Source organism: Rhinopithecus roxellana, chromosome 12 (genome assembly GCF_007565055.1).
Source record: "Rhinopithecus roxellana isolate Shanxi Qingling chromosome 12, ASM756505v1, whole genome shotgun sequence".
Classification (NCBI taxonomy): domain Eukaryota; kingdom Metazoa; phylum Chordata; class Mammalia; order Primates; family Cercopithecidae; genus Rhinopithecus; species Rhinopithecus roxellana.
In genome coordinates this window covers 11,464,033-11,599,643 of record NC_044560.1, presented here as the reverse complement: position 1 = coordinate 11,599,643, position 135,611 = coordinate 11,464,033, and the positions used below count along the sequence as shown (strand labels likewise).

At 45.3% G+C, this 135,611-nt stretch overlaps 1 protein-coding gene across 2 annotated transcripts; it reads right to left on the bottom strand.

The window, feature by feature from the left end:
• Positions 1-33,189: 33,189 nt before the first annotated feature.
• Positions 33,190-115,320, bottom strand: ZBTB40 (zinc finger and BTB domain containing 40). 2 transcript variants are annotated; one of them, XM_010364353.2, is made up of 19 exons: positions 115,167-115,301; positions 87,279-87,375; positions 74,745-75,509; positions 73,858-73,991; positions 63,396-63,588; positions 62,639-62,781; positions 58,529-58,721; positions 56,648-56,784; positions 56,053-56,254; positions 55,552-55,685; positions 53,173-53,341; positions 52,396-52,854; positions 51,436-51,642; positions 46,796-46,960; positions 43,995-44,209; positions 42,617-42,779; positions 41,797-41,883; positions 39,830-40,056; positions 33,190-38,070 (listed from the first exon to the last, which is right to left on the bottom strand). In XM_010364353.2, exons 3-19 carry the CDS (start codon positions 75,439-75,441, stop codon positions 37,876-37,878), a joined length of 3,720 nt encoding a protein of 1,239 aa, XP_010362655.1. In that variant the 5' UTR covers positions 75,442-75,509; positions 87,279-87,375; positions 115,167-115,301; the 3' UTR covers positions 33,190-37,875. The 2 variants fall into 2 exon arrangements, with proteins under 2 accessions (XP_010362655.1, XP_030798669.1); XM_030942809.1 differs by lacking the exon at positions 87,279-87,375 and having other exon boundaries at positions 115,167-115,320.
• Positions 115,321-135,611: the final 20,291 nt, after the last annotated feature.

Here is a 135,611-nt window from a genome sequence, read left to right as displayed (position 1 = left end):
CCGAGTACCTCGCGTGGTGACACACTCCGATGGATGCACACTAGTTCTTGGGCAGAGGCTCAGAGACGGGCTCAGAGGCACTTTGAGGTGAAAAACCAAAAAAACACCAAAACCAAAAGTCTTTCTCTTTCCCCACCCCAACGACTTGGCATTTAGGGACCATGGGGTTTTAGGGAGGCCTTAGACTGCAGTGGTCAGGAGGGCAGGCTCAGGGACCAGGAAGACAAGTGTCCTGCTGTGTGGCCTTAGGCAGGTTTCTTAACCTCTCTGAGTCTAAACTTTCATGTCTGTAAAACAAAAATACCAGTATCGATATCCTAGGGTGGTTGTAAGAAGTGAAAGGACCCAGGTGGAACTCCTGACAGACAGCCGGGCGCACAGCCAGGTGGCCAGTCATTACAGCTATTCTCCAGTGAGGCAGACTATCATTCCCTGCTTTTCCCTCCCCTGATCTTCCCTGTCTCCAGTTCCATCCCCCAGGACTAGGGGTCTCATCCAGGGATGGTTTTGGGCTGTGACGGGAGGACAGGGATATAGGGCTGCATCCTGGGGCCTGCTCTACCACTCTCAAGTCCCTCACACACCTGGTGGGCCAAGCAGTCTGGGAAGCATGCAAGATACCTGCAGCCTGCTGAGAGGGTGGATGCCCAGGGGAGCAAGTGCCTGATCTCTTCCCACTGCCATCTGGCACAGACCATTGTCCAGCCCCCTCTTCCTTCTCTCCCAGCTCCCATGGTCACCGTGGGGAGTTGGAGCCATGGCTGGAAGTTACCTAGGATAAGAAAGGCCATTTGGGGAACACATACCTTGAGTCAGACCCTGCTCTAGGGGCTTTATAAACTCGCTCCAGTTTAAGCCTCACACACCCTGCAGGGGTGGCATACCTAAGGAAACAAAAACTCAGGCCATCATTTGCCTTAGATCACACAGCTGGTTGAATGCCAGAGAGGTACTCAGATCCACAGCTGCTTGGCTCCAACACCCATTTCTTTCCTCTGTGTCTTTTTTTTTCTTACAGAAAGGGGGAAGACAGTTCCATAGGAGCCCCTTCCTCGCAGCTCAGGTGGACTGCCTCACTAATGTAGTGAGCCTCCTGTGACCAGAGGCATTTAAGCAGATACTAGCTGAAATTGTTCAGATACGCTGTAAGAGGGCAGGTGAGTACAAAGCAGATTGGACTAGACCCAGAGTGGCAAACTCAAACGCCTACATGAGAAAGGCAGGCACCCTCACGGAGCCTGCTAGGAGAGTGTACCCAGATCCAGCCAACATTGCTGGTGGAAACGTATGCCGTTTTCTGCATTTTCAAGAACAAGTTGTCTATCTGGAACTTTTATGTGATACCTCTTGATTTTTAAGTTTGGCAGCTAATGTAAACATTTTAATAACACCATAGTGTGGGCAGACCTGTGAGTGGAGTGGCTATAGCCCACAGACCTCTGGGCTGTGATTCAAGGCTCATCAGATAGAAGAATCCATGGCTGGGAATTCACTCCTGGAGTGTCAAAGAAGTGGGCAGAGGAGAGGCGGGAAAATGCAGACAAGGCAAGGCATGGTGGCTCACGCCTGTAATCCTAGCACTTTGGGAGGCAGAGGCAGGGGGATCGCTTGAGCCTAGGAATTTGAGACCAATCTGAGCAACATGGCAAGACCTCATCTCAACAAAAATTCTTTTAAAATTAGCTGGGTGTGGTGGTGCACACCTGTGGCCCCAGCTACTCAGGAGGCTGAAGCAGGAGGATTGCTTGGGAGGCTGAGGCTGCAGCGAGCCATTAGTGAGCCGTGATTGTGCCACTGTATTCCCACCAGGGAGACACAGCAAGACCCCATCTCATAAAAGAAAAGAAAAAGAAAAAAGAAATGCAGACAGTATGCAGAATACAGTCACAAGCAGTCCTGGGCATGCCCTACTCCGTCCCAGGCTCGCAGAAAGATTTGTTGGTGGAGACAGGCTTTGCTGGGGGTTGGGGTTCTGCATCCCCAAATGTATGTGAAGCCAACCAAATCTGGGTTTTGCCCATTTTGTAGGTGAGGAAACTGAAGGAAAGCCAGGTTTTCTGGACCTGAGGAGTCCTTGAAGGACTTGGTGGGCATGAGGGATGGTTCTGAGTCAGGAGTCTGCTCTACATTCCAAAGCTCTTTAGCAAAATAAGGAATTCATTTTGCCAATGTTCCATGGAATGCTAAGAGCAACATGCTTTCAGCTGTCTCCCTGCGCCCTGTGAAACTCCCAGGATGCCCCAGCTCAGGTGTGCCCTCTCCCCGGGGTCTCTCCCTCCCACCCCTCCCCTTTGCTGTTCTGGGTTTCAAAGGGGCAACTTGCCCATCTGCCAACGGGAAGGAAGAAACTCCTAGAGGGGCAGGGGGTCTCACCGGGCTCTTGGGGACATGACAGTTCCATAGGAACACAGTTCCATAGGAAGACAGTTGACCTTGCATCTGTTGACTTAACCTTCCATCCTCCCTGAAGGGTCAAGCAGTACAGAGCTGTGAGGAGAGCCTCAGAGGGGGACTGGGGCAGGTTCCCTGCTGGGGCAAATCTTCCCCAGCTCCACCACAGCACTGCGAACACCATCCAGGCTGGACTTGGCACGTCTTTTCTCATTGAATCCCCGCAATGCAGAGATTTCACCCATTTTAAAGAGAAGCGCAATGAGATTTGAGAGGACTGACGGACAGGGAGCCCTGTGAGGTGCGTGGGCAGAATCCCTGATGCTTGTGGCTTCTTTTGTCTCTTCTCGCCAACTGGATTCTGAACTGCTTGAGGGCAGAGCCCATGGCAGGGTCCTGGCTGGGTCCCGCTGGGTCCTCCTGGTGCACTGTAGATGCTCCAGGAACGCTTGCCGAATTACTGAATGAGCAGCCATCCAAGAGGGCCGCACTCCGCAGGCCAAGTATGCCGGGTGAGCATGGCTAGAGTTAGAGGACAGGTGGATAGCTGTTCAGGTGTGCTAGCTGTACCTGCCAAGTGGGCTTGGCCTGAACCCTACAGGTGAATCTGAACAGTGCTCTCCCTCTCCCATCAGCGCATCGGGACCTTGTTCTACAAAACAGGTAAGCCAGGGGCAGCGGCGGGCAGAGCTGGGCTTGGCAGAGCAGGGCGGCCTCTGAGTCAGTCCTTCCCCACTTTCAGACTCCTCCCTGACCCATGTCTTCTCCTGGGAGGGGGAAGAGTAATTGCAAGGAACATCAGACAAGACTCGACTATGTGCGGACCCTCCCAGATGTATCTCTCCTCGCTTCACCTTTCTGAGCCTCAGTTTCTCCAGTTACAAAATGAGGATAATGCCAACAACGCACAGGGTTGCTGTGAAGTGTGAGTTCACAGATGCAAACGTGCTTGGAAACCTATAACGAGATCTAAGATTGGAAGGCACGGTTACGTGCTAGAGGAGGAGACTGAAGCCCAGCGGCTCTGCGCTCTGCGGTCCAACTAGGCCGGGTACCATTTTAGGCCCAGGTAGAAAAGATGTTCTGGCAGAAGACAGATGTGTAGGAGTGGGAGGGGTCAGGACGGGGCAGTGGTGAGTCGTTAAATCTTCGCCCATCCTTGAGCCACCCTGCCCCCCGCCTGGATCTCTTATTGCCCACCCAGGCTGTCTCAAAACCCCCACCCCACATCCCAGAGCAGGCTTGGTTCACTCTGTGAGGGGTGTCAAAGGGGACAGGGCATTCTGGACACTTGCATCTAAATCTCTTCCTCCCCTCTGGCTGGAAGGTGGAGTCACTGGAGATCTTGGAAGAGCCCTATTCCTAACACGAGGCTCATGTTGCTTTCCTGCTTAGGGCCTCTGTTTTTCCACCTGTAAGCTGCCTTCTCCAGGTGTTTTCCGGAGTTGCAAGGGGAATGGAGCTTGGTGCTGGCACTCCACCGGGCTGCTGCTGCGGTTCCCTGCAATTAAGATCTGACCTTGCCCTTGAAGTGTTCCCAGCCAGAAACAAGTGAGGAAGTAGCTTATGTTGCGTGGGAGAGTTTCACGCAGACCATGGGGAATGTGTTTAAACTTTGTACTTTGCCTCTGGTGTCAGAACAGAAGGGTCTAAGACTGTCCCATCTGATAGACACATCAGATTGCAGTAGTGTGCCACATATGTAATTTAAAATGTGTTTAGCATCACATTAAAAAGTAAAAAGAAGGCCGGGCACGGTGGTTCACACCTGTAATCCCAGCACTTTGGGAGGCCGAAGCAGGCGGATCACCTGGGGTCCGGAGTTCAAGACCAGCCTGGCCAACATGGTGAAACCCCTATCTCTACTAAAAATACAAAAATTAGCTGGGCGTGGTAATGGGCATCTGTAATCCCAGCTACTCTGGAGGCTGAGACAGGAGAATCACTTGAACCCAAGAGGCGGAGGTTGCAGTAAGCCGAAATCATGCCACTGCACTCCAGCCTAGGTGATAAGAGTGAGACTCCATCTCAAAAAGAAAAAAAAAAAAAGTAAAAAGAAATAGGTGAAATTAGATGATGTAAGAATACATTTGTTGATTGAATGGTGCTTGGTATGTAATATTAATGTATTACTGAATTCACTCATTCAACAAATGTGCACTGAGCAACCCCTGTGGCACCGTGCCAGGTGCTGTAAGAGGACAGCGAGCCACACAGACACAGGACTTGTTCTCACAGCGTTTCTGTCTAACAGGATAATTAAATAGGCAATCACAAAGCCCCCTTCCACATAAGGGAATGCTTCAGGGAAAACTTAAAATGTACAATTTAAAATATTATCTCCAAAAAAGTCCTTTTTTTTTTTTTTTTTTTTTTTTGAGACAGAGTTTTGCTCTTGTCGCCCATGCTGAACTGCAGTGGCACAATCTGGGCTCACTGTAACCTCCACCTCCCGGGTTTAAACAATTATCCTGCCTCAGCCTCCCAAGTAGTTGGGATTATAGGTGCGTGCCACCATACCCAGCTAATTTTTTATATTTTTGGTAGAGATGGGGCTTCACCATGTTGGCCAGGCTGGTCTCCAACTTCTGACTTCAAGTGATCTGCCTGCCTTGGTTTTCCAAAGTGCTGGGATTACAGGCGTGAGCCACCGCGCCTGGCCCAAAAAAGTCCTTTTTAAGCGTCAAGTACTGAATGTAATTTAGCCTATTCTTAGTAGTTGAGAGTCATCACTATGAACCAAGAATCACTGAATCTTGATGTGGAAAAAGACCTAGAGATGAGTTCGTCCAAGCCCCTGCTTGTGGAGTGTGAGACAGAGGTGTCTTCGGGGCCACGGGGCTGGGTGGACTTATTTGTCCTGCCATGAAACGCTCAGGCTTGAATGCGTTTCTATCTCTTCCTTCTCCCTCAGGCTGTCAGCTGCCTCTTCTGTCTGCTGCAAGTCTCCTGCCTCTGACAGTTTCTAACTGCCTCCTGCATTGTGGTTTCTAATCTCTTGAGGACTTTGAAAATAAAAAGGAATGCTTGTTAGAATTGTTTGTAGAGTAAGAGTCAACCGGCTGTAAGTGAGCGACTGCCTTATGGGTAGAGTGTGAGCTTAGGGCCGATAGTGTGGCTGCCCAGAGGTCTCTTCTGCTTATTCCTGGCGGTTCTCCAGACATTTGTTCTCGGGTTGAAGGGTAAGGGAGGTGTTGTTCTAAATACATAAGAGGCTTATTAATGGCCAGGCATGCACAGACTAATTGCTTCCTGCTGTTTACACATAATCAATCACGTCCACAGTTTGGAACCACTAAGCAAGCGGCAGAGTGGAGTGGAAAGATGACTGGATGGGGAGGGGCCTCAGAGGTCTGGGCTGCTCCATCCTTCACGTTCCAGTCTGTCCTGTCCTAACAAACCAGAACGAAAGCCTCCCTTGCTCCCCTGCTTCTCCCTCTCTCATCCTCTTCCAGCAAACTGCTGTTCTCACGGCCTCCCCATTTCCTTCTCTCCCAGTCTCCCCTCCACTCTGCTCATCTCCCAGTCCCTGCACAGCCCAAGATCACCTCCGTCACTGTCCCTACTCAGCCCATTGTCACCTCCACAGCCCTTCAAACACCACCTGCCCCTACCCTAGATGACGCCCTGGGCTTCTCCCAGCACCACGGGCTGCCCACTTGTACAAGTCAGGAAACTGTGCTGTGTCCCTGTGCCTCCTTCTCCACCAGCCATGTGGCCAGGATAGCCCAAGTCCTATTGCTGATATCACCTGGACATGTCTGGAGTGTGTCCATGCTTCCAGCCTGATCTCCATCTCCACTGCCATCAGCCTGCTCTGAGCCCCCTCACCTCTCACGGGGACAGCTACAGTGGCCAAATCCCTGGTGGCCGCATCCCTGGCCTCTGTGCACACCCTCTGGCCCCTTCCGGCTGCTCACCACACTGCAGCAGGAAGCCATTCAGTGCACAAGGTCATGGTCAGCCCTGCCCCTGCCCTCCCCTCCTCTGACCTGATTAGAGCTTTTCCAGAGCTTTCCATCGTTCTCTCTGGATAAAGACCCAAATCTTTATCACACCTGCATGTGCAGGGAGGGAGGGGCGGGGTATGGGGTCTGGCCCCTACCACCTCTCCAGTCCCTGCCTCCCCCTCTCCAAGCTTTCTGGAAGGCACTGTGCCCCTCCTCACACACGGCCTTTGTCTCTGCTGCTCCCTCCTTCAGCCTCTCCTCCCCACCACCCCTCGCTCTTCCTTCAGCTTGGCTCAGGCAGCCGGTCCTCAGGAAAGCCACCCATCCCACCCTCCCCCGACCCCCTCCACCCTCCGGCCCAAGTCAGCTCTGTCCCAGAGCCTTTTCCATCTCAGCAGCTCTTTTTTTTTTTTTTTTTTTTGAGACGGAGTCTCGCTCTGTCGCCCAGGCTGGCGTGCAGTGGTGTGATCTCAGCTCACTGCAAGCTCCGCCTCCCAGGTTCACGCCATTCTCCTGCCTCAGCCTCTCGAGTAGCTGGGACTACAGGTGCCCGCCACCTCGCCCGGCTAGTTTTTTTTTTGTGTTTTTTAGTAAAGACGGGGTTTCACCGTATTAACCAGGATGGTCTCGATCTCCTGACCTCGTGATCCACCCGCCTCGGCCTCCCAAAGTGCTGGGATTACAGGCTTGAGCCACCGCGCCCGGCCTCAGCAGCACTCTTGACTGGGGCTGGAATCCTACCTGGATTCCTTGGGTGGTTCCTTGATTCTCACCACCCTCCCGGGGAGCAGGGGCCCCTTCTGCTCTCACTGGACACCAGCTTGTCAGTGCCCGGCCGGCAGGTTGCCCTCCACAAGGGAGGCCCTGGCTCCTCCTGGAGGCCTGGCCCAGTCCTGGAACTGAGGCTGGATTGTCTTTGCCACTGCCCGCCTGTGTGACTTTAGGCAAATCACGTTACCCCTCTGGGGTGCTGCTCAGCGTGGGGCAGGGCCTCTAAGGGCTCTCTGCATCTAGGATAATCTGACAGAATAGTCACTCTTCTTATTAATCTTAATAACAATCATTTGAAGTGAGTTCTATTATTACCGACATTGTCTCTATGTAAATGGGGATCAGGCGGAAGAGGGGAATGTGATGTGTACAAGATGCCACAGCTATTAAGTGGCAGAGTCAGGATTCACACTCAGATCTGTTTGGTCCCGAAGCCCAAGCACATAGTCATGAGACAGCTGGGGCCAGGCAGCAGGGTGAGGACTCCGAACGTGGAGAAGTCCTGGGCAAGGGGCCAGGTCGGCAGTGAGAATGGAGCTGGCGCCACGTGGGTGCTGGGTTATTGATTTGGGGGTTACCAGGTGGGTTGGTTGACTCTTCCCTGGCCCCTCAGACTTCTATGGGGAAGGTCAAGGAGCTCATGGCCCTGAGGAGAGGCCAAAATCTCAGTGGGTGGAGCAGGGAGATTCTGCCAAGTCCGCAGGTCAAAGCTGGGCTTGACTTCTAAGCGTGAGCACAGGGCGGTGCAGAAGCCCTCCCTGGGGACAGCCAGGATGACAGGGCTCCCAGGAAGCAGCTGAGGAAAGTGTCTAGACTGTTGGGAGGCAGCAAAGAGCTCTGGAGTCATACCTGGTTTAATAAAAACCCCAGGCCTGATCCTGCCTGTGTGCTGTGTGGCTTTGGGAGCTCACTCTACCTCTCTGAGCCTCAGTCCGGATCTGTAAAATGGGGCCACCAACCCCTGTCCTTTAGGTTTGTGAAGATTAAAAGGATGCCTGGCGCAGAGTAGGTCCTTGGGCTTCACAGGCCCTTTGCCCGCCTCTCCCTGCCCAGCCCCAAGGCCGTCCCCAGGGAGCAGGAGGGAGAACGCCTCAGCTCAGTATCAGAGAGAAGAGCGTAAATGTGCCTGATATTCAAACACAACCGTATCACCACTCTGCCTCATTGGGGGGACAATGCATTGGCATTCTCACATATGGGAGGAACTCCACGCATGCCACTGTTTTCTAGAGAGACGGACAGAACAAGGAGGGGTAGACAGCGTGTGTGTGTGTGTGTGTGTGTGTGTGTGTGTATGAGAGAGATGAGCGAGAGAAAGAGAGCAAGCCAGTGCCTGGGTGACAGTGACTTGTGTGTGGGGGCGGGGGTTGCGTGGGTGTGAGTGGGTGGGTGGTGGTGAGGGCACCTCTCTCGAGCAGGGGAATGGTTTAAGGAGAGTGACTTGGTAATATCCAATACCAAATGTATTGAGATGCTGAGCAGCTCTAAAGATCTGTGTCTGATTTTCATTCAAACTGCTGAGGCAGAGGGCGTGATGGGAGGGGCGATGCCTCCATCACTGCAGGGAAGGTCTGATTTCAGGAGCCAGAGCCAGGGTCATGGCCAGCACCGGAGCCACCCACACCCACACCACGGCGGCCACCTTCCCAGCCACTGCCACCATTGTCACCACAGCCAGTACCACACAAGGAATGCTCTGGCCCCTGTGTTAGGCCATCTCAGTTGCTGGACATCTGGGCCTCAGTCCCCAGTGCTGCAAATGAACGGAGGGAACACCAGCCCAGTGCCAGTGCCCTGCGTTCGGAAGTCCCCCTCCTCTGCCTCCTGGGCCCATGTGCTCATCTGTCACATGGGCAAAGAAGACCCCTGTCCCACCTCCATCCCATTCCATCCACCCACATTTTCTGAGGCCTGACAGCGTGGGGGACCTGTGCTGGGTGCTAGGTACTGGTGACACATCACCTGCCCTGTGGACACTCCTAATCTGACAGTTGAGACAGACTAATGTAGACCATTTGAACAAGCTACTGTAGGCTCCAAAGGAGGGAGAGCTGAACAGTGGTGTGGGCGTGGTGTGTATGGAAGGACAAAGGGAGTGATTGCCAGGTCCAGAGAGGGAAGGTGACGTCTCCCAGGTTGCACAGCCAGCAGCAAATCTGGAACCAGAACCCAATCTCCTGGCTCCTTATCCAGGGCTCTGGCCGCTACCTTGGGCTATCTCACCATGGAGCAAGCAGACCATGGAGAATGAGCTAGGCTGTGGGTTTGTTCACCTGTCAGCCTTGGCGGGAGGAGGGAAGGGGAGTCTGTGTGCTAATCCCCAGCAGGGCGGGTGGAAAGCAGCAGCCGGAAGGGGCTGTGATCTATGCAGTACCCAACATGAGCCGGGTGCTTTGCAATTCCCCTCCCCCACTCACCTCTCACCAAGGCTGCTGGACCATCACATCATTAGGCTCCCCAGAGTCTCAGAGCAGGGGAGCAACCTGTCCAAGGTCACCCAGCCAGGAAGCAGCTGAACTAAGATGTGAACTCTCCAGCCCGCATATGTCCCCTTGGCCAGAGAACTCCCTGGGGCAGGTTTGTTGGGAGGGAGACAGGGGTCACTTGGACACTGGAGACCCATGTGATTCAGGGGCCACCTAGGAGCAGTTCTCGGGAGTATAGTTTAATTTGGATTTGTCCTAAATGCAGGGTTACTCCCTCGGATGTGAGTGCAAGAGGGAGTGAGAGCCCATTTCTGTCCCCACTGCGGCACCCAGGGCTGCTCTGGGGACCCAGGCTGTCTGGATCCCAGCTGAGCTGTTGTCAGCCCTAGCCCAAGGTCATTTGTTCTGGGAAGAAAGGCAGCTTCTCAGTCCAGCATGTCCCGCCCTCCCTGGCTCTGAGCTGGGAGTTGGGGCGAGGCTGAAGGACGTTTCTGGTGAAAACAGATTACCTGGTAAGGCGGCTGGCCGGGTGGGATGGCACTGTGGTGGCAGGTCCATCAGACATATCTCCATGGGGATGTTTCCTGGGGCTGCTGGTGACAGGCCCCCGCCTTGGGCTGTGGAGGGACTGCTGCTGAGGTGGAGACAGTCTGGCCCCATGCCTAGGCTGGGCCTGCCTCCCCTGTGGCCTCACGGGCAGGGGCCCACCCTCTCTGATGCCTCCTCCCAATAAGCCCCAGAAATCGCCCAGGGACCAGCCTTGTTCTAGTTCGAGCCTATCTGTTGAATCTGTCCCCTCGTTAACTCCATCACTTCCCTCTCTCCTGGACACTGCCTCTGTAGCGGAGGTCTTCCTGTCTCCAGGTGCCCCACCTCCAATTTTGCATCTAACCACAGCCAGGGCCATCTTCCCAAAGCAAGATTCTTCCCTTGGCATCACCTGCAGCTATCTCACTGCCTTAGGAGGAAGCCCTGGCTACGTGGCCTGAGAAACGAAGCCCTGAGTGGTCTGGCCTCTGCTTCGCTCCTCACAGCATCTTGGACTCCTGTCCTCTCCTCTCTGCTCTGTGCTTGGCGTGGGCTACTCCTTCTGCCTGGCACCCTCCCCTCACCCCACCACTTCCCACAGGGCCTAATTTCTACGTCTTTTGCAGATCTCAGCTTGCATATCACCTCCTCCTTGAAGCCTTCCCTGAACTGAACCCCTGAAGTCTAGATGGGTGCCCCCCCAGACCCCCTGGCCCTCAACCCCTTGGTCATCCCATCATCATAACAGCTCACTGCAATAAGACTCTCAGGGGGAGTAGGCTGTCCCAGGCATTTTGCCCACGCTGCCCAATTCCATCCTGGCACTGACCTCAGTGTGGAAAATGTGATTGTTCATCTCACCCACCGAAGTGGGAGTGCCTCATGATCACCCCTTAATGAAGGAGTAAGGGGAGGGATGCGCTCAAAGGCAGGCAAGTGGCTGCTGTGGCTGAGTTCAAGGATCCTGACTTAGCCAGCACCCTACCCCCACATCCCACCCTGGATATCTTGGCTTCCTGGGGACTCTTCGCAGGTTCTGGGCATGCCAGCTCTGTTCAGATTTTAGCCTGAGACCAGCCCTCACCAGCAACTCCTCCAGGCCCCAGATTTGAGCGGCTTCCTAGGGAATGCAGCCAGGATTCACAGCCCTCTCCTCTCTGGTTCTCCCCCCTCCACTTCCGAGTCCCTCTGCTGGCCCCTAAAGTTCCTGGCCTTCCCCACTCATGACCTCCTGGCTTTCAGATGCCACCTCCTGCTGGTCCTGGATTGCCATCCACACTTTGGAACCAGCCTCTTGGCCCACCTGGCCTCCAGCTCGCTGGCTCTGTGGAATGGTTTCAGAGAAGGGTTTCTGACCTTGGACCCTGCCCGAGGCCCCACCCTGCCCTCAGTCTGCACCTGGGCTTGTTCTGTGCGCATGACCCCCTACCAGAGCTTGTGAACCCAAATGTGCAGGAGCTCAGCGCTCTGGCCCCACCTCCTCTCCCCATCACTGCCTAGGGGCTGGGGGCGCTGGGGATGATAAAGTCGTCTAGGAAGAAGGAAGCTAAAGATGTAAAGGAGCCCGTGAAATCCTTGGTGACAGCCGTGACCACTATGGCTCCAGCCATTAAACACGGAGCTTTAACGGCCCCCAAAATACACCTGGGGCACTTGTCAGCGGCTCCTGCTCATCACACGTGCACATGCGGGCCTACACAGGCTCAGTGAGCCGCACAGAGGGTAGGATGGGAAAGCCTGGGAGGTGGTGCCGCAGCCCCCTTGGCTTAGGGACGGGATACTGGGGGCGGACAGCAGACATCCTTCCCTCATGGCCTCCTCGCTTCCACGTTACACTTTATATTTGCATAGCACTTGCTCATTCCCTGCATCCTTACAAAAAGGTTTTGATGTTGGTCGGATGCTATTTAATATCCGCTCTCCTCTTGTTCCTTGGCATAGCCCCCGAGGACGCAGCACGCACCTGGCGCGCAGCAGGCAAGGGGCCATGGGCTTGCTGCCATGGTACATCGTGTTGCCTTGGCCATCAGTGAAAATCCCTAAACAAGACCCTCAGGCTTCATCTGAATTCCACATGGTTGTGTTGAAAGCCCTGGATGGCTGGGCGCGGTGGCTCACGCCTATAATCCCAGCACTTTGGGAGGCCAAGGCGGGTGGGTCTCAACCTGAGGTTGGGAGTTTGAGATCACCCTGACCAACATGGAGAAACCCCGTCTCTACTAAAAATACAAAATTAGCTGGGTATGGTGGTCTGTAAGCCCAGCTGCTCAGGAGGCTGAGGCAGGAGAATTGCTTGAACCCAAGAGGCGGAGGTTGCAATGAGCTGAGATAGTGCCATTGCACTCTAGCCTGGGCAACAAGAGCGAAACTCTGTCTCAAGAAAAAAAGAAAGCCCTAGACGGGAAGCCCAGGCTCCAGGTCCTGGCCTTGCTGCTAACTTCTGTGTGACCAAGGCCTCCCTGTCTTTGGGCCTCGGTTTCCTTATCTGAAAAGGTTCCTGTCCTGCCCTGGTGATGGAAACATCCTGCGGATGGATGGCTGGAACCGAGTGGTGGGTGGGTGTGGGCTGCCTGTGGTCCCCGCAGTCTGGGCAGAGATGGTGGCCTGGCAGCTGTGGGACCCCAGAGCCTGCGGTGCACTCAGGGCTGAGGAGGCCCTGTGGGGGCGGGGTGCTGCCTCTGTGGGCAATCGTTTTTGCTCAGACAGCGCTAGGTTCGAGGCACGTGGTAGAGACTCAGGGAAGGTTTCTTAGGCCTGAACTTAGCCACCAAATCCTTTTAGAGTAAATCTTCAGGAAACATTCAGGAATCCCTTCTGGGCCATTCCCCGCTAAGAGAGTCCCGTGGCCCAGTTCTTGCTACTCTCTCCAGCTGAGGGTCTCACCACTCCTGCCTCCCCAGCTCCAGGGAAGAACCACTCTGAACTTCCCACTCCTGTCCACCAAGGCCTCTCTGCTCCCCTCAGCTGCTGCCCCAGCTGGCGCACTCCTCTCCTGCTCACCCTGGCCCTTTGCCTGTGAACTCCACTTCAAATGACCCCAACTTCAAGTCTCCACAGCCTTCCCTGCTTCCCCCATCTGGGTCAGGTGTCCTTAGAGCTGCCTCAGCCTCCTGGATGTCCACATCACAGAACTCATCACAGTGGCACAGCCATGCTGGGTGGTGTCTCTTCTCCAGGCCCTGGGGACTTGAAGGGGGCTGGGTGGTGACTTCTCCAAGGCTTGGCCTGGCACATGGTGGGGATCCACACAGGCTTGCTGAGTGAATGAAAGACCCCAGGGCAGCTCAAAGTTGGCAGGCTCTGGCAGAGGCCCTGGTCATAGCAGCATCCTGTGGATGGCTGGCTGAAACTGAGTGGTGGCTGGGGGGCTTCCCGCTGGCTCTGTAGCCACCTGAGGCCTGACATGTGTGGTCATTTCTAGGGCTGGGGCTGCTCTGTGGGGCAGCTGTTCTCACGGTGTGCTCCATCGACTGTGCCACAGGCGTGCTTGCTCGGGGGCCATCCTTCTAAGACGCCAGGCACGGGGTCGGGTGGGACCCATGCCAGCCAATCCCTCCTGGGCGCCTTTTCCACACACAGCGGGCCTTCCCCTCACGTCCCCGAGGGCCGCAGGGCTCAATCCTCCCATCTCAGTGTGGGTTACCTTTGCCCTTTCCAGGAGTCATCAGTCATAGAGAACAGGAGGCAGGGTGTCGAGGACTTTTATGTTTAAGTTACTGAGTAGAAAACTGCCTGTCCCTGCCCGGTGGTAGCCTGTAATAAGACCAAACCCCTAATAGATGATCTGTGATGGAAAAGGTCAGATTAGGGTGGGCGACGGGTGATGGGGGAAAAGCAGGCAGGCCCAGCTGGAAGGGACGGAGACTCCAGGCAGGCTGGCCATGTGGTGACAGCCCCATCTGGCAGGCTGCCCCTTTGGAAGGGACTAACTATAGGGTTAGGGTCCTGGAAGGGGCAGGCAGAGGTAACCAGAAAATATTTAAGTGCAGGCAATTGGCAAAGGGCAGGCTCAGGACAGACCTCCAGGCCTGGGGTTGGGAACCCAAGAGGAGAGACTGGAAAAGAGGCTGGGGAGATGGTAGGTGGGGGAGGAACCACGAGCCAGTTACTTACCTTCTTGGGCTCCACTTTTCTCATCTATAAAATGGGAATAATAAGAGTAGCTTCCAGCTGGGCACGGTGGCTCATGCCTGCAATCCTAGCACTTTGGGAGGCTGAGGGAGGTGGATCACTTGAGACCAGGAGTTCAAGACCAGCCTGGCCAACACAGCAAAACCTCATCTCTACAAAAATTAAAGAGTAGCTTCCTCATAGGGTTGTTCTGAGAATGGAATGAGTTAATATGAACACAGCTCTTAAAACAATGCCTGGCCGGGCATGGTGGCTCACACCTGTAATCCCAGCACTTTGGGAGACTGAGGCAGGCAGATCACTTGAGGTCAGGAGCTCGAGACCAGCCTGGCCAACATGGTGAAACGCTGTCTCTACCAAAAAATACAAAAATTAGCCAGGCGTGGTGATGTGCGCCTGTAATCCCAGCTACTTGGGAGGCTGAGGCGGAGAATCACTTGAATCTGGGAGGCGGAGGTTGCAGTCAGCCAAGATCACACCACTGCACTCCAGCCTGGGCGACAGACCAAACTCTGTCACAAAACAAACAAACAACAAACTAAAACAATGCCTGACACGTATTTGCTGTGCCTGTTATTATTAATGACTGCATGTGTTGTTGAAACTATTACTATGATACAAACAATGGTCATTTATTGAGCAGCAAGGATGTGCTGGGTGCTTTTCATGGAATACCTTACTACACCCTAGGGCTAAATACTCATATCCCAGTTTGCAGAGGAGGCCTAGAAGGATGAGGTCAGTTGCCCTGGGTCACAAGGCTAGGCAGCAGCAGAGGGATGGGGACCTGGAAGCTGGGGTCTGACCCCAGAGCTCAGTCAGACCTCTACCCCAGAGCTCCTTTCTCTGTGCGACAGTGGCATCTTGGCCTGGCGAGGCTGGGGGCCGACCCAGAGAGCCTGCATTGAGGGAGCCCCCAGACAGTAACCATCAGTGCTGGGCATGTCTGGGAGGGTGGTTGGGAGGAGGGGCCCCCAATCCCAGGCCCCGGGATAGAGGCCCTGCCTGAACCCTCCTTCTACCATCTCATTTCCAACAGGGACTCTTTTAAGAGCAATGACCAGCTTGGTAGCGGACTTCAAAGATAGTATTTGATGAGTTTTAGCAGCTTCAGCAAAACTCTAATTTGAATTTCAGGAGCTGGTGTGTGATTTCCTCGGTGACAGCTCCGAGGGATGCTTGGGCTCGGCTGTCATCCAGTGGGGCTTCTTGCTGGCTGCCACGGCGCCTGCCTTCCCAAGGAGGAAAGGCGGGAGGCCGAGAGGAGCGAGGAGTGGGGCGCCACTGAAGCTGGGGAGGAGAGGCACAAACAAGTGACAGGGAGAGAGGGGTGTGGAAGGGAGAGGGACATGGGAACAGATGCAGAGGGACAAGAAAGAGGGAGAGAGAGAGATGGAGACAGAGGGAGACAGAGCAAGGGAAAAGAGGGAGAGAGAGGGAGAGAGAAAGAGAGGTGGAGAGAGAGATGGAGAGAGAGCAGGGGAGAGAGAGAAAAAGAGAGAGATGAGAAAGAGATGGAGAGAGGAGGAGAGAGAGGGGGAGAGAGGGAGATGGAGATAAAGACATAGAGAGAGAGAGAGAGACGGAGACAGGGAGGATCGCGGGGAGCGGGTTGGGGGAGGGTATGCGAGGGAGAGCGGATGGGGGGAGAGAAGAGCTGGAGTCTGAGCGGAAAAAGAGAAGGGAGCTCTGGCGCGAGCCTGAGGGAGGACGGGAGAGAGAGGGAGAGAGGGAGGGGAAAAAGAGAGCTGGGTTAGAGGCCCGAATGGGAGGGCGAGGCTGTGGCAGAGCGTGGAGAGGATTGTAGAGAGACGTGACATGAGAAGATAGAGGGACAGAAAAAGAGAGATGGAGAGAGAGAGACGAGGGGGACAGAGAGATGGAGGCAGGGGAGAGACATGGAGAGGAAGAGGGGGAGACAGAGATAGAGATAGAGGGAGACAGAAGGAGACAGATGGAGAGGGGGAGAGATAGATGGAGGTGGGGGAGAGAGATGGAGATGGACGGGGAAGAGAGAGATGGAGATAGAGGGAGACAGAGGGAGAGAGATGGAGAGAGGGGGGAGAGAGAGATGGAGATAGAGGAGGAAAGAGGGAGAGATGGGAAGAGAGAGAGAGATGGAGAGATGGAAAGGGAGAAAGAGATGGAGAGAGAGAGAGAGAGCAAGAGAGAGAGATGAAGAGAGAGGGAAGGCCAGGAGAGTCAGAGGATGAGGGTGAGGTTGGGGGCCTTGGGGAGACACAGCAACAGAGAAAGGAGATGGGAAGAGAAGAAGAGCCAGAGGAGAAAAGGCAAGAGAAGTGTGGAGAGAGAGCGAGAGCGAGAGCGAGAGCGAGAGCGAGAGCGAGAGAGAGAGAGAGAGAGAGAGAGAGAGAGAGAGAGAGAGAGAGAGAGAGACAGGCAGCCAGAGAGAGGCCAGAAGGTACTGACCAGTCAAGCTAGACTGAGGGAGAGGGCAAGAGAGACCGAGACAGATAGAGGGACCCGCAAGGAGCTGGAGGGCAGAGGCGGAGACTGGGATTTGAGGAAGTCCGTGGGGAGCAGGAGAAGAGCCAGGAGGGGAGGGAGGCAGAGAGGCAGGATGAGGACGGCAGGAGCACCTGCTCAGTGCCAGTCCCCTGGGCATGGGGCCTGGGATCCCAGCAGGAACCAGACGGGCAAGATCCAGAGGTCTGTGAGGGGGCCTGGGCTCCGGGCATCCAGTGGGAGAAGAAAGTTCCACCTTCCAGCCCCCATTCCCTCCCACAGCCCCACTCCCAGTTCAGCTGTTGCAGAGTCCTGCTCAGCATGGGTCTCCCCGCCACCCTGACCCCCCGGCATCAGACAGTTTGCAGGCAGGAGCTCTAATGCCCGAAACCAAGGCTGCATGTGGGAAGGGAGTTTATTTCCCACGAAGCCCTCCTGCTATGCCCTGCCACACACACACACACACACACACACACACACACACACACACACAGCTGGGAAGAAGGAAGGAAAGGGAGCGACTGAATGAAAGAGGGATCTAGGAACAAGGAAAAGAGCCACTCCTTTTTCTGAGCCTCAGTTTCCTCCTCTGTAAAAATTAGGATCTGAATAGTGCACATATTTATTTATTTATTATTTTCTCTCCCCCTGCCTCCCAAATTGGATTTTTTTTTTTTTTTTTTTGAGACAGGGTCTTACTCTGTTGCCCAGGCTGGAGTGCAGCAGCAAAGTCGCAGCTCACTGCAGCCTTGAACTCCTGGGCCCAAGTGATCCTCCCGACTCAGCCTCCTGAGTAGCTGGGACTACAAGTGTGAACCACTGTGCTCAGCCTCGAATATGACCCATTTCACAGGACCCTTGGGAGCATAAAATGAGATGATTCGTGCCAGGGGCTTAGCCCAGCACCTGGTTCGATGGATTCTGAGCTGAAGGGACACCTCCTCCCCCAAAATGGAGCCCAGGTTCTGAGATCTATTTTCCCCATGATGGGTTCTGAGATCTATTTTCCCCATGATGGGTTCTGAGATCTATTTTCCCCATGATGTTGCCTTTCCTGGCGTTTCGAAGAGGGAGGCAGTCCCCTTCTCCCCTTCCATCTCCTCCTCCCACGCGGGGCAAGGTGAGAAGCCTTCTGGAGGCTGCGTGTACCTTCACGGCCAAGCAGGACCCCTCACCCTCAGAGCCCAGCTCTTGGTGTCACGGCTTTGTAACTGCCATCCAGGCTGGCACTCAGTCAGGTGGGTAGGGACAGGGAGAACGAGGGCAGCCCACAGCCCCAGGAAGGGTGAGAGGAAAGGCTGGGGGCAGAACAAGACAAGAGTTCTAGAACAGCATTCTCCAGTACGGTAGCCACCAGCCACATGTGGCCACTAAACGCTTGAAATATAGGTAGGCTAGATAAAATACATTATTGAAATTAATTTCTCTTGCTTCCTTTTACCCTTTTAATATGGCTATTAGGCAATTTAAAATGACACATGTGGCTCACCTTCTATTTCTAGGGAATGGCACTGTCCCTATTCTGGAATGTCTAAGCTGGAAGAGCCCTTCCATGCCAGAGACTCCGAGCCTCCACTGCACAGGCGGGGAGACTGAGGCCCAGAAGGGAAAGCGAAAGGAGTGTTTGGAAGGCTTGAGTTTCTCTTTCAGGGACAGAGCCAGGAAGAACAAGCACTATCTCCTAAGGCGTTAACTGGGCTTACGAGTTCATTAGGACGAGATGAAAAGGCATAATTTCTGAGAGTTCAAACAACTGCCAAGTGGATTAGGAGCTTGAAAAGGCTCCTGCCAGGGCCATCAGAGGAGCCTGACCTCGGGCCTGAGGCCTCATCAAGGATGGGGCCAGAGAATTAATGACGCTGCAGCTGCTGAAGGAGTGTGTTCATTTTAAAAACTGCAAAGGGGAAAAAATAGGTGAAGCTGAACTGTGGACAATTATGAAGTCTGCAGAGCCCTTACATGGCTTAATAAAAGGCAGAATGAAAGTACAAAAAATATGACCTGCTCCACGCCTAAGCCCTCGGGGGACCCAACGGAAAGCTGTGTGAAGAATGAAGCCACCGACTTGAGCAGAAGCTGGCTGAGTGACTTCGGGCCAGTTTGTGAGCCTTGCTGGGTGTAGCACCCTGATTAGTGGCCCGGAGTCTAAGGGTGCAAGCTTTGGAATCAGACAAACCTGACCACCAAGCCACTTCTCAGTGACCCTGAGCCAGGCCCTTAACTTCTCTGGGGCTCCACTTCCTCATCCAAAAAATGTACAGAACGCCTAGCTCACGAGTGGCTGGGGCGACCAAGAGGATGACAGACCATGCTTCGCCATCGCCAGGCACGTGCTCAATGCTCGTTCGTGCAGCAAACACGTATTGGGCATCGCACTGGCCTAGGCACTGGGAACCAAACAGTGAACAGTGAACAAGGAGGGCCAGGTCCCTGCCCCGTGGGGCTCTCAGAGACAGGCCAGCGAGTAAAGACATTGATAAAACTTTATTTTTTCTGAGACAGAATCTGTCCCTGTCACCCAGCTCAATCTCGGCTCACTGCAACTTCCGCCTCTCGGGTTCAAGTGATTCTCGTGCCTCAGCCTCCCAAGTTGCTAGGATTACAGACACATGCCATCATATCTGGCTAATTTTCGCATTTTTAGGAGAGATGGGGTCTTGCCATGTTGGCCATGCTGGTCTTGAACTCCTGACTTCAAGTGATCCACCTGCCTCGGCCTCCCAAAGTGCTGGGATTACAGGCGTGAGCCACCGTACCCGGCCTATAAAACTTTCGATCCTGCTAAGTGCTCTGTAAAAGACTAAGACGGTAGGAGGATGGGGAGTTGCATGGGACTGTTGTGGGGAGTGTGGACAGTGAGGGCTCTGTCCACACTGCTGGAGAAGGTGATGTCTGAGAACCCGTGTCAGTGAAGGTCTCTAAAGACTGCAGACCTCAGACTCACCTTGCCCCATGAGTGCTCTGATGCCAGACTCAGGGCTTCAACCCCTGCTCCACCTCCTAATACCTGTATGACCTTGGGCCAGTTACTCTCCAAGACTCCATCGCTTCACTTGTTGAATGGGGAAAACAGCACTTGCCTTGGCTGCTCTGGCCTTCCTGTGAGGGCAGCTATGTGGGCAGTCCACACCCAGATGCCGACTCTGACCCGGCCTGTGTTGCTGAGACAGACACAGATGACTGCAGTAGAGCCTAAGTTCAAGGATCAGGAGAAGGATGGGGTGCAGAAGCAGCACACAGGACGACGTCCTGGAGGAGGTCACATCTGAGTCATGGCTCAACGTGTCAGCAGGTGTTGGCCAGGAAAAGGCCAAGGAAGGGCCCTCTGGCAAAGGGACAGTACATGCAGAGGCTCAGTGAAGGAAGGGCCGCGCTTCCTTCTTGCCCCAGAAATGGGGCCGGGCAGAGCTGGTGGAAAGATGGAGGCTGCTGGTAGTCTGCTGACCTGAGAGTGAAGTCCGAGGCAGGGGAGAGTGAGTGACGAGGCTGAAGAGGTTGGGTCTCAGAGGGCACTGTCTGGCTAAGCTGCCAGGGTTTCATCTCAGGCACTGTGGGGGGTGACGATGGGCCACGGTGTGGTCAGATCTGTGTCCTAAATAGATGCCTCTGACAGTTGAAGGCCTGTGAAGACAGCTCCAGGGCCCCGTGGGCCTTCCCTTTCCCGGCTCAGGGTCTCCAGGGCCCCCAGCTGCCACTGAGCCCATCTCCTCAGCACATGCTCTGCTTATAAACAGCCTCTGGAAGAGTGAGGGATCGTGGCTCTCGGATGGACAGCCCAGGGCCACCCATGGGAGAGCTGAGCAGAGGGCCTGTAGGGCCAGTGCATCCGCCTCCCCTGAACCACCCCTGCCTCTCCCCGCTCACCCCATCAGTGCCATTGGGATACGATCCTGGCTCCCTCTTACAACAGGTGTGACCTTGGGCAAGTGACTCACTTCTCCATGCCTCAGTCTCCTCACCTGTAAAATGGGGCAGAAGCCCCTCATCGCAGGTGTGAGTGAGCTCACAGATCTACAGGCTGTGGCTGATGGTGTCTGTGGGCCTCTCCTGCCCGACCCCCCTGTGAAGTGGGCGGGGGAAGGGATTTTAGAGGTAGGGAGTTGAGACAGAGAGAGCTGGCCTCTCCCAGGATACTCCAGACATCAGGGGCATAGCTGGGACCAAGACTCTGTCATTTTGGCACCTGGTCTAGAATTCTTTCCATTCTATCAGGTTGCCATTAACATACATCTCTCAGGTTGAGGGACAAGGCTCTAACGGGGGGATTCCAGCATCTTCCAGGCACTGGCGAGAAGGTATACTAAGCTGAACTTGAAGGCTTCCCTTCAACCCCCTCTGTGCCCCACCCTGCCCAAGGGGATCAGTCTATGGGGGGATCAGTCTATGGAGGCATCTGTGGACTGCGTCTAGACAGGGAGCTGGGGTCAATGGGCTGGCTTTCCCCGAGCTCTCTAAATTCACCTGCTGCACCCTTGCCTGGCCCAGTCTCAGGAGCCTCCCTGATATGAAGCCCCTCCCCTACTCCACTTCCCTCCCTACCCCGGCTCTGGCATGGCTCTTGTCATTGGGTATAATGATTGCCTGTTTTATTGCCTCCCACTCACTAGATTGTGAGCTTCTTAAGGGCAGTGTCTCTGAGTTTGATCACCCCTCCGTTCCTAGTACCAGGACTGTGGCCAAATGAGTGTGGCTCTCAGCCCTGACCCTCCCCTCCTTCCCTTAACGTGGTGTTACTCACCATTTTTTCCCAGTATTATTCCCCAGGGATCCTTTTAGGACACTTTCTCCCCTAAACATTTTTATTTTTAATTTTATTTTTTATTATTATTTTTTGAGACAGAGTCTCACTCTGTTGCCCAGGCTGGAGTGCAGTGGTGCAATCTCGGCTCACTGCAGTCTCCACCTCCCAGGTTCAAGTGATTCTCCTGCCTCAGCCTCCTGAGCAGCTGGGATTACAGGCAGGCACCACCATGCCTGGCTAATTTTTGTATCTTTAGTAGAGATGGGGTTTCCCCATGTTGCCCAGGCTGGTCTCAAACTCCTGACCTCAAGTGATCCACCTGCCTTGGCCTCCCAAAGTGCTGGGATTACAGGAGTGAGCCACTACGCCCAGCCTCCCCTAAACATTTTAATACTACAGACATACAATATATCTGTGTATGTACTATGTGTCTACTTTATAAATAAAAACAGCAAGATTTTTCTTCCCCCAATAGCCAGCGCCCTTGGGAGTGCATGCCTTGACCCCAGTCACTGACTCGTGAGTCTTGTGCACTGCAAACCTTATTTGCTAGGTTAACTTAATTGCTTCACCACAGTTCACCACCTCTCGGTGGAAGATGAAGACAGCAAAACTGTTGTCAGGGCACATTTGTTGGTCAGATGGGTGTTCTGGGAGCAGGAAGCCAACACAGATCCATCCCCCAGCTCTGCCCAGGCTGTGGGGGCCTGGCCCAGAGGAGGGCGGGGATGGGCAAGTTGAGGTTATGGGAGGGCCAAGTTGGTGGGGCACTTAAAGACTGTCTGATCCAAAGACGCTTTACCGATGGACAGACTGAGGCCAAGGGAGGAATGAGGGGCAGAAGCCGGAGGAGGAGGGTAGAGAACTTGTAACCAGACTGTGGGCCTGTGGAGGGGAGAGGCCACATCTTACTCATTCCTGTATTTGGTACTGTGCCCAACATAGGTGAGATGAGCAGGGCGCATTGGATGAATGCATGGATGGATGGATGAAGAAGGGGCACATCGTGACACCTAGTCTCTGCCCCACGTCGAGGAGGGAGTGAGTCTGAGCTGCAGCTCTGGTGATGCCAGGTGCCAGCCCAGATCCCAGAAAACGAAGGAACAGTGGACAGGGTGACCTTACCACCTGAGTCCAGACTCGCACCTCTCCACCTGGACATGCAGTAGGCTCTCGAGTTCAGCCCACAGGCCCCGTGTGCTCTGTCTTCCCTGCCTTCTTGAGGTTGTCCTAAGCAAAGCACCTGGCAACTTCATGCTTCCACTTTCAGACCAAAAATATTGGGAATTATCCTTGAACCTCTTTTCTCTTAAATCCCACATCTAGTCCATCCGCGGACCCGGTGGGCGTCACTTGATCACTCCTCACTGTCATCCGTGTCCACGCCATCATTTTCCTTGCTTGGCTAACAAACGAGCCACTCAGAAATATTTTCTGGCTGTGGCTTCATTTTCATTTTTATGAAATTCTGCTGCGATGAGATATTGCAATGGCCCCTTAAGTAACCTCCCAGCACCACCCCCCGCTCCCCACCTTATCTTCATTCTCTGCACAGCAGCTGCAGCACCTCTGCTCAAAACCCTTCACTGGCCACAGCCTTAAAACGACCTGCCGGGCGCGGTGGCTCAAGCCTGTAATCCCAGCACTTTGGGAGGCCGAGACGGGCGGATCACGAGGTCAGGAGATCGAGACCATCCTGGCTAACATGGTGAAACCCCGTCTCTACTAAAAAATACAAAAAACTAGCCGGAGGCCGGGCGCGGTGGCTCAAGCCTGTAATCCCAGCACTTTGGGAGGCCGAGACGGGCGGATCACGAGGTCAGGAGATCGAGACCATCCTGGCTAACATGGTGAAACCCCGTCTCTACTAAAAAATACAAAAAACTAGCCGGGCGACCTGGCGGGCACCTGTAGTCCCAGCTACTCGGGAGGCTGAGGCAGGAGAATGGCGTGAACCCGGGAGGCGGAGCTTGCAGTGAGCTGACATCCGGCCACTGCACTCCAGCCTGGGCGACAGAGCGAGACTCCGTCTCAAAAAAAAAAAAAAAAAACTAGCCGGGCGAGGTGGCGGGCGCCTGTAGTCCCAGCTACTCGGAGGCTGAGGAGAATGGCATAAACCCGGGAGGTGGAGCTTGCAGTGAGCTGAGAACCGGCCACTGCACTCCAGTCCGGGCGACAGAGCGAGACTCCGTCTCAAAAAAAAAAAAAAAAACGACCTAGAAGGCCCTGCATACTCTGGGCCCTGACTACTTTCTCACTTTATCTCTTACTACCCTCTCCTATGCCCACTCTGCTCCAGCCACCCTGGCCTCCCAGGCATCCTCAAGCAGGCTATGCATGTTCCTGTCTCCAGGCCTTCGCACTGGCTGTCCCTCTGCCAGGAACATCCTCCCCTAGACATTCACATGGCCACTCCCTCAAAGCCAGCAGGTCTTTGCTCAAGTCATTGAATCAGCGAGGCCTTTCCTGGCCACCCTAGAATTGCAACATTGCCTGGTACTTCCTGTCTGCCCCCCGCCCCCCAATTTAATTTTTCTCCCTGGGGCTCACCATTATCTAGCAGACTACATATGTTTTTACTGTCTCGACTCAACTGTGAGCTCCATAAAGGCAGGGACTGCAGTCTGTTCTGTTCACTGTGGGGTCTCCACATCTACAATGCTGTCTGGCCATCATAAGGGAATGAATGAATTCTAGGAGTTTAGGAGCTGGGTGAGGCAGGGGACTGTGCCTGTCTCAGGAAGTCTCAGGCATGGCGGTAGCCTTCTTTGCCTCTTCATTTGCTCTTTTTGCTCAGTCACTAGTCACAAGGCCCTGTGGAGGATTAAGACGTGAACACAGGCTGGGTGCAGTGGCTCACATCTGTAATCCCAGCATTTTGGGAGACCAAGGCAGGTGGATCACTTGAGCTCAGTTCGAGACCAGCCTGGGCAACACAGTGTGACCGCGTCTCTACTAAAAATAATAATTTAAAAAAAATTAGCTGAGAGTGGTGGCTCCACCTGTGGTCCCAGCTACACAGGAAGCTGAGGCATGAGGATCACTTGAGCCTGGGAGCCTGGGGCTGTAGTGAGCCACGGTGGCACCGCTGCACTCCAGCGTGGGCGACAGAGACCTTGTCTCAAAAAAGAAAAAAGAAAAAAGACACGAACACAGACAAATACTCTATGATTCTACTTCTATGATACACCTAGACCACTCAATTTCCTAGAGACAGGAGGTAGAATGTTGTTTGCCATGGTGGGGTCGGGGTCGGGGTGGTTCGGGGAGAGAACAGGAAGTGACTGATAACAGATATGAAGCTTCTTTCTGGGGCAATGAGAATGTTTGATGGATACAGAGCTTCAGTATGAAATGATGAAAAAGTTCTGGAGACAGGTAGTAATGGTGGTTGCACCAGCGAGAATGTACGTAATGCTACTAAACATGACACTTAAAAATGGTTAAAAAGGTAGATTTTATGTTACGTTATTTTATCAAAAAAAGTAATAAAAAGACATGAACACATGTGACCACATGCTCAATACTATGGGTTGTACAAAGTATATGAGGAGCCCAGGGAAGGCGTCCCTGGTGGAGGTCAGAGAGGCCACTTTCTGCAGTGGGAGACATTTGGGCTGGGCTTGCAGGAAGAGGGGAAGCTGGGTGGGAAAGGCTGGCAGAGGGTGTGGGTTGGTGGATGGGGAGAAGGACGGCCCTGAGTGTGTGTGCTTGGCTGGGGGTACTCACAGTTCCAGGATGGGAACCTTGAAGCTCTGTGACCCCTGCCCCCTTGGCAGTCCAGGTCCAAGCCCCCAGGAAGGCCTGTGAGAAAGGTTCTGACCAGAAGATGGGGGTGACCCACGGTGTCCAGGAGATCCTATCCTCAGGGCTCCTGAGTGGTCAGATGAGGAAGCCCTCCCCAAACCTGGGATTCTGGTCTTGAACACCCGGCCAGCCAGGCCTAACCCAAGAGACTTGGACGCCAGCAGCCCCAGACCTCAGGCCCTGGCTCTCCCAGTTGGCGCCAAGGTCACAGCCTTCTCAAGATCAGCAGTGGGGCTCCTAGCAGACTCACTCCTCTCTGCTGCCTCATGGACACCAGAGGCCAGAGCATCAAGCACAGCCTTCTCCTTTAACAGCTGGGTCAGGCCCCAGGAAGCTAATAACCACTACTGAGCCTGCCCTGGCCTGGCATCACACAAGGGCCTTCATGGGTATTATATTCTATGCTCTACCCTCCCCATTTCACAGATGAGAAAAATAAGGCTCATAGAGCATCAATAGCGTGCTCAAAATCACAGTGCCCGGCAGCAACAGTGTTGACATTTGACCATCTGACTCCATATCCCCGACTGTCAGCCTGGGGGCTATCCTGGACTCTAGGCTTGCTTCAGACCAGGGCTGGCAGGGATGGCTGAGCCACTATCCTCATGCCCTCCGCCTCTCTTGAGCCATGCCCTCCCCTCAGCTCTAGGAAATCTCCCTCTTCCAGGACTAAATGCTTTTGTTACCTGTCCCTACCAGATCCTCCCAGCTGTGCCAGTGGTGGGGACAGCCCCCAAAGCCCACACCCACTAAGGTGAGGGGGCAAGGCTACCTTGCAGTGAAAGCTATCACAGGAGGCTCTTTGGTGCCATTCTCAGCACTGGTGCCACCATCTTGGCCCGAAGGGGACATGTTTCTCCTCCCAGTTGAGGACAGAGACTTCTTCCAACATCTTTTCTTTATTCCTTGAGATGCGGCCATGGGGTATTGCTGGGTCTTGTGCATGCAGCACAAAAGCGTTATCAGGACCTTCACTGAACATGTGCCCCATGGCGGCTCCACGCCAGGCTCTTCTTGTGCCAGATTTTGCTCGGTGCTCCCACTCCACGGGAATGGCATCCTTACAGATGAGGAGCCCAAGGCTCAGAGGTAAGTCGCACACCGTGAAAGTGGCAGTCCGAGCCAGAACCCTGGTTTCTCTACTTCCCACGCTACCCAAGGAATCAGAAACATTGGAGGAGGGCTCATGGAGGTTATCTAATCCACCTGCGGGGGTGGGGCTGAAGAGACTCGACCAAGGTCACACAGCTCACAAGTGACAATCAATTGCGTCTTCTCATGACTTGCATAGTTAAGTGTGCTGGAACTAACACATCTTGTTCCATGATGAAACAAAAATCGTAGTTAAGATTATGTATGCTTTTTTAAAAAATGTTTGCTTGAAGCAAGTGCTTTCTAGAATAGTTGTGAGAAAACTGCAAATACACAGGCGAGGCTGCCCCCCCAGGAGTGGCGTGCCTGGCCATCTGTCCACTCTCTGGGAGTAGTGGCTGTGCTCAGACAGCATGATCAGTACAACGCTATCTTCTCGAAGATAGGGGCCAGCGAGGTGTGTGTTGGGGAATGGGAGGGCTTCCTGGCTACCTCTGTGGCGCTTTCTAATTTCGCTTTAGCTCTAGTCTGGAGCTGGTGAGAAACACGAGCAAAACTAGGGTATTTTGTATTTATGCCAATGTAACCCTTCCAGTAAAAGCTGGTAACCTTGGGCAAGTTTCTCAATCTTTTTGAGCCTCTACTGACTCCATGAAATGGGGCTACAGTAGGTGTTATTGTAGATTCAGTATCAGGCTCAGTCCTGATAGAGGTAGAGCCCCTGGCACCCAGCCTGGGGGTGACAGGTGGTCAATACAACAGCATCAGCACCGATGAGGATGAAGACACAGGAGGGTACAGTGGTGACGTGGCTGTCCGAGCTCATAGCCAGGGAGCGCGGGGCAGCCTTCACGAAATGAAATGAAGCCTTCTGAACCTCGCAGCCAATGTCCGCCACTCGCGCACATCTCCCTTCCAACACAGGGCACCAGTGGAAATGCCACAGGCTTTGCAATCTCACAGACCCAGACTTGAATCTGGACTCAGCTACTTCCTGTGTGACCCTCAACCCCCTGAGCCTTCATCTAGTTCTACTCTGTCCAATAACAGCAGCCACGAAGCTACATGGGACTATTTAAATTAAAACTATGGTTCCTCAGGTGCACTAGCCACATCTGAAGTGCCCAACAGTCACACATGACTAGTGGCTCCCACAGTGGACAGTGTAGAATGGACCACTGTCACCATCAGAGTCCTACCAGCCAGTGACTGTGGGTGTGGCACCTGTGTTGGGGATGAGGTACACACACCCTCTGGCCCAGGGCAGAGGTCAACAAATGGCAGCTCTCACCCACCCTTGCTGCTAGGACTTGGGCTGTGCTGGAGTCTCCTCACTTGCATGGCCTAAGAGGCACTTCTCCTTGCCAAGTGGATGTAATGCTGGGTCCAGCTGTTCTCACTGCAGTTCTGCTACTGACTCGCCATGTGATGGAACAACCAACTGTCCTGAAACCTCGATTTCTTCATCTGCAAAATAATCATCCACGCCCCTCCAGCCTCAGAGCACTGCCGCTAGAACCAAGCATGTAAATGACTGAAAGTGCTGTGAAATGCAGGGAAGCGTAACAGGCAGCACAGCGAGGTGGAGAAAAGCCTGCGTTTGGTGTCAAAAACTTGGACTCCAATTCCACCTCTCACTAGCGGTGAAGCCTTACGTCTCAGGCTGAGGTCTTGTACTGTCTGAATCCCTTTCCTGTAAAAAGAGGTAACAATAAAGATACCTACTCTAAACTTTCATGTGACTGTAAGGATCAAAAGAAATAATGTATATGAAAGTATCTAAAAATAGCAGAGTGTGATTCCAGAATAAGGCCTTAAGGGACTACCATTATCCATGCAAAAGGGAGGGCAGGCCAGGGGGGTCACGCATTTGCCACCTCCTCTCTTTCCGTGCTCCACCTGCCCCACAGCCCTGCTCCTGCCAGGTGAGGCCTCTGCTGCTCCAAGTTAACTGACCACTGCTTGGGACAGAAATGGGGACACCATATGGGTAAGACGACCCCTCTTCAACCATAAAAAAGAACGATATGTCGTTTGCAGGGACATGGATGGAGCTGGAGACCATTATCCTTAGCAAACTAACACAGGAACAGAAAACCAAATAAATACCACATGTTCTCACTTGTTAGTGGGAGCTAAATGATGAGGGCACATGGACACATAGGGGGTACAACACACACTGAGGCCTTTTGGAGGGTAGGGCGGGAGGAGGGAGAGGATCAGGAAAAATAACTCGTAGGTACTAGGCTTAGTGCCTGGGTGATGAAATTATCTGTACAACCAACACCTGTGACATGAGTTTAACTGCACAACAAACCTACACTTGTATCCCTGAACTTAAAAGTTAAAAAACAAAAAAGACAACCCATTCTGCTGATGCCAGAACAAGACACGAACTCCACTGGGGCCACATGGCCCAAGCCGCTGGGGAGCGTGAGGTCCAGGAAGCCCCCTGCATTGACGATGCGCCCCCTGGGCTGGAGGGGCTTGTGCCAGGCAGGCTCCACAGTGCCACCACAGCAGTGGGAGAAGCGCAGGTCTCAGGCCTCCGCAGAGCCCGGCCCTGCTCCTGATTCTGCTGCTTACCTGCTTATATGAGACGTGTCTCCTGAGCGCCAGGATCTCTGGCTGTCCTGCATCTCAAGGAAGAGCCCCAAGTGAACTGTCAAGTGTCAGCTGAGGACTGGTGAAACTGAAGAACATAGGAGTTCAAAAAAGTGACAAGACCCAGGCCACTGATCCCACACAAGGCAAAGGACATGACCCTGTGCTCCTGGACACATTTCTGGCTGATAAAAGCAGAGTTTTAGGCCTGCCTGGCTGTCTCAGGCAGGATGGACGGGGGGACGGGAAAGGAGAGAGAGCAGGTGGAGAGTCCTCAGCTCTATGACGACAGTCCAGGCATGACAGCAAGGCTGCTGAAGGCATGGGAAGTGGGGATAAGCCACATTTTCTGGCTGATTAGGTATTAAACAAGAAATGCTTAAAAAGAGCAAGGGATTTAAGAGCAGACTCTGGAGTCAGACAGCTGGGTTCGGATCCCAGCTATGCTGCTGCTCTCTTGCTACATAGCGACTTCACCTCTCTGGTGTTGGTTTCCTCATCTGTAATACAGGGATAATAACAGCACCTACATTGTGGAGTTGGTGCTAGAATTCTAAGAAATAAGAATTACTAAGCCGGGCACGGTGGCTCATGCCTGTAATCCCAACACTTCGCGAGGCCGAAGTGAGTGGATCGCCTGAAGTCAGGAGTTCAAGACCAGCCTGGCCACCATGGTGAAACACTGTTTCTACTAAAAATACAAACATTAGCCAGGTGTGGTGGTGCACACCTGTAATCCCAGCTATTTAGGAAGCTTAGGCAGGAGAATGGCTTGAATCTGGGAGGTGCAGGTTGCAGTGAGCCAAGATTGCACCACCACACTCCAACCTGGGCAACAGAGCGAGATTTTGTCTCAAAAAAAAAAAAAAAAAAAAAAAATTACAAAAAGTTCTTTATCCAGTGTCTAATGTAAGTATGTAATAACACCAATCATTAATTGGGATACTCTTTTTTTTTTTTTTTTTTTTTTTTTTAGATGGAGTCTTGCTCTGTCTTCTCCAGGCTGGAGTGCAATGGTGCAATCTCAGTTCACCGCAGCCGCCTCCTCCTGGGTTCAAGTGATTCTCGTGACTCAGCCTCCCAAGTGGCTAGGACTACAGGTATGTACCACCACGTCCGGCTGATTTTATATATTAGTAGAGATGGGGTTTCACCACGTTGGCCAGGCTGGTCTCGAACTCCTGACCTCAGATGATCCACCTGCCTTGGCTTCCCAAAGTGCTGGGATTACAGGCGTGAGCCACCACGCTTGGCCTATTTCTAAAACATATTAATCCTCCTCTTCCTTCCCATACCCATGAAAAAGACCAACAAATCAACCAACCAACCAAAACCCCCACAGAATTTGTAGGTGCTGGGATCTTTGGGTCTTGAGTCTGGACGGGCATGGGTGTTTTTGGTACCTGTTTCTCATATATAATCCTTACCTGGCTGATGAGTCCTGCAGGAGTGGGAGCCAGGCACCATTTTAGCCTGGTAACAGGACCTTACCGAGTCCCAGAACTTCAGGTCTAACACACCTGCGCCATCAGGCACCTGATGTGCCAGGCTAACTGCTGGGTACACACGTGTGCATGTGAGAGAGAGAACGAGGATAATGCACAGTCCGTGCCCTTGAAGGGGTCACAGTTTAGCGAGGGAGGATCTTAAGTCATCCTGTGACAATCTAATAATCCCATGCTCCCAAACCCACATGCGCTCTTACTTGACATCTCTCTCACCCCCACATACTCATACGTGCACACACTGCTCCCGTCTCCTCAGCTCCAGCCCTGCCTTTCTGGAAATGCTGGCTTGGTGTGGACCCTGCGTGGAGTACAGGTGTTTCAACCTTAAACAACATGAAAAGCTGTTTGCTCCTGTGCCAGCCCCACAAGCTCCCTTCCCCATCCCCTGCCCATTTTTATCAGACCCTCCTGATGGCAGGACTGTGAAATCTCCCCTGGAGGGGACCATGGGTCCCTGGACTGACCTTGTCCTGATGTGTTTGATCAGCTGTTTCTGGCCTGCGCTGGGGGAGCCAGAGCTAGAAGAAGCGGCAGGAATGGTGTTTGATCAGAGCAGCTGGAGTGGTGGGGCCCGGCTGGCTGCTCTTGGCCTTCTGCTAATCTCTTCTCAGAGGACAAAGAGAGGAGGATGTTCTGACAGACCAGCCCACGGGTAACTTGGGGTATAGCCTCACTGACCAGAATAAAATGTGGAAGTTGGGTTCTCCCAGAGCCGAGAAATGAAAGTAAGCAAGAGGGGTACCGCTTGGTTCTGGCAGAGCCTCTGTGTGCCCAACCCAGCACCCCTAACTCTCAGAGAAACCAAGGCAGTAAATAGGATGTGGTCCCCGTCCTCATACTGGCTAGAATCTCAAATGAGATGAAGCTGTGTGAGGATTAAGGCAAAAATACACAACTGCATACCTAGGGTTTCCATTGTGTAGTAGATGGATTTGGGACATTGCAGAATACAGATTTAGGGAGCGACAGGGAAAGCTGGGGAAGTTCTTTCTTCACGATGGAGCTCAGAATTCTAGCAGCACACGCAACCCCGCCAAGTGCTGGCTCTCTCTGCCTCACAAGGTTGCAGACATGAGGTGGATGGAGAGTAGATGGAATGATAGCGTATTCCTCGACTGGCTAGAAACAGCTCACACTGAACATGTGGTGCAGAGCTGCAGAATAGGAAGTAGCTCCTCTACCCTCGGAAGAGCGAGTCCAAGGTCAGAGTCCCCGTCTCCAGCAGTCGGCAGCATCTGCTAAGCATCCACTGGGTACTGTCCAGTCTGAGTATGCGGAGGAGATACAGAGGTCTTGGTGGGCATGGGACCTACACCTGCCCTGGGTGAAAGGCCAAAAGGCAGGACAGATGCATGCAGAAAAGCCTGCAGAACATTCTCAAGAACATGAACTTGGTTTCTATGTCCACGTCCTTACAACCTCTTCATCTCTTAATGAAGAGTAAAGATCCTGGTCTAGGGCACGTCTGCATAGCGCCACAAGCCCCTTTCCCCTTTCATTCCAAACATATCCTGAGCATAAGCCTAAGGAGAACAGGACAGACAGTAAACACTAAAGAGGCAGAGAGGCCAAAAATCACTGCGGACTTAGTTTTTCCATTTCCTTTGCTCTCACTGGATGTGTCCCCACTCAACATGCCCAGGTTTCTGCCTTTACTCAGATGTGACCCCTCTGCTGTAGTGCCAAACAGCTGAGAGTCCCTGTACCAATGCGGGGAGATCCTGTTCCCCTCAGATCACTGTTCACTTTGGTCTGGGCTGGGGTCTCTGGATTTATGCTTCCTCTTATCCTGGTTTTGGAGATCCCCTGCACTGGGTTCCAGACCCTGTATCTAGGATACATTAGGCACCTCCTTTCCAGCTCTCCTCTGCCCTGGCTCTTCCTCCAGGCCCTTGTAAAATATTATAAACACGAACAGCCATCATCTACGAAGCGTCTATACTCTGTCAGATATTTTACAAATGTTAACTTTCTTCTCACAGTCACTGTCAGGAAAAACTCGCCCAAGGTCATCTGTCTAGTAAGACGTGGAGCTGGGAAGCTCCCAAGCCCGTGTCTTTTCCTCTGTGCTGCTGAGTCCTTCCAGCCAGCCTGGCCCAGAAGATCACCGAGGGAACCCTCGGCCCACTTCCTACCTCTGCTCCATCCCACCCAACCTGCAGCAGCACTTCACCTCTGCATACCTTCAACTTTGTGGCTGGGGTCCAACTGTATGTTACAATTACCCACTGCAGCTGGCTGGGACACTCTTGGGACTACTGCCCAAAATATGACACGGGCAGCTCCAGCCCTGCTCTCCAAAGACAGCATTTAGGCAGGGGGGCGTTCCTTCCTCAACTCACTTGCGAGCTCTGAACAAGGGTCCATCTGTGCTCCACCAGAACTGCTTCAGGAGGAGTAAGCACAGAACCTCCCCAACTCCCCTGCTCTCTGCAGCATCAGGCCTGCGGGATCTAATGCACCTCCCCCGTCTTAAACACTGGGTGCTTCCTGCAGAAATCATGTACATCCCATCCGGGTCTCCTGTTCTTGTTTCCTTGTTGGCTGCCAGCAATGTGACATTTCCAGCTGTTCACCGAGAAAGGTTTAGTTTATTTTACAGCTATCTGCTCAGCACTTTGTACTTTGGGAGCAGTTGAGATTCAAGAGATAAATGAAAAGTGGGTGTTATAAGGATCCCCTAAGGATTCAGAGAGGAAAAAGAGAGACTACATAAAGATACAGGAATGAACATTCTCTTTAGTGCCAGATAGTGCAGGAAATAGTTGACTTGCATGCAAAAAATTTTTACTAATAAAAGCTAAAATTTTCTACATTAAATACATTAATTCCAGACTTTCAAATCATACTACAATTCTGTAGGGTAAGCACAATCATTTCTCCATTTTATAATAAAGTTGGGGGCCAGAAGGAGGGAGCTCAGAGAGGGTAAGCATCTCACACAATGTCACAGTTAGACAGCAGGACAGCTGGATGTACCCAGGCTGGACACCAAAGCCTGTGCTCTGAAACCCTGCCCTACACTCGCTCCCTGGGAAGGAGGGTTTAGGAATGAGACTCCACATGACAGGAGAGCTTTCTTTCCCCCAGGCCATGTTAACACGGCCACAAGGTACACAAATGGCCCCTAGGACACCAGGCCTATCACGCCGGTCCCCGTCCGACACTGGCCCAGAACCAAAGAGAAAGCAGGTCTATAACATCACAGTCCATTTGAAACTCATGTAGCCTAATTTTTTTCAAAGTACATATTTTATTTATATAGATTAGTGCAAGTTGAACATGAATATGGTTTGTAATCCAATTTATACGGCATCACGTAGGGGCTGGCTGTCCTGACCATGGGTGGAAGCAGGGCTGACTGGCCTTGGTAAAGGAAAAGACACACATTCCCCGAATTTGGAAGCAACTTAATTAGGCAGGGAGTGATTTTTTCCCTTCAACAATGTAGTTCGCAAAGTACAGACAGCTTCTCTCTTCCTTATAGGCCGTAGCAAGCTTCTACATTTTGGCTGTGCTTCTGAGCTTTTGGCCTAAGTCCCACCAGCCCCAAAGTTTCCGTGACAACAGAACAAGGATCGACTTGCCTCTGACACTCCCTTCAGCCCCAAATTGTCCTCTTACTCCCAGTTTCTTCTACCTCCCAAGTGTCACTGGGATACAAGCAGAACAGGGCTCGGGTGCTGAACTCGCCCTTGGGGAGGACTCATTATAGCATCCCTGCATTTTCTCCATTATCGTCCAACTGCCTAGGCCCAATTTAATAACATGCTGCTTGTCTCCTGGAACCGCCTGCCCACTCTGTGCATGGTTGGCAATTCCCTCCCTCCTTTGGTCAATGCGCAGCTTCCAGGCACGTGAGGTTTAAAGGCACATCCGCCACCCCATTAGCCTGTCTTCAGCTTGTGGTGACCACGTCACCAGCTTAGGGCCCCCTCACCATTCTCCTTCCTTTCTGGGAGTCCCTGATTGATCCTGCAAATAAAGAGCAGGGACCTGTCTCCCCACTGTCTGTCTGACTGGATTTTATTTTGCCCCTCAGCCCCGATGATCAGAACTCTAGCCCGAGGGATGAAGCTGGCGTGCCTCCTGTGGTCAGTGGGGAGTCAGAACACTTCCTCAGGGGAGACCCGGATCGCCAGGGAAAGGTATTCATACTGCAGACCCTGCTACTCACTGGGCTCAAAGCTTCCCAAACACAGAGCTTCTGAGACAGAAGAGACAGGCTGTCTCTTCATGTCTCTTTACCCATAAAAGAAATGAGTAAAGAGCCCTGGTCCCTGCCCTCTGGTTCCAGGTTCTGCTAATGCACGTCGACAGGAGTCTCACCTTCCTGCAGTAATCCTTGCTCTTGAATCATCTATTTGCTGTCTCACTTACCTACAATGGGCAAGTCCTGTTCCATAACTGACCCCAGTATTCGAACAGAATCACACTCCAGCCTAGAATCTGCCTGCCTTTCCCTCCTCACCAGCTGGGACATGAGCTCTGGGAGCAGAGGTCTGGGGACCCACCGAACAGATCCATGTGTTCTAAGAAGCCCACGGACTCCTTCACACCACCCCAAAGGCCCCAGAGTTCAGTCCAGAGGCCATAAGGGCAGCACCCTATGGGGCACGAAGCAAATACAGAACCAGGACCCCACAGAAGCGAGTGATGTGGACTCAGGAGACCACACGAACACTGTCCTCTGTGGCGGCAAATCAGGTCTCTTGGGTAGAAGTAGGAGAAAAGGATAAAATGGCCAAGCAGAGTCAGAAAGTTTTCCTATAATAAGATCCATCTGGGCTTCTCTAGAGAGCAAGACCATAAAATCAGTCAGCCAGTGCGGAGCCCGCTCAGAGCAGACAGTGAACTCAGGGAGGGCCTTCCCCTCTGTCTTGATGAGAACCAGCACTGGGTTTGTGCCTTCTGCTGAGTGTGCCACGGGCCAGAGGGCATCCGATAGGCCCCAGCAGCCAGTCCACTCTCGGCACAGTAAGCTGCAAATCTGGTGATTCCAAAGAAAACAAATGTCTTGTCACAATCTGGATCTCCAGCAGAAACCTGGCCAGGCGTCGTGGCTCATGTCTGTAATCCTAGCGCTTTGGGAGGCCCAGGTGGGATAACGGCTTGAGCTCAGGAGTTTGAAATTAGCCTGGGCAACATGGCCAGACCCCGTCTCTACAAAAAACAAAACAAAACAAACTGGCCAGCAGTGGTGGCTCATGTCTGTGGTCCCAGCTACTTGGGAAGCTATGGCAGGAGGATCGCTTGAGCCCGCAGAGGTTGCAGTGAGCCAAGATCGTGTCACTGTATTCCAGTCTGAGAGACAGAGCAAGACCCTGTCTTCCCCAAAAACAGAAACCTGAGAAAGAATTTCTCAGTGCTTGAAAGGATCTGACACTTGAATTCAAAACTTATAGCCCTCTTGATTCCAAATATATATATATATATTTTTAAATAACTTCCCTATAAGCTCTCAGCAATTATTTCTTGTTTTGTTTTGGAAGAAATTTTAGTGACATTCACTGCGGCTCCCAAGCCCCATCCCACAGCTTGTGAGGGGCTGTATTCTCATCCACTGGGCTTGGCACCAATGCCCTGTAAGCATGTGCCACTCTACCATCTTTCAGTGGGTTTTCTCTGGTGCCAAGGGGATATTCAGTGCCATTTTGCCACCTGCAGATCAAGAGCTCTCCCAGTCTGACAGTTCCCAGGACGGAAAAGCCTTAACACAGGGACAGCCTTGGTAGAAACACTGAGCCCTTCACATGGAGACGAAGTCTTAAAGGTTTGAGCACCATCTTCTGGTCAGTTTTTGGCTTCTGAGGCCGACTCTCCTTTAGAAACTTCATTTATTTCAGAATGGCAGAACCCTAATTGACAAGCTCAAGTGACCTACATATCAAAATGCGGACAGGACCAGAGGCAGGTGTAGTTGGCTGGGATGAGCTGTCCCAGGCTGGCCGGAGCTGGCGCTCGCTGTGGAAACTGTCAGGGCTGGCTGCACAAAGCCAGCAGATGCCAGTCAGTGGGTGTGCTGGTCAGTAAGGCTGTGCCTTCTGTGCTTCAAGCAGGGTAAGACCTGACCATATGGGAGCAATAAAAGCTTCCATGGTGACCAAACGTGACCCCTGCCTCTGTACATGGCAATGTGAGATGTGCCTGGAAGGAAGAGGTGGCCCCATCTCTGCCAGTGTGGGATCCAACCAGGCACTCCCCTCCACAGGGGGTCAAGCCACACACGGTGGCAGAGAGCCCTGCCTGGTGTGTAAACACCGCACCAGCAGACTCCAACCTTTGGCGTGGAAGGAAAAGAAGATAAATGCTAGTCATTCTCTCCAACGGCATGTACCTACATCTGTCTAATCGCACTTCATAATGGATTCCACAAACCATTAACTATCAGATTATATTTTCGGAACTGAAGATAAAAAAGCTTTGTGAAATTCGGACTCCAAAGGATCGCTGACCTGCAATAAGTGTGGCGGCCTGGAGGAGGTGAGACAGCAGGCCACTCCTAAGGCAGGGAGTGCACGGCAGCAGAGCCACGAGCAGTCACAGCTGCTCCTCCACACGCAGACAGGACTGCCTGCCTGGTGCTGGTCACGGTCTGCGCCACGTGACCCAGAGGGAGCGAGGCTGCCAGGTCGGGCAGAGATTTCAGCCTTTGATTAAAGGAAGGGGATGAAGATGACACGGAAGAGCTGTGGGAACCAGCCTTCAGGTAAGGAATACCAAGAAGAATGTCCTGGTAAGGCAGAGACTGTCTAGCAGCTGATGCCTCACATTAAACACTTCCAGCAGAAACTCCAAAGCTTTGTTTTGGGAAGGGCTGACAACTGACAAGGCGTTACCAGGCATGGAAATGAGGGGTACTTGTCCTATAGCCATCAGTAGGGTGCTGGGCATGGCCACTGGGTGCAGGGGGAACCCCAGCAGAGGGTAGGATGATAGGACTGAGGAAGGGGCCACGTGTGCTCATGCCCTGAGGTCTCTGAATTGTCTGTCGGTGCCCCTCTCACTTTAAATGGCCAGAGGCACTGGCAGCATTTGCAGCCCCACTGTGGGCCAAGCCCCGTATCTAACTGCCATTCTGCCCACTGAAGGGTGTCGGCACACATCACGCCTCCTGGGGTACCCTGGTCACCAGCTCTCATCCCACTGCTCTTTCAGACTCTACTTCTGAAGCTACATGTCACCTGGGGATGGACAGTGTCACAGAGGCCGCAGCAGCGGGCCTGTGGGGAAGGAGGCCTGTCTGCTAGAGGATGGTGCAGTTGGTGTTGAGGGCTCGGATGCTGTAGGTTCTATGAGAACAATGAAGCTTCCGTCTGTTTTCTAGGTGAGACTGTGTTGGTTGGTGCTAAGCTAAGATGCTCACCACTCAGGACAGCCAGGGATGGAGGGCAAAGGGCAAGCTGTGGCGCCTCCTCTCAGCTGCAAACACAGGAAGGCTCTGCCGGATGAACGGCTGCTCATTTGGCCTCACCACAGATCAGCGTCACTGTGCCATCCAGCAAATCCTCCACAGTCACTGCCACGAGCTCAGAACTGGCCTGAGATGCCTGAGAATCTGGCAACGTCACAAACACCTGTGACCCGGCAAGCTGGGTCTCCTCCAAAGTGATCACCTGCTCTGTCGGGGCCACCGGCTCTGGGGTTTGGATCACCTGAAAGAGAAAGACCGTGAGGCTGCTCTGGGCAGTGTTCGCAGTTGGCTCCCGGATTTACATGGTTTTCATCTCATGCTGTAATGATGATATTTATGTTTTCACCTAAGGAGAGCAATTACGTGTGCCTAATGGGAAGAGGCAGGTCTAACCCACCGGCGATGCAAAAGAGAAGGCCAGCAAACCATTTAAATAACTGTGCACTAAATTGCTATAATTTCGCTCAGTACGCCATCTCGGGGTGCCCGGACTCTATGATTACACACCAGTGAACACGGGCTCTGTTTTTCACACTGGGTTTTCCTGTCTTGGGATGACAGTGCAGAGGTGAGTGCCATGTGAGAGGAATGCCACCGAAGCTAGCTGGTCTCACGCCTGGAACACGGGAACGGGATTGATCCACCACAGGCCCAGGCGGGCCTGGGGCAGCGTCTCTGGACCTCTCGCAGGCCCACAGCCTTCCCAGGAAGCCACACAGTGATTGAGCTTAGGAGGAAGACTGGATGAACTGTGACTCCATGCATTCATTTAGCTCACCAACCTGGTGGGGCCAGTGCCCCCTTCTCTTCTCCACAGCCCACCTATGTCCCTTCCAAATCTGCATAATCTGTTAGAGACAACCTTTCCAACTCAGAGAGAATGAGTCTGTGGTTAGGCATTTCCAATTCCTGCCTAAGCCTCCAAGTTGGTGTTTCTGAACCATAGACGCCAGAAGAGCTAGATGCCCTTGATATTTTTAAAGCAGAGGCCATAGCCACCTTGCTCTTGAGAATCAGCGAAGAGCAGAAAGCAGGAACAAGTGAGGAAGCCAAGCCCAGCTACTTCTCTGTGCTACAGGAGAGAAGAGATCAACTGTGATGTTCAATCAACAATGATCTAGGAGAGTAGTTTTCAAACTGCTTTGCTTTCTTTTTCTTTTAGAAATGGACCCCCCAGCCCCACCTTTTCCCCAAAGGGCATATTATCAAGAACCATAATATACAAAAAAGATAAAAGCAGAGCACCTTGGGTTGATATGACAGCAGAGTGTTGACGGGAGTCCTGCCTACCCAACTTCCCCTCTGTTCCCCAGAGGCCTGCAAGAATCTGGTTTATAAATGACTGATCCATGGAACTGGACAGCGCGACAGTCTAACAGACCAAAACCTCAACCAGTTTATGGTTCCCCTCCAACCCACCCACAAATTACTGATGATGGATGGACCTGAGTTTATCTTCCTTTTCTGCCCACCCTCTCTGGAGAAGATGGGAAGAAGAGTAAATGAGGATCAGGGAAGCAAAGAGAAGCTGGATTAAGCTTAGTCCTGAAATATCAAGAAGAGGTGTTTTTTTCGCCCAGGTAAAGGGCAGAGGCCCAGGTGTGTGCGAGTGTGTACTGTGTCCAGCCCAGAGGCGCTCTCTAAGCACTTCAACTGCAGGCTGGTCCCTGCCCAACAAAGAGCTCCTCTTTCTCTGAGGTTTCCCGCAGTTCTCACCACACCCCACAGTGTTTCTCAGGAGGCATGGATGTATGCGCTGGGGGGAGGAACCAAGCTGTTCCTCTTTTGGAAATTCTTGTTCCAGGCTTGCTCTACCTAAGGGCCACTTCCCATGTGGCCACCAGAAGACTAGAATTTTCTGTCCTGCTTTGTAAGAAGTCCAGAGAGACTCTCTACATGATCCCTAAAGAGTATCGCTGGGTACTATGACAGAGCCACCTCTAGAGAAGCCTTAGGAACCCTGTGTTAGCATTCTGTGTAGCTGATGGCCCCAGAATCACCTGTACCATCTGTGAGGCTGCTGCCTGGGTTTCCGTGCTCATCACCTTCGGGTGCTCAGATTCCAGGTGACTGTCAAGCTGGGCCTGGGAGGTGAAGAGTTCCCCACAGAGCTCACATGGGAAGGTGGTCTCTGACTGCTTGAAGTGCTCTGTGGTGACATGGTGCTGCAATGCTCCAGGAAAACGGAAAGTAGCAGCACAGTACAAGCACCGGAATGGCTGGGACCCTGGAGGAGAGGGAGACAGAAGAGGAGGGCTGTGGGAAAAATGAGAGAAACGAGGGCAGGAAGACATGAGAGGAAGGAGCAATGGGGATCGAGGCTTGGAGGCAGATCCAGGTTTTGTGGGACCTGAAGGTTGTTCAATCTGGGGAGCCTTAAGAAAAATAATACAAAATGACAAAGACAGAGCCTTGGAAGTTCCCATGCAAGTGAGGGGCCCTGAGACAGCAGTTTCATTAGTATTAGATTCAGGCTAAATCTGTCTCTGTAGAAGCCCATTATTCATTCAACTGCAGATAATCATGCTGACCATACTATATTTCATCAATTCTAAGAAATACATTTTAACATCTCTGAAATAGGATCGATGGCACCTTACAACTTCTGTGGGCTAAGGCAGTCAGGTGCAATTGTCAATGTGCACACGAACATCAAAAGTGGCAGCATCAAGACTTGCAGAACGGGCGTCCACGGCTTGGAAGAAACTCCCTAAGACAGGAATGGTGCATGTTTTTAACTCATGGAAACCAAATGGTTTAGAAGGGAGGAGGTAAATGATGAAAGGTTAGCTATATTCCCAAAGCAGGAATCAAAAGTAGACTAGTTTTTTTTTTTTTTTTTTTTTGAGACGGAGTCTCGCTCTGTCACCCAGACTGGAGCGCAGTGGCCAGATCTCAGCTCACTGCAAGCTCCGCCTCCCGGGTTCACGCCATTCTCCTGCCTCAGCCTCCCGAGTAGCTGGGACTACAGGTGCCGCCACCTCGCCCGGCTAGTTTTTTTTTGTATTTTTAGTAGAGACGGGGTTTCACCGTGTTAGCCAGGATGGTTTCGATCTCCTGACCTCGTGATCCGCCCGTCTCGGCCTCCCAAAGTGCTGGGATTACAGGCTTGAGCCACCGCGCCCGGCCCAAAAGTAGACTAGTTTTACATAATGCGCAAGAGACCAAAACCAATGGCCTTCAATTATTTGATGGAATCTTATATTATGTATTCCATCATCAATGTTCTTGATGGCAGAGTAAACACTGTGTGGAAAAACATGCTTGTTGACAATCTGAATTGAATGTTACTCTGAGAAGTTGGATTATTCCCTTAATCAGTTTATTTTTTATGTTTTCCTTTTTATGTATGCACACTACAGTGAGTGACATGATAAAAATCTATGTCAACTTAAGTCCAAAACAGCACTTAGAATAACGTAGGTATTCTAAGTGATAAGAAAGCACAGCTTAATTGACAGTAGTTTTTCTTTCTTAGTAGTTCACTAAAAATGGTACATCTTATGTAGTCGAACGTGGTGGCAGGCACCTGTAATCCCAGCTACTTGGGAGGCTGAGGCAGGGAGAATTGCTTGAACCCAGGAGATGGAAGGAGTGAGCCGAGATTGCACCACTGCACTCCAGGCTGGGTGACAGAGTGAGACTCTGTCTCAAAAAAAATAAATAAATAAAAATGGTATATCTTATAACGGCATTTATTTATTTTTAACTGGCACTTTCGATTTGATGAAATATAGCAATAACAATGACCATCACAATTACCGCTTAAGGGATGCTTGATGCCAAGGCCTTCAGTTTTTCACACCACTCTATGAGGCAGGTGCTACAACTGTTCCCATTTTATAGATGAAGAAACTGAGGCACAAGTTTATTAAGCGATTTAGTCTGGGTTGCAAAGCTGCAAGTGGTGGGGAGGAGACTCAGGCCCCGGCAGTCTAGCCTAGAAGCATGCTGACTGGGTACTGACCTGAATGCTGGCACTTGACGTGAACCTGCAGCAAGGCTGGCGTGGGGAAGAGCTCCTTACACTGGTCACATTCATGGAACTTCATATCTGTGAAGTGCATAAGGAAAGATGTGCTGGGAAAGAACAAATGGTTGGCTTTCCAAGGCTCAAGAGTAACAGGGCTGGGGTTGGGGCGATGGCCAATACTTAGCAAGCATCTACCAAGTGCCAGGAATCTTATAACCTATGGTATATTTGCACAATCTAGTGGTAAAGAGCACAAGATCTGGATCCAGACTGCCTGGATGCTCAGAGGGATGTTGTGAGAATGAAATGAGAAAATATACACGAGGTGCTTAGCATGGTGTCTTGCACCTAGGAAACACTCTGTAACTGACAGCTGTTGTGATTATCACCAAATTTACCTGCAAAGTAGGTTTTAATAACTGCCATTCTAGAGGGAAGAAAACAGGCTCAGAGAAGAGAAGTTACCTGCCAAGGTCATGCAGCTGATAAGTGCTGGAATCAGGATTTCCACTCAGGCCTGCCTACCACCGAGGCTGACACCCTTCCTAGGTGCTGCGACAAGTTCTCACTCAGGGGTGGTGGAAGCTTACACTGCTCTACGCTTCCAGGTTTGAGAACCACTGCCACTCAAGCTGCTGCTACTGACTGCTGCTGCTACGGACTGGTGTGGCAGCCTTCATGTGCGGTGGTGCAGAAAAAGGCAATGACTACCACACACCACACTAGACTATTAGAAGTGAGGATTTCTGGTGGCACCCAGGAGGCTACACCATCAAGCCCCTCTCACTCTCTGCCGGCGGTACCCAAACTTCACCTGCATGCTCTGCTTTGATGTGCTTCTTGTGCTCGATGGTGTTGGGGAAGGTTTTGTCACAGGAGCTGCACTGGAGTGATGAGAACTTGGAAGATCGGTGGTTCTGAGCAGCAAATACATCAGGGTGGTGGGTCCGATTGTGGTACCACAAACCAGATAATTGCTGCAAGGAATTTGGCAAGTGTTAGGTCTTAGAAAGCTCCAGCAAGCTGGAGAGTTCACGAGGCTCGAAAAGAAACACATTTTTGGGTAAGCTGATGTTTCTAGTATCACACACTCTTACCTATCACACTGGGTGCTGATGTGAGCAGAGGCTGGTGTTTGTGAGAATAAGGCAACTACATATTCATTAGGAAGCCACTACAGGGCAGGGCTCCCGGGAGTCCTTCACATGCTCATTCCTTACAACAAGGCTATGAGGGAGGTGTTAAGAGTCTTCCTAGTGAGCTGGAAGCGGAGGCACCGAGGGGTTAAATGACTAATCATAACATCAGGAGATAGCAGGACCAGGATTCAGGCCCGGGCCTTCCAACTGAAACACCTGTGTGCTTTACCACTGAGCTGCATCTCACGGCTTCCCAGGAAGCTGGGGCGTAGCAGAGCAAGCTGCTGGAGGAGTGCACACTGCCCTTGCCCTGTAAGCAAGAGCCCCTCTCCTTCCCAGGTTCCAGAGCAGCACTGGGAATACTTTCCCTACAATTCCATGCCATCCTAGGGCTCAAGACCAGGTCTCCGTTCTGGAACGCTAATGTCACAACACGAGCCTTGGCACAAAGTTAGCTCTCAATTTTCGCTGAGCTAAAATTAGCAGTTATGCTTCTTTGTCTATACCCAAATCTTATAGATGCCACAAGGACCATTCTCTTCTCTGTAGTTTTAAAGCTTCTGATAGATGTAGTTTCTTTTTAGTTCTATACGGGGCTTCACTTCAATTACATATCAAATCCTAAGGTAAAAAGGCTGAGCCCTTCCCTGGAAGTTAAACAAACAAACACTAATTGTGCCAAACAAGGTAAGTCCAGGTAGTGCTCCACTCCCCATTGCCGCTCTCATGCCCATTGACACATGGGAGTAATGGGTTCTATGGAAGGTGAGCATCCAAGGGGAAAAGCAGCATTCAGTTCACGACAAGTCTGCTGTCTAAGAGAAGAAGCGTATGAACTCTCTGCTCCAATAATGAGCTCCCCAACTGCAGCACTCTGACCAGATCTCCTTAGAGAATCTGGATCACAAGCTGCATCCTTCATGAGAATCAGCCAATTGTCACATCCTGGATACAAGATATGATCTGCAAGCCAGCAACCCAGGCATGAGGGAAGATCAAATGGAGAGTAGGTCAGGGGTTAGGGGAAGAGCTCCCAGTGGCACCGGAGGTCACCTGGTAGGCCTTGTTGCAGATCCCACAGCTGAAGGGCTTCCCTCCAACGTGGGTGACCATGTGCCGCTCCAGCATGGACGGGGCACTGAAGATCTTCCCACACGTGGGGCAGGGGTGGTACTCTTTGGAGTGCACCTCATGGATGTGCTTCCGGTGATCCTGAAGAGTGGGGAAACTCATCCTGCACTTCTTGCAGTCATAAGGATCTTCTATGTCTGGTTTCATGGGACATCCATGAGAGGAAGAGGTGGAGAGGAAATGAAAACACCACAGGCAGCCATCAGTGAAACACTGGTTGTTGTGTACAGCAACAAATGTGAAGACTCTGCTTAGATAACAGGCAGGGTCACAGACTCCAAGGACCAGAAATCAGTATAGGAGTCACCTGACTATCCCTACCTTCATCCCAGGAGGTGGGCTTCCTCCAGGGTTTCGAGATTAACTATCTCTGCAGCATCATGTAGTTCATCTCCATTCCTCATTTTACATCTTACAAGTTAAATTACACTTTACCACTTTCCAGGAAGTTTCACCCTGGCTCGTCCTGTTTGCAGTGGGCATTCTGGAGTTTTCTAATTCTCTGTAGAGGATTTCCAGCACACTCCCCAGAGCATCACTAATTCCTTTGTCATCAACAGCACAAGTGGAGGGATGCTTCCTTTCTCCCCACTTTAGATTCAACAATAAAAACATTAGCATAATGAGTGCTCTATGACAGGCATATTCTAAGTGCTTTATGTAAATTAATTCACTTAATCCTTCCAATAACTCTATGAGTAGGTTCTATTATCATCCCTATTTTACAGATTAGGAAAATCAAGGTTTAGAGTGGTAAGGCAGTATCTTGCCCATGGGCACAATTAAGAAATGGCTGAACTGAGTAACAATCCCATCTCTCACTCCCAAATCCATGCTCTGTCTGAGAGCTACATGCTTAATTGGATATGCCAACTCTTCAGTGAGACCCCCAAAATAAAAACTAGTAGTGATGAAGAATACATTTGCCATCCTATAGCAGGAAACTTTGGTCTTTTTCTTAAAGCAAGAGAAATCAAAATGTTTTAATAAAATCCTTTGCTCACAAGCCAATATTTTATGTGCATTGATTCAGATTAATTCAGGAATTCTGACATGCAGCAGCATCACTAACTAGTTTCCCTGTGGACATGAGCTCTTGAAATCTCAGTTTTACACCGTCTTCTAAGACACTTTGATGCAGCTTTCCATAAGCAACAATGTGGTTCTATGAAACAGGCAAGAAATGGGAAAGGGGGGCCTGGATGCTAGGCCTGCCACGGATGATACAGTTTAGGGTATGGCAAAGTATTCTCGGTCTTCTCCCTTCTGAAAGTTAATAATGTCTTCCCCTTTCCTGATGCCCATGTATTGCTACTGCGAAAGGAAGACTAAAGCAGAAGGTCATTAAAGAGGTCAAGAGGACATCAAAATTGTGGCGCTGGATCCAAGCCAAATCTCTCATCTGGAAGCCTACTGTAACTGGATTTTTTTGGACAGCCTTGTAAACTCCTTGGAGGGAAAGAGCCACACTTTATTTCCCCTGCATCACCCAGGGTCTAGCCACATGCTGGGCACATAGGAGCTTTGGCAAAGTCCTTGCTGGCTGGCTGATGACAGACTTGGATGTGTTTACATAAAGCACACTTGTGAGACACTGTATCTGCCAACAGCTAGAAACTGGTGTGTAGGAAGAGGGGTGGGGAGGGAAGAAGAGTATGTGAGATGCATGGCATGCAAAAAAGACAAGCTTTGATGGTGACAAATGGCATCTGAGAGGGTTGCCCCTGTCACCAATAATAATAATATCTGGCATTACTGAGCATTTTCTATGTGTCAGGCGTGGAGTGTCATGCTTTACATGTGATCTCATTCAATTCTAATTACAATCCAAGGTGGTGGCATTATTATTTACTCTAGTTTACAGAAGGGGCATAAGAGGCTTAGAATGGTAAATAAATTTGTTTAAGGCCTCAAGGAAAGTAAGCGTCAGGGTCAAGATTCAAGTCCGAGCCTGTGTGATTCCAGACTCCAAGCTCTTAACTCCCCTGCTGTGCTGTGCTGATTACACTCCTGCTGCAACAAGAGAGGCTGAAGAAAATGTGATGTGGCCAGCCCAATGCCATGATGGTGATTTCCTGATGGTGCAATGAGGAATCACAGAATTTCTTTGTCCTTCCTTCCTCTGTGTGTGTGTATATATGTGTGTGTGCCCATGCACACATGCATGCCGAATACAAGTGTGTTTTTGTCTGTGTCAGTTCTCACAGAAGGGGAGAAAGACAGGGCCAGACCCCACCAACTGTGTGAAATACAACGGTACTCGGAAGAGAATGCTGGGCAGGAGGTTTTGAAGGGAACATAAGCAAGGCCCACTCACGATGGTAGACACTAACTCAGAAAGTGTCTGGACTGCTCCTGTGGGAAAAGGCAGATGGAAGATAGACTCATGGAAATATTCCAGTGCTCTGTGAGCCAATCAGTTATAGAGGCTTTTTCCTTCAAACAGAATTTGCCTCTGTTGGACAAATGGTGCCGGGTAGGCTAAAAAGGAAGACAGGGAAGCAGCCTGGCCAGAGAGAAATAAGTGTCATATGAGAAGCCTTAAAATGAGATTCTTCCTGAACTAGGAATGAGGGACTCTGGGTTTTGCAGGGGAACAGGTAAGGGGAAGACACTGAACGGAGCTCGGGTCTGATGGATTGACACCTCTGCTGCAATTGTGACAAGCTTTCCCAGTGCCAGGCTGGTATCGAGGGCTTGAGATCCACAGCCTCAGTACATACTGTGAAAGGTATGCAGATGGATGGAGAGGCCATTGGCTTGCCGGAAGCCCTTGCCACAGTCCCTGCAGACATAGGGCTTGTCCCCGGTGTGGGTCCTCACGTGGCGGGACAGCTCAATGGACTGGGCAAACACAGCATCACAGTACTGGCACGCATACATTTTCCCTGCAAACACACAGGAGCTTATTAAGAGTCAGCACTAAACATGTATGGCATTGCTACAAACAAAATCTAATTCTACAGCACGTATCAGGGAAATATCATCTGGTGGATGACATTAAAATATCAGGCAGTCTGCAATACGCTGGGTGAGATCTGAGCTGTCTCGTCACATGGCACCTCACAAACACAGCCGATCACACAGAAGGTGCGAGTGTGGTTGGACAAAGGAACAAGGACGGAGTTCTTGCCGCACAAGACAAGCCATCTGTTCATCAGTCACCGCAAGTATGAAAGAGCGTACTCTATTTCCGCAACCAGATACATCCCTGTGCCCAGAAATTCGTGGGTTTGGATCCCCTGGCAACATACACAGTGTGGACTTGCAACTGCACACAAAGGTGAGAGACGTGGATACAGAGAAGAATGAAAGCCTTCTTTCAGTCGCTTGCTATAAAGTTATTATGTATCCCTCGGTTTCTCTATTTTCACATGCACATAATGAGGAAATAATGACCAGACTGCCAAAGATTGTTAGAAAATGTGGGTAAGGAGCAAATCTGGAGAACTGGCATTTGTGAGAAATGCTAGACCAATTGAACCTCCAAGCCAAGAGAGCCAAGAGAGCAAACAGGGCAATCGGTGAGGCAAGGCTCTGGAACCCCAGATCCCAGGTCTACCATAACTAGGGCAAGCAGCCTCATTTTCAGTGTTTATGTATTGGGCTGCAAAATAAGATTTTGTTAGGGAAAAAAGGGTTCCTTGAATGGAGAGGTGAAATTATTGAGGAGCCTGGGGCATAGTCCTTGACGTTCTCAATCCTCAGTTTCTAGATGATCTCTCAGTGCCTCATACACCATCTGTAATGGACGCCTCCTGCAGTATAGCTCCAGCTCGCATCTTTCCCCAGAACTCCAGATCTGTATGGCCAACTCCCCACTGCTCTGCTCTCCACCTGGATGTCTAGTAGGTATCTCCAATGCATCAAACAGACCACTATTTGTGGTAATTTGTTACAGCAGCAGGATAAACTAACACACTTCACAGAAAAACCAAAAGTCCTCATCTGTTGTGGGAACCCAAAACAGAGCTCCCAATGCTCTATCCCCACCACCCCCACAGCCACCACCCACACACTCCCCCATCTCAGTAAATGAGTGAGCATCACTCAGTTGCTCATGGCAAAGCCCCAAAGCCTTCAGTTCCTTTACTTCCTTTCTTTCCTTCACATCCCACATCCAATCCACCATGAGTCTTGTTACCTCCATTTTCAAAAATATATCCTAAAACTTGAACGTTCTTTACAACCCCCACTAACACAACTCTAGTTGAAAACTATATCATCTCTACACTGGACGGCTCTAATAGCTTTCTGTTTCCCTCTTGCCCTACTATAGCTTATTGTCTGGAGTGGCCAGGATTAACTTCTGAAAATGTAAATTAGATCCTACCACTCATTCTCTGCTCAAAATCCTTCTATGGCTTCATGTGGTAAGTGGGATAATGGGCCCCGAAGATGTCCATGTCCTAATTCCTGAAACCTGTGTGTATGTTACCATACATGGCAAAAGGACTTTGTGAATGTGACTGCATGAAGGATCTTGTGATGGGGGGTTGTCTTGGATTATCCAGGTGGGCCCAGTGTAATCGCAGGGGTCCTCATAAGAGGGAGGAAGAGGAGTCAGAAAAGGAGGCGTGGCGATGGAGGCAGAGGTTGGGGTGATGTGGCCAAGAGCCAGGGAATGCGGGCAACCTCTAGGGGCTGGAAAGGCAAGGAATGAGATCTCCCCTAGAGCCTCCAGGAGGAACTCTGCTGAAAGCTTGAATTTAGCCTCACGAGATCCATCCTGGATTGCTATCTTCCAGAATGGTAAAAGAATATATTTGGGTTGTTTTAGGCCAGTATTTGTGGTAATTTGTTACAATAGCAGGATGAACTAACACACTTCACATAAAAACCAAAAGTCCTCACCCTGGCTTGTAAGACCCTCCAAGGTCCAGCCTTTGCTAGCATCTCTGGCCTTATTGCTTAATGCTCTTCCTCGTTGACTCTGCTTTAGCCCCTTCTAGCTCTCTCTGGTCTGTCGTGCAGGTAAAGCTCATTTCCACTGGGGAGGTGCTCTGCACTTGGGATGCTCTCCTTCTAGGTCTTCCACTGGCTCCATTTCTCACTTTGTTTAGGTTTCTCCACAAATGCCATCTCGCAGAGGCCTTCTCTGATGATACAAACAGTGTTCCCCAAGCCCTGTCCCCTCACTGTGTACCTTGCTTTACGCTTCTTCATAGCAATAACTGCTATCTAAATTTATACTATATATTTATTTGTTTATTGTCAGTTTTACCCAGTGGGATGTAAGTCCCATGACAGGGGTGCGTATATTTACAATACCCCATGCCTGAAAGAGTGCTTATGAAATTCATTCACTCAGCAAATATCGGTTGAGGGCCTACTTTTGCCAAGTACTAGTCTAAGTCCCATGGATGCAGCAGTGGGAAAAGAAAAACTAACAGTTTGCCCCTCCTGACTCTTGCATTCTAACAGGGAAGACAAAGCAGAAGTAAATTACTAAAGTAGATACTATATCATATGAGAAGCACTATGGGAGAAAAATACTGCATGGAAACCAGGGGTGGGGTGCTGAGACCTTACAGAGGGTGGCCAGGAAGGGACTCACCGAGAAGCTAAGTGTAAGTAAGGTCTCAAAGGAGGTGATGAAGTGAAGCATGAGGTGTCTGACGGGAAGTGTTCCCAGCAAAAGGAAGGGTAAGAATAAAGGTCCTGGAACAGGTACCTGCAGGCCTGAAGGCTGGCCAGAAAGCTAAAATGCACAGGCCTAAAAGATGAAGTCAGAGAAGAATCAGGAACCTTAATCATGGGGGGCCTGAGAAGCTATCTCAAGGACTCTGCATTTCACAACTGACTGAGACAAAAAGCCATTGAAGAGTTTGGAGCAGAGAAGTGACCTGATAGGGTTTATTTATTTTTTAAGTATCAAGAGAAATGGTGAGAGCAAGACCAGCTTTGAGGCTACGGTGACAGTCCAGGTCAAACAATGGTTGCATTATAATTTACACGTAAGTGCTCTAAACAATACGTAGACTCCTTCAAGAAGCTTTCCCTGACAATGCACCTCCTCCTCCCCTCCAACTGGACTAGAGACCCCTTCTCCATCCTTCCTCATCATGCTGGTGTTATTCTGCATCATACAGCTGAGAATCTGCATTGTAACGGGCACTACACTCCCCTCCCCTTGCCCCCTTCAGGCCACAAGCTATGGGCACACAGGAACCCCAGCTCAGCTACTCGGCACCTGCCACTGCCTGATCCACAGTAGGTGCTCAGTCAGGGTCCTTCTCATGCTTGAACTCAACCTCAAAGCTCAAAGAATTTTATGTAAATTCTCTCTAACTTTTAATGGCAAAAACCACAATGACTTTTCCACAAACCTAATACAAAGTCATAGGAGGTTAGCCAGCCTCTTTCAGAAGCTCTCCCAGTAAGCAGTTTACATGTCTATGCACAGAGCTATTCCCAGTCATCTGTTTGCCTAGAGGTTGTGCATTGTTATTTTATTTTATTTTATTGATTTATTTTTTGAGACGGAGTCTCGCTCTGTCACCAGGCTGGAGTGCAGTGGTGCAATCTTGGCTTACTGCAAGCTCCGCCTCTCAGGTTCACGCCATTCTCCTGCCTCAGCCTCCCGAGTAGCTGGGACTACAGGTGCCCGCCACCACGCCTGGCTAATTTTTTGTATTTTTTAGTAGAGATGGGGTTTCACTGTGTTAGCTAGGATGGTCTCGATCTCCTGACCTCGTGATCTGCCCGCCTCGACCTTATTTTTTTTTGATACTTAACTTTTGTGGGTACACAGTAGGTGTATATATTCATGAGGTACATGCGATGTTGTGATACAGGCAAGCAATATGAAATAACTACATCATGAAGAATGCGAGAGCCATCCCCTCCAGCATTTACCCTCTGTGTAATACATAATCCAAATCACACTCTTAACTTAAAATGTACAATTAAGTTATTATTGATGCCGGGCGCGGTGGCTCAAGCCTGTAATCCCAGCACTTTGGGAGGCCGAGACGGGCGGATCACGAGGTCAGGAGATCGAGACCATCCTGGCTAACACGGTGAAACCCCGTCTCTACTAAAAATACAAAAAACTAGCCGGGCGACCTGGTGGGCGCCTGTAGTCCCAGCTACTCAGGAGGCTGAGGCAGGAGAATGGCGTGAACCCGGGAGGCGGAGCTTGCAGTGAGCTGAGATCCGGCCACTACACTCCAGCCCGGGCGACAGAGCGAGACTCCGTCTCAAAAAAAAAAAAAAAAAAAAAAAGTTATTATTGACTATAGTCACCCTGTTGTGCTATCAAATTGTTTTGTTTTTGAGATCTATATCACACCTAATCCAAATGGGGTTTAGGCAGTTCATAGTGAAGTCTGCAGGAGAAATGAACTGCGCCCCGCCTTACCTTCCGAGTGCTTCTTCTTGGTGTGATAGGCCAGGGCCGAGGCCTGGGTGAAGGTCATGAGGCAGTGCTTGCACATGAATGGGCGGTCCCCGGTGTGAAGGCGAAGGTGGTTCTTCAGGGTGGAATTGGCTGCAAACTTCGCCCCACACTCTTCACAGGAGAAAGGCTTCTCATCGAAGTGCTCTGTCAGCTTGTGGTACTGCATGCCTAGGGAAGCCACGCATACCAGAGGCCAGAAGAGATGCTACTAATCAGTGTTAGGAATCTCGCACAGGATGCCAAGAGCACAGGCCAGGCCTCCGGAGGAAGCACAGCATGAAGCCCAGGGTGCCAGGCCACGCTTGTGCCCACTGCACACAGCCGCGCTGCTCTCTGCCCACCAACTGGCATCTCCAAAGTCACCTGGCCTCATTCCTGGATGGAATCCCTTCTCTCTCTTAAATAGGACCCTGACACCCAGAACTAGGGAAACTCAACTTGCTTTTACATTTCATTAGGTTTATACAAATTCTAGGACAGGGGAAAAACATTCTGACTATACATCCCATGATTTCCATGACTCTTGTTTGTTACCAAGAAACAAGTGGCACATGGAAACATGAGCCAGGTATTAAGTAGCTGGTTATCACAGTAAACAGTAAGAGCTACAAGTTACTGTGTGCTCGCTCTATTACAGGCAGTGCACTGGTGTTTAGCTCTGTTACCTTAAGCCTTCATAACAATCCAACAAAGTAAGCGGCATCAGGGTGCTGCTTTAATAGATTTGGGGAAATCAAAGCTAAGGGGGCTGATTCCAAAGCCCATGCTCTTCTCAAAATATTACCCTGCATCTGTAGGAACCTGCTCTATTTTCTAAGCCCACCCACAGCCCTCACTGCACACAACAAAGGGCAAGGCCTGAAATCCAAACTATAAAACCCACAGTTATCATCCTCTGTTCCTTTGCCTTCTTGAACGTACCTGAGGCATGCGCAAATTCTCTCCCACAGAGGTCACATGTCACTGGAAGCCTCTTCTTCTTCTTCTTGGGTGCGTCGGGCTCTCCACCTGCACCATGGGCCTCCAGCTGATGTTTGTCCAGCTCTTTCTTCGAATCCTTGGTCTCTCTGCACTCCTTACACTGCACCTGTTTGCTCTTGGCCACCCGGCAGCGCTTCATGTGCACCTTCAGGCGGCAGTAGAAATGGAAGCTTTTGTCGCAGGCCTTACAGACGAAGCTCTTCTTGGCAGGGTCTGGGGAGGCAGAAGCCTCTTTCTCTTGCCGTCCTGGCAAGGAACCAGTCTCTCCTTGATCATTCTGTTCCCCAGGCTGGCTGTCTTCTTTGGCTGCCTTTTCATCTTCTTTGTTGTTGGCTTCAAGGTGAAATTTATTACTCACCTTCCACGTTTCCTTCTCTCCATCTTCCTTAGTAAGGACACCTGCACAAGAGAGACAGCTCGTGGCTCTGCAAACCCTGTTTCTATTTTGCTTTATAACATTTCTAACACAAAGGAGACTAGAGACTACTTGAGATCCTCAAAACCCTCTGAAGTAATATCATTGTCCTCTTTACTTTCCAATAAACACAAAGAACATTTTCCCTCTATGCCTCACGACTTTTTTAGGTATTGAGAGCATATAAAATGAATACGTAACTTAAGGTTGTGATAAACTCTGATACGAACTGCTGCCTCTTTCTTCAGGAAACAACCAGGGGTGCTGATAGGAACCCCCTTCCCACCTGGCCTGTTCCTTACCAATGTATGCTAACTCCTGCATGACAGGCTGCAGGCCTGGAAAAGATTTGTGGACACTGCACAGGAGGTGGCATATTTCAATGGCCGAGACTGATTTTTCCACGGCTCTGCTCAGCACTGCTCTCAGGGAAGCTTCAGGGCTGGCTGTCTCAGAGGAAATGCTCAGAATCTAAATGAATACCAGGAGACAAAGGTGTGGGGTTAATCTCAGCAGATTTTCTCCATGGTTTTCAACTTAAAAAAAAAAAAAAAAGCTAATCCCAGGAAGGCACTGCTCTATTTATAAGCAGTTTATACATCGCCTTGTGATAAATGTAGTGGACAGCTCTGTTTGCCAAAGAACAGGAAAACTAACAAAACAAAACAAAAAAAGAAGCATGTATCCAGATAAATGTGCAAATACAAAGAAGATATATGCAGGGAAGCATAAACATTTTCTATAAGAAATAGCTTATCGGAAACTAGGAGTCTCCCAGAGACCTTTTCTGGATTTTATTTTATTTTATTTTATTTTTTTTGAGACGGAGTCTCGCTCTATCCCCCAGGCTGGAATGCAGTGGCGCCATCCCAGCTCACTGCAAGCTCCGCCTCCCGGGTTCACGCCATTCTCCTGTCTCAGCCTGCAGAGTAGCTGGGACTACAGGCGCCCGCCACCGCGCCCGGCTAATTTTTTGTATTTTTAGTAGAGACGGAGTTTCACTGTGGTCTCGATCTCCTGACCTCGTGATCCGCCCGCCTCCCGGCCCTTTTCTGGATTTTAATACTAAAAGCTTGAAAAGCTATAGGATTTGGTCATCGGTGTGTCTGTCTTGAAACTCAGAGTAAGTTTTCATAACATATAATTGTCTCAGTGTCTGGAAGTAATTCTGCATGAGCAGTGGCTTCATATTTTTAGATACTTAGATATACCCGTTTAAACGTCATTTTCTTTCACAAAGAAACTCGGCGTTTTAAAGAAGGTTCAAATAGAAGCTTTAAAGAGGCCAAGAATATTATTTCAAAGCCGTTGTCCTCTTTCAGAACGTTAGAGCTATCAGCAGAAAGAGTCGGTACACTGAGAAAATAAAGCTAAACCATCCACAGATGGCCAAATGGAATTTTCATTTTGGAAGATATTTTATTTCTGCTCTTTTCAAGTCTATCTAAATAAACCTGATGTCCCTGGAGGCAGGCATGAGACTAATGAGTGAGGCTAAAACTGATCAACTGCAGAAACCCCATTTCTGAAGTTGTGGCATGCTGGAGAGGGTCTAACAGATGAATCTCTCCTCTGAAGCCCCACAGAAATGTGTGCCATCTTCTTCCCATCTGAGTCAGACCAACATGTGGCTGTCACCTGCATAGAGATAGTGAGAAACCCGCCCTTCTGCATACCTTCCACACCTGCAGGAATCAAAAGAGCACTACGTTTGAATCTGTAGTTTAACTTCATGTTCCTTTCTTGTTCTTCTCCACTCAAGATGCACATGATCCTGGGCTGGACACCCATGAGTTCCCCCAGTCCCCACCTGGTATTCCTGGGATGCTGGCCACATTGTGTGAAGCCTTACAGAAAATGAGCTGGCATTATTTGCTACCCCATATGGGCAAAAGCTTTGTTCTACCTATGTTTATTTTGGCTCTTTATAGAAGCCAGAATAGAACATGTAATAAGACCAGTTTTGCTTTCCTTCATCTGAGAGAAGCTGCTTCTTAGAACAGGTAAGAGAACAGTATCAGGGCTCCAGGGGATACCAGGTTTAGACAAATGGAATAAATTGGTTTGAGTCATAGGAACCCGGGTTCAAAGCCTGACATCATCTCCTCCCTGCCAGAGCATTTTAGACAGGTAACTTAACCCCTTGGGGCCTGAGAACCCTTGTCTATAAAATGTGGTAACATCACCTGCCATGTAGAGCTGGAAGGATTAAAAGAACAAACGTGTTAGGAAGCATTAGCCTAGCATGGGGTACAGATATTGGTTCCAGCCAGGCATGGTGGCTCACACCTGTAATCCCAGCACTTTGGGGAAGCTGAGGTGGGTGAATTACTTGAGGCCAGGAGTTTGAGACCAGCCTGGCCAACATGGTGAAACCCCGTCTCCACTAAAAATACAAAAAATTAGCAGGACATGGTGGTGCACACCTGTAATCTCAGACACTTGGGAGGCTGAGGCAGGAGAATCGCTTGAACCCGGAAGGCAGAGGTTGCCATGAGCCAAGATCGTGCCACTGCACTGCAGCCTGGGCGACAGAGCGAGACTTTGTCTCAAAAGCAAAAAAGAAAAAAAAAAGAAGGAAAACAACCCAACCAGATATTGGTTCCTCCCTTAGGAATGAAGACAGTCTCAGGCAACAACTGTAAAACTCTCCGGCATTTTGCTTTTTATTCCCACCACACCTCTTTCACAGTCTCTGCCAGGTGCTCCTCCTCTGAGGTAAAGAACTTGCACTCAATCTTCTGTTGGATGGCCTCCAAGATCAAGTGGTTATGCTTCAGGATTGTTTCTACAGTGGCACGTTCTGGGGTGGTCACTGAAAAAAAGGGGGATCAAAAACTCATTCGTCAAACAGTGAGCACCGTTTTTTCCTTCACCCTTCCTCCACTCAACTCTTCATAATGAAAACACATTTCCCCTATCTCCTGTCTGAGGCTGGCAGCGGGGAAAATGGCAAACAGCACTGTAATCAGAGTATAATAACGAATGTAAGTTTAAGATAATTACTGCATCTATTTTTTAAAAGGTTTACAAACTCTTGTGTCCTTGAACGAAAATGCCAGTCCTTACTTCTAATAGTAGGGATGTGGGTGACTACCGTAAGAGAACTCTTCCTATTTTCTAGGAAGCCTGACAGCCATCTCTAGTGGGGGCAAAACCCCTCCAGAGGTCAGGTAACTTACCTGCCCGGAAGAAAGCATCGGCACCAGACTCCCTTCGTATTTCCTCCATGAGCAGGTCCAATGGGCAGGTCTTTGTCTCCTGAACCACCAGCAGCAGTTGCCAAACGGCTGTGGCAGAGAGAGTCTGCTTTTCTAGAACTGCTGATACCAGGGAATTGAAACCACCTGAACCAGAGTCACGTTTCACAAGTTTCTCCATGACCTTCAAGATGTAACACAAATGCTCATTTAAGAGACTCTCCAGCCACTGGCGCAGCTGCAGAGCTGCAAGTCTAGGTATTGGGTTACAGTGAACATGTTTGAGGAAGGAGTTTTTCAACATCCTCAAATCTCTCAATCTGAGAGATTTCTTATACATGTCAAGGTTCTTCATTTGTCCTTTTGAATGCCTTTCCTTATTACCACAGAAATTAGAACTATTCTGTTACTCCACCTTAGAAACTGAGTTACCTTCTATTTCTCCTCCACTTAGCAATTCTCAACATGGCTACATATGTAATATTTACAGAAAATATAAATGTATATGTGGGTGTTCATATTTTTTCCTTCTTTTTCATTTTACCCTCCCCTCCCTCTGTTTCTCTCCCTCTCTTACCTCTCTTTCTCCAGGGACTAAACTTGTCATGTGTGAGATCATCTTTAATAAAATCTGGTTGTCTGTGAAAATCTCAGAGAGGTTTTCGTGATAGCGTCTCAATAGCTCAGTCCCATAATCATCAGGGCTTGGTTGGACTGTAAGGATATTAGCAAAACAATAATGTTTGATGCAACAAAACCTTCTACAAAAGACTCCAGGATACTACCAATGAGAGAGGAAGATAGCAATCAGCACAACAGCTCAGTGTCCTCTGCAGAGCCCTGGCTTGGGGCCTCATATGTTCAGAGCTCCTCTGCCTACCCTTAATCGCTTGGTGCTTCAGGGTCATAAAGCCATTAACACTTTGAAAGTCAGTGCCTGGTGGTAGGAGCTAGCAATTGTTCACCAGGGGGTTAATTAGAAGGCTGTACTTGTAAGAGACTCAGATGCGCAGATTCAAGGGGGGGTGCTTGTCAAGCCTGAGGTAGAGGATCCATGTGGCGATCCTAAAGACAAGCACGAATCAAGGCTGTGTGTGTGAAGCTGACCTGTGGTTTTTCTACTAGGTGCCCTTTGGGCCAATTTGTTAGGTTCTCTAAGAGGTCATATTTACTTGAAAGTTAAGTAAAATTGAAACTATCAGGCATTTCTCTTAGCTTTGCAGATATTTAAAAATGTACTCTCTTCTTTAGCTCAGTAACTCCACTTACGGAACCTTAAGAAATTATCTGAAGGTCTTTGTCTATGTGCAAAGGCAACTGTCAAAGCATAATCTGTGCTGATGATGACAGTGAAGATAACAAGTAATATTTACTGAGTGCCCATGTGCCGGGCACTGTGCTAAATGTTTAACATGTATTATACTAGCCACACAAAAACGAATGTGATAGGTACCACTCTTACCCCATTTTACACAGCAAATGAGATTCAGAAAGGTTAAGTCACTTGCTCAGGGTAGTACAGCCACAGAATGGTGAGGTGAGGCTGCAGTCCCAGGTAGTCTTGACACGAATGCCTACAGTCCTAACCATTACGCTACATGTGCTCTGAAATAAGGGCATGAATAATACACCATACACGTCCTTATGATGGAAAACTACACAGCCTTCAACAACTAGGACTGTGGGGAGTTTTTCTGAACTGTGAAAAAGAATACTGCTGTAATGTTACATGGGGGAACCATAAAATTATACAATACGATAGTATCTTAATATTATAAAAATGATAGATAAAATATGTCAAGGTGTTAATATAGGCATACTTGAGTGGTAGGATTTTAAATGGTTTTCTACCTTATATTTGGAATTGTCCAAGTTTGCATAAGTACATACTACTTTTATAGGCTAGGGACAAATATCCTTTTTCTGAAAACCATCTGAGTCCTAAATGCTCTGGGACAGGGAAGAGTTGGCTTAAATTGGATTGTCTTTCTAAGGCATAGGATATGGACTCATTTCCCCAAGCTGAACAGACACCAGAGTAGTGAGTTCTGGGGACTGCTGGAAGCAGACAGCACTCTAGCAGAAAAGGGGCGATCGAGATTTGAGGCTTTGCTGCTCCTATGTGTGAATATGGTTGACAGCGTGCTGAGCCTTATGAGCACATTTGCTCCTGTGGCTTTCCCAGGTGATCCTGGACAGCCCTGGGAAAGCCACATGTTAATAAATCCTGAGCCACAGGAACACCATGAGGGAGCTTAACCCAGAAGAGTCACTCTCAGATTTCAGATCTTAACTCCGGAGAGATCGAGAATTATTGATTTATGACAGCTAGTTTCTATACTGCAATGACATTTCTTAACATTATCTTATCTCCCCAGCATGGAGCCAAAAGGGTGTTTCAAGCTATAATTTTCTGGAAGAGTGGTTCCAGTCCAGAGAGTCAACAATTAACTAATACCTGTGGCGCTTGGCAAAGTGGCTAATTTCTGCAACTTCTCTAGCAGAAGGCCCAGGTTTGGGAAAGTCATCTTCACAGCCTGGAGGAGTTTTACCAAACTCTCAGCAGTCAGGGTCTTCTCTTCAGTCATTCTGTGCAACAAATTTTCTATTGTCTCCTTGGGTGTTCTGCCCTCACAGCAATTCAGAATCACCTGCAGTGCCAAGCAATCAACCAGACACCAGTTACTGGCAATTCAACATTTATCTGACACACCACTGGAAAACCTAGCAAGATAGCATCACAAGATGCCCGATCTCCAAGTCCTCCTCTGTTGGTCTCCAGCATTATTTTTTCCTATAGTTTCTTCCTTATTTTGTTTCAATAAAAATCTAAAATATTTTCCAAACAAATAACTGTGAAAATCTTTCTTTCTCAATTGCAGGCCTGTGTATATGCTCTGCCTCCAACAGCTTGCATTTTGTGGAAACATTCCTAAACTAGCCTATATGATATAGCAAGTAACCTGGTTCTTTAGATGTGGCTTGTTTGGACACTAAGATTGAGAAACACAGATTGACAATTAACATGGTTTAATGTTTTTTGGTCTTTTTTCAGCAAAGTTCATAATATTAGCATAGGTTATAATTTCATAGGTTGTAATTCCATTGTTTTACTTTACTTGCATAGTAATCTGAATACTCAGATAATGTGTACATTAGTCTGTGGACTCCAAAATATTAGATTTAAAGTGCCTTTCTAGATTATTTTTCTTGTGGATTCCTCATTATCCATTCCTCTCATTCTCAACAGCCACATACAGCAATTCCACTCCTTTGTCCTTCCTTGGTGTGCTAGAGGATTTTGAGTCAAAAGGGCACAGAACTCTAGCAAAACGATGAAAATAAAACACGTGACAGATATTTTACAGATATTTTTATATTACAATAGAACTATTTCTTAATGGACTATGGCATAATATGCATAGCTTAGCTCTTATGGAACTGATAAAGCAGGGGATTATTTCAATACATGTAATCTACAGATTCACAGAAACCGAATTTTGAGCTTTCCTTTGGGAAAATGCCAGTTCCTAGTCATGGTAGTATGCCAGAGGCTGCCATTATCAAATTAACTTCCATTTTAAAATAATGAATTTAGCTTTAAAACCAAATTGGTTTTATATATATGAAAGGAATATATACATAATAAATCAAGCTGTCATATTCTTTGTCAGTGCAGAATATAGTCATTCTCTTTCAGGTCTAATATATATATTTCTACTAAATAAATCATAATTTAAAAATTAAGAGCTTGTATCTAAACACCATACTGATTTCAGAACTAAATCTTGGTTCCTAAGCAATAATCTGATACATAAAGAGGCAGCCAGACACCGGTAAGAGTAAGCACAGGCTTTAAATCCAGACAGACCTAGTTCAAATTGCAATTCTAATATTTATTGCCTGTGTGACTTTGGGCAAGTTATTTAATTCTTCAAGCCTTATTTTCCTCACTTGAAAAAGAAGATAATACCAACTCTTGCACAGTTGTTACTGTAAAATGAAGGTGCTGTTTGTATGGCCTTGCCTAACTCCTAGGACATATGTGATCTTTAAGAAATGACTATGTTATTGATATGATTAGGGAGAAGTACTCACAGGGGTTAAGAGAATGTGCTTTGGTTAGAAGTCTAGTTCTTATTACCAGCCCCAAACAGCTGTGTCTTTGGGTGAGCTGCTTCACCTCCCTGTGTTCTGTTTCTTCATCTTTAAAATAAGGGTAATATCCATGATGTCATAAAGTTGCTATGAGGGCAAAACTCAGTAATGTTTTAAAAAGTCCTCAGCACATTGCCTGGCACACAATAAGCAATAAATAAATGACAGCTATAGTAATTACCTTTTTTTTCTGTTTCCAGTCCTTATGTAAATATGTTCCTGGTTACTGCTTCTTACAAAACCCAACATATTTATAAAGGCCATGGCATCCATTATTAGCATGGTTTCTAACCAGAAAAAAAGTTGGAAAAGGCCTGGGTACACATTCCACACAATGTCAAAATACTGTGGCTATTCAATCAACATTCACCTCTCCACTCCCACTTTATTAGTATGCTTCCACTTTCATGAGAAGGAATCACTTAATGAAGGTCTGGTGGAACCCCAATCTTAAGAAGTGTTTTTGTGATTTATAACTAATTTAAGCACTTCTGCTTCAGCTTTCTCTTTCAAGTAAACTGAAAGTGACAGAAGAAAATGACAGTGTGGTCTATCTTGCTGCAGAGAATGAGGCTGAGTTTGGACTCTATCTATAAATGCTGTTTTACCAAGATAATGAAACAGTTCAAAGGACACATTCAATCTAGCTAATAAGAAAAAGGTTTGAATGAGTAATCCAACGAAATCACTAAAGAGGGAATCAGGAACTTCTAGAGCTATAAGCAACTTACTTAAATTGAGTGTCTGAAATTACACTTAATTGGAAGACTAAGGAGAAAAGACAGAAGTTTAATCTTTGTTTATTTTATTTCTCTAAGAAGTTCAAAGGACTCAAAATTTTAAAAACAAATCACAAAATGTAATTCTGAGATTAAAGGTTGTTCCCTTTGTGTGTGTGCGTGTGTGCACATGCACACATGTGCAACATAAGATCACTGAGAAAAATAAAATTGAGGATCTAGTCGTCACTGTAAATTCAGGGCTTAGCCATTATACCAGTGGCTTCTAAACGTTTTCTCTCCTGAACACTTAAGTCACTTCCCACAGTTTTAGGAATTGATGCCACAAAAGTACTCTATCCCTATTCCTTCTTCCCAGATATAAAAGTATTTTTAGCACAAAGTTGAAATCAATAACACCAACAAACATAGTTATCTAGTTGCCTTGAGAAGTCATGCCAGCAGTTTTATGAGGATTTTAGTAGCTAGCTGGTGGGAGAGTAAATTGGTACAACCTTCCTGAAGGGCAATTTGGCAATATGTATCAAACACTTGAAAATTTTTATACTCTCGATTCCAAACTTCCACTTCTTAGAAAGTATAGTAAGGGAATAATTTCAGAGGTATGGAAAGATTTATGTGCAAGAATGTTTTTCACAACATCACTTATAATAGCCAAAAAAAAAAAAGGACACTGATGCCCAATGATAAAGAATTAATGAATTATGGAATGTCCATTAGACAGGATACAAAATCCATATTATACATATAGACATGTATTAAGATATTAAGTAAAAAGTCAAGTTAGAAAACCATATGTTCTGTATAACGCCATCCTGGGATGACTCAAATAAGAAAGAGGGGAACATGGCCGGATGCGGTGGCTCATGGCTATAATCCCAGCACTTTGGGAGGCCAGGCGGGCGGATCACGAGGTCAAGAGATCGAGACCATCCTAGCTAACATGGTGAAACCCCGTCTCTACTAAAAATACAAAAAAATAGCTGGGCGTTGTGGCGGATGCCTGTAGTCCTAGCTACTCGGGAGGCTGAGGCAGGAGAATGGTGTGAACCCGGGAGGTGGAGCTTGCAGTGAGCCAAGATCGTGCCGCTGCACTCCAGCCTGGAAGACAGAGCGAGACTCTGCCTCAGGAAAAAAAAAAAAGAGGGGAACACATGCTTCAGCATGTTAGCAGTGTCATCTCTGAGTGGTGAAATGTGAATTTTTTTCTTTTTGATTGCTTTCCCCATTTTCTACATATTCTGAATGTACAGTACATTTCTATAAAGAGGAAAGGTGTCATAATAATTACAAAATTTCCTTAACATTTTAACTCTTGATACAGTCGTTTACAGTAAAAAGTGATAGAGTCAGAGCAAGAATAGCATATATCCATCTGTCCATCTGTCCGTCCATCCATCCACCCACACATCCATCCATCCATCCATCCATCCATCCATCCATCCACCCACCCACCTATCCATTTTCCTTATGGCTCCATGTGCAAGGCCTTAAGCAAGTTACTGCAAGGAAAGCAACAGGATACAAAACAAGCACCTCAACTTCAAGGTGCTCACTATGCAGTATGTATTAAAATACTGCAAAGTATAAAATGCTATGTGCCACAAAAAGAATTTTTTTTAAGTGCTATATGAATTCAGGAGGAGGGAGGAGACACTTGACACAGTTACCCTTTTTTCAGTGCCAGTCAGGAATTCCTCCTTGGCTGTTTCCAGGAACTCCATAATAGGTCTCAGCTGTGTTACACACTGTATCAGGTCCTCTTTGTGTTCCAGTAACAGAACAGACAAGGTCTTTCCCTCCTCTGTGCTCCCTGGGGGAGAAAGAGTTAGAGACACACAAGAGAAGCTAGTCAATTTGAAGAAAATGACAGCATGGTTTGTCAAGAGAGATCTAACAGAATAGTAAAGTGATTTTCAGCTTATTCTGAGCACCTGAATGCAGAATCTCTTTTACAGAGGAAAATACTTTATTATTCTGTTTAAATTCTATGAAAGGAAAAATGTTTCATTTATCTGTTGAAACACAAAGCTGCAGAGCCAGCCAGAGGTTAACTTCTGGTTGGCAAGGCCACTGCTTTGTACCTAACCCAAATGAGAGAAGCTTCAGCCTTAAAGTGCTGTCAGCAAACCAGTCCACCCTGGGTACTCAAGTCATTGATTTGGATGTGTGGCTTTTTGAAGGGCAGGAGAACATTGATGATATTCTCCAACTTCAAGGTGTCAGACTAGTTAACTGTGGGATAGAAATGGAGACTCAAATTTAGTAGGTGTATATTTAACATGCAGCTTCTGGAATTTACATGTGAAACTTATGTGAAAACCACTTAATAACTAAGCTACCAAAGAAACGTATCACTGGAACAAACTTTATAGCATCATCCCAAAATAAAACCCTGCCATTCCAATCCATAGGATCTTCTCCTACCTTTTGGCTGCACTGTGTCTACATCTTCTGGCTTCCTGTCTAACAGTGCTGTTTTTACTGCAGGATTAGAATCTTGGTACAGCCTCAACAGGGACACAACGGTCTGAACATCCAGGCTCCCCTCTCTTACTTTACCCAGGATTCTCTGGAATGCTGAATGTCCTCCTTCACCCTCGAGACATTTCACTACAGTCTATGGAACAAAAGTACCCAGAAAGATAGATTAGCGATCCACAAGAACCATCCGCTCCCTGCATTTGGCAAACAAGGCCCTCAACAGTTTGATTCCTGCCAGCTTCTCCTGTAGCTCCTCATCCACTGCACTTTCTTCCCCAGTGGCAGTTCCAACAAGCCCCGCGGTCCCATGTTCCCACCCCTGTCTTCTGGAGGACTCCAATTCCACGACTCCATGCTCGAACCTTGCTCAGGGGTTACCTCTGCTGGGAGGCCCTTCCTGGCCACAGGCCCTACCTCCTCTTCACTGTTTTTAATTTGACATTTGTCATACTATAATTATTACATTTTTTCTCCTACTAGACTTCTTGAAGACACGAATTATGCTGTTCTGTATCCTCTGTATCTTCAGCAAATAGCATAGCCTGGCACACAGTAGGGGCTCAGTGAATTTTTAATAAACTTAATGCACTTCTTACCTAATTATACCTTTCTGAATCTGGCATTTTAAGTATTTCATGGGCAAGGATGTCTGAATTTAAATCTAATGAACTGTCATTTTATTATTTGAGAATGCAATTAACATCTCACAATTTAGGAAAAAAGAATACCTTAAATCATTTACATTATAAATGACAGGCTATTTAAAAAGACATGAGCCTTATTAATTTTAGATATAGTTGGTAACAATTAAGGCTAACAATGTGTTGGCTTGTAGTTGCCAGCTGTAAGAACATATGACTCACATGTTAATTACGCCGTGTGAATGACTGCTTTCAGCCTGAAGGGGCTTCACAGCTTCTTCCCCTAACCAACATTTATATAACGGGCCTTGCCTCTGGCTTTGTGCCACTTGACCTTTCGGTGGCATTTGGCAGTGCCTCTGTATCACAATTCTCTTCTGATTTCAGCAGCACTGAAGTATGTGGGATAAGAACTTGCCTTCCTGACCACTCCTTTTCAGCCTTTCCCACTGGTTCTTCTTCCAAATCCATAACCATTAACAGCACCTAAGACTGGTCTCAATCTTTTATGTTTTTTCTCCTTTTATACGCTCTCTTTTGAAAAGCTCTCACATGTATCGCTTTAACTATCACCTTTACGCAAACCACTCTGAAAAGCAGCTCTAACCCTGCACTGTTTCAATCCAGAGAATCCAGAGCTGCCACACAGTTTCTGCTGGACACACCTTATCCTCCCTCCAGAGGTCTCAGGGGCGCATATAAAACCAAAGTCATCATCTTGACTCTTCTAGACCCTTCTAAGACATCAACAACCCCAGTGGCAAAATAAACAAAATTAGCATTCCTTTCTTTGGTCTGACAGAACATCTCTCATGCAAATGCGAGGAAGGTCAATTGGAAGGTAGGATTCATATTTCTATTTTAGCAATAATTAATTTACTTGAAAAAATCTGGTAACCAAAACTGAATTTCGTGTGTCCAGTCATATGTAGAGTCTTTATATTTCTACTTGACAAAACTACCATCTACCTTTGATTTTTTTTAGTGTCAAGATTATAAAATAGAAAAATTTTCTCACCAGAGTCTTTAGAGAGCAAGAGGTTAGTTTTCTACACACACACAGTCTCCCCACCACACTGAAGGAGCTCATGAATACTGTATCAACACAGCAAAATTTAGCTAGACAGCTGTTATTACCAATTCTGGTAGTAAGTATATGTTTAAGATTTTTATTTAGAGAGATTTTATCTTTCTCCTCTCCTCCCAAGTAGAAATTATAAACGAGTTAGACCTTGTGTTTCTTGGCTTTGCTTTAGCTTGCTTCCTAATCACAGGATGTCTGTATAAAAAAGCTACATTAAACTTTAAAAGTTTCCTGTGTTTTTCAGTCATCTCCAAAAGTACACATAAACACAGTTTAATAATCCACATCAACATATCATTAGCATAAGAAACTTCTGAGAACCTAAGGTAACTCATCTTGTATTTAAAAAATAATAAACAAGCCGGGCGCGGTGGCTCAAGCCTGTAATCCCAGCACTTTGGGAGGCCGAGACGGGCGGATCACGAGGTCAGGAGATCAAGACCATCCTGGCTAACATGGTGAAACCCCGTCTCTACTAATACAAAAAACTAGCCGGGCGACCTGGCGGGCGCCTGTAGTCCCAGCTACTCGGGAGGCTGAGGCAGGAGAATGGCGTAAACCCGGGAGGCGGAGCTTGCAGTGAGCTGAGATCCGGCCACTGTACTCCAGCCTGGGCGACAGAGCGAGACTCCGTCTCAAAAAAAAAAAAAAATAATAATAATAATAAACAAGAAATGAAGATGTCAGTTGAATGCTTAATCCCCTTTGGCTAAATTAAATCAACTTTTCATGTTTTTGTTAGTTGGCTTGAAATCTCTTTAAAACGCCTTTTCACTGACAGCAGTAGGGACCCCAAGGCAGGCAGCATCTAAAATGGATCCTAATGATACCTGACTCTGGATATTCATGCTGTTGGATTGAACCTCATGACTTGCTTCTAAGAAGGAGAATATGGTAAAAGTTACAGGATGCTACTTTTGAGGTCAGGCTAGTTTGACTTCCATCTTGCCTGTGTTTTCTCTCTCTGCCCTTGCTCTGTGAGATGCAAGCTGCCATGTTGTGAGCTGCCCTATGGAGACACCCAGGTGGCAAAGAACTGATGTCTCCAGCCAACAGTCAGGGAGTAAGCTTGGAAGTGGATCTTCTGAAGCCTGCCAACAGCCATGAGAGTGGGCTTAGAAAAAGGTACTCCCTGGGCTGAGCCTTGAGATGCAGCCCTGGCTGACACCTTGACTGCAGCCTGTGAGCGGCTGAGCCAGAGGATTCAGATGAGCTGTACCTGGATTCCTGACCCATGGGAACTGTAGTAATAAATGTTTGTTGTTTGAAGCTGCTAGATTTTAGAGCAATTTGTGATACAGCACTGGATAACTAATACAGAGCCGCTTGCTGCTAATACCCTCAGTAAACATGTTTCTTCCTTTTTATTTTCCCTTTCCTTCCTGCCTGCCTTTTGTGCATCTCAATTAATACAGCATACAGCTATCTCATTCTAGCCTAGGCCAGGCTTTTTTTTTTTTCACCTGAAACTCTCAGAATATCCCAAATCCACATCTCTCGGTATCCAATTTGTCTGGCATTATCATTTGAGCCAGTGGGGAAGAGAAGCTTTCATCAATGGTGGCATCTGATACGCTTCTCATTATCCTCTCTGCTGTCTCCCTCTTTGCAGAACTACTCAGCAGTGAAATTAAAACATTTGTTCACTTCATTGCTCAACAGTGATGCTAGGGCAGCCATCTGGGAAGAGAAGCAGGGGTGGGCTGATGAAAGGGCCAGGAGAGGGCAGTTAGCTGCATGGACAGCCCTGCTCTCTCTGCTCTTTCTTTCAGAACCTACTGGGGACCTACACTCATGCCAGCACTACAGCAGTTACTCCATCAGCCCCCTAAAGCTGCCTAGGGCTCCACAGTGGAATAAGCAAGCAAGCCCTTTTCTGCAACAGTTTTTCTGCCTAAACAGAAGGGGATTAGGATATTAGGATAGGCAGGGGTTCATCAATTACTATCACGTAACAGAACTCCAAAAGCTGACCAAAACAGAGTTCTGTTGAAAGGGCTAAGTTCTTTAACCATACATTTGGAACTAACTCTTAATTCTCAGGGGTAAAGATACTTCAATAAATTCATGTTAATGCATGGTCACAGAAGTAATCTAAGTACTTTACCTAGAGTGAAATGTAGGTAAATATATTTCAAGATGAGACCATTTCTTTTCCTCTATAAGTGAAAAACCATTTAATCTTTCCCTTAACTCAAGCCTTGTAACTGAATTGACTTATTTACCCCAATTGTTTGCCTACTGCCTTCAGATCTGTTTGAGTTATACTATATTCTTGTTCACTCAGGCCTCCGTTGACTGCTGAGGGCTGGGTGATGGCAATAATGATAGAGACTATAATCGCTCCACATCATCCCAGACACCGTGCCATCTACCTTCCTCCTCACACCAGGCCTGGGAGACGTTACTACTACTATTTTAGATGAACTTCAAGGAGGTTAAGTAACTTGCCTAAGGTCACAGGTCTAGTAAGGAGAGTAGCTGGCACCCCTTTCACCGAGTTCTACCTCCCGGATTTAAGCATAATCGAATCTATTTACACTGGGTTCTATTAGACTTAACAGAATCAATACCGCTTTGAATACTGGGTAGTATGTAGACAATTTGTATCACTTTTCTTGGTCTCAATGAATAAACTGGTATATAGTAGGTGCTCAATAAATGTTTAATTAAATAAAATTCCCTTGCCATAAAACCATTAGCCCTTCTATCCATGGCTGCCTATCTTAAGCTTAATCATTAACAGAAAGGAGATTTGGAAAAACAACTACTTATTTTCACCTTTCATAGACCTGTAAAATGAATCTCATTAACTCACTCTCAAGAGGGCTACCCAACCCTGTCAGTGAACAGAGCCCTCCAAACACAGATCTGCACTTGACAAACCTCCACAGCAGCAACACGGCTGAAAACACCAGATTCACATAGGAGAAGAGACGTGTTTGCCTTTGAAATAAAGTTGAAGGGGAAAAAAATGCTACTAGGTCTTCAGCTTTGGGAGTCTTCTAGATTTTTAGGTGAAGAGTCGATCAAAAAGCACAGAAATCAATAGTAGAAAAAGCTATCTCCTTATTCTAGTTGAAGACCCACTTTGCTGTATACACAATTAATTAAAAGCAGAGACACGGCTAGGAATAAAGAAGAAAGACAATTCCAGCCTTCATCTTTCTCCTATGCTGGATGCTTCCTGCCCTCGAACATCAGGCTCCAAGTTCTTCAGCATTTGGATTCTTGGACTCACACCGGTGGTTTGCCAAGGGCTCTCCGGCCTCTGGCAAAAGACTGAAGGCTGCACTACCGGTTTCCCTACTTTTAAGGTTTTGGGACTTGGACCGATCCACCACTGGCTTCCTTGCTCCTCAAGGTACAGACGGCCTATCGTGGGACTTTACCTTGTGACTGTGTGCCACCTACCATGGCTTTGGCCACTTTCTGTTGGATTGCACCTGAAGTTAAAGCAGCTGCTGCCATTTCTGTCACCATGAGGGCAAGCCTTTCCGAAAGTGGAGGCCGCAGAGAGGAAGCATTGCTGAGACAGGGAGAAAGAACCCAGGTCCTGATGATAGTGTTGCCATAACTGTACCCAGCCATGGCCAGAGCTATCTCTCCTTTCACACTATGAAGTCACAGGAGCCAACAAGTTAACTTTTTGCATAAGCCAGTTTGGACCAGTAGATTGCACACAGAAGGCGCTCAAAGGAATCCCAGAAGCCTGGCGCTAGAAAGGGTCCCCAATTCAGCTGGTCCGGTGCTCCCTGCGGTACATGAATGTGTTTACGGCATCCCCCTGCAACTCTCTCTGATATTCCTATGTCTACCCTAACTTAGTTGTTTTATTATCAATGTGGTGCCTCCCAGGCAACGTGGTGTCCTGGATGAGAACGGGATCTCTGATGCCTCCATGCTTCTGAGCACCGCCTGGTCTGCAGGGACCATGGGTGGTGTCTGAATCCCCAGTGAAATTCCCTGAGCCTCAGAGTCCCCGTGGGCTTGTCTGTCACTGAGGTGCAAGCCACGCTCAATCCCTGGGGACGCTGAGTGCCGTTAACGGACACGTGATGCCAGCTAAATAAAAACAATTTTCAACCTCCAGAAAGTATCCCAGCCACTCACAAAATCATCCACTGTATCTCACTGTATGCAAGTCTTGTTAGCTCCACGCTGTTCTCAATCTGTAGCATCTCTGCTGCCTGCATGTTGGGAGGCAGACACATGTCAGAAAATACAGACGAGAGAACTGGAAAATGCCAGCGCCAGCGCCCTGTCCAACCCCTACCTTGCCTTTGTTTTTACCCACATGAAAACTGGCACAGAGAGGCAAAACAACTTGCCTAAAGCCACAGAGCAAATAAGTGGCAGTGTCAAAACTTGTTAATGCTAACGTCCAGAAGAGTTAAATAAATGATTCCTAAAACATAAAAAAAAAAAAAAAAGGCTGGGCACGGTGGCTCACGCCTGTAATCCCAGCACTTTGGGAGGCTAAGGCGGGTGGATCACCTGAGGTCAGGAGTTCGTGACCAGCCTGAACAATATGGTGAAACCCCGTCTCTACTAAAAATACAAAAATTAGCCAGGCATGGTGGCACGTGCCTGCAGTCCCAGCTACTCAGGAGGCTGAGGCAGGAGAATCACTTGAACCCGGGAGGCCGAGGCTGCAGTGAGCTGAGATTGCACCACTACACTCCAGCCTGGGCAACAGAGCAAGATTCAGTCTCAAAAACAAACAAACAAAAAACCAAAAACCAAAAACCTAGCATAAAAACTGAAAAACAGTATGAGTCTGGCTCTAAATTAAAGTTTTACTCAGCTTAGCCAAAGGTCAGAAGTGACCTCTTAGGTCACTATCTGCTTTTCTCATGGGTAAGGGATATTACACTGATAGAAAGACACGCAGAAGACATGGTCCCACTCTAGCACCTAAGAGATTTCTCTTTAATAAGTTTTGGCTTTGGTTTCTCACAATTCAAGTAGCCCAGCTTCTTCTAGTTGCTGCAATCACTGCTCAGGGAATGGCTTTGCCACCTTTCATCATTGATCTCAGGAAATAAAACAATTGGGACACTAGTTCATGGTGTCCTCCCTAAACTCAATCCTGCCCAGGTGCACACCTCACAGCTGTGTTTCAGAAATGGAATGACACATCCAGGAGTAGACTATTTTTAATGTTAAGCTGTTCTCAAGTTATGATTAACCAAACAACGACCAATCACAGGACACCACTCAAAGCTCTTGGGGAGCTAAAAATGTATAAACAGAAAAACAAAATACCCCAAACAAACTGTAAAATTGTATGGAAATGTGAAACAATGTTGTTCTAAGTGAACAGCTCTTAAATGCGCTCATTGCTGAAGCCTTATGGTGAAATCTGTAATTTGGCGACTCTTGTGCATACTTCCCCCAAAATAACCACACATGTGGCAGGATTTCTCTGCTGTCAAGATACTCTTTAAGGACAGGGATCAAGTCTTATTGAAGTTTCTCTGCCTAGCAAGCGGCTCAGTCTGGCACATATCAGTTGCTCAGTAAACATCTGCTAAATCAAAGGGCAAGCAAATGAGGAAAATGGGTATTCGGTGGCCTCTCATGCCACTGAAAGGTGCCAGCACAGACATTATGACATCTGCCATCACACACTAAGAGTTTTGTAAGCCATTCGCTTCTCAAAATGTAGTCTACAGGTTCCAAAACAGCAACCCATGGGGAGCCTGTTAAAGATGTAGATTCCCAAGTTCTACCACAACCTAAGAATCAGACACTATGGAAATGAGTTCTGGAGGTATACATTGTAACAAGCACCTCAGATGATTTTTCTATACATTGCTAGAGACTGATTGCTTCATTCTAGACACTACCCCTGCAGTACAGGAAGCTACTTCCTCTAGAGACTGTTCTAGAAAGTGATTACTTCAGACTAGACACTGCCCTTGAAGTTTAAGAAGCTACTTCCAAGTGGATGGTGGTACTTATCTGAAAGCATGCCTTACAAATTAAGCTTAAAGTAACAGCAAACCATCTCATGTGTCAGAGTAAATGGCCATGGCACCAGGATATTATGAGGCATTCAGTGAAAAGGGGGTTTCAAGGTCTATTAGGTCTAAAATACTGAGTTAATGTATAAACAAACAATAGCAGTTGTTCCCTACTGATCTCCTACTGAGTATCTGGCATTTTACTATGAATTTTATATAAATAATCGTAATTCACAATGACCCCATGATGTAGGTGATAGTATCCCCATTTTACAAACAAGGGCACTGAGGCTTATAAAGATGAAGCTGCCTAAAGTCACAATGCTAGTAAATAGTAGAGCTGGATAAATGAATTGCATATCCACACAATGCATATGACTCAGCAATAAGAAGGAATGAACACACAACAGTAGGGGCGTATCTCTGTAGAGTTCACAGAAAAAGAAAAAAGGAAAAAAAAAAAAACATGGATGAATCTCAAGATACTTATGCTGAATGAAGGCCAGACAAAAAATACATACCATATGACTCCATTTATACAATACTCTAGAAAATACAAACTTATGTACAGTGACCGAAAGCAGACCAGCGGCTACCTGGGACATGGGTAAGTGGAAGGGGCAGGAGACAGGGAGTACACACGGACACGAAGAAACTTTTGGGGGTGATGGAGATGTTTACCATCTTGACTGTGGTGATGGTTTCAGGCCATATACCAAAACTAATCACACTGTACACTATACCTATGTACAGGTTACTGCATGTCGGTCATAGCTCAACAAGGCTGTCTGAAACAAAGTATGAGAGAGAAAGACAGAAGTAGAGGCCCAAGTACAAAGCAGCATCTCCCTAACTCTGTTTAATCTTATGTTCTTAAAGTATCTGTTCCCTTTTTCTTTTTGAAGTTCAAAGATTTATTATGGACTGTAACAGAATGGGCTTTAAAAACAGCCACCAAGTGATTTGCAGAGCTCCTACTCTGATCTCTAAAACTGAGGAAGAAATAATATAAGCCTACAATGATCACGAATAGCAAATCAGTGTTCTTTTAAGGGACCATTAACGGTATTGCCATCAAAAGATTAGAACAAGAAATGGAAAAAAAGAAAGAAATGTTGAACGAATGCATGTATAACAGACATTTCTTGACCACCTGTTATATGCCACATACTTTTAGGTACCAATGTTAAAAAAAATGCATAAGACACAGTTCACCTAAGTATAAAGGTGACACTAATAACTTGAGTACTGCTGATCTAAGGAATAACATTACTCCTCTGTAGCCAAAGTTAAGTGGAGAGGAAGCCTTAAGAGAAAATGAAGAGGTGTGTCTAGAAGCTATCAAGGTAACAAACTAATGACAAAAAATGATGGATTGAACAGCTAAGAGAACATGCAAGTGCAAAAATATAAAACCATAATGTCCTTCAGCATAATCAGTACAAAGAGTACCAAGGATTTATGACTTGAAACCTCCCAAAGAGAGTCATCAGGGTTAGCCCAGCCTTGTAACTAGCTTGTCTCCCAAGAAAACAATGTATAGCCAACTGTCAGTTAACACAGCTAAAATAAATACCAGACCTTGAATTTGTTTTTTAAAAAAGTAACTTGCTATGAATCAGGAAAACATTTAATTATTAGAAGGCATGTATTACTTGGATTAATACAAAATTGCCTACAGCAACATGGGAGGACTGACCCACACTACCCCCTACCAATCAGAGGAGCAAGCCTGCTGGGGCAGTGGCCTCTCGCTCTGCCAGCGGCCTCTCAGAATGGGGAAGCAGGGCTAGGAGAAAAGGGAAACAAATGCAATCCTAAATTGGTTGTGGAGTGAATCCTGCAGGGTCGGGTGTGAAGAATCAAGTATTGAGAGATCACACAGGTGGGAAAGCGTCTCAACTGAGTTACTTTAAAAAAGAGGTCAGCTAAGGAAGCATGATAGCCATTTGGCAGTTTTCTGTCAGGCGATTCCTAAACACTTATACATATATGCATCACTTTTACCCTGTTGGGAGGCAGTATAACTCAGTGTGTAAGGGAGCAGCTCTAAAGTCAGAATGCTGAGGTTTCAATTCTGGCTCAGGGTCATATGAGCTCTGTGACCTTCTCCAAATTACACCACCTCTTTGAGACAGTTTTCTCATGTATAAAACAGGACTTAACAATAATACCCACACTGATGATTTTTGTGAAAATTAAATGTGATAACACATATGCCAAGCTTAATACAGAAAGTGTTCAATAAATGTTTACCATTACTGTTTTTATGTCTGAAAATGGCCACCGTTATTCCTAAATATTGGATGTCTTTTACCAATAATTCATATATATAAAGTCCTTTTTGTTCATATTTTGAGTATCTGTTGTTTTGTTTTCATTTGAATTGTTTAAGTCTCAGGTTTGGGGTTATACACGGCTACCTTCTTAAATTTATCTGTGATTAATCAGGAGGAAATGGTATGATCAGTTAAGTATCCTGGATCAAAACTGGTTAGAAGCTAGGATTCTCCTGGTGATCAAAATGTAACTTCATTTTGAAAGTATCTTGCCTGAGTACTTTTGCGAGACTGCCCTTTAGGGAATAAATTTTTAAAAATTAATGTTTCAAAACACTGAAACCCTGGGCTATTTCCACCCCATATGGAAAGTTAGTAAGGTATCCTGAGAACACTAACTAGCAAACAAGTACAAAAGTCAGAGGTACCTACCTCCTTCTGTGGACCTTTAATTTCTGAACACACTTCTAGTTTTTTTAAAACATCCTGGGTAACCATGAGTGCATCTGAGAAGATATCTTCATTTTCTAGAAGAAAATTCAGCTGGTAATGTTTCCTTTCACATGCTAAATGTGGAACAAAATAAAACAAATCAGAAATTCATTATTTGAAACCAATTTTTACAAGTTTCAGCTGTCTGAGCATCTTCAGGTCATATACTGCACCTAACTGATCTCTATCTAGCACATTAGTTATGAATAACAGACAACAGTATCTCTCACAGCTTCCTCCTTTGTGCTGGCCTCAGCCTGGTTAAAATAGAAGATGATCAGCAGGGCGTGGTGGCTCATGCCTATAATCCTAGCACTTTGGGAGGCCGAGGCGGGTGGATCACAAGGTCAGGAGTTCGAGACCAGCCTGGCCAACATGGTGAAATCCCATCTCTACTAAAAATACAAAAAATTAGCTAGGCATGGTGGTGCATGCCTGTAATCCCAGCTACTTGGGAAGATGAAGCAGGAAAATTGCTTGAACCCAGGAGGCAGAGGTTGCAGTGAGCTGAGATCACGCCACTGTACTTCAGCCTAGGCAACAGAGCAAGACTCCGTCTCAAGAGAAAACAAAACAAAATAAAAAAAACAGATAATTATCGAAATGGTACCTCATTATTCCAATACCGCTTTTCTGCTCTGTAGTTCATGTTTGGACGTTCAATGTTCAAAAACACAGACACTTTTAAAAGAACGGCCCAGAATGGTATTGCACTGAATATTGGTTTTCTACCTAACAGTGGTCTTTGATAAATTTATTAATGAAACATTAAAACTGATAAAGATCATTAAAAACAGAAGGATAGATTATAAGACAATGACTGTTACCTGGTTCTGTGCTTGTCTCCTTTGCCTCACTAAAGGTTTGCACAACAAGGGAGGGGGAACAATCTTCAGCTGTGTTAGGAGTCTCCACTGGGGTTTCTGCACTCCTCTGGCTCTCCTGGGCCGTGGGAGAATTCACACTCATCTCTTGTGAAACTGCAAGGACTGCTTCCTCAGTCTCAGCTTTCACAGGGCCCCCTGGAGTGGCAGAAAGCTCTGGGGAAGAGTGAGGCTCTCCAGCACCTTCGGATGAAAGGATTTCTACTTGAGGCTTCTCTGGTTCCTTTCTGGATGTCTCTGAGGATGGCGTAGAGACATCCCTTACCACCTGACCCTGAACAGAGCAGTTTACAAGGCTGGTCAGAAGATTTTTGCAGCTAACAGCCACATCAAACATCTGTAGACTGTCTGCTAAGGAGATGATTTTGGAGAAGTTGTGCTTGCCCACAGGTAGTTTGCCCGTGTACATCATTTCCAACAAGAGCGCAAACTCCTCGGGGCTCACCACAGATGCATCGATGGAGATGGTATCTGTGTTATCCAGCAGGGTTTTGAACAGGAGGCTGGCAGCAGCCAGGACAAGCTTGTGAGCCCTGAAGTAAATGGTACCAATGGAGATGGTGCAATCACAGAACTGCTGCTCCTTGCACAGAGTGTAGAGCTGCTGCAGCAGCTGCCGGCTGTAGTTGGGGAGCTCCATTGCGTCAACTCTGCCCCAAGAACTCCTCTTCCTCTCCTCTCCTAGAGTCGGCTTTGGGGGGACAGGCTCTAGAGAAAATACCCACAAAATACCAGGTTAAAACTTCAAAAAACCATAGGGAAAGAAAGGCCTTGAATGAAATGCTAAATGAACAGAAAGGCATTTCACTCATTCATTCAACAAATGTTGCTTAATAGGGAGGGACAGTATGCCAGGTATACTAAATCAATAATGATCATTATGTGTTTAAACATATGAAAGAAACTGCGCATAATGCTTTGTATGGACTATCTCATTTGATTCTCACAACGACTCAGTGGAAAAGATACTATTTCCTCCCCATTTTACAGATGAGATTGGAGCTTTGAAGGACCCAGAGAATCATCCTAAGGAAAAATAGCCATCTCACTGACTTCAAAGCTCTAACTACACTACCATTCCTGCTCCCAAAGAGCTCTCAGCCACCTAGAGGAGATAAATATGTAGATGGAGACTTATAATACAATGTCCTTGGCTTATTCAGTCTAGCCCTAACAATGGACAGAGGTCATCATTCTCTTCCTCTGAAAACACATTTTTCACTTGGTTCTCCTTCTCACTCACTAGCCATGCCTTCCCAGACTCCTTGGTTGGGTCCTCTGTGTCACTGCAGCCTTTAAAGTTTGGAGTGCTCAAGGACCCAGTCATCTCACCCCTTACCTTCCCTCTCTTCTGATTCCATAGCTTTGAAATGTCATCTAAATGCTGACAGCTTTCAGATATATGTCTCTGGCTCAGACTGTTCCTCTGAACTCCTGATGTAGACCTCCAACTACCTACTCAACATCTCCAATTGGAACCTGGTTTCTGAAATGTAACATATCCAAAACTCTCCTGCCACTTTTCCACCTCACAGCAATTCTGTCCTTCTTGTTCTTCAGACTAAAACCAAGTCATCCTTGACTTTTGCTTTTTCTCATATGCTATATCCAATCCTTTATAAATCCTGTTGGCTCTATCTTCAAAACACATCCAAACTCCAACCGCTAATTTCCTTCACTGGCTCCTCTCTAGTCAGTCCAAGCTGCCATTATCTCTTACCTAGATTACTGCAGCAACCTCCTAATTAGCCTCCATGCCTCCATCCTCCCCTACTGCTATCCCTACCTCATCCTATCTTTGACCCAGTAGGCAGAGCAACCTACTTAACACACAGCCAGATCTTGCTGCTTCTTTGCACAAAAAGCCTTAAATGGCTTCCAGTCTTGGAGTAAAAGTCAAAGTTCTTACAATGGCCTAGCAAGCCTTTAATCATGATCTGGCTGTCATCGGCTCCTAATCTCATCTTCTACCACTCACTCTCCCCCTCACCCGTTCTGCTCTGAGAACTCCGCCTTCCTTGCTGACCTGGGAATATACTAAGCATGCTCTACGTTCTCTGCCTCAGGGCCAAGCATGCTTAGCATATCTGTGCGTGGCTGGCTGGCTTATTTCTACCAACCCTTTGCTCAGAGGCCATGTTAGCAATAAGGCCTTCCCTGACCATGTTTTTTCAACAAGCAATCTCCCCTCCAACCTCAGAACATCCCGCTCCTTCGTCTGCTTTGTTTTTCATCATAGCACTTATCGCCTACTGACATACTATATTTTTATTTGTTATTATCTATCGTCCTTCACTAGAATATAAGCTCCATTAGGGTAGGAACTTAATTTTATCATCTGCTGTATCCCAATGTTTAAAATTCTGCTTAACACAAATACTGTTGATAAGTTGGTAGAATGAATAAATAACTAAAAGGAAGCATAATGATGGATTTGTACACAGAAACACAGTTTGGGGGATAGGGGAGTCCAGGAGTTAGAGTAAAGCTTTGGGGGAATAACAGCTGACCTGTGTCTTAAAAGATACAGACACACAGATGAGGTAAAAAGAATGGGAGGAAAAGGCAATCCTGGCAGGGATGCCTGCATGAGGCACGCAGATAAGAAAACATCCCGTGGTGGGAGGCAGGAGGATTAGGAGCTGAGATTATTACTGGAACATAAAGCAGGGAATAGGAGTGTTAAGAGATGAATCTGGAGAGGCAGGCAGGGGTGTTGGCCACAGAGGGATATACAGACCATGATTATGAGCTTGGATTTTATCCTAAAAGCAATGAGCAGCCATTGAGGCGTTTGAAGGGCTTTAAACAGCAAAGTCATGTGGTCAGATACGCATTTCAAATATACCACTTAAGTAACATGTGTACAGAATTTGAGGGGGATAATGCTGGAGACGGGCTCTATTATTGCAGGAGATCAGGAGAAAATCAATGAGGGCTTCAAGCAGGAGAACTGGTAATAGGAGAGAGCCAAAACACATTGCAAAAGTATAGCTGTCATGACTTAGGGGCTGAATGATGTGAAGGATGGCGAGAAACAATTCCCAGGTTCCTGGCTTGGTGAGTGGGTGGATGATAAGATGATCCTGATAATACAAGAACAGACAGTTTAGGGGGAGAGACATCTAGTTCAGTTTTGGGTTTGAGGATCTTATCTTTGTGGATCTTTGAGGAAATTATATAATCTCACTTGTATAAAGAAACAAGTACACTAAGAAAAGGGCAGAAAGACATATGTCAAAAAACCAGCAATTGCTTTTGTTAGAGGATTATGGATGATTCTCTTTCCACCCCACCATTTCTACATTTACTGACACTGAAATTGACAGATAAAAACACAAATAAAAATATTTCAGAGTTCCAGTTTCCATTCTGGCATGTCAGGAGCTTAGAAGTCACCATGTCCTAAAAGCAAACAAAGCTGAACAAACTGAAAAACCAATAACCTTCTTTAATTAATCAAAGAAAGGTCACAGGGCAAATCATTGTCCCTAAAATTAGAGACAAGTAGACACAGAGAATCACAACTTAATGAACAAAAAACACAAGCCAGGCGCAGCAGCTCATGCTTATAATCCCAACACTTTGGGAGGCTGTGGCGGGTGGATCACGTGAGGTCAGGAGTTCGAGACCAGCCTGGCCAACATGGCAAAACCTCGTCTCTACTAAAAAAAATATACAAATTAGCTAGGCATGGTGGCGGGCACCTGGAATCCCAGCTACTCAGAAGGCTGAGGCAGGAGAATCACTTGAACCTAGAAGGCAGAAGCTGCAGTGAGCCCAGATCACGCTGCTGCACTCCAGCCTGGGCAAAAGAGGGAGACTCCGTCTCAAAACACAAAACAAAACAAAAACAACATATGAACAAAAGCCTCTGTAGGAACAAGCGCCAGTTTAAGAAAACCTGAACTGCAATCGATGAATCGCTGGAGGCTCAGTGTGCACAACTCTGAGAGTTAAAAATTCTGGGGGCGACTCAGTCATAGGGGGCCCCCAACACTTCTGTGAGCTTTACCTCCTAGAGCTCTAACAAGTCCTCACAATGAATACTGAAGAAAAATTCCCTCTTGCTTCCAGCAGCGGGAGAGGGAAAAGGAGCCATTTTGAAATCTGCCAGAGCACTCTGTTTTTAACAAGGCCTGCCTTCAAGAAAAGCATTTTACAAGAGCCTGACTGGCTACAGTTTTCTCAGAGTCTAACCTACCTGGAGAAAAACAGATATCAAACTCCAGCTGCCTCCAGCCATCCTGTACCATCTAAGGAGCAAAAAAGCCTGAGAGTACTTAGGAAGTTCACAGCCCAGGGGCACAAGCTCACCAAAAGAGTGAGAATCCCAGGACTACAGAAAGCTTCTCCTCCCCTACACCCTACTACCACATCAATAAAGGCCTAGCTATAGTGGTTCCTTTTATGCAATACATCATGTTCACCTTTCGACAAAAAATTACAAGGCATACTAAAAGGCAAACAAACAAACAAAACCAAAAAACAGTTTGGAGACAGAACCAACTTCAAAACTACTCAGAGCAAGAATATCTGAATTAGCACAACAGGTTTTTTTTTTTTTAAGACTATGATTACATATCCAGGGGCTTTAATGGAAAAAGTACAAAACATGTAAGAATAGATGGATAATGTAACAGAGAAATGGAAATTCTAAGAAATAATCAAAAAGAAACGCTAGAGATAAAAAACACCATAACAGAAATGAAGACTGCCTTTGATGAGCTCATTAGTAGACTGAACACGACTGAGGAAAAAATCTCTTAGCTTGAAGATGTAACAATCCAAAACTAAAAAGCAAAGTAAAAAAAGAAGAAAAAAACAGAACAGAATATCTAACAGTGGGAAGACTAGAAAAGAAATAACTAATGCCAAATGGGGACACCAGAAGGGGAAGAGAGAAAAGCAGCAATATTTGATGCAATAATGACTGAGAATTTCCCCAAATTAATGGCAGACACCACATCACAGATCCAGGAAACTCAGAGGACATTAAGCCTAGGCATATAGTTTTCAAATGTCAGAAAATCAAAGGTGGCCATGGTAACAAAGAAAAACAAAATAGACAATACAATGTATTAATATCAGTATCACTGTATATTAATATCAGTATCAATGTATATATACATTAAAAATATAAGGTAATTTATGAATGTCCACAAATACAAACTAAATAAAATGATTCAATTCCTTGAACAATGCAATCTGTCAAAACTCACACACACAGCAATAGACTATCTGAACAGGCCTATATCTATTAAAGAAGGTGAATCAATAATAACCTCCCCAAAGTGGAAGCAACAGGCCCAGATGTGTTCACTAATGAGTTCCACCCAATATTTAAGAAAGAAATTATACCAATTCTCTACAAACTCTTCCAGAAGACAGAAGCAGAGGGTATAACTTCCCAACTCATTCTTTGAGGCCAACATTAACCTTCTACCAAAACCACACAGAGATATTACAAGAAAAGAAAACCACAGACCAGTATCTCTTGTGAAGACAGACGCAAAAATCCTCAACAAAATATTAGCAACTTGACTCTAACAATGCCTAAAGAGAATTATACATCATGGCCAAATGGGATTTCTCACAGGTATGCAAGGCTGGTTCAACATTCAAAATCAATTAATGTAATTCATCCCATCAATAGGCTAAAGAAGAAAAATCATATGAATATGTCAACAGAAAGATGCAGAAAAAGCATCTGGCAGAAATCCAATGCCCATGCATGATAAAAACTCTAACAAACCAGAAATAGAGTGGAACTTCCTCAACTTCATAAAGAACATCTACAAAAAACCTACAGTTGACATCATTCATAATGGTGAGAAACTCAAAGTCTTCCCACTGGGATTATAAACAAGGCTGGGATATCCCAGTTCATCACTGATCCTAAACACTGTACTGGAAGTCCTAGCTAATGCAACAAGACAAGAAAAGGAAATAAAAGGTATACCGATTGGGAAGGAAGTTAAAACTGTCTTTGTTTGCAGACTACATGATTGTCTTTACAGAAAATTAGAGAGATGACAAAAAAATTCCTGGAACTAACAAGAGATTATAGCAAAGTTGTAAGACATAAGGTTAATATACAAAAGTTAACTGTTTTCCTATATACCAGCAGTAAGGTAGAATTTGAAATTAAAAACTTTACCATTTACACTAGCACCCTAAAAAGGCAAATAGTTAGGTATAAATCTAACAAAATATGTACAAGATCTATAAGAAGAAAACAACAAAACTCTGATGAAAGATATCAAAGAACTTAAAAAATGGAGAGATATCCCATGTTGTTAGATAGAAATATTCAATATTTTCAGAGACTCAGATCTTCCCCACGACCAAAATAGCTAACTCAATATTGAAGGAGAAGACTGAAGTTGGAGGACTGACACTGACTTCAATATTTACTATTTTAAAGCTACAATAATCAAGACAATGTGGTATTCGTGAAAGAACAGACAAGTAGATCAGTGAAACAGAACAGAAAGCCCAGAAACAGACCCCACACAAATACAGTCAATTCATCTTTGACAAAGGAGCAAAGGCACTAAAATGAAGCAAAGAATATCTTTTCAACAAGTGATGCTGGAATCAATTGGACATTCACATAAAAAAAAAATGAATCTAGACATAGACCTTACACCCTTCACAAAAATTAACTTAAAATACATCAGAGACCTAGATGTAAAATACAAAACTATAATTCCTAGAAGTTAACATAGGAGAAAACTTAGTTGACTTTGGTTATGGCAGTCTTTTCAGACATAACACCGAAGGCACAATCCATGACAGAAATAAATTTTGCTCCATGAAAGACAATGTCAAGAAAATGAAAAGACAAGCCACAGACTGGGAGAAAATATTTGCAAAAGACACATCAGATAAAGAACTCTCAAAACTCAACAATAAGAAAACAAACAACCCAATTAAAAAATAGCAAAAGACTTGAACAGATACCTCATCAAAGAAGATATGCAGATGACAAATAAGCATATGAAAAGATGTTGTACATGGTATGTCTTTAGAGAATTGCAAATTAAAACAACAAGATACCATCACACACCTATCAGAATGACCAAAATCCAAAACACTAGCAATACCAAATGCTGACGAAGATGTAAAGAAACAGGAACTTTCATTCAATGCTGGTGGGAATGCAAAATAGTACAGACATTCTACAGATTAGCAGTTTCTTACAAAACTAAACATACTCTTGCCACATGATCCAGTAATCACATTCCTTGGTAATTACCCAAAGGGGTGGAAGACTTGTGGCTACACAAAAGCCTGCACATGATGCTTATAAAGCAGCTTTATTCATAATTGCCAAAATCTGGAAGCAACCAAGAGGTAGATACAATGAATAAACTGTGGTACATCCAGACAATGGACTGTTATTCAGTGCTAAAAAGATATGAGATATAAAGCCATGAAAAGACAGGGAGGAAATTTAAATGCATATTTCTAAGTGAAAGAAGTCAATCTGAAAATGCTACATACTTTATAATTCTAAATATATGACGTTCTAGAAAAGGTAAACAGATAGATAGTAAAAAAGACCAGTGATTGCCAGGGGTCAGAAGAGAGGGAGGGATGAATAAGCAAAGCATAGAGGATTTTTAGGGCAGTGAAATTCTTCTTCATGAATCTACAATGGCAAATATAGGTCATTATACATTTGTCAAAACCCACATAATGCACAACACCAACAGTGAACCCTAATGTAAACTATGGACTCAGGGTAAGAATGATGTGTCAATGTAGGTTCATCAGTTACAAGAAATGTACCACTATGGTGTGAGACATGGATGGTGGGAAAAGTTGTGCATGTGTGGGGAATGGGAGTGGGAAGAGATCTGCAAACCCTCTGTAATTTCTGCTTAATTCTGCATGTACCTCAAACTGCTCTAAAAAATAGTTTATTAATTAAAGATTTGCCAAAATAAGTATCAATGTTTCAGTTCTAACTACCCCAGCCCCTTCTACACCATGTACCTAATATTGTTGGGCATTCGTGAATTCATATGATTTTTTTCAGCTTGCTCAAACAAAATCTTTAAGAATGTCTACCCCTACTTTTTGAATACAGTCTGTTTTAATCTATATTATAAAAATGCACATATATTTTTAAACAAATGAAGAAACAGTCCTAGGAGGTAAGCACCTTTCTCTAAAAGTAGCAGCTCAAGTAGGGGAACTGGAATTTTTATCTCTTGGTGTTTTATGGAAAGAGGGGGGGAAATTCCATAAGATTTAAAACTAGGAAAACATTTTTTTAAATTTTAAATTAATTTAATATTTAAGAAAAATCTGAACAAGAATTCAATTTGCAAATAACAAAAGACCATAAACAGGCACTGATGAGGTTTTTCTAAGCAACAAATTATACCAATGTAATGTGATTTTTTTTTTTGTAAAACAAGACATAAGTCTTATGGATTATAGTAAACCAAAAGACCAACCTGGACATACATTAGATTTTTAAACATTCTTATTAGTAAGAAACAAGTGACTGGGATTATATTTTCGGTAGACTCAAACTTAAAGGTTGCTTTTAAGTTTCTGGGGAGGGTACCACATCAGATTAAACAAGAAGAAGATTCGCCCAAGATGGAGAGGGAGATATTTCGAGCTTTCTGTGGTCAGAGCTATTTAATGTTTTTGTGAACAACTTAATAAGAAGAGAAAAAGAAAAACTTCAGCAGAATGAGCGACTAGGCAAGGTTAAAAAGCCAACGGAACCTAATTATCTGGCTTACCAATATATAGATACTAAAAAGATGGTTATAAGCTTGAGCAATAAAATGAAAACGGGAACCATTAAGGCCTAAAACATTCAAGGGTGGTCAATGGCTACATAATGAATCCAAGTTGGCAATGTCGAAAATTGAAAATTTACTGAGATTAATGCAATAGTAATTAAAAAACAGACTTTTGGCAAAACGGCACACTGAGCTGAAGTAAATGGATCTTTTTCTCCCCCTACAAACACACAGAAATGCTGGATAAAACATAAAAATGCTTTTAAAATACATAGGCTTGAAAAAAATTAAAGAAAAGAAATCCCTAGGTACCTGAAATGAAAGAAATATCACAATCAAAGCTACAACAGTAAGTGGGAATTGAGACGACGGTGGCCCACAGGGGTTTCAAACTCCTGTACAGGCCCTAAGCTGGGAGGAGGAAGCATTAATGCTCACACGAAGACTGCAAATGTAGCTTCAGGCAGGTAGAAGGTGGGGAGTTAGCACTGAGACCCTTGAATAAAGCCCAGAGCCTCAAACTTCGATCCTTCCTTGATATACGGTCTGAAAAATCTGCTCACTGGCTCAGGGAAACAACAATAAGAGTTGTTTATTATCTAGGCCTTCAGCAGGAGAAAAGGTAAAATGTACATCTCTGCCACACAGAGGTATAGCATCCACATTTATACTCTGTATCATACAGGAATCTCAAGTCAGGAAATTAACATAAAAACTGGTCTCTAGTAGGCAGCAGAAAAAAACAAAGGGACTCACATAGAGAAAAAGAAAAACATAGAAAAGGGCCGGGCGCGGTGGCTCACACCTGTAACCCTAACACTTTGGGAGGCCGAGGCGGGCGGATCACGAGGTCAGGAGATCGAGACCATCCTGGCTAGCAGGATGAAACCCTGTCTCTACTAAAAAAACAAAAAACAAAAAAATTAGCTGGGCGTAGTGGCAGGCGCCCATAGTCCCCAGCTACTCAGGAGGCTGAGGCAGGAGAATGGCGTGAACCCGGGAGGCAGAGGTCAGTGAGCCGAGATTGCACCACTGCACTCCAGCCTGAGTGACAGAGCGAGACTCCGTCTCGAAAAAAAAAAACAAAACACACACACACACACACACACACACAGAAAAGAAGCTCACAATTACAAACCACATGAGGAAGACCTGGGCGTGAAAAGTAAATCTATAAAAGCTAACAGTAGAAAACGTCAGAGGGGACTTTTGAAACAGGTAAGGCAAAGACTTCTGAAACAATTCCCCAAAAGCTTAAAAAAGAGAATAAATTTGACTGTAGAGGTATTAAAGGTTTCTGTCAAAGGATACTAGAGACAGATGGACAAATGACAGAAATGGCAGATACTTGCAAAGTTTAAAGGCAACAAGGAATTGATATCTAGAATATATAAGAAATTCCTGGCTGGGTAATCCCAGCACTTTGGGAGGCCAAGGCAGGTAGATCACCTGAGCTCAGGAGTTCGAGACCAGCCTAGCCAACATGGTGAAACCCCGTCTCTACTAAAAATATAAAAACTAGCCGGTGTGGTGGTAGGGGCCTGTAATCCCAGCTACTCAGGAGGCTGAGGCAGGAGAATTGCTTCAACCCAGCAGATGGAGGTTGCAGTGAGTCAAAATGGTGCTACTGTACTCCAGCCTTGGCAGCGACAGAGTGAGACTCCATCTCAGAAAAAAAGAAAAGAACTTATAGGACCTCAAAATTAAGTCACTGAAATCCATCAGTGGATTAATAGATTAGACAGAGCTAAAGAAAAAATGCGTGATTAAGCCAGGCACAGTGGCTCACGTCTGTAATCCCAGCACTCTGGGAGGCCACAGTGGGCAGATCACGAGGTCAGAAGATCGAGACCATCCTGGCTAACACGGTGAAACCCCGTCTCTACTAAAAATACAAAAAATTGGGCCGGGAGCAGTGGCTCATGCCTGTAATCCCAGCACTTTGGGAGGCCGAGGCGGGCGGATCACGAGGTCAGGAAATCGAGACCATCCTGGCTAACACGGTGAAACCCTGTCTCTACTAAAAATACAAAAAATTAGCCGGGCGTGGTGACAGGCGCCTGTAGTCCCAGCTACTCAGGAGGCTGAGGCAGGAGAATGGCGTGAACCTGGGAGGTGGAGCTTGCAGTGAGCTGAGATGGCGCCACTGTACTCCAGTCTTGGTGACAGAGCGAGACTATGTCTCAAAAAAAAAAAATTGGCCGGGCGTGGTGGCGGGCGCCTGTAGTCCCAGCTACTCGGGAGGATGAGGCAGGAGAACCGCATGAATCTGGGAGGCAGAGCTTGCAGTGAGCCGAAACCGCACCACTGCACTCCAGCCTGGGCATCAGAGTAAGACTCTATCTCAAAAAAAAAAAAAAAAAAGATGAAGAAGAAGAAGAAAGAAAAAATGTATGATTAGGAAGAAAAGTCTGAGAAAAGAAAAAAAACTACTGCTTAGAAGGTAGTAGTTAAAAAGAAAATATGAAAAAGAGGTTAAGGGACATAGAAGATAAATGAGAGAGCCAAACATGCATCTAATAGGTGTTCCAGCTGGAGACACTGGAGAACATGTGGGAGAAGCAATTTGAAGACATGGCTAGGAATTTTCTAGAATTAAAGAATGAGTTTTAAGAATAAAAGCTTCAAAATATCAACACAGAAAAAGAAATTTAAGCAAACCAAGAGAAAACACATTACTTACAAAAGAATGACAACGAGGCTGATACAGACTTCTCATTAATAATAATAGGTGTAAAAAGGAAATGGAACAACAGTTTTCAAATATTAAGGAAAATGCCAATCAACCAAGTATCTATATGATAAACTATAAAGTCAGGCTAACTTTTTAAACAAACACAAAAGACTCAGAGACTGTCACTGAAAGAATTACTATAAGAAGGAAACTGAATCAGAAAAAAGGGATAAAAATGTTAAGAAAAAAACAGCAAGCAACAAGCAAAAGAATTATTAAACATCATCTCCACTAAAATAATTAAAATCAGAAAGACTGGTAACACCATATGTTGGTGAGAATGCTGAATGACCAGAACTCTCAGACACTGTTGGTGGAAGTGTAAAGTGGTACACCTACTTGAAGAACTGACTAGCAATGTCTTAAAATGAAGACCGAACTATTATACATGCAAGAACATGGATAAATTTTTAAAAATATGTTATGTCAAAGAAGCCAGAAACAACAGTACATACTATATGATCCAATTTATAGAAAGTAGAAATATAGGCAAAACTAATCTACCATGATAAAAATCAGACAGTGTAAGTTCTAGACATGGTGTGAGTAGGAAAAAAATTAAATGTAAAGAGACACCAAGAAACTTTCTGGGAGAATGGAAATATTCTACATCTTATTTTGGGTCATGGTTACAAGAGTAGATATTTGTCAAAACTCTTCAAATAGAACACTTAAGATTATTGCAATGTATGTTAATTATATCTCAATTTAAAAATTACTTAATGTGTTAATATGTCTAAAATGCACCAACATTTAAAAATAAGCATGGGAAGGGGAGATTAAAAACAAAGTAGAATAATTACAATCATAGTAGCTACCACATATTGAGTGCTTACTATGTGCCAGGCACTGTTCTAAATGCTTTGTGTGTATTAGCTCATTTAATCCTTTCAAAAACCGTATGAAGTGGGTACTCATCATCTCCATTTTATAGGTAAGAAAATTATGGAACAGAGAGGTTACATAACTTACCCAAGGCCACACAGCTAGTATGTGGCAGAGTGGGGTTCAAAACTGGGCATTCTGGCACGGAGTTCTGTACTGTTAAACACTGTAATCCACTGTCTCTCTGAAATTAAAAAATCAACAACACAAAAAGTGAGAGAGACTAAAGTTAGGGTATTCTAAGAGTCAAGGACGACAAAATAATACCTTCAGCCTCTGTTAAGTAAACGATGTACATTCATGTACAAGGATATAAGGGAATAAAAGCTGAATATTTACAAACAAGAGGTATAACAGAGAATAAAGAAAATGTGATTAATCCAGTAGTAGGTGGGAAAGGGGAAGAAAGAAGGCAAGAAAAGTACGGTAAACAGAAAACAAATTAAGATGGCTGGGCGTGGTGGCTCATGCCTGTAATCCAAGCACTTTGGGAGGCCGAGGCGGGAGGATCACGAGATCAGGAGTTTGAGACTAGCCTGGCCAACACGGTGAAACCCCATCTCTACTAAAAATATAAAAATTAGTTGGGCGTGGTGGCAGGCACCTGTAGTCCCAGCTACTAGGGAGGCTGAGGCAGGAGAATCGCCTGAACCTGGGAGGTGGAGGTTGCAGTGAGCCAAGATCACGCCACTGCACTCCAGCCTGGGCGACAGAGCAAGACTCCATTTCAAAAAAAAAACAAAAGAAAAGAAAGCAAGCTAATTAAGATGGTAGAAATAAGTCCAAATACATTAGTCATCACAATAAATAAATATTAAAGTCTCTTGTTAAAAGGCAGAGATCCTCTGATTAATTCTTTTTCTTTTTTTTTTTAGACGGAGTCTCACTTTGTCGTCAGGCTGGAGCGCAGTGGCGCGATCTCGGCTCACTGCAACCTCCGCTTCACAGGTTCAAGCGATCCTCCTGCCTCAGCTTCCCAAGTATTTGGGATTACAGGCGCGTGCCACAATGTCCAGGTAATTTTTTGTATCATTAGTAGAGATGAGGTTTTACCATGTTGGTCAGGGTGGTCTCAATCTCTTGACCTCGTGATCTGCCCACCTTGGCCTCCCAAGACCGTATTTCTTAAAAGTCAGCTCTATGTTGTTTATTAGCGTGTGGGTGTATTTACACTTAAAACAGTGCCTAGCATATAGTAAGCACTATATGTGTTAGCTCTTATTACTGAGTACTGAGAAAGGCTGTGAAATCATCCTCATTCAACAGTTTTGAAACTAGCCATCTGACATGATAGCTTAAGTATTTATCTGTAAATAAACAATTGAAATAGAATCTGTACATACCACTTTCAGGAACACAATTCTGTTATTAAATAAATATATATAATTATGAGGGATACACTAGTGATTTGGGGGCTATGGAAATACACTATAGAGGCTAAACTATATTTTGCTCATCTCACAACTGAAATGTAAAAGTCTCTAATACATATTTTACTGTTTCTGTCTAACTTTCTTCGCAAGGAAGTAAACGGAAGAGACAGAATATAGCACTAGATGTCATGTGCTGAAAGGAGGCTTTCCAGAGGTAAGAAAGCAGTAGTGGAACACTGCATGTTGGAATCTTGAAGTCCTGTAGACTCACATAGAGAGGGAGCCTAAATTATGTTATTAAGTACTTACTCAATTGCTAGGCTCGAGAAAATTGTCAAAGGTCCCATGGGAAGAATGTTTAAGCAACAGAAGAGTACCAGAAAGATGAATGTTCCTCAAAGGAACAATATTAAAGCCTCAAGAAAAGACTATACTGATATAGAATAAAGATACTTAGAAAGAGGAAACTTAATTGGCTGAACCAAGTGTCACATAATGACCCAAAACACAAAGGGGAATTCAACACAAAGCAGAAACTAGGCCAGCTTTCTAAAAGGAGCACAAAGAATATTTATTCATTTACATTTTTATTCTGTCTACTTCCAAAAAGGATTTAAAAGTTTGAGGGCTAGGTGTGGTGGCTCACACCTGTAATCCCAGCACTTTGGGAGGCTGTGGTGGGCAGATCACTTGAACCCAGGAGTTTAAGACCATCCTGGGCAACACAGCAAAACCCCATCTCTAAAGAACACAAAAAAACTAGCCAGGTGTGGTGGCATGTGACTGCAGTCCCAGCTCCTTGGGAGACTGAGGTGGGAGGATCACTTGAACCTGGGAGGCAGAGGTTGTAGTGAGCTGAGATCATGCCATTGCACTCCAGACTGACAGAGTGAGACTGTCTCAAAAGAAAGTTTGAGGATCCTCTAAGTTATAAGGAACAACAGTCACACACAGGAGAAAAACCAGAAAAAGTACAAGTGAGAACTAAGTCACAGTTGGTACAAAACATGGAATCCCTTTAATGAATAGGGAGGAAAATAATACTAAATATTTACAGTCTCAATATACATTGCTTAAATCAATAAAGTGGATGTTCTGTAATCCACAATTGCTGGCAAATCTCCTAACAAGACAAAAGCCTTTGCTGCCACTACTAGAGGGTAAGGGGCTCTCTTCTGTGCCTCAGGGAATGGACCTGATATTCTCCAATTTATTGTACTAATTTTCCCATAAGTCTTCAGGCAGCAATACGCACATGTCCTCATACCAGTCAGTGGTAACATACATAAATAATTAACTATAGGCCGGGCGCGGTGGCTCAAGCCTGTAATCCCAGCACTTTGGGAGGCCGAGACGGGCGGATCACGAGGTCAGGAGATCAAGACCATCCTGGCTAATACGGTGAAACCCCGTCTCTACTAAAAATACAAAAAACTAGCCGGGCGACGAGGCGGGCGCCTGTAGTCCCAGCTACTCGGGAGGCTGAGACAGGAGAATGGCGTGAACCCGGGAGGCGGAGCTTGCAGTGAGCTGAGAGCCGGCCACTGCACTCCAGCCTGGGCAGCAGAGCAAGACTCCATCTCAAAAAAAAAAAAAAATAATAATAATAATAATTAACTATGTGTGGGTCAACTGCCCACCGTTTACTCAGTACCTTGCTAGGTGCTGTGTGGGAGCAAAAGGAAAGATAAGTAAAACGAGATCCTTGTCCACAGGGAGATGGTAATCCAATACTGAATCCAACACTGGAATGACTGAAAAGAGAACTCTTAGCTCAATCGGCAAGAGACAAGAAGAGGGAAAAGAAGAAAAGGAGAGAAGAAAAAAACAGATTGATCCCAGTGAGTGGCAAGGGAAGGACTAGGCTGGTAATTTCAAGGTTCAATTTCAACAGACAAGGTGAAAAGAAAAAGAATCGCAGACAAAGGAAGAAACACGAACCCAGACCTAAAGAGACATACTTGGCACATATGCTGGAAATAACATATGCTTGCAGGCAACTGGCACTGCACCTGGCTTTGGAAAGGCACCTGATAAGTAACTACTATCGCTGTTATGGACACTGGGCTGGCCAGAAGTAGGTCTCCAAAAACACCCATGTAAGAGGAAGTATGGAGCATTGAGTCCAGACAATGGCAGAGGAACTTAAACGCCTGCTTTCTGAGAAAGGCACACTGAACTAGGAACAGCACAATTAAAGCAGAGCTTTGCCAGTGACCGGCAGAATGGACTAACAAGGGAAAGACATTAGCAACAGGAAGGAGTGACAGGCTTCCCATATATATTGTCTCCCAATAAACAATTGGAAGTTCATGAAGCAAAAGCTAAACCCATCTCTACCTGGATTTCCGTATTTCAATATCCAAGAGAGAAAAGTCATCCTAACTCTTGATCAAGGTCTTCGATTCTGTCTCCCCTAACAATTCTGTACCCTCCTACGGGCAGACCTACCCCATGGTCTGAGACATCTTTTTGGGTGTTCCAGCTTGATACAAGCTTACCTGGTTTTTTTTCTTATTGTTGGTACTGGTAATCCCTATCTTCTGAATAAAATCTTGACTTCTATTTTGAGGCCTGGGCTCTGCTGGAACCAAAAAGCTGAAAGGGACCTTGGAGAGCCCTATTCATTGCTTTCACCGAACAGAAGTTCATTACTTTATCTATCACGTACTCTTGTCGCATGACCAAATGACCTTAGTCCAATCTCCTTCCTTTTTAAAGGAAGAAACTAAGGTCCTGAGAGGCTGAGATGCTCTCTGATCCTAGTCTGTTTTAACCTCATGGCTACTTAGTAGCTCACAAACAACCAGAGCCAGGTGAAATAACAGGCACTCTCAACATAATTAGAGCAAAGATCACACATTCAGAAACAAGAAATGGGGGGTTTGCTACACACAAAAAGATGACTTAAAATGTAAGGTATCTAAGGAATCAGTTAAGTTAAAAGAGAACTCCTAGCAATTATTTCTGAGACTACAAGGAGGATTGGCAAGGTTAGGAAAGGGTGACTGTAGCTTTTAGTAGGCCCAGATTTCTCAAGTTCAAAAGCAGCTGTCATTTGGTCTGTTCTCTTGTACTGAGGGCCTGAAAGGCAACAATGTGGGGTGTAAGAGATGCAGATTTCTGTATTTTACACTCCTGGGTTCATGACAGTATCTCTCACATGTATTATCATTGTTTCAAATGCTTTCACTGTCATCGTGACTCCTTCTCAAATGCTAGTGTGCTTCGGTTCCACTCCCCAAGATTTGCAGCGATACTCAAATGGCCTGTATGCCTTCCTGAGGTACATTCTATTCTGGTCATTGGGAAATCCAGGCAGCCAGAACAGCTCTGAAGAATGCCAGCACTGAAGATTCTAAAGGGTGTGAATCAGGCATAAAGTTCACCTTTGTGGATTTGGGAGGCTTAGCTCTGTTGTAGATCTCAAGTAGGGATGATGCTAATAACACTTGCTTATATACTGGGATTTACAGCTCATAATCCCACTTATCCTCATTTTACAGATGAGGACTAAGGCTCAGAGATGTTAACTGCCTTGTTAAGGGCCACAGAGCTAATAAATGGCAAAATCCATACTTGAACTCAGGTTTCAATTCCTAAGACACGGTTCTTTCCTCTATAATGCAAAGGCCTCACTGAATGCTGACTTAGCTACCACTTTTGCAGATAATTTCTCCCTCCTAAGAGCTTACAAGCCATTAAGAGTACAGCTATCAACACTTGGTTACTTAAAACAAGCAGTTACAGTCTCATCCTGAGGCAACTGGTCAGTGAGCCAAACACATCCACTGCCCCATCCGCTCAGGAGACCATGTTTTTCTCAATCTCCAATTCACACCTCATGGCTGGGTCAGCCCTAATGATATCCTGCACTCTCTTTTCATATTCTACTAAATAACACTAGGATATTATTTCTCAAATAACCACTAACAGCTACTGATATTTAAGTGCCTTACTATGTTTCTAAGCTCTTTCTCCATACACCTCCTTTAATACTAACAAGCCGGCAAGACAGTTAAACCCAATTTACAAATAAGCCCCTGATAATGAAGTTAAGTAACACACCCAAGGACATACAGCAAATCAGTAGAGGAACAGAAATTTTTTTTTTTTTTTTTTTTTTTTGAGACGGAGTCTCACTCTGCCGCCCAGGCTGGAGTGCAGTGGCCGGATCTCAGCTCACTGCAAGTTCCGCCTCCTGGGTTTAAGCCATTCTCCTGCCTCAGCCTCCCGAGTAGCTGGGACTACAGGCGCCCGCCACGTCGCCCGGCTAGTTTTTTGTATTTTTTAAGTAGAGACGGGGTTTCACCGTGTTAGCCAGGATGGTCTCGATCTCCTGATCCGCCCGTCTCGGCCTCCCAAAGTGCTGGGATTACAGGCTTGAGCCACCGCGCCGGGCCAGGAACAGAAATTTTCATCCAGTCAGTCTGACCCGAAAGCTCATGCCCTTTATCCACTAGAACAGTTTCTCACGCTTTAATGTGCATAAGAATCACCTGCAGATCTTGCTAATGAAAAGATTCTGATTCAGAAGTTCTAAGAGGGGCCTCAAACTCTTTGTTTTTAACACGCTCCAGGAGACCCAGCTGTTGTTGGTCCAAGGAACCATCTCTGAGTAGCAAAGTGCTATATAACAACGCCTAGTCTCAAATCACATCTAGTTATTATCAACTATGTTTTAAGCAACACTTCACCTCTAGAAAGTCACAAATCACCCTCAAATTCCTCTTATGCACCTGCCCTTGGCTCCAGACAGAAAAACAATGTCCAAAGTAGCTCTGGGAATAAATCTATATGACATGGAGGATTCGAAGAACCAGGCCTTAGGCAAATAGCTCTGTGGCCTCCTGGTACCAACCCAAACTCTTTTGGAATGCATTCCAGTAGCCTATCTTCTAGGGCCCCAGGCTTTGGCCAGTTGCTGCCCAAGTAACTAGACCTAACAGGATCCTGTGCCAGGACACACTGCTCCTGATCAAGGAAGTGGTCAACTAGACCTAGTTAAGCCTCGAAGGACCTAGAGTGGTACAGCCAGCCAATAAATATATGCTGAACTGAACACAGTGAGGAAATCTTGGCTCATGACACGATATATGACCTACTGTGACAGTTCCTTTCTAGCCACTATACCATCTGTCGTCTCCCATGGAATCAAACAACTCTACTTCTCTTCCATAGCCTCCTACCCAGATTTCCTGAAAGCTGTATTCAACAGCATTTCAAGGCTAGTATTCTCTCTTGTGGTGTAAAGTCTAAAATTAAAGCTCAATATGAGGTTGGGCACAGTGGTTCACACCTATAATCCCAACACTTTAGGAGGCCGAAGCAGGAGGATCACTTGAGTCCAGGAGTTCAAGACCAGCCTGGACAACATGACAAGACCCCTGTCTCTACAAGAAACACAAAAAATTAGCCAGGTGTGGTGGCGTGCACCTACAGTCCCAGCTACTTGGGAGGCTCAAGTGGAAGAATCACTTGAGCCCAGGAGGTCAAGGCTTCAGTGAGCCATGTTTGTACCAGTGTACTCCAGACTCCAGACTCAGCAACAACAGAGCAAGACCCTGTCTTAAAAAAAAAAAAAAAAAAAAAGCTCAGTTACATGCTTACTTGACATCTAGTACAATCTTGAGGGCCTCAAATGGCCTACCACAAGTACCTCTCCCCATTGTGCTCCATGGATAAGGTCCCCTGGCTGAACAATCCTCCTTCCTAAAGGGACCAGGTATAGCTCTTGCTTATTCTTGAGAAGTGAGTGGGTTACAGTTCCCAGCCAGTTCCTCGAATTTTTCGAACAAGCCAATCATATCCTCTGGCCAGAAGCAGGGGGCACCATCCGCTCTTGACACTAGAAAGGCTGCTTCCCACAGCCCCTCGTCGGTGGCTTACTCTGCTCCTGAGTGCAACTCCCATGTGAGCCTATGGTGATGTGTGGTATCCCAGCTTCCAGGCTGTGAGTATATGTGACTACAGCTGTCAAGCTCATCTGTCCACTGTCAGGTGTCATGTGTTCAGCATCCCCATAACCCTACGGTGGGAATCCCCCTCTCTTCGGATGGGGTGAATAGGAAGTGATTAAAACATCTTTTTTTGCCCAATCTACTGGTCTCTGTCCTTTTTCATATCCTTGAGGCTCTCGAATGTCTTTGGCAAGGTCATCAACTGCTCTATCATGGTAATAATATCTGGCATTGTGCTAAGCACTTTCCACACACACTTTCTCATTTAAATCCCCTAACATCCCAATGAGGCGGATACCATTATATCCCTATTCTATAGATGAGGAAACTAATGTCCAGCAAGGTTATATAACCCACAAGACCACACAGCTAATAAGTTTGAGCAGAGCCCAAATGCAGATGTGTCTGGCTCCGTGTTCTTAACTACTACCTTCATCTCTCTGGCTGACAGGATTTCTGGGCTCGCTGCCATCATTCCCCAGCCCCTCTCACAGGCAGAGATGGACTGCTGGGTGGCCCGGCAGGAGTGCCTACATTTGAGTCTCCTTGTTTTTTCTGCTGGTCTCTGCTAAATGATGGATGGTGATATGTTATCTGGGAAAGAGTGCTATTGGAATAGGCCAGCTGGCTGGCAGTCAAAAGACTTTCCAAGATGGCTTCAACTTAATTTACCAAAAGGTTTAGTTTGGTTGTCAACCTTGCCGATACAGAAACCTTATCCTGTCAAAGTCTTAAAGTTAACTGAACTTGAGGAGGTTGGATAACACTATCTAGACACAGAAGAAGCGCAAATCAGAAAGGCAATTATTTAATTCACAAGGAGAAATATACCTATTCTTTGCAGTTATCTGTGAAAAAATTCAAATGGCAAGGTCAAATATCATCAGAAAGTCTCTTCAGAATCACAGAAGACAGCAAAGGAGGTTAGCTGTATGCAACCAACATTTAGTGGAAGCCTGGTGCCTCTGTCTTTACCATTAAAGTAAATGCCTGGCCCCACAACCCGGCAGGTGGAGCCTGATGGCCAACTACACCGCACAGGCACTGCCAACTGACATTCTGTGATGTCTCGTCCATCACAGGGTTCCTAGACTCTTCTGTGGCTCCTGTTTCTGTTAATATAGTCGCATTGCTTTGTCTTTGAGATAACCTTTGGCAGGTATCTAACAGTGATGACCATGTGCTAATTTTTCAGTCTCTTTCTCTCAGAGTACCTTCTACTGGTCCTGACCATAGGCTTTTCTTTTGACACTCGGGACATCTATCTATACCAGATCAGAACTACTCCTCCTTTAAGAAGCCTAAGCCCAGTGAAGCTCCCAACTCACTTCAGATGTATCCCCCTTCTAGCTTCCTTCTGGACCATCTGCCATACACTAGCTGTGGCAGACTCATTCCTCGTTCCCTTTCTCTGTTCCCTCACCCGCTCCTTTCTCCCACACATTTCATTCACTTGTTACTACTCTGCCTTCCTTCAATCCACTTAAAACTTTATAAAAAAACTTATCAATACCAAACGTACATGAAATGATTCCTTATCAGAAGGATAACAGTCAGAATTATGCAACTAGAATTATCCTTAGAGATTATGTAATTCAGTCCTATTATTTTACAGATGAAAGAATTGATAAAAATCAAGTGACCTGCTCAAGTCATAAATCTATAATAGGCAACAGTGGAGCCAGAACCAGGATCTAGGTTTTATGAGCTTTTAAGCCAGTATTTGAACCAAGATACCAAACTCCTAAGTACACATAACAAGGCTTCAGTTGGGAGGGCTTCCATGCATCTCACATACTGCTGAAGCACTAGGCTGGTTACACAGCCTGTTTATCATTTTTTTCTTTGAATGTTGATTAAAATTCAACCACTGATAGCTCTTTCAGCAAGAAAATAACTATCTTTAAGCCATAAAACTGCCCAAAATATATGCAAACATATGATTGCAAATTTCCCAATCCACTGCCATTAGAACTATAAGGTGGGGCTGGGCTCAGTGGCTCACACCTGTAATAGCAGCACTTTGGGAGGCCAAAGTGGGCGGATCACTTAAGGTCAGGAGTTCAAAGCCAGCCTGGCCAACATGGTGAAACCCTGTCTCTACTAAGACTACAAAAATTAGCCAGGCGTGGTGGTGGACGCCTGTACTCCCCACGAAGCAGGAGAATTGCCTGAAGCCAGGAGGCAGAGGTTTCAGTGACCCAAGATAGCGCCACTGCACTCCAGCCTGGGTGACAGAGTAAGACTCCATCACACACACACACACACACACACACACACACACACACACACACACACACAAAGAACTATCAGGTGGATTTGTGACTTGACCTCAAAAACATTTAGGTGACTGTTAACACAATATAGCTGGGTCCAATGGCATGTACCTATAGTCCCAGTTCCTTAGGAGGCTGGTGCAAGAGAATGGCCTGAGGCCAGGAGGCCAAGGCTGTAGTGCTCTTTGATCACACCTGCGAACAGACACCACACTCTAGCCTGGGCAACATAGTGAGACTGTGTCTCTTAAAAAAAGAAAAAAAAAAAAAAAAGAAGTAATACATTAATGAAAACATAACTAACTGGAGCAGGCTTTTCTACACATAAAGGAAACAAGAAATTCACAAATGACCAAAGGATTTGACTACATAAAAATGTAAGCTTTAAAACAAAACACCATCAACAAAATTAAAAGATAAATGATAAACCAGTGAACACTTCATGGCATGTAAGTGATAACCAGGCACAGTAGTCCAACACCTGTAATCCCAGCACTTTGGGAGGCCAAGGCAGGAGGATCCCTTGAGGCAAGGAATTCAAGCCGAGCCTGGGCAACACAGTGACACTCCATCTCTTAAAAAAAAAAAAATTAGCCAAGCATGGTGGAGCACACCTGTAGTCCTCGCTATTCAGGTGGCTGAGGTGGGAAGATTATTTGAGCCTAGGCAGTCAAGGCTATAGTGAGCTATGACCGTGCCATTGTATTCCAGCCTGAGTGACAGAGCAAGACCCTGTCCCTATCAAACAAACCAAAAAAGATTATACAAATCAATCAGGAGACGCCAAGCATGGCAGCCCATGCTTATAATCCCAACATTTTGGGAGGCCAAGGCAGGAGGATTACTTGAGCCCCGGAGTTCAAGATCAGCTTAGGCAACAGAGCGAGACCCCATTTCTACAAAAAAAAAAAAAAAAAAAAAAAAGCCAGGCATAGTGGCACATGCCTATAGGCTAGTTGGGAGGCTGAGGGAGAAGGATCACTTGAGCCCAGGAGTTCGAAGCTGCAGTGAGCCATGATTGTGTCACTGCACTCCAGCATAGGCAACAGAGCAACACACCCTGTCTCCAAAAAAAAAAAAAAAAAAAAAAAGAAAAGAAAACTTTAACATTTAAATTTTAAAAAGAAAAATACAGATAATTCACAAAAAATTAAAAGTCAATAAACTGACTTAAAAAGTCAATAAACTGATTAAAAAATTCAGCCTGGTGAATAACTAAAGAAACACAAATTAAAACATGGAATCCGAAAAGTTTTTCAGTGATAGTATTCAACTGCGAAATAGCATTTTAGACCAGGGACTCGGATTTGGCAGATTAACTTGAACACTTACTCGGTGACCTTGGGCATATCACTTTAATCATTGTGAGCCTTGCCGGGCGCGGTGGCTCAAGCCTGTAATCCCAGCACTTTGGGAGGCCGAGACGGGCGGATCACGAGGTCAGGAGATCGAGACCATCCTGGCTAACACGGTGAAACCCTGTCTCTACTAAAAATACAAAAAAACTAGCCGGGCGAAGTGGCGGGCGCCTGTAGTCCCAGCTACTTGGGAGGCTGAGGCAGGAGAATGGCGTAAACCCGGGAGGCGGAGCTTGCAGTGAGCTGAGATCCGGCCACTGCACTCCAGCCCCGGCGACAGAGTGAGACTCTGCCTCAAAAAAAAAAAAAAAAAAAAAAAAAAAAAATCATTGTGAGCCTTAACATCTTTAATAGTTTTGGTGTGAAGATGAAATGAGAGAATGCACCTGAATTGCTTTAGCAAAGTGACTATCAATAGTAAATGCTCAATAAGTATTAGCTTCTTTTCTTTCTTTTCTTTTTTTTTTTTTGAGGTGGGGTCTTGCCCTGTCACTCAGGCTGAAGTACAGTGGTGCGGTCTTGGCTCACTGCAGCCTTGACCACCTGGGCTGAAGCAACTGTCCTGCATCAGCCTCCCAGGTAGCTAGGACTACAGGCATGGGCCACTATACCTGACTGAGTTTTTGATTTGTAGACAGGGTCTCCCTATGTTGCCTAGGCTGCTCTCGAACTCCTGGGTTCAAGTGTGCTTGAACCTCCCAAGGTGCTGGGATTACAAGCATAAGCTACTGTGCCCAGTCTGCTATTATTGGGGGCGGGGGAAACCAGGCCTGACACAGTGGCTCACATCTGTAATCCTAGCACTTTGGGAGGCTGAGGTGGGAGGATCACTTGAGGTCAGGAGTTCAAGACCAGCCTGGCCAACATGGTGAAACCCCGTCTCTACTAAAAATACAAAAATTAGCCAGGCGTAGTGGTGCCCACCTGTGATCCCAGCTACTCGGGAGACTGAGGTGGGAGAATTGCTTGAACCAGGGAGGCAGAGATTGCAGTGAGCAGAGATCACGCCACTGCACTCCAGCCTGGTAACAGAGCAAGACTCTGTCTCAAAAAAACAAAAACTACTTACACTAATAACACAGGAGAGGGAGCAGTGAGCTAGGTACCCACACAATGCTGATGGAAGTATAAACTGGTAAAACTTTTTAGGAAACAAGGCTGGTAAATAATCTGGGAGTAATCTGCTCACCTAAAGTTATAAAAATGTCCTTAGAGACATGAGAATTTGCAGGGTGGGGAAAGGTATACTTTACTTGCACTGTTTGAATGTTTTACCAGAGTTACTTTATATACCAGTTGTATAATTCCAGATAAAAAAGGAATGAGAAATCTATGATAGTAGCAGGGAAAAAATGTTAATGTTTATGCCTTTAAGAATCACTTCTAGGAATCTATCAGAAATAATTAATTAGAGATGCAATGAAATATTTATGTACACTATATTCACAGCAATAGTATTAATGGTTAAAAAAAAAAAAAACCTGGAGACAAACTTAAATATATGAGGTTTTAAAGTAAATATGGCATACAGCCATAGTATGGAATATTATGCAGCCATAAAATGGGGCTCTCTGTATGACACTAAAAGAACATGTAATCCTCCCAATAAATAAATAAATCAAATTTCATCACATTTTTTAACGTCTGTTTATCAAAGGACATGATCATGAAAATAAAGAGACAATGCACAGAATGGGAACAAATATTTTCAAATCACATATCTGATAAAGGTCTAGTATTCAGAATACATATGGCATATCAGAATCTAGTATCCAGAACTCTTACAACTCAACAATAAAAGGACAAATAAGCCAATTTTAAAATGGGCAAAGGATTTGAATAGACATCTCTCCAAAGACAGGCAAAATGGCCAATAAGTACATGAACAGATGTTCATCATCAGTCATTAGTAAATGCAGATCAAAACTGTAGTGAGATACCACTTCACGTAACACTAGGATGGGTATAATAAAATAAAACAGAAAACAGAAAATACAAGTGTTGCTGAGGATATGGAGAAACTGGAACCCTCATGGAATTGCTGGTGGGAACGTAAGATGGTACCGCCCCTGTGGAAAACAATCTGGCAGTTTCTCAAAGAGCTAAGCACAGAGGCACCATATGACCCAGCAGTTCCACTCTTAGTATACATCTGGGAGAAATGAAAACATGGATCCACTCAAAAACGTGTACATTAATGTTCACTGAAGCATTAAGTCTAACGGCCAAAAAATGCAAACAACCTAAATGTCCATCAACTTATGAATGGACAAAATATTGTATATATAAACAATGGAACATTATTCATCCATAAAAAGGAGGTACTGATACATGCTACAACATGGATGAATCTTGAAAACATTATGCTAAGTAAAAGCCAGTTTAGCCAGACATAAAAGGCCACCTATTGCTGTATATGATTCCATTCATATGAAATGTCCAGAATAAGCAAATCCATAGAGACAGAAAATGGATTAGTGGTTACCAGACCCTTTGGGGAAGAGTAAATGGGGAGTGACTACTAACAGGTACAAGGGGGGTTTCAGAATGATAAAAAACATCCTGGAATTGGAAAGTGGTGATGGTTATGATGGTGGCAGCCGATCCATTCAGCCTGCCATCATCCCAGCTGAAGCAAGGAGGCCTGGCTAGGGCTACATGCTCCACGGAGCAGGCAAGAGTGCCGCCCAAGTTGTGGCTGCAGATCTGAGCCTCCTTGTGCTCTCGGGGGACCAGAAGCAGGCAGGAGCCCCACCCCACATGGGGCAGCTGCAACCCCCCAAACCATGGCTGCAGACTCAGGCATCCTGCATTCCTGGGGGTCTGGGAAGGCCCCACCCTCACAGGCTCAGAAGCGCCTCTCCCCACTGTTTGGCTTCTCCCTGCTATCAGCAGCCACTCCAATCTCAATCTGGGAGCAAAGTTAGGCAGAGCCCGAGCACCAGGAACAACAGTAGGCAGACAGAGTCCCAGGTAGAAGAGGGCAGGTCCCAGTAAGGTCCCTTCTTCAGGCCAGGGAGGGGCCTGAAGGCTGGGGACCTGGTTGCCAGTCCCACTGACCAGAGTGGGAACTGGTGCTTTTCCCAGGTCTGCCCATGGACACCCATGGGTCAATCGACACATACCACACTTCCTCCCCTCTGAGGCCCATAAAAGCCCCAGACTCAGCCAGAGCTGAGCAGACATGGGATGACCAGCTGCAGAGAGGAGCTACCCTCTCTGCTGAGAACTTCAGAGACCTGCAGAGACCACCAAATGACCAGCCTGCAGAGAGGAGTTACCCTCTCCAGGGCCTCCTCTAGTCAACCAGCAAGCAGAGAGGGGCTACCCTCTCCAGGGCCTCCTCTCTACTGAGAGCTGAACACTCAACAGATGACCTGCCTGCCTACAGAGAGGAACTACCCATCGCAGGTCTCCTCTGAGCTGTTTTAACGCTAAATAAAGCTCCTCTTTGTTTTCTTCACCCTTCACTTGTCTGCATACCTGGATGCAGGACAAGAGGTTGGGCGAAGGTGCCAATGGCCAATAGAGGTTTCCAGGAAGAAAATCAACACCCTAAAGATCCCATAACAGTTACACAGACATTTGAATTGTACACTTTAAAATGGTAAATTACATGGTATGTAAATTACATATAAATATTTTTGGGGGGAGAAAAAAAGGCACTTGAAGGTTTTTAATGACACAGGAAAATGCTCTCAATATACTAAAAAGAAAACAACCAGCATGCAACTGAATACATGTATAATTCCAATTTGGTTTAAAAATATGTGTGCATGCATATACACATTTGCATTTGAAAATATAGAAAATACAGAAAAATGCTAAAAGTGGTTATCCTAGGTACTGTCATTATGGAAGACTTATTTTCTTCTTTGTCTATGTCACAAAATTTTCTATAGTAAGCCTGTATAAATTTTATAACAGGAAATTTAAGAATAAAAACCCAGGCCGGGCGCGGTGGCTCAAGCCTGTAATCCCAGCACTTTGGGAGGCCGAGACGGGCGGATCACGAGGTCAGGAGATCGAGACCATCCTGGCTAATACGGTGAAACCCCGTCTCTACTAAAAATACAAAAAACTAGCCGGGCGACGAGGCGGGCGCCTGTAGTCCCAGCTACTCGGGAGGCTGAGACAGGAGAATGGCGTGAACCCGGGAGGCGGAGCTTGCAGTGAGCTGAGATCCGGCCACTGCACTCCAGCCTGGGCGGCAGAGCAAGACTCCGTCTCAAAAAAAAAAAAAAAAAACAAGAATAAAAACCCAGACAGGTGGGGCTGGCTTTAAAGCTAGTGTCATTTCCAACATACCATTCCTTCATTAAACATTTATTTAGCTCCTACTATGTACCAAACACAGATATAAGACATAATCTCTGCCTGAAAGGAATTTACATAAGTCTAAGGTGGGGTTTGAACCCAAATCGATGGACTGGATAGGGGAAGAAGGGTCCAGAAGCTCTTCAAATTACTGCACATGTGATGTTGTCCAACTACACACTTTCTGGGGGAAAGGGCCCACGACTTTCATGAGCAATGTAGCTTAGTGGTTAAAGGCTGGAGCTGGAGCCAGACTACCTGGGTGTGAATCTTGAATGTTCAATTACAAAGTGTGTAATCCTGGGCAAATTACCTAACCTATTAGGAGCTCAGTTTCCTCATATACAAAATGGGGATAGTAATAGTACTTTTCTCATTGGGCTGCTGGAAGATTAAATGAGTTACACCTAAAGCACTGGCACTATAGGAAAGGGACGTAGTAAGTACTCAATAATTAGCTGCTAGCTGCCATGATCATGATCATTGCCCCACCACTACCATCTCACAGATTCTCAAGGCGATAGACATGGAGAAGATTAAGGACCACTAGAAAGGTTGTCTTTCAAATCTCAAAACCGGTAGGTAGCATCTGATTCCTGATGTGCCTACAATAACCATTCTTTTCAATTAATTTATTTTTCTAGATTCTCTCAATTTCTAATGAAACTTCTTTTGAGGTGTTCTACAAAACACAATGAAGCAAAACATCAAAATGTTCAACATAACAAACTGCTTATGTCCTCTTATCTTCTGACTAATTCATAGAAACAAGTGATTTTCAAGGCTGTTATAACAGAAGGAGGCTTTGAGAGACTTAGGTGTCTTTCCAGGCCATGCTGCTCTGATCCAGTTCATCCAAGATAACTCTTTACAGACAAAACTGCAAAATCTCCTGAGTGACACATGCATCTAATGAGTGACTAGAGATTGTAACTACATTATATTTAAGGCCAACTTTTCCATCCTGCAGTCAAGAGTCTCAACAAGCAATTACCACTCCAATGCTTTCAAATCCAACCTCTTTAGTTATCAAGAAGACCCTTGGCTTTGTCACTGGCGCTGATAGGCATTTTGCTCTGCCCTGAAAACATGAATGATATCTAAGTTTTCGTCAACTTGATTATACTACATTTTTCTTCATCAGGGAATAAATCTGGGCCACACATTAATACAGTACCAAATTCCAGAACTCACAGATACCCGTCTAATGCAAAAATTAAGCGGCCCTGGCAACTAAAGAACAACACACCAGGCACTGTGATGCCAGCGGCTACGTGCTCCACAGTAAAGGTTTGGAGCGTAGGCTCTAGAGATAGCCAGGAGCATGAATCCCAGCTCTGCCCCTCTTACCAGCTGGATTTTAGTCAAGTTGCTTAACTCTCTTGGCCTCAGTTTTCTCTTATGTAAAATGGGAATAATATTAGTGCTTATTTCATGAGGTAGTTGTATGAATAAGCTACTATATGTGAATGAGTCAATACACATAAAGGACAGTTCCTGTAACATTGTTAACAGTCACTAAATGTTAGGTGTTATTACCTTTGGAAAAGGAAGCATAAAAATACACCTATCCAAGTATTTGCTTTTTGTCATTCTGCTTCATCACTTTCAAGTTACATATGTATCTTCTATATATACGTCAAATTTTTTTAAAAAGAATTTTTTTAAAAAGAAAGGAATTTACAGACAACTACATTGGCTCATTTCATACAGCTGGTCTGGAATGAGACTCAGCTAGGAAAGACAGAAAGTGGGGAGAGTCCGACTTCTCATAACAAGACTGCTGGGCTATAATCAGAGATTTCATACAAAACCTTAAACTCATTAAAAATTAGAAGATGCAAAGGACTTTGAAATCACCTGGCCCAATTCCCACATTTCATAGATGTGGAAACCACAGCCTTGAAATGTAAAGTGTTTTAAGATCCTCCAGTTCATTAATGACAGAAATGAGACTCTTCCTGTTACCCATGGCTTAGATATATATTCTAAGTGGAACGCAAAGAAGATGACATTTTGGAAAAGGGAAGAAGAATGAGTTTGGGAGGTTAACAATAATAGCTAACATTTATCAAGCATTTATTATATCTCAGGTATTGTGTCAAGCACTTTACATTGGGGGCCTTAAATAATTTTTGCAAAGCCAGTGAGATAGTCACTATTATTAACCCCACTTTCAACTGAGGAAGTGGAGGCCTAGTGTGATTAAATGACCTGCTCCAAATCACAAAGCCCGTGAGTGGTAGAGTCAGTCAGTGAACTCACGCTGTCGGACTCTAGAGCCGAAACTTTGACCACTGAGTGATATTGCCCAAACTTTAAAATGTAAAAAGCGGTGAAGCTCTTAACCTTAGACTCTTTCTCCTACTTTTTTGATAACTTCTCTGTTCAGAGGCATTACAAGGATATCCTGTAAATGTAGTGGTTTTTAAATAAGAACAGATAATGGGGATGTAGAGCCTACTTATTCTGTGTATGTGAGACACCACACACACATTCCTCAACCCTCCCTGCCACTTCTTACTTGTTCAAGTTAGCTATTATTGTTAATCTCCCAAACTCATTCTTCTTCCCTTTTCCAAAATGTCGTCTTCTTTGCATTCCAATTAGAATACATATCTAAGCCATAGGTAACAGGAAGAGTCTCATTTCTCTGTTCAAGGCCGTGTACCTTGGTAACAGGGCAGTGAAGGATGTGGGAGTCCATGTGGCCCCAGTGTGGCCCCAAGGCTGTGTCCTAGCCCTATCAGCGAACAAAATGTGCTTGTCAATCCAGCAGATTGTCACTGAGCTCAGCCAAATGCCCTTAACTGAGGCTTGGCACTACACAGAGAAGAAATTCAGCATAATCCCTGCTCTCAAGGAGCTTATGGCACAGCTGGGAAGAAGAGACCACTTTCATCTTAAATCCTTCTTTTCTCACACTTTTGTAGTTAAGTACCAGAGCACTGAAGAGACTACAGACCCCCAACTTCCAGCAACACTGTCCTATCCCACTACTCAGATCACTCAGCCTTCAGTACCCCTCTGTGTACATTTCACAGATCAACTCCTTTCTCATCTCCTCCTAGTGTTATAAGCTTTTTCTTTTGTCTCTGAAGAAGTGGGAAGTATTTTCATCTCTCTATTTCCCTCCATCACCAGGGAGTATGACAAGAGGGTTAACTTAAGGAGCTAACAAAAAAATGCAAAAGAGAATAACTTCTCTATTGCTGTTAATGTTGGGAAAGAGCCTATGGGATTCCATAGTATTTGCTCAAAAATGTTCAAAGGAATATATGAAAATTTCATCCTCAACATTTTACTGCCCAGGAAGAAAAAAAAAAAACACCCCCAGAACTCTAGGGGCCAATTATTCTGCTGTCTTGGACTTTGACCTTAGCAAGTCTCCCTCTGGTTTTAACCTGACTACAACTGAGGAGAGGTGACAGCAGAGTACCAACTGACTGAGCAGCTTGTGTCTAGGGTGGTCAAATTTAATGACTGCCAGGCCTTCAGAGCAACATTCAAAAGTAACAGTACCACGCCAAACTTACAGGCGAAATGAGTGAGAGCAAGTTTCACTGTTATTTAATTTAAATGTATTGGTTCCCACTATGTTCATGACATCATACTAGGAGGTAAGTATTCAAAACAGTGGCAAGCCTTTGAAAAACCAACCAATATCAGAGTGTAGTAATACAACTAGAGAAATAGAAGACAGAGTGAGCAGAGCACATGAGAAGCAGTAAAGGGGGAAAGATGGGAGGGCTTACTGTCTGCAGTCAGTAGAGAGGGAAGTATCTGAGTGTGAATTTGTAGATGGGAAGACTACTATTAGAGTCTTCGATAACACTAAACTAGTTTGAAGAGTGGCTCTTGACTCTCTCCTTTGCTTCTGCTCTTCCCTGGTCAGTTAGAGCCTAAAATTAATTAATTAATAAGGAGCTATAAAGAGTTGGGTTCTAAATCTGACTTTAGCTTTGTAAACCTGAGTTACTTAACCTTTCAAAACCTGTTTTCTCAAGTGTAAAATGAAGTTAACATGTATATGGGAGCTCATAATGCTACTCTCACTTTTATATTTGCAAATTTTCTTAATAATTTTTAGAAAAGGCAGTAATAATACCTATTGCTTAGTTGTTGTGAGGGTTACATGAAACAATACTGTAAAATACCTAGTACACTGCCTGACATTTTGAATGTGTTCAATAAATGGTAACTATTATCAACATGATGTGAAATGTTATATAATGTTAAGATATGAATTACTATATTTTAATATTATGAAAATTTAAAAGTTCACAAAAACTTTTAAAAATTTTTTGGAATGGAGGAAAGAGGAGAACCAAGTACTACGACCCAGTGAATCAACGACTGCAGACTTAGAAATACAACAAGGACGACCTTTCCAAATAGAGTCTGACAGGCTCTCACTCTTTCACCCACCTTCATTCTTCCCTCACTACTTCATTCGTCCATTCAGCAAATATGTTCTGACTGAACTGAAGGCAGGACACAGTGCTAAGAGGTGAGAGTGAGAAAGAGATGAAGGCGGACAAAAGAAGGGGATTTAGGGAACAATATAATAGGATGAGCTTGAAGCGGGAGGTATCTAGGAACCATCTGAAGTCACATGCAAAATGTTTAGAATATGTGGGTGTGTAAAACTTCTCTGGGATCTTCTGCAGGGATTCTAAACAGAATTATTATTTTTTAATGTTAAGGTCTAATAAACTGAAAGAAGCATACAGATTTTTTGTAAGGAAAAACACGTAACACTCCTGAAAAATCACCAAAGTGGCTTTGAGCAAATGAAAAGACAGACCATGATCTTGGATTGAAGAGTCAATATTGTAAAGATGCTATAAAATGTAACACAATCCTAATAAAAATACCATCAAGTCATCTCCTCTTGAAACCAAATTGATGATTAAGTTCATATGCCAGAATAAACAAGCACAAACAACCCGGAAAACCCTGAAAAAGAGCAATATGAAAAAAATTGGCCCTTCCAGATGTTAAATGACAAAACCTTTAACATTAAGATGATTTTGTAACAGCATATGAATTGGCAATCAAACCAATGGAACAAAACAGAAAATCCAGTAAGAAATCTAAATGCATACAAAGGTTTAGTATTCAATAAAGACAGCATCTCAAATCAGTGAAGAAAAAAGTTTTTAATAAGTACTGTTGAGATAACTGACTGGCCATTGAGATAAAGATAAAATCAGATCCTTCCTCAAACCAAATACTAAGATAAATTTCAAATGGATCAGACTCTTAAATGTTTTTTAAAAAGTGGAACCATAAGCCATACATGTACTAGAAGAAAACAGAGAGTCTTAAATGTTTTTTGAAAAGCGAAACCATAAGCTATACATGTACTAATAGAAAATATAACTGGATTCTCCATAAATTGAGAGTGGAGCAAATTTCCTATGACTGCAAATCCAAAGCAATACATGGTAAGACTGATAAACACGACTATATGAAGATATAAAACTTGGATAGCAATAAAACAATATATACAAAGTCAAGCATATGACAACTGGAAAAATATATTTGCAATTTGTATCACAGACATGATATATCCTTTACCTCATAAAAAGAAAAAACAAATTTAAGCTACACTGAAATATTATTTCTTACCTGACAGATTGGCAAAACCCCAAAACTTTAACAGCCTACTTTGTTAGCAAGACAGGAGAAACAGAGAAGAAGGGCTTAGGTATGAAATAAAAACTTCTTGGTAAAAAGGAACTTAATTTTTAATAGCAATCCTTGAAGTTTAAAACAAATGACGGCCTGGTGCAGTGGCTCACACTTGTAATCCCAGCACTTTGAGGGGCCAAGGCAGGTGGATTGCTTAAGGCCAGGAGTTCAAGACCAGCCTGGGCAACATGAAGAAACCCCATCTCTACCAAAATATATAAAAATTAGCCAGTTTCCTAACCCAGTCTCAAAATAAATTAATTTTTAAAAAAGTATTCAAGAAAAAGAGCCTGTTTATGAAGTTGGTGATACAACTATACAGAAGATAATTACATCACGTGACTTTAAGACAATATCTGACTGCACATCTCAAATAGCATATATTCTAAGGACAAACGGAGTAACAGAAAAGCCAAACAGCATTCAGTAATATAAAGGTCAGTGTAGATAATGGCATTGCTACTGGCCTGGTTGATGCCACTACTGGGGAAATCCAGGGAGAAGGAGCAGGCTTGAAGCCTTGGAATGTGACCCACTGGCCCCAGAAAGGATGAAGTCCTGTGGCCGCTGAGAGATTTCAACTTGTACTCAATACAAGGTGAGTTGTGGGAGGAGGGGCTGCTCAGAGATGAGGCTTGAGATACAGGCACAGCCAGAGTTGGAGGGTAGCACTTGCTGGACCATCCTAAGGGCAGGCAGGCCATCCAAGAGTTTTAAAGCAAGGGAATCACATATTCTGATCTGTGCTTTATAAAGACCACTGGTAACAGTGTACCAAATAGATTGGAGAGGAGCGAAGCTGAAAGCCGCTGACCAACTAGAAGGCTGTTTCATAATCCAGGACAAGAGATTACAGCAGCTTTAACCAAAGGAAGAGAAAGGGTAGAAGAAATCAACAGTCTTGTAGCCTAACTAAATATGTGCTGAGAGAGAAGATCATGGCACCATTCCCAGGTTTCTGCCTTTGGCAACTCTGTGGTACCATCCACTGAGCCTAAGACCCAGGGAGAAGTACCAGGTGGAAGAAAGATGGCAAACTCACTGCTGCCAATGCCCTGAAGACCATCTTCTGGAGCTAATGGGGACAAAGAGCAAAAGGAGTCAAGAAAGCAAACTCAGGAAGACTCAGTGGTCAGGCCCCAGTCCTAGAAAGCTGAGAAATAGGATGAAATTAGCAGGTTAGATTGCCTCTTACAGTATTTTCTCAAAATAGAAATAGAATCACCTATTGTTCACCTTTAACACTAAAAATAACCCCACTATAGCTAACACTAACTAACGAATATTAACCAACAAATACCAGTATTTGGAGCCTCAAAAGCTATTATTTACAGTTATAATCCTTTGTTTCTAATTTCCTCATCCTTCCTGGCCCCTTTCTTTCATAAAGCATCCTCTATTGTTTGGTGCTGTTCCAGAACCACGCTAGTGCCTGCAGCAGGGGTCACTTAGACAGACAATCACTAATGTTTAAATGGAAGTAGCTACTTTTTAAACACTCTATGAGCCAAACTCTGGCCTATAGGAGTTTTCTATTGAGGTACCAGTCTTACAGAATAACCTAAGGTAAAGATATTTCCTTGTTTTTGTTTCCCTTTGGGTACTAATAAAACCAGAAATTACATTTATGAATTGACTTTTTCAAAGGTCCCAGTATTATTTAAGTTCTCAGATAGGTTTTGTCTCAATATAGAAGCTCTTTCTTTTCACAGATATAAAGGGAGGGGACTCTTCTGGACAAATGCAGGGAAACAGCCTATCTTTCCTTACTCCTCTGCTTCCTCAAGTCTATCCCGTCCCCTCTTCTTCTTTCCTTTAAAAAAAAAAAGGGGGGGTCTCAACTGGAATGCAGTGGTCTGCTCATAGCTCACTGCAGCCTCAACTCCTGGGCTCGCATAAGTGATCCTCCTGCCTCAGCCTCCCAAAATGCTGGGATTACAGGTGTGAGCCACTGTGCCCACCCTTCTTTGCCTCAGCCTCCCAAAGTGCTGGGATTACAGGTGTGAGCCACTGTGCCCAGCCTTCTTTCCCTTTTAACCCAACTTTCCTGAGTCTGAGGAACTGACTCCATCTGTAACAAGCCGATGCCTATAAACAAAGTAGTGGAATTCCACTACCACTTCCTTTCCTCTATCAGTAGAAACGTTATGATATCTGCTAACGAGGTTGCCTAGACAATAGGTCCACATCTCACTGGTCTCATGTAAATTAACAACCATCTCTAAGGCATTTATGAAGCAGTTCATTGGGTAGATACCTATATTATACAAACATTCAACTATGCTTGACCACTTTAGACAGAAAACAAAGACTGATAAGACTCAAACTCTGAGGTTAAGGTTACAGAGCAGTGAAACAGCACCTGGTTTCAGGGGAGATTCTCATCATGCCTTCAGTTAGATGGTGTTAACACGTGATTTAAATGGCTCTGTACCTTTTAAAGGGTCAAGGGCCTTTCTGAGATCAGATTAAAGTAACTGGCTCTCTCTCCAGAAAAAAATGACATTCACACAAATTTGCAGGCAACTTCAAAGGATTCATGGGTCTCTTGAAATTCAACCATTTACCCTGAAATTAACAATCTCTGACTTACATGGATCAGTATAATACATTTATGTGAGGAAATGAAATACGTGGCATCATAATTTTGAGGATTTGGAGTTAAATAACAACATTAAGGAAATGTAAGGAAAGCTGGCTTTCTTTCCTTATCCTTCTCTCTCTTGAGGGCTGCCAGAGTCTCAAAACTGTATGCTCTCTGCAAATGAAATACTGCACTCTCTGCAAGACTTACAGAAAGTGACAATCTCATCTCTGAATTTCAACACCCTTAGTATTTAATTATTTCCTCTATGTGGTTAGTGGCTTGTTTTCTCCACATTATCCAGATGATGGCTTTGGAAGGCAGACTATTGGAGATCCAGAAAACCACATATCCCAATTTAATTTCCTTGTGAAAATCAAAGAGCTCACTCTCCTGAAGAGTTGAAAGAGGCTGAGGGGTCACTGCCTTCCCCCAGCGTGCTGGTTCAGGCAGTACTCGAGAAGGGTAATGTAAATACTCAGTATGAGGCAACAGGGCATACCAATTTGTTTTTCAATCTATTTTATTTCAGTTCAAAACATCGTTGCGGACAGATAGTCCAAGAAAACAAGCCACACCTGGGTTATACTCAGTCTTCCTCAATCTCCAAAAGCAGGTGAGTATTGCCAAAGTGTGGTTCGTTTTCCTAGACTGCCTGTCTGCAATGATGCTTTGAACTGAAATAAAATAGATTGAAAAACAAATTGGTATGCCCTGGCTCTTCTTGCAGTTTCATATTATCCTTCAAAGCTAGTGTTAGCACCTGCTCTTTATTGGAACCCAACAGATGCAAATCACAGAGTAAAACTGTAATACTTTAGATGCAAAGGTCCCACCCAAACCTAAAACAGCAATTTAATTCAGGCGTGTTGTTTAACACTGCACTAACATGCCACTCTCTGTCCAGTTCTTTGCTATGTTTGCAGGGTTGGATCGTGTCTTCTGATGACATGTGCAATATGGTTACCGGGGAGAGTTTAGAGTGACACTTGCCATGTTGTTCTTCTTACATAGTTCCCTTGATTTATTATTGTTTCTAATTTCTTACGTTTATGAACCCAAACATTATCCTATTTTTTACTTATTCAAAAAGCCTACCATTTGCTTCAAAGCATGCCATACTGTTTTAGGGTATGTGACATTATTTTGAAAACTTTTGGAGGAAACTTGAAATCATTTGCAAACAAATTTTTAAATTGCCACCAACTAAAAGAAGTCTCTAACATTTGTTTAGAATGCCTTAAGAGAATAAATACACCTTTGATGGAGGAACACAAGTAGTTTCCAACTTAAAACACTAAAATGCTGAAAAGTGTTCTGCATAGACAGCTGTACAATTTGGCTTTAAAAAAATTAGATGCCATTTGGAGAAGTTCTTCTCCAAGCAGAAACACTAAGAAAAAACAAGATCTGCTCCCCTCTTTCCAGAGATAAAAAGTAGTGGGCTTCTATTTTTAAATGGATCCCCCATTCTTAATTTTGTCTGTAATGTATTTCTGGATTTTTGTTATTAGTAAGCACTTTATAAAGTTTCCATTTGGAGCTAAATTTAGTTATTCAGCAATATGTGCAACAACAACAAAAAGAAAATACCATAGCTATGAATACAGTTTCTCTTATTTAATCTGCACAACCCTTTGAGGAGGCACCATCATTCACATTTTCCAGATGAGATAACTAATCTGTAACTTGCCCTTGGGCATGCAGTTCTCTCAGTAGTAGCTGGGTTCAGGGCCAGGGACTGAGCACAGCAGTGAACCACAGCACAGTGACTCCCTTTGAGTTCTCCAACATCTCAAGTTGTTACCCACCTTAGTCTCCCAACCTCCTGAAAAGTTCTTCCTCCCAGCTTCGTCTCTCCCTTTCCCCTTCTTGCTAGCCTAGTTCCTTGTCACTCAACAAGTTTCAGCTTAAACTACCTTTCTTAAGACAGGTTTTCCCTGACCACCCAGAGAAAAAGTGAGTCTCCCCGTTTAGTGTCTCTCTCGGTGCTGTTTTATTTCCTTTAGAGCGTTGCCACAACTGGAATAACTTTGTTATTTCTTTCCTGTCTTGACACTAGGCTTTAGCTTCCAGAACAGAGCCCCAGGTCCATCTTGCTCACTCTGGTAATCACAGGACCTAGACAGTGGTGCTTGGTACACGGAGACACTAAAGTATGTTTGAGGTTGGGTGCGGTGGCTCACGCCTATAATCCCAGCACTTTGGGAGGCCAAGGCGGGCAGATCATTTGAGGTCAAGAGTTCAAGACCAACATGGTGAAACCCCATCTCTACTAAAAATACAAAAAAAATTAGCCGGGCGTGGTGGCATATGCCTGTAGTCCCAGCTATTCAGGATGTTGAGGCAGGAGAATCACTTGAACCTGGGAAGCAGAGGTTGCAGTGAGCCGAGATTGCGCCACTGCACTCCAGCCTGGGCAACAGAGTGAGACTCTATCTCAAAAAAATAATAAAAGAAAAGAAAAGAAAAGAAAAGAAAAGAAAAACTTGTTCAATGAATGACCTGGATTTGTTTACTTAGTATTTACCTGCAAACACCAGGTTATGGGTACTGGCTAGCAGCTGAGGATACAACAGGTATGGTGTGGTCCCTGCCCTTAAGGACCTCCTAAACTAGTAGGAAAGACAATAAACAGATGAAACAATACAGGGTGGCGAGTGTGATCAGATTAGCTTCAGCTCCCAGCTGAATGCATTAGCTATGTAACCTCGAACATCTCTTCTCCGTGAGTTTGTTTCCTCCATGTGCAAAATAGTAATACTAATACTACTTATGTCATAGTATTGGTGTGAGGATTAAATGATAGTCCATATAAATAAAGCACTTAGCACAGTACCTGGCACAAAATAATCACTCAATAAATAGCAACTACTAATTTTACTATGATGATGCTATTACAGCTGTATTTGAAATTATATTTGTCTACCTGTATACCACTTGTCCAAGCCCCACACAGAATTTAAATTCCATGGAAGGGCAGAAATCGTGTTTGTCTTGTTCACCACTGTATTTACAGGAATTTGAAACGTCTCTGGTACACAGTAAGTGTTCAACAAACACTAACTGATTAATGAATGCATGCGTACATGCATGCGGTGTTCTGAAACCGTTTGTTAAATCACTGATGAATAGCCAAGTTTGGGGACTACTGACATAGAAGAAAAGTGTTTATATTAGAAAGGAGGGGCAGAAGTTTGATGATTTAGCTAAGTAGAAAAAAAAACTGCACTTTGAGATTGTAATTAAATCTCCATTAACCATACAAAGATCTGGGTACAATTCCAGGGAAGAACAACAATTCCAGGTAGAAAAGACATGAAAGAATAAAATCCAAACAGTTTGACCAGTGCCATCAGGCAGGGGGCTCCCAGGGACGGGCTCAATTTGGCACCCTATAACCTAGTACACCTATAAATATCTTAACCACTCAGAACCAACTTCTTCCTTTTTTGTGAAATGGAAATACCATACTTACTTATAAAGCGTGGTCATAAAGTACAACAACACTTGTATGAATATAAATAAAGCACCTGGTTCATTGTAGCACTAGCTGGATGGTATCACTGCTATTCAAAGCAGGAGAAACTCTGAATAGTAAGACCAGAAGGGAAGCCAGAGTGTTTGTCAACTAAAGCGCTCTCGGTGCATCTCGAAGTTTTAACTCGTTTCCCACACCAGGAGAAGGGACGAGAGGAATAGCTGGATGACAACACTGATCCAATCTACTTGTGTTTAGGGCAGATATCAGCAGACGTTTGCTGTAAGGGACCAGAAAGAGTTTTGGCTTTGTGAGCCAGCCGATTAAAGCCAAGCAACGGCTGCGCAATTACTCAACTCTGCCCTCTTGGCAGGAAAGCAGCCATAGACGATACATCAACAATGAACATGGCCGTGTTCCAATAAAACTTCATTTATGGACTTGATTTCATAGAACTTTCTCAAATTACATGAAATATTCTTCCCCCCAACCATTTGAAAATGTAAACAAAGACCGAGAAGGGAAGAGAGAAGAGCGGGATGGATTAGGCCCAAGGCCGTTGTCTGCTGACGCCCGGCGAAGGGACCTGAAGGGAGGGGGAGTGAGACTGCGACAAGAGGCCTCTGGACATGCCGAGAGGGAGGTGCGGGGCGACAACAGGCCCCAGGCGGTGTCAGGCCCGGCCTGGCGCCCTGAGTGGGTCCCCGCGGTCTCTCTCCTCTGCATTCTACAGCAGACCCTGCGCTAGGGGTGCAGGCCGCCCCTGGCGGGGGCACGTCCTGGGTGTAGGTGAGGCGGCTGTGACTCGGCAGAGTCCCACGGGTTCGCCACGCGGAAGGGTCTGTGTACACCCCTCACTTAGGGCGCAACCGGGCCTCCGCTGCAAAAAGGGTCTCCACGCGGAGTCCCAGCCCCGTTTCTATGGTTACCTGTTCAGCACCGATTCAAACTGCCGTTCTTTATTGACAGCGCCATAGAGGACACGAACACTCCTGCCCGAAGGGAACAATAAAGCTTTCGCCATTCAACAGCGCCGGAGACGCCAGAAGGCGGCCATCTTGAGGCCGGCGCGCAATGGGTATCAGAGGGGAGGGGGCAGCCCGACCTGCCCCGCGCGCCGCGGTCACGTGCTGGGGGCGGGGTATGCGTCACGCGCTCGCTCTCCACCAATGCTAGGACCGCGGGGGGCCGGCCGGTTGCTAGGCTCTTCTCTGACCTCTAATCTTGGCCACGCCCTCCTTCCCTCCCCACACTTCCTAAGGAAAGTTGTTTTTTTTTTTTTTGAGACGGGAGTTTCGTTTTTGTTTCCCAGGCGAGTGTAGTGGCGCGATCTCGCCTCACTGCAGCCTCCGCCTTCCAGGTTCAAGCGATTCTCCTGCCTTAGCCTCCCCAGTAGCTGGGATTACAGGCGCGCGCCACCACGCCCGGCTAATTTTTTTTCTCTGCTATTTTTAGTAGAGACCGGATGTCACCATGTTGGCCAGGCTGGTCTCGAACTCCTGAGCTCAGATGATCCGACTGCCTCAGCCTCCCAATATGTTGGGATTACAGGCGTGAGCCACCGTGCCCGGCTCTAGGGAAAGTTGTAATGGAGCTCCGCAGTCTCTCGCTTGGGCAGCACTAGGGTTAGGATTTTGTTTCAAAGAATGGCAAGGAAGTGAACACAAAAGGCTTCGTTTTTCCAAAACAACACATTCACGTGCGAGATGGAGGGGCAACCTGAGCCGCGTCCCCAGCGTCCCACTCTTTGTGGGAGATGCTTGGCGCCGGTGGGGTGCAGTGGGCTGAAGGTGTCCTGGAGGCATCTTGATCCTGCCTCTCGCACCTCCCAATTTTGGGATTTAGGGGCTTGGGGATTTAGCCCTAGCTTTTCTTTTGCTCATTTTCCTTCTCACACACTATGCGTTCCTTGTTGAAGCGTCCCCTTGCCACCTTCCTTACACAAACATTTAAATCAGATCTAGCAGTATCATACTGAGTCACCTCCGCGCTGGCCCACTGAACACAGTCACCCTGTCACTGACATGCAGCCACTTTTTCTATCCCTGCCAGTTACGCACCCAAATCCAGCCGTCTTAGTGCAATGTCTAGCTTCCTCTGTGGTTATAGCTGTTCCATTCGCAATGTCAATATTCAGTCGTTCCGAGAGCTGTCTCTGGCAGACTGACTCACCCCATCACCGTTTTACATCATAAATTCAATCTACTGGGCAGAACTGTCACTTGCATAGTTGCTGTCTCCCGGTCAATCGTATTTACTGTCACTGTCTGACATGCAGCTACTGTCAATGACCATAAACTTAAAACGGTTCTGTTCAAAATAGCACTCTGTTTGCCCAGCTGTTGCCCTTTCTGTTGTTTTCACTGTCATTGTCATGCAGCCACTTTCTCTGCCACACAGTCAAGCCAGTATTTAACAGGCCCCTTCAGGGTACACAGTTGTCCTCATACCCTTGTGCCCAATTAGTCACTTTCACTATTATACTCATGTCACTGTTACATTCAGGGTCGGATTTACTGTAGCTGATATTCAGTCACTTTTGTAGTCACTGGAACCACACCTACGGCTGTTGTGTCTCCTAAGCCCTCATTTCCACCAGCCTCACATTCTCTTTTAGTGGGAACGTAGGATTGCTAGATTTAGCAAACAAACACCTAGAAGGGTGCTTGGCACATAGTAGGTACTCTAGAAATATTTATCAAGTTAATGGGATTACAGGCGTGAGCTGTGGGCCTGGTGGCTCACGCCTGTAATCCCAGCATTTCGGGAGGCCAAGGTGGGCGGATCACCTGAGGTCAGGAGTTCCAGACCAGCCTGGTCAACATGGCGAAACCCTGTTTCTACTGAAAATAGAAAAATTACCTGGGCATGGTGGCAGGTGCCTGTAATCCCTGTTACTCAGGATACTGAGGCAAGAGAATCGCTTGAACCCGGGAGGCAGAGGTTGGAGTGAGCTGAGATCACGCCACTGCACTCCAGCCTGGGGAACAACAGCAAGACTTCGCCTCAAAATAAAAGAGAAATATTTATCGAATTAATGGATTTTAAAAAACAGTATCATTGCCAGTGTGCTGGAAGTCAATGCAGATGACTTGAAGCTCAGGAGTCTCAATAGGAATAAGTTTTCAGGCACCATCTGGCCCTCCTGTTCCACTTAACAAGACTTCAAACACTATAGGGACTAAACGAAGAGAGCAAAGAAAAAGTGGCCACCAAGTGTACTCAATTATTGGGACAGCAGTGACAAAAAATAGGCTTTCTATAATTTTTTTTAATTTTAAAAAATGAATACATGTTTATTATAAAATATTTAGAAAATATGGAAAGGAATCTTTCCCTCGGGGGATTGTTTTAGACATCCCCCAACACACCCCACACACATACCCACAGTCAATGGATCAATGACTGCAGTTTCCCCATCGCCATTTACTTAAGGTTTTGCTTTAACAGAAATTCTCATGGGGCTGACTTGCCTACAGTTCATGAAGAGCAATGACATAGGGTAATGGAGAGCAATGGCTCCGGCTTCTGGCTGGTCATGGTATGGAAGAATAAGAAGACAATGGCTAGACCTTCTAGACCTTCTAAGGGCCTCCTCTCCTCACAGAGCTTCGATAGCTGCGGGGAAATAACTTCTGCTTCCCAATCACCGGAAGGACCCAAACCTTGACTTTGACGGGGAGGGTTGAGAACTTTTCAACTTTTTTCTACTTTGGAAAAGAGTGTTCCCATGCCACCACCCTGTGTAAGATGCCTGAGGTGCCTCTACTAAACTGCCAGTTATTTCCAGAGTGACTACTATATGCCAAGAACACTGAGGTCAACAAAACATGTTCCTAGCCATAGTAAGAAATAACAACCGGCCGGGCATGGTGGCTCACACCTGTAATCCCAGCACTTTGGGAGGCCAAGGTGGGCGGATCTTGAGGTCAGGAGTTCAAGACCAGCCTGGCCAACATGGTGAAACCCTATCTCTACTAAAAATACAAAAAAAAATTAGTTGGGCATGGTGGTGCGGGCTTATAATCCCAGCTACTCGGGAGGCTGAGGCAAGAGAATTGCTTGAACTCAAGAGGCGGGGGTTGCAGTGAGCCGAAATGGCGCCACTCCACTTCAGTCTGGACGATGGGGCAAGACTCTGTCTCAAAAAAAAAAATTTTTTTTTTAAAGAAAAAAAGGAATAACACAACCACCACGACTTCTCCTGCCAATAATAGCAATCATTTATCTCACTCTTTCTGCCAAGTACCATGCCAAGCCCTTTAATTAAATTACTTCATTTAATTCTTGTAACCATCTAATGAAGTAGGTAACGTTTTTACCCCATGTTATAAAGGAGGAAACAGACTCAGAAGGGGTAAATAATTTGCTCAAAGAAACATAGCTACTAAATAGTAGAGTTAGGGTTTAAACCTAGGAGGTCTGACTCCAGAGTCTGCACTTTTTTTCAACCTGTGGTAATAATTTTTGGGTTTTACAAAATAAATGTGTTTATTATAAAGAATTCAAGGATTACAGAAAAACACAAAAGAAAGAGTAAAACAGAATTGCTGTAAATCCTACCACTGAGCAGCAACATATCATTATAGATGAGAATTTCTCCCAACTCTGGGCATATTTACATGGGTTGATAGGGAGATAATCACGATAATTATGACAGCTTCCACGCAATAAGCACTATGTGCTGGACATTGTTCTAAGTGCTTTCCATGAATTAACACACTTAATTTATTCCAAGAGAGATAGATCGACATAATTTTATTAAAATGAACTCATTTGACATATTCAGGGTTCACATCAGCAGCCAACCACCTGGTGATGTTTTTCCCCAAAGCTGGTTCCTTCCTCAGTTTTGCTGTCTTCTCTCCACATTCCAATCAAATCCTATGCCCAGAGTCCTTGGGCTGCAAAAGCTGAGTCTTTAAATAGCACCCTCTGCACAGCTGCTGTCCGGTCAAATGTCTCTGCTGTTCCCCAAGGCAGTGGTGTTATTTGTGGAAGTGAAGTTTGCTGGAGGCTCGACATATGCTTTTTATTTGTTCGAGTAGGTGTCTGGGCCTTGGCATTCTCTTTCCTGGCTTTCTAAGTGTTAGAATTTCACTACCTTTTCTCCAGTCCAAATGAAGCTCAGTCTTCAGCTCTTCCCCAGTGGATACCAGACAGTCTCAGATGAGGCTGCTGTTGGAATTTGCCAAATGACTCAGAAAGGTCAACTGCCTGCCTGCTCATCCATCCCAGATGACAAACCCTGAGGAGGAGGGAGACTGCCTTGCTCCAGTGGGGCTGCCCAGACAACAGTAGCACTTCTGCAGGCCTGACCCTATGAATCCCTTGCCTTGGTTGCCCCTAAGGCAAAAGGCACTCACATTTAGAAGGACAGAATCATTTCCACTGAGATGGCTCACAGGCCCGTCATATTTACCGGATCCAAAACTGGAGTGATGATTTCCCAGCCAAGCCTGTTTCTCCCCTCAGGCTTTTTAGCTCCGAGATGATAGCCCACCTGCCATTCTCTGCCCGCTTGCTCAGGTCGGACCCCTGGAAATTGTCACAGACATTTCTCTCTCTAACCCTCAACCACTCACCAAGTCTTTTTTTTTTTTTTTTTTTTTTTTTTTTTTTTTTTTTTTTTGAGACAGAGTCTTGCTCTGTTGCCCAGGCTGGAGTGCAGTGGCACAATCTCAGCTCACTGCAAGTTCTGCCTCCCGGGTTCAAGCCATTCTCCTGCCTCAGCCTCCCAAGTAGCTGGGACTACAGGTGCCTGCCACCACGCTGGGCTAATTTTTTTTTTTTGTATTTTTTAGTAGAGATGGGGTTTCACCGTGTTAGCCAGGATGGTCTCGATCTCCTGACCTTGTGATCCATCTGCCTTGGCCTCCCAAAGTGTTGGGATTACAGGCGTGAGCCACCGTGCCCGGCCTACCACTCACCAAGTCTTGGTATCACCTCTGATACACTCTGTCCATGCTCACAGCCAAAGTCCAAATGACCTTTACCTCTTAACCACTCTACTACCCTCCCCCTGCAACCACTTTTCATATCCTTTACAATGTTCTGCGTGTAAGCAAGGCAGCACGATCTTTCATTTCCTTTAGAATCAACTTTACCACGGTATAATTTACATATAAAAATGTACTCATTAAAAATGGAATTTTGGGAAATATATGCACCTGTGTAACCATTACCAACCAGATGAAGAAATAGAACTTTTTTTTTTTTTTTTTGAGATTAAGGTCTTGTTCTGTCACCCAGGCTGGAGTGCAGTGAGACTATCATGGCTCACTGCAGCCTCGACCTCCTGGGTACAAGTCATCCTCCTGCCTCATACCCCTGAGTAGCTGGGACTAGAGGTGCATGTCACCATGCCCAGCTAATTTTTGTATTTTTAGTAGAGATGGGATTTTGCCATGTTGCCCAGGCTGGTCTCAAACTCCTGAACTCGAGGAGTCTGCCTGCCTCGGCTTCCCAGAATACTGGGGTTACAGGTGTGAGCCACCGTGACCAGCCTGTAACCTATATGATTTTCCTTCTCTCTAAAGAATTTCTTGGCCGGGCGCGGTGGCTCAAGCCTGTAATCCCAGCACTTTGGGAGGCCGAGACGGGCGGATCACGAGGTCAGGAGTTCGAGACCACCCTGGCAAACACGGTGAAACCTCGTCTCTACTAAAAAATACAAAAAAACTAGCCGGGCGAGGTGGTGGCGCCTGTAGTCCCAGCTACTCGGGAGGCTGAGGCAGGAGAATGGCGTAAACCCGGGAGGCGGAGCTTGCAGTGAGCTGAGATCCGGCCACTGCACTCCAGCCTGGGCGACAGAGGGAGACTCCGTCTCAAAAAAAAAAAAAAAAAAAAAAAAAAAAAAAAAAAAAAGAATTTCTTTTCACCTTTCTTGCAAGTCAGGTCTCCTGGCAACAAATTCCCTCAATTTTTGTTTGCCTGAAAAAGTCTTTATTTTTTCTTTACTTTTGAAGAGTAATTCCACAGGGTATACAATCCTAGTTTGGTGGAGTTTTCCCTCAACGCTTTCAATATTTCTCTTCATTTTCTTCTCGCTTGCATGGTTTCTGGAGAACCTTCATGGAGAAGTTAGATATAATTCTTGTCTTTGCCCCTCTGTAGGTAAGGTTTTATTTTTCTGTGGCTTCTTACAAGATTTCTTCATCTTTCGTTTTTCTAAACTTTGAAAATGATATGGTTAGGTAGAATTTTCTTTTTTTTTTTTTTTTGAGACGGAGTCTCGCTCTTTCGCCCAGGCTGGAGTGCAGTGGCACGATCTCAGCTCACTGCAAGCTCCACCTCCTGGGTTCATGCCATTTTCCTGCCTCAGCCTCCCGAGTAGTTAGGACTACAGGCACCTGCCACCATGCCCAGCTAATTTTTTGTATTTTTAGTAGAGACGGGGTTTCACCGTGTTAGCCAGGATGATCTCGATCTCCTGACCTCGTAATCTGCCCACCTCGGCCTCCCAAAGTGCTGGGATTACAGGCGTGAGCCACCGCGCCCGGCCTGAGTTTTTGTTCTTTTGCATTTATCATACTTGGTGTTCTCTGAGCTTCTGTGATCTGTGGTTCGACGTCTGAAATTCATTTGGGAAATGATCTGTGGTTCAATGATTGACATTAATTTGGGAAATTATCAGTTATTCTTGTTTCAAATATTTATTCTGTTCCTTTCTTTCTTCTTCTGACATTCCCATTACATATGTTGCACCTTTTGCAGTTGTCTTACAGTTCTAGGACATTCTGTTTTGTTTTTCTCAGTCTTTTTTTCTCTCTTTTTTTTTTTTCAGTTTTGGAGGCTTCTACTGACATATCCTTAAGCTCAGAGATTCTTTCCTCAGCCATGTTCAGTGTATTATAATAAGCGTATCAAAGGCATTCTCCATTTCTGTCACAGTGTTTTTATCTCTAGCGTTTCTTGTTGAGTCTTTCTTAGAGTTTCCATCTCTTTATTTACATTGTCCATCTGTTCTTGCATGCTGTCTCCTTTATCTATTAGAGCTCTTAGCGTGTTAATTCAAAGTTGCTTAAAATCCCTGGTCTGATAATTCCAACATCCCTACCCAACGGGGCTGGTTCTGATGCTTGCTTTGTCTCTTTAAATCATATGTTGTTGTGTTGTAGTTGTTTTGGTTTTTTGTTTTCCATTTTTTCCCCCTTTTTTTGAGACAGAGTCTTGCTCTGTTGCCCAGGCTGGAGTGCAGTGGTGTGATCTCAGCTCACTGCAATCTCCACCTCCCAGGTTCAAGCAATTCTCCTGCCTCAGCCTCCCGAGTAGCTGGGACTACCAGTGTGTACCACCATGCCCAGCTAATTTTGTATTTTTAGTAGGGATGGGGTTTCACCAGGTTGGCCAGCCTGGTCTTGAACTCCTGACCTCATAATCCACCTGCCTCGGCCTCCCAAAGTGCTGGGATTACAGGCGTGAGCCATCGTGCCCAGCTGGTTTTTTGTTTATTGCCTTTTGGTATGCCTTGTATTTTTTTCTTGACAGCCAGACATGACATACTGGGTAAATAAGATATTCTGTAAATAGACCTTTCGTGATGTGATGGTAAGGTGAGAAGATATGGGAAGTGTTCTCCAGTCCTATGATTAGGGCTCAGTCTTTTGGTGAGCCTGTGCCCCGGACGGTGAACTTTACAAGTGCTTCTCAGTGTTTACCCCGACTTAGGTGGGGCAGGATGGCCTCAGTGGGCTGGAATTGAATATTTCCCTTCTTCCACATGGAAAGCCAGAGGGGGTTAGAGTTGGGTTCGTCTCTCTTCCCAGACAGGCTGGTCTTTGGAAAAACCTGTACATCAAAAATAAAATTCTAACCCCCAAAATTGGCTGAATGTATTATAGTAGGTAGTTAGTCAGACATGAGCAGGGCAGGCGATGGTCTCCCCATCCAGGAATGTCAGGCAACTATGTTAGCCCTAGGAAACGTATCCAAGTCAGACAGCACCAAAGTATGTTAGCACTAAGGAATGTATCTAAATCACATGGCACCAAAGGATGTTAGCAGTGGTGAATCCGTTTGGGTCTGCAGCAACCTCAATTCTTGCCTCCTCAGAAGAAAGAATTTGACCAAAGGGCATAAGGCAGAGTGAGAGACCAAGGCAAATTTTTGAGCTGGAGTGGAAGTTTACTGAAGAGTTTTAGAGCAGGAAGGAAAGGAAGTAAAGTATAATTGGAAGAGGACCAAGCAGGTGACTGGAGAGATTCAAATACGTGGTTTGACCTTTGACTTGGGATTTTTATAGAGCAGCATACTCCTGGGGGGTTGTGTTTCTTCTCCTTTAATTCTTCCACTGGGGTGGGCTGTCTGCATGAGCAGTGGCCTGCCAGCACTTGGGAGGGGAGCATGCACAGTGAGTTTACTGAAGTCGTACGCATGCTCACTTGAGGCATTCTTTCCTTACCAGTCAAGTGTTCCTAGAAGGTCGTCTATTAACACCAGTTAAACTCCACCATTTTGCCTCTTAGTACACATGCTGGAGCCCACTCACCCAACTCCTGAGATCTTATTGGGAAGCTGCTGATCACCAGTTTCAGGTTTTTTCTATAGAGAGACTGCCTTTCCTTGGTAACACTTTGACCAATTATTATTTTATTTTATTTTGAGACAGAATCTCTCTCGGTTGCCCAGGCTGGAGTGGCAAGATCTCAGCTCACTGTAACCTCCGACTCCCGGGATCAAGTGATTCTGCTGGCTCAGCCTCCTAAGTAGCTGGGACTACAGGTGCCCACCACCACACCTGGCTAAATATTTTGTATTTTTTTTTAGTAGAGATGAGTTTTCGCATGTTTGCCAGGCTGGTCTCGAACTCCTGACCTCAAGTGATCCATTTGCCATGGCCTCCCAAAGTGCTAGGATTACAGGCATGAGCCACCACACCCAGCGACCAATTATTATTTTAGAGAGACAGTGTAACAGCACCTGAGCATTACCTGATGGTCACCTAACATTCCTGGTGGAGGAGTCCCTCTCCTGCCCTGCTTATGTCTGACTACCTACTGGAACAAATGGACCCCCATTCTTGGTCAAGGGAATCCCAAAGAAACCTAAAAAACTAGTTCAAGTCATGATGGGAAGGGAGGTTGGACATGCCTAGTTATACACCCTACCTTTGGAGTTTATACACTACTGATCAGCATTAACATTAAAATAGAGATCATAAGACTGACAAAACAGACTCTAGCAATAAAATACCAAATTCCAACCTGACATCACATGACAGATAGCAGGCCCTGAAGGAAATCAAAGTATTTTACCCCAAAATATATTTCTTTGACATATTTTGAAGTGGCCTTGCAAAGCTGTCTCTTGCGAGGGAAATTTGCATTCTATAGAGAATCTTCCTCTCTTTCTAGGTCTTTTCCGGATCCAGGAGAGATTTAAGTAAGAGTCTGACACCTTTTAAGATCCGAAAAGAGACATTTACCATCTATTCTCTCTGAAGCCTGCTACTTAGGGGGTTCATCTGCATAACAAGAACAACTACCCTTATCTTAACTCAAGCATTTCTTTCTGCTGACTTCAACTCTTTAGATAAAGCTTAACTCTTTCAATCAATTGCTAACCAGAAACTCTTTGAATCCACCTATCACCTGTAAGGCCCCTGCCCTGCTTCAAGATGTTCCGCCTTTCTGGACCGAAAGAATGTATATCTTACATATATCGATTTATGTCTTTGCCTGTGGCTTCTGTCTCCCTAAAATGAATAAACCAAGCTGTAATCCAATCACCTTGGGCACATGTTCTTAGGACCTTTTGAGACTACCCTGGGCCATGGTCACTCATATTTGGCTCAGAATAAATCTCTTTATATATTTTATAGTATTTGGCTTTTACCATCAACAAACCCCAGCAGGTTAGATTCTGTTTAAATAATTTTCTTTCTTTTTTTTTTTTTTGGTTGAGACAGAGTCTCGCTCTGTCACCCAGGCTGGAGTGCAGTGGCCGGATCTCAGCTCACTGCAAGCTCCGCCTCCTGGGTTGATGCCATTCTCCTGCTTCAGCCTCCCGAGTAGTTGGGACTACAGGCGCCCGCCACCTCGCCTGGCTAGTTTTTTGTATTTTTTTTTTAGTAGAGACAGGGTTTCACTGTGTCCGCCAGGATGGTCTCGATCTCCTGACCTCGTGATCCGCCTGTCTCGGCCTCCCAAAGTGCTGGGATTACAGGCTTGAGCCACCACGCCCAGCCCTGTTTAAATAATTTTCGTTGAGACTTTGTTAGAGAGAGAACATAACGTTCTGGAGTATTTTGAAATGATTCTTTTTTCTCCTTCCCCTTTTGGAAGCATGAGAAGATTTTTCTCAGATATTCGCTCTGAGAACCTGACTAGAGCTCCAGGAGATAAAACTCACAAAAATGTGTGAACCTCCAGATTAAATACAACCAGAAGATGTAGTAATTATAAATATTTATGCACCCAATTACACACCATCAAAATATATAAAGCAAAAATGGACAGAATTGAAGGCAGAACAACATAGTTCTTCAATACAGTCGGAGACTTTACTACCCCACTCTCAACAATGGATAGAACAACCATATAGGAGATAAGAACACAATAAACCAACTAGATCTTGTTAGGGACAAGCTGCCGTAGGACCCTCCACCCCCACCGAATGCAGCTGACCCTTACCGTGAATACTCCGCAGCTGCATTCCTGGACCTTTAGGTGCTACAGCAAGGTCACCAGACTTGCTTACAGCCCTCCAGGTGGCATGGGGGAGGTCACAAGAAACATGGATAAACCTAAGTTACACCCTCTTGTAAATTCCTATATTGTAAGCAGGTCACGAGATGATATGTGGTCAAGTTAACCAACAAACAACCCCAGGATCTCTCTCTCCCATAGGAACCCCTCATTTTGTAAGCTCAGGGCTGCCTCCTCTGACTGTCGTGGAGCAGCCCAGCACGTTAATAAACTTTCTTGCCTGACTTTGGGTCTCTCTCTCTCTCGTCCTTTCTCTCGGCTAACCTTACAGATCTAACAGAAATATATAGAATAGTCTACACAACAACTGCACACACATTCTTCTGATGTGCACATGAGACATTTTCTAGGATAGATTATATGTTAGGCCAAAAAGTAAGTCTCAATAGACTTAAAAAGATAGAGATCATACAAAGTATCTTCTCCTACCATAATGGAATGAAGTCAGAAGTCACTAACAGAAGTAAAAGTGGAAAATGCACAAATTTGTGGAGATTAAACAACACATTCTTAAACAACCAATGAATCAAAGAAAAAATCAGAAGAGAAATTAGAAAATACTTAGAGAAGAATGAAAATGAAAACACAATATACCCAAACTTGTGTAATATAGCAAAAGCAGTTGTAAGAGGTAAATTTATGGGTATAAATGCTTACATTAAAAAACAAGAAAGATCTAAAATCAACAACTTACCTTCACAACTTAAGGAACTAGAAAAAGAAACTAAACTCAAAGCTAACAAAGAAAGCAAATAATAATGGCCAGGCACAGTGGCTCATGTCTGTAATCCCAGCATTTTGGGAGGCTGAGGTGGGCAGATCATCTGAGGCCAGGAGTTTGAGACTAGCCTGGCCAACATGGTGAAACCCTGTCTCTACCAAAAATACAAAAATCAGCTGGGTGTGGTGGTTTAGGCCTGTAATCCTAGCAACTTGGGAGGCTGAGGCAGGAGAAACACTTGAACCCAGGAGGCGGAGGTTGCAGTGAGCTGAGATCACACCACTGCACTCCAGCCTGGGTGACAAAAGTGAGAGTCGGTCTCAAAAAAAAAAAAGAAAAGAAAGAAAGCAAATAATAAAGACTGAAGCTGACATAAACAAGAGAGAACAGAAAAACAATAGGAAAAAATAAACCAAAACTTAGTTCTTTGAGAAGAACAAAAGTGACAAATCTTTAGCCAGACAGACTAAGAATAAAAGAGGACACTCACATTACTAAAATCAGAAATGAAGATAGGGACGTTACTACTAATTCTAGAGAAATAAAATGGAGTATAAGAGAGTACTACAAACAATTATATACCAACAGATTGGATAACCTAGAAGAAATGTGTAAATTCCCAGAAACACCAAGCCTACCAAGATGAAATCACAAAGAAATTGAAAATCTGAACACACCTATAATCAGTAAGGAGATTGAATCAGTAATCAAAAATATCCTGACAAAAAAAGCCCTGGACCAAATGGTTTTACAGGTGAATTTACCAAACATGAAAAGAACAACTAACACCAATTCTTTTCAAAATTTTCCGAAAATTCAGGAGGAGGAAGCACTTCCCGACTCATTCATTGAAGCCAGCATGACCCTGATACCAAAGCCAGACAAGGGCACTACAAGAAAAAGAAAACTATAGACCAATATCTATTATGAACATTAATATAAAATATTTCTTAAAATACTAGCAAACCAAATTCAGCAGCATAGTAAAAGGATTATACACAATGGCCAAGTGAGATTTACTCCTGGAATGCAAGGATGGTTCAACATACAAAGCTCGATCCATGTAATATACCACATTAACAGAATGAAGGAAAGAAAACCACATGATCATCTCAGTTGATCATCTAAAAAAGCATTTGAGAAAACACAACACCGTTTCATGATTTAAAAAAACACTCAACAAGCTAGGAATAGAAAGGAACTACCTCAACACAGTAAAAGTCATATATAAAAAATGCACAGCAAACCTCATACTCAGCGGTAAAAGACTGAAGGCTTTTCCTTAGGATCAGGAACAAGACAAGGATCTCCACTTTTACCACTTCTGTTCAACATAGTATTAAAAGTTGTACTTGTTTTGATTTTGTTTTGGAGACTGGGATCTTGCTATTTTTCCCAGGCTGGACTCAAACTTCTGGGCTCAAGCAATTCTCTTGCCTCAGCCTCCCACGTAGCTGGGACTACAGGCATGCCACCTCATCCAGCTTAGTATTAGAAGTTTTAGCCAGAGCAATTAGGCAAGAAGAAAAAATAAAAGGCATTCAAATTGGAAAGGAAGAAGTAAAATTATCTCTATTTGCAGGTGATATGCTCTTACATGTAGAAAACTGTAAAGATTCCACCAAAAAAACCTGTTAGAGCTAATAAATGAATTTAACAAAGTGGAATGATCTAAAGTCAACACACAAAAATCAGTTGTATTTCTATATGTTAACAATGAACATCTGAAAAGGAAATTACAAAAACAGTTTCATTTATAATAGTATCAAAAAGAATAAAATAATTTGGAATTAACCAAGGAGATGAAAGACTTTACAATGGATACTATAAAACATTACTGAAAGAAATTAAGGAAGACGTAAATAAATGGAAACACATCCCATGTTCATGGATTGGAAGACTTAGTATTGCTAAGATGTTAATGTTACCAAAAGCTATCTGTGGATTCAATACAATCCCTATCAAAAAACCAATGACACTTTTTGCAAAAATAGAAAAAAAAACCATTCTAAAATTTATATGGAATATTAATGATCTCCAAATAGCCAAAACAATCTTAAAAGAGAGCAGTGCTGGAGGATTCATGCTTCCTCATTTCAAAACTTACTACAGAGCTACAGTAATCAAAACAGTGTGGTACTGGCATAAAGAAAGACACAAAGACTAATGGAATAGAATAAAGAGCTTAGAAATAAATGTTCCCCATATATGGTCCAATAATTTTTGACAAGGCACCAAGGCCATTCAATGAGGAAATAATAGTTTCTTTTCAGCAAGTGGTGCTGGGAAAACTACATACGAAAGAATAAAGTTGGACCCTTGTTTAACACCATATACAAAAATTAATTCAAAACGAATTGAAGCCATAAATGTAAGACCTAAACTATAAAACTCTTAGAAGAAAACATGAAGCAAAAGCTTTGCAACATTGATTTGGTAATGGTTTCTTGAATATGATGGCAAAGGCATAGACAATAAAAGAAAAAATAGACAAATTGGACTTCACAAAAAATTAAAAATGTTGTGCACGAAAAAAATAGTAATAGGGAAACCCATGGAATGAAAGAACACATTTATAAATCATATATCAGATAAAGGATTAATATCTAGAATATATAGAGAACTCTTAAAACTCAACAACAAAAAGAAGTCCCAATTTAAAAATGGGCAAAAGATGCAGGCCAGGTGCGGTGGCTCATGCCTGTAATCCCAGCACTTTGGGAGGCCAAGGTGGGTGGATCAAAAGATCAGGAGTTCAAGATCAGCCTGGCCAATATGGTGAAACCCTGTCTGTCTCTACTAAAAATACAAAAATTAGCCAGATATGGTGGCAGACACCTGTGCAGCTACTAGGGAGGCTGAGACAGGAGAAGCACTTGAACCTGGGAGGTGGAGGTTGCAGTGAGCCAAGATCGTGCCACTGCACTCCAGCTTGGGCAACAGAGCAAGACTCCATCTCAAAAAATAAAAATAAAATAAAATAAAATAAAAATGGGCAAAAGACTTGAATATTTCTCTAAAGAAGATATACAAATGGCCAATAAGCACATGAAAAGATGCTCAACATTAATAATCATTAGGAAAATGCAAATCAAAACTTCAATGAGATACCCCATCAACACTCATTAGGACAGCTGCTATAAAACAAAAAACCAGAAACTAGTAAGTGTTGGCAAGGATGTGGAAAAACTGGAATCCTTGTGCACTGTTGTTGGTAGTGTAAAACAGTACACTTGCTGTGGAAAACAGTATGGTGGTTCCTCAAAAAGTTAAAAATAGGATTACCATACGATCCAGCAATTCCACTTCTGGTTGTATACTCCAAAATTGAAAGCAGGGTCTCAAAGAAATATTTGTACACCCATGTTCATAACAGCATTATTCACAATACATAAAGCCTCAAAGCAACTCTAAGTGTCCATTGACTGATGAATAGATAGCAAAATGTCATATATAGATACAATGGACTATATTATTCAATATTAAAAAGGAAATAATTTCTGCAATGTGCTACAATGGGGATGAACTTTGAAGATATTAAGTGAAATAAGCCAATCACAAAGAAACAAATATGATTCTACTAATAACAAATACCTAGAATAGTCAAACTTACAGAGACAGAAGGTGGATTGGTGGTTGCCAGTGGCTGGAGGGAGAGGGATATGGGGAGTTATTGTTTAATGGGTATAGAGTTTTTGTGTTTTTTTTTTTTTTTTTGAGATGGCGTGATCTTGGCTCACTGCAACCTCTGCCTCCTGGGTTCAAGCGATTCTCCTGCCTCAGCCTCCCAAGTAGCTGGGATTACAGGCATCTACCACCACACCTGACTAATTTTGTATTTTTAGTAGAGACAGGGTTTCTCCATGTTTGTCAGGCTGGTCTCGAACTCCCGACCTCAGGTGATCAGCCTGCCTCGGCCTCCCAAAGTGCTGGGATTACAGGCATGAGCCACCACACCCAGCCAGAGTTTTGGTTTTACAAGACGAAAAGAGTTATGGAGATGGATAGTGGCGATGGTTGCACAACATTATGATTTTATTTCATAACACAAACTGTGCACTTAAAAGTAGTTAAGATGGTAAATTTTGGCCATGCACAGTGGCTCACACCTGTAATCCCAGTACTTTGGGAGGCTGAGGTGGGCGAATCACCTGAGGTCAGGAGTTCGAGACCAGCCTGACCAATAGGGTGAAACCCCGTTTCTACTAAAAATACAAAAATCAGCCAGGTGTGGTGGCACGTGCCTGTAGTTCAGCTACTTGGGAGGCTGAGACTAGAGAATTGCTTGAACCTGGGAGGCAGAGGTTGCAGTGAGCTAAGATTTTGCCACTGCACTCCAGCCTCCAGCCTGGGCAACAGAGTGAGACTCCATCTCAAAAAAAAAAAAAAAAAAGATGGTAAGTTTTATGGTATTTTATTTTGTCACAATAAAAAAATTTGGAAAAAACAAAAAAGGTATGTGCACTCCTCCAACATGACTGGGTCCCCTGGAGTTTTTTTCTCTCAAACTTGTGTACATTGAGCCTCTAGCAATTCATCAATCACAGTTCAGGCTTCCTTACCCAGCATTAGTTTCCATGGAGGTTTATTACACTCTGGTAAATTATGATTTCTGTATCCACCTGTCTGTTTCTCCAATTCTGGGGCAGTAATTTGCCCTATGACCTCACTTCTCTACAAATCTAGGAGTTCTTGACGTTTAGTTTGTTTGGCTTTTACTTATTGTTAGGATGGAGTGGCAACTTTCAAGTTTCTTACATGACAGCTTGGAAACTAGACATCCTAGAACATTTTCATTACCTGCAAAAGTTCCCTTGTACTCTTTCCCAGTTCAACACTCTCCGTCCCGCCCTGGACTTGCCCATCTTCCCATCTCTCCAATCCTCATCTCCCAACAACCACTGATTTGCTTTCTGTCCCTAGAGATGACTTGCTAGAATTTCATATTCAGAATTTCTAGATATGAAATTTTAAAATATGTTAACATATGTTACACGTTATATAACACTACATATTATATGTGTAATATATATGGAATTCTAACATATCCTAGAATTTCATATCAGCGAAATTATATGATATGTAGTGCTTTGTGCCTGGCTTCTTTCACTCAGCATAATGTAGTTGAGATGTATTCATATTGTTACATTTATCAGTTTTGTTTCTTTTTTTTTTTTTTTGAGACGGAGTCTCGCTCTGTCGCCCGGGCTGGAGTGCAGTGGCCAGATCTCAGCTCACTGCAAGCTCCGCCTCCTGGGTTTACGCCATTCTCCTGCCTCAGCCTCCCGAGTAGCTGGGACTACAGACGCCCGCCACCTCGCCAGGCTAGTTTTTTGTGTTTTTTTTAGTAGAGATGGGGTTTCACCGTGTTAGCCAGGATGGTCTCAACCTCCTGATCTCGTGATCTGCCCGTCTCGGTCTCCCAAAGTGCTGGGATTACAGGCTTGAGCCACTGCGCCCGGCCAGTTTTGTTTCTTTTAATTATTGGGTCCACTGATATGGATATACCACAATTTGTGTATTCATTCACCTGTGTGAATGTATGAATTTGTGTGTTTCCAGCTTCAGGTATTGTGAGTAAGTTTATGAGTATTTGTTTATGTGTAAGTCTTTGTGTGAACATATGTTTTCATTTCTCTTGTGTAAACACTTAGGAATGTGAAGCCTAGGTCATATGAACCCGGGAGGCAGAGGTGTTTATGCACTTTTATAAGAAATTACCAAACAGTTCTCCAAAGTGGTTGTATCATTTATACTTCCATCATCAACATGCAAGAGTTCTAGTTACTCTACATCCTCATCAACAGTTGGTGTTGTCAGTTATGATTCTCCTGCCTCAGCCTCCCAAGTAGCTGGGATTACAGGCACCCACCACTATGCCTGGCTAATTTTGTTTTTTTTTTTTTTTTTTTTTTTTTTTTTTTTTTTTTAGTAAAGATGGGGTTTCACTATACTGGCCAGGCTGATCTCTAACTCCTGACCTCAGGTGATATCCAAAATATATTTTGGATTCAAGTCCTTTGTCATATGTATGTATTATCAATATTTCGGTCTGTATTATGAATAGGTTCATCTTCATAAGGTATCATCCAAAAGCAGAAGTTTTCAACTGTGACGAAATCTAACTTATCAATTTTTTTCTTTTAGGAAGAAAATTATTGTCACAGTATTTCTGCTTCATTGGGAAACCCTGGTGCATTTCTCCTAAAATTAGAAGAAACACATGGATGCCCACTCTCACCACGGTTCTTTAACATCAAATTGAAGGTATTGTTCTGTACACTCCAAGAAAAATGAGAGATAACAGGATTATATAACTAGAAAGGCCTAAAGAATTGGCTGAAGAACCTAATATAATGAGAGAGAGCGAGAGAGAGATGTGAGGGAAGGAAAAAGGAGTAAAAGGTGCTAAGATAAGGTGGAGATGGAATATTAAACAAATATACAGAAACCAGTTAGAAGAGAAAAATGGAATAAAAGACTGCATTTACAATAGCAAGGAAAGATAAAATACCAATATATATGCTTCAAAGTATTAGTGAAGGATAAGCTGGGCACAGTGGCTCATGCCTGTAATCCCAGTACTTTGGGAGGCCAAGGTGGGAGGATCACTTGAGCTCAGGAGTTCAAAACCAGCCTGGACAACATAGTGAGACCCAATCTCTATAAAAAATACAAAAATTAGCTGGGCATGGTGGTGGGTGCCTGTAGTCCCAGCTATTCAGGAGGCTGAGGTGAGAGGATCAGGGAGGTAGAGGTCGCAGTGAGCGGAGATCACACGACTGTATTCCAGCCTGGGTGACAGAGTGAGACACTGTCTAAAAAAATAAAAAATAAAAAAAAATTAATGAAGGATAAAACAAAAAACTCGAGCAAATGGAAACACATACCATTTCTTGAAGCAAGAAAGGTAAACATTATAAAAATGTTAACTCCCAGCAAACATACCAACACATTTCTTTTTTCTGAAACTGGAGAAGTTGATTATCAAGTTCAAATGGAAAAATAAGCGACAAAGAATATGGAGAGCCAGCCCTGCCAGATATTAAACTATATCTTAAAGCTTCAACAGTTAAAATAGTGAATAATTAGCACATAAACAGACAAACCAATAGAATGAAAAGAAAGCCCAGAAATACACCAAAATATATACAGAAATTTAGTTCATGCTAAAGATGTGAAGTAAAGATAAACTTTATAATTAAACGTTGGGTACAACTGGGTAATAATTTGAAAAAGAAGTTTTATCTATAGATCACATCTTATGCTAGGATAAACTATAAAAAGATCAAAGACTTAAAGATAAAAAATTGTAGACATTAAAGTACTACGAAAAAATGGGCGATTTCTTTATAACCCTGAGGTGGCAAAGACCTAATTGACTCAAATTCCCAAAACCATAAAAGAAAAGACTGATAAATTCAATCACATTTTATAAAATCCATAAATAAAGTCTAAACGCAAATAACAACCTGGGAAAACACATTTGAAACTCATCTTACAGACAAAGGATTCATTTTCCTAATATATGAAGAGCTTCTAGAAATTCACAAGAACAAGACCAAAAATCTTCAAAATCTTAGAAAAATGAGCAGAGACATGAAGAAGCAGTTCATACACAAGAAAGGCACAAAAATGACTTATAAATACTCAAAAAGTTGCTCGATTAATTCATGGTATTATTAATGCAAATGAAAACTATCCTGAAATATCTTTCTTCACCTATGCATTGGGAAAAATTCTGGAAGTTTGACAATGTGATGGTAAACAGGCATTCCCATCCATTGCTGGTTGAAATGGAACTCCAATCTACAATCCCTTTGCAGATTAATAACACCAACATTTTAAAATGCATTTTCCCAGTGACCCAATAATTGCACTTCTGAGATTTTATACATACCTGTATGTGTACAAAATAATGTATATACAAAGTTATTCACTGAAATGATTCCTGAAATAGGAGAAAAGTAAAATCCAAACAAAAAAAACTAGCTTAAATACATTGTGATGCATCCATATAATGGCATATTATGCAGTTTTATTTATTTATTTATTTATTTTTGAGACAGAGTCTTACTCTGTCACCCACGCTGTATTATGTAGTTTAAAGAAGTGAAGAAGCTCTAAACATCTTTATAGGAAATAACTTCAATACATAAAATCCCTCCATATCTGTGGGGGGTTGGTTCTAGGACTACCCCCCTCACCCCCGCATATCAAAATCCATGGATGCTCAAGTCCCTGATATCTATAATGGCTTAATATTTGCATATAACCTACACACATCCTCCTGTATATTTTAAGTCATCTCTAGATTACTTATACTACCTCATACAATGTAAATGCTGGGTGAATGGTTGTTATACTGTATTTTTAGCTGTCTTATTTTCTATGATTGTATTGTTCTTTTGTATTTTTTCCCCAAATATTTTCGATCTGAGGTTGGTTGAATCCATAGATGTGGAACCCAAGGATACAGAAGGCTGACTGCACGGTTAACTTTACAAAGATATAGAACAGGGATCAACAAACCTTTTCTGTAAAGGGCTAGATAGTACATATTTTCAACTTTGCCTGCTATATAATCTCTGTTACAACTACGTGACTTGCTTTTCCACTGTAGCATGAAAGCACTTAGACAATACATTCAACAAATGAATGTGGCCAGAATTGGCTCTGGATTTGTCCTGCTGGAAGTAGTTTGTCAAACTGCTGCACTTAAATTACAGTTGCTATTTTTGTGCTAATGGTGGTGATGGAGAGGGGAGGCAGATATGAGAATATACATTTGTATTTGTTTAAAAACATTGGAACAATATATAAGAAAAATGGAGTATGCATCAGTCAGGAGACAGAAACCAGGAAAATCTGAACAAGGGAATCTGAATAGAGACCTTGAAAGCAACACTTTCCAACAGGACTTTCTGCAATGAAGGACATGTTCT

Coding starts and splice junctions, on each gene's coding strand:
- ZBTB40 (XM_030942809.1), bottom strand. CDS start 75,441: ATGGAGCTCCCCAACTACAGCCGGCAGCTGCTGCAGCAGCTCTACACT. Junction 73,992..74,744: donor GGAGACAAGCACAGAACCAG/GTAACAGTCATT, acceptor TTCCACATTTAG/CATGTGAAAGGAAACATTAC. Junction 46,961..51,435: donor CAAGAAGAAGCACTCGGAAG/GTAAGGCGGGGC, acceptor GTGTGTTTGCAG/GGAAAATGTATGCGTGCCAG.